Genomic DNA, 133,341 nt, shown 5'->3' with positions numbered 1-133,341 from the left:
TTGACACTAGATTTTATTTTGTTCCATGAGACCCTAGAAATTTCCGGTGCTTTTGGAGGTTATGGTGACAACATGAGCCAAACTTGTCATTGGACAGACTGCTGCATAATTCAGGATCTCAGGCAGGAACATAGAAACGACAATTAAGAGTTCCTATCTCTGTAAATTTAAGCACAGATACCTGAAGAGCTGATCCTCCAGGAGTGAGCTTTTGTCCCTTGCTGACCAAGGACTGCCATCTGAAGACTTTTTGGAAGTCTTTTTGTATTAAAAATATTAGGTAACTGGATTCATAGCTTAACAGTTCAAACAGACTTTCCCTTTTCAAGCCTGATGTACCTCCACTTACAACCAATAAGTTTGAAACTTCATGACGACATTTTGACTATCATAGTCATTCTTTCTGAGCACAGCTTCCTTTTAACATGCCATGGGATTTATAGAATTTACATCACTGCCACAGGACCTGTAGCACATTTGTCTTCACTAATATTTCAGAGATCAGTGGGGTTACTACTAAGTCCAAGTACTGAATGACATTGAAAAAGAAGCTACTACTTTCCAAATAATGTCTTTGGTAATCTACGTTTTAGCTATCAATAGTTATTTCTGCTATGTTTTGCACTTTTTATAGTTTCTGTTTGTACCCATTCTGTTTTGCAGTTTTCTTTGTTTTCTGCCAAGCGGTGTATGTCCGAATTTATTTACATTTTACTATTTATGGAATCTTGGTAAGGTAAGTCATTTTTTCCATTTTTTTTCCAATGGCATATCACAGGTCTTCCCCGTGTTCTTGGAACAGAAAGCTTGAAGTTGGAGAATTTAGTTAGAACTGAACGATTTCTTGCATTTCTCTTAATGGCACTTTCCAGCTTCTATCCAGAGGCAGCTGTAAAAATGCATTACAAGTTCAAGCAAGAATGTCCAGCATAATTTGTTTTGTCTGATTTTGGACAAGCTCAATGCAATAATACAGTTTCCCTTTTGATGTAGATTATGTACAATGATGAAATATATATTGCATCTGATCATCCCTAAACGCTTAAACAATTGTCAAACTACTGATAAATCACTGCATAACAGAATATTTAAGGTAGCTGCTGGGAGCCCTCATTTTCCTGCAGAAATAATAAATAGGTTCTAGACTCATCCACTCAGTAAGCCTCAGGTTTTTTATTGCTAAGTAGTTTCCTGCAGTGAGAAACCAGCTCACCCATTGTCCAAATATATTAATCTACACCGTTATTACTTCTCTATTAAAAAAAAAATAATAACACGAGCTGTCTCAGTCGCTTCACGCAGAAATACTAGCATGTATAGTCTTACTTCTGAATGAATCGATTGTATTGATATAGATGAAAATCTCTTGTTTTAGATTTATGACTTTTAGCCCCATCAAAAACAGCAGAAGCCCTGATGTCAAGGACAATAGATGAAAAATTAGATTCCATGGAACATGAGTAGCTAAATCAATTTGCATCTACACCGTGTCAACAGCAGATCTCTGGCCACCACTTGGTCCTAAGCAGGATCACTTCTTCTACTTGTAGAACATGCTTTAGAGTGCCCCTTGATTAAATCAGCCTCAAGTAGACTTAGAGACTGCAATTCTATTCCCTTCAAAGCAACTAACGATGCTAATTCAGCAGCTAGACAACTTAGACCAAAGCATTACTTACAACAGTAATTTTACAGGGAGGGCATATCTTGCAAGACAGATGCTTCTTGTGCAGTTTACTCTCCTTCTCCTAGGTATTGTTCCTAACTTTATAGGATATTCACGTCTTCCCCTATAAGGGCAAAAACCCAACCAGCCAAACAAAAAAGCCCCAGTAACAAAAAAACCGACCCAACCATGAAGCCTCGTAAACTTTTGGTTGAATTATTTAAACCTATTTTGCTCCCTAGATTCTAATTTTTTCAGTAAAAGATCTGTAACTTAAATGAGTCTGGTTTACTGAAATTAAACACCTACTCTTCTGCTTTTAAGTGTGTGTGCTGAAGAACCCCTACTCCAGCCCACTAAAATTACATTCATCTTTGCTCTTCAAGAAGCCCCATTTTAGGACAGATTAATGCATTCACAGGAAAGGGGTATACAGCCTCTTCACTGCACATACCAACTTCATTATTTTAAACAGTCAGTGTGTTCTCCCGAACTTCTCTGCAGAAAGAGGTGCATTCCTGCGGCAGGATTGCAAGCCTCGAACCTCCCCTTTTGAAGCTGCTTTTTGAAAACAGAGGGATACTCCAGCCTCTTCCACTTCATTGCAGTCTTCCCCAAGGCATACGGATGCTTCCCTGCCCAGCCCACACCATCTCTGTGCTGCCCCTTGCACATACAGTGATATTTGTGTGTGTATATAAATAAATATAAATATATATATATATATAAAACAAAACACAAAACAAAAAAACCCACACAGCATGTTAACAGCCCCTTCTGCAATCTGATACTCTGATCCCTCTCCCTCAATGCCTCCAGCTTACATGTCTTCAGCTCTCCCTTTCCTGCTGCTGCTGCTGACGACGAGGACTAGGACGACGACGAGGACTAGGACGACGACGAGGACTAGGACGACGACGAGGACGACGACGACTCCTTCCTTTGTCTCTCTCTCTGCTATAGGAACAATAAGGAAGTGGAGTCACCTGCTTGTCTTTGAAGCATCAGGATATTCTGGCAGTAACATTACTCCTTGCTTTCTCCACCTGTGCACAGATGACTGCTTTCTTCCCTTGGCCACGACAATCTAGCAGCCAACACCTTTGATACAAAAGATCTCAGCTGCACTTAGATCAAAACTGCTATAGCAATTCAGGATTTACCAAGCTTGGCAGTTCTTCTAAAGAGATTAGCACTATCACTCCTCCTTAATCTGCACCGTGACTGAAGCATTTCTTATCCTTAAAAGCATATGTAGGCATAAAGCAAGATACAGAACCTTAAAGATTTAGATGTTTTCTTAAGAACTGTGATCATACAGGTTGAACTACATTATTAATATTTAGAGAAAATCATGCATTTATGATGCTTTTTACTATCACCTAAGTCCCCAGATGATACTGAGGAATACTGCTATTTCTAGATATGAAGCAGAATTCATAATACTCTGCTTTTAAATTAAGATGAACAAGAATCTTGACAATTTTGATCCTTTTTCTAGTTGTATCTCTTTTTGTGTAGTGCCAAAAATGTGAAATAACTTTCAATCACATAAGCTTGTCTCAGGCGAGGGAGTTTTTCAATGTGCTCATACATCATTTCCTGATACATAAAATGAACTGAAAGTTCAGTGTCAACAATCAATTCCTCCCTGCCCTGATTCACATGTTTTAGCTACCCTCAGATTTAAACCTTGAATGAACATTTAGAAAGATGAGATAACAAAAAGAGAAACTTTGTCGGCTTTTGCATTTTACCAGAGCAACAGAAGCCAGGACACATTTTATAGTTATATCCAAAAAACACAGAGCTTTTTCTATTCTTTTTATTTCAAACTTAATACAACTACAATATCCCTATGATACCTCTTCTGTTTCAGAAAGATCCCTATTCAAATGGATTCTGTAGGGCATAAAACACCTTTTGCAAACTGCTGTTTGTCTCCCTGACATGAGGCCTATCACCCACCATAAAAAATAGTCAGCTCTTAATGTCCACTTTACAGCCTTGTCAAGGCTTGCAGCATAGATCCTTTGAAGAATCTCCTATAAGAGGTGACTAATTTTTTCTCCTGGTCCATATGTTACCATTTAAAACGTACTGTTGTGAACTTTAAATGAGAGCATAACAAATTAAACTGCAGGAGTCCCTAGGCATTTATAATGTTAACAGCTGCAGCACTATAACAAACATCTTTTCAATTTAAAAAAGCTCTAGCTCATTAAGTGTGAAGAAAAGTTTATTTCAGATCTTCAAATGCAACAGGCTACTGAAAAACAGTCAACTTTGGAGCTCTCTCTTGTTCTCCAGCATAAGCATTAATAAAACATGATTAATTGAACATTATATCTAAGAAAGAACAAGCAATCCTTTTCATACCTAGTAATTGTTTAAATGAGCCCAATTATAGGCCACCCTAAATGCAGCACATATTATATTGCTAAGTGAAACACGTGTCGGCTGCATTGCTTACTTTGAGCAATTCTTAGAACTAGGATCAGGGAGACGATAATTTTCAAAGAAGCTTTTAAGCAGAAAGGTACCTTCGATGGAATTTCAGGTCAGACAAACCGCTACAGAAAAAAGGAATAGTTCCTTGTTCAGACAGGATAAAAAGGGATGATGTGCTATGAATCTCTGTCTGGCTGTATGCCAGAGGTTTACGCAGCCAAGCTCAGTGGTTTGTATTTGTGAGACAGAGGTTTCTGCACTCAGTCCTTTCTTCTGACACAAGAAGGAAGGAATATTATTTTAATTAACAAGATGTAATTGAAGGAGAAATTTCCATAGGTCTGAGGGAGGAAGGGATTTGCACCAAGGATAGGACATGCACAGAGCTATTCAGATTCCAGACATTTCATTTTATCTTTAAGAGTAACAGCTAGTGCTTTGTTTTAATCCATGCTGATGTTTATCACGTATGCTTCGTGGGTATACATCAGGGAACAGATACATTTTGAAGAAAAACATCTCAAATAGGGAAAAATGAAGAAAGCTCTGTTCACCAAAGATAACCGCGGCCATTTATCAGAGCCCTCCTGAGGGATGGGAGCCTGCCAAAGCTGGGCCTGAACATGGGTTGTGGAGAACAATTGCCCTCTAGCATAGAGGGACAGAGCCAGCTTCAAAAGATCTCATTCTCATCCTCCTCAGCTTCAACCTTTCTATTATTAGAGAAGTTTTACATGTGTCTGACTCCTTGGGAATTAGTTTTATGAAACAGGAAGCCCCTGAACAGCAACCCCCAACCTCACCAGACTGGGGCCTCTTGCAAGGATCTGTCAGGACTACCCCGAGATTTTATATTTAAGCATGAAGCTTAGGAGACGCATCTGGCCTAGGAAATAGTTTCCAGCTCTAGTACGTTTAACTGCTTCTCCTCTGAAGTTAGTCACGTCATATCTAGAGCCAACTTCCATCCACCGGCAAGTGGATTATGATTTAGACAACATTGCTGCTAGTCACTGTTTGTCCTGTCCCAAACCTCAGAAAGCATATCCTTTTGAGGTACATGCACAACCATAAAGAGCAAAACCCATGAAGCTGTTGTGTCCAGGTCAAGAATCGTGCTAATTTATGCCTCGGAGAAATCAAAGTTCACTGTTTAATCTAATGTAAATAGCTTGACAATTTACATATACAAAAAGAAAGAAGCAGGCTGGAGAGAGCAAAAGCCCATTTTTCATTTGTCTCCACAATATGCTCCCCCTCCTATTGGATTTCTATAGCATAAAAAGCATATCTTATAAATGTTATTCCCTTCAGAATCTCTTTCTGAAAAAAATCTCTATTTTCATGCTAATATTTAATTGCAGTAGCCTACTGCTGGATGCCTGCGTTCCTCCAGGTAAGCAATACAGGCCTGAACTTCTGTTTCTCTTTTAAAAGCCTAATTCTGCAGCATGAGGCTTATAGATTATGCTAGCATTCTCACATCTGTCTTTTCTGTTTCAGAAAATCAGAACACAAGGACAGTTAAAAAATCCTTTTACTTGTAACTGAATAAGAATCAATGTACATTAAAACTTCATCTTCACCTTGAAGAACGATTTACCTCAAAGAAGAGAATAAAATGGTACAATAACTGCAGTACTGAGTGCAGAAACTGCCAGTTTCATTCAAACTGTCTCTACAGGAGGGATTCAGTACAGATGGATTTCAAAACGATTAAAATGAAATGAATATTAAGGAGCAATTCAGTTTCTGTGTGTAATCTCAAGCTACTACACTCTTCACATTCCTATTTGAATGCAATTTGCTGCTATTATTCTAGCATAATTCAATTATCTAAAAAACTAAGATTGCAGTCTCTTGATCAGTGAATGATGATAACGAGCTGTTTAACCTGGAACATAAAGACTATTTCTGAAGCCATTGTCTTCTAAGGAGACAACTCCCTCAATAAGCAAGTACCATGAGAAATGTTTCTTAGCAAATGTTTTTACATCATGACAGTTCTTTCCCAATTCTTGAGCTATTTCAGCTGAACAAAACCTTAGCTGCTGCCTACATGCATTTATAAAATAAGAACATCACCATCTTGCCCTCTCTCCCTTGGGTTTGCTTCTCTGTTTTGATGTATACAAAGCTCTCAAAGTTTCATCATTTTATAAAAGATGGACTAGGATGGATTAGCACAAGGTAAAAGTTCTTAGGACAATTAGGCATTTTTTGAGATCTTTTGAAGGTCTCTAGTCTACTTTCGGAGAGAAAATGCTTTCCAAAAGCACCTTTAAGTTCCAGGAAGAATTATCACCCTCGGATTTGTTACTGTGCAATTCACATACGGAAAGGAAACTTGAGCTACTTGAGAAAACAGGAGAGGTCCACATGGTCTCAAGGAAAGTGTTCTAGTGCTCAAAAATTCCAGTCCTAATTGAAAAAAAAGTTATTATAAGATCTAGTAAATGACAACTCAAAAGACTTATATATCTCTGTAAATCTGTAGATGCTTTGAAATTGGTGTCTTTAAGAAAAAAACATGCTACTGTCAGTTTCATCCAAGCTCAGGAACACCTCCTAGACAGCTGTCAGCAGAGAGAAATAAAAGGCAGGGCTTACCCAGGACAGTTCCTGAATAGAGAGCATTGCATCATCTATCACAGGCATCATCTATCACAGGCTTAGCAACAGCCTTTAGCAGGTAACATGGAATCAGGTTTTCCCCCAGAGAAAGCTCATGTCCTGCTGAGGGAAAAAGACTGTTATTTTACACAATACATCCAGTCTATGTGCATTCCTTCCAGGTTCATAGGGAGGTGTTTATACTATTTTTTGGGCATATCATGTGCCACGGAAACACCTGGAGAGAGCCTGATTTGCATTCCCAGATCCTTAAGCTTCAAGTAGATGATATAAGCTCCCATGGGGTCTATAACTTTCCCAGCTGGGCACTTCCAAACCCAAGGGTTGAGAACTGGCCAATGCACAGAAGAATAAATATTCATTCTGATGTAAGAGACTGTCTCAGATCCTAAAGGCTTAGTGAACAGCATAAGATAAATTTTTAGCTTGCTGTTGATTTCTGAAGGATGATTGGAGTCAATAAACTCTGTTCAGCTCTTCTTATGTAAGGCGAAAAAAAATTCCATGTCTAAACTTTTACAAAGACGGCTTGCTGTTGTCTCCCTGAAGAAACTTGACTGAACTAACATTTCACAAGTCTTAAAGCTGGATCACTTTCAAGTTCCTGAGGTCTGTAGGCTGAATATTCAAGCAACCAGGCCCTCCACCCTTGTTTTGAGTCTCACTGTTCAAACGCTGCAAATATCTCAGGTAAACAGCTTCATTTTGAATAGAACATCACCCATTCTTACGGTAGTTTTGCTACCATCAGATTCATTTAACACCTGTGACATCTTGAAAAACTGTTTACTTCAGCCCTTTAATTATGCATGATAAAAAGGAAGCATTTCTCCTTCCAGTATTAAAGCACTTTTGGTCACAGAGCCTAAGACAAATGAGTGACTAAGACCCATTTCTGCAGCCAGCTGATAGACAGCCTGGATCAAGATGTTCCAGGCAGTATTAGAGCTTGCTCATTCTAACAAAAGCTCAGGACCTTATGAGTCAGATAAAATGAAATACAGTCATCTCGGTGTCTGCTGGGGTCCTCTGTCAAGGCTGAAATAAGTAGCAGACAAGGGAGATTCTTTCTGCAGCTGATGAATACTTTCTCATTAGCTAGGGTGGAGGGTGGAGGCTGCACGTGTGTTTAGAAAGAAACAAAAAAAGTGTGACAGCCATAATAGCAGCATCTGCTTCCACTTTACAGTAGATGCATGGTTAGGCCTATCTTCTGGTAAGCCTGAACGAATGTGTTTAGCTTAAAACAGCTATTTTCTGCCTTAGCACACTTCTGGCAAGTATTTATAGGTTAGTTTGCAGGAGGTGATGTTCCAGCTAGAGAAACAATCACTGTTCCAAGTACAAAATGAGGAGGAAACAGTACCTAGTAACCATTTGGAAGAAATGAATCATATTCATGCCTACAGATATGGACACTTATGTGGAAGTATCAAATAGAATGTTTTTATTTTAATTTATACTGACATATTATTTCAATAGGCATCTTTATTATACAAAGTACACATAATAGAACAATGCAGAGTGGTCAGTATTTATTTTAATTGCAGCTATCTTCATATTCCTTAAGAAGTCCAGCTCTTGAACACTACTCACCACTGCTCACTCACTACACCCCTTTCATTCTCCATCCTGGGGTCAGGGGACAGGTGCTGTAGCTTACTAAGTATTTCTTCTAAGAAAGGGAATACCATCAGTCAGGAGCTCACAAATCATAAGGATGCTTGCTACCGGGACAGCATTGACTTGAGCTTCATACAGAAAAGGCTGGAAATTTGTTAATGCTGAAGCTTTCCAAGGCCTAAAGTGTTTCTGTGCAAAAGGCCAATGACGATGCCAGCTATGCTTTTTTGTAGTTGTTGGAGACCACCACTTGGAAGAGCCCAAGGTAAAGATGCAAGATGAAAATATTATGCTATTGTAGCAGTTGTGCTAAGGGGGAGGGGGAGGCAGAGTAGCCTACTTTCTCCACTGTTTTCTTTATAGAAGGAAGCAGAATCAGATTTGCTTACTTTTTGCAGGAATTATTCTCTTTCAGTAACTTAAACAGCTTCTAGGGTCTGTATTTATGCTTGTGTGATTTTAAAATAGCAGAAAGGGAAGAGTCCCTGAGGATCCTTTAAAGACACCCCATTAAAATGGTTGTAACTTCTATATTAGTAATTCAACAGATGACAGTTTCCTCCTGTCCTTGACGGCCAATGTTACTCTTGGAGCTGACAAAATGAACACCAACACATACACACACGTACCCTTTGAACGCAGTTGTGGCAGTCGCTTCATTCCACCCATTCACAAGGAGCGCTGATTCTCCATATCCAACAAATGCTTCTGCCTATCAAACATAAAGTTAGAAGAGCAACAGATATACTTGTTTATTAGCTGTTTCCAAATATGGGCTTGAGCAGACTCCATCCACTATGTTTATGATCATGGTGTAAGTACAGGCTGAATTTCCCACATATGGCTAAGGAATCTGTACCAAAATGCCAGCTGGCTCACTAGCCAAGAAACAGGAAACATCCGCAATCAAGAAGATGGGCTAAAAGAAAGCCCAGTAGCCAAAACATGGGACTACATGACCTGCCGTTTTTCCTCATTTCTTTACTACAGCCTGAGGCTCTAGAGGTCTGTGATAGACCACTGCTGACTCTAAAGATCAAAAAGAATCAGATCAACCAGAGCTGAGGAGGCTTCGTTCCTTGTGCCATCGTATCTTCTGCGTGACACCAGTGGTGTCAAAAAGCCTGAGCTGCAGTTGGAGTGCTCTCCACCACTGGGAGTTTTGGAAGGGGTGTGTGCTCTCTGATGTCTAGTAAGGAATCAGCTCATGCTACTGCCTCATGAGGAGCATTTGTAATGTGTCTTTCCCTATTTTTGGTTGCATCTTTACACAGAGCATATAGAAAGGTGAGACTGACAAGACTGAAACCCCAGTCATCTGTCAGACTTGCTTGAAACAGATCAGTCAGCAATTATTTGGGGGCAAGGGAGAGGGAGGACAATAGGCACCCTTGCTCGCACAGCATGGCGACACATGGCCCATTTCCTCAGGAAAGTGTTCATGACTTTTCTTTGAAGATCAGCTTCTCCAGAACCTCCACAAAACCAAATTCTTTTTCTGTCTTCCATCTACTGAATGGGCAGCATTAATTTAAATGACTTAAAGCATTAATGACTTAAAGCATTAACTCAGCTCCTTTCGCTTCAAAATTCACCACAGAAGGCAAGTAGGTCTACACCCATCCCTTGGATGGAGAATCATCTCCAGTATACAACATTGTCCTGAAATCTTCAGCTTATGAAATAACTGAAGCTTCTAAACCATTGATAGGAATATTTTTCTCTTTTTTCAGATTTCCACTGTACTTTAGTGTGTGTGTGTACTCTGCGTATGTATGCACGTGTATTCTGCTTCTGAAAAAAATTCCTTTCAGATTTATTTTTTGTAAACGGAGGATTAATTTTCAAAATATGGCAAATAAAAACAAAACATTATTTTTCTCAAACGTTTCACTCTATTTCTAAATGAAAAAAATGTTTTCTCCCTCCCTCCAGCTATCACTGTTTGAAAATAAGATACACTACTTGACCTTTATCAGCAAACAGCTCACACTTAATGCTGTTCTATGCTTAAGAAAATCATAATTCTGAAAATCAAAACTATATCTTCAAAACATAGCCACAGGGAGAACTCTCAGAAAATAAATATATTTGAGGTATCATCAAAGGCACTTAATCTATTAATACTCACTCATTTCAATAATGATTAACTTCAATGTTTGCAATGATCATGGGAAGCACACACAGAATCCAGGAAATAAAAAAAAATCTGCAGTAATAAACATGACAAATAATGGAATAACGTTTCTTTCTACCCTTTTTCTTTTACTAAGTGAAACATTCATAACGGTTGAAAAGGATAGATAAAATGTGGGATGATTAAGACTTGGTGTACATCTAAAATAAGTTTTAATAAAAGAGTAACTCTTATATACTATATAATTATAGATTGTGTGTATAGCTATATTTATATAAGTATGCAGTCGTGCACATGTAATAAATTGTATTGTATAACCTAGCTGTAGATCATTCTAAGCTACACCTTATAAGCTTATATATATAATACAAATATAAACAACTACAAAAAGCCATTTATAACTATGAATAATGTTTTCCATAGGTGAGTGTCTAAAACCATTGATAACATACTACTCATACCTGCCATATACGTTTACAACTTAAATTGTGTATTAACCTGTCTTGATTTTTAGTATGCTGTTTACAGAATGTGATCAATACAATGATCACATTCTGTTTATATCTAGGTAAGAAGCCTATAGATACTCATCTAAAACAACTGCAATGTCGAGCACAGGATAGTCACCCTCACTCAACAAAATAGCTCTTTGGTTTTGGGGCAAATAAGTACTAGATTGATTTCAAAATCAGTGAAGTTAAGAAATGGGCACATACAATGGAAGAAAGTCAGCAGACAATAGATCAATTTTTTATCAGGAATAGGTACCTATGGGACAAAAATAATCATTCTGAAAAGCTATCTTTCATTCACTTAAAAAAAGCAAACAACTGTTATATAGCAAACCAATTTGCAAAATCCAGGAATTGGTCATGATTTTTACTTACGGGAAAAAAGCTAAATATAATAAATAAATAATGTACTGCTAAAGCCTTTGCCTCAGTTTTATTCATTACTCGTATGGGACTATGGACATCGCTTAGAGAGAGGCGTCAGAAGCAGGGTGTAGCTTAAGTAATACTGTTGTGATTCCCATGCTACGGTTTTTTTTAAATAAACAACACTTTCTTTCATATTAGATAACAGAGCATAAAATATGGCAAGGGGTACTTTGCAAGAAAGAAAAACATAGAAGGGATTAAAGGCAATAAATCACTAACGTTCTATTGTTAAGTTTTGGACAATATTTTAACATCCTTAGTGTCAATATTTTTGTTGTTGTTAGTCACTTCTCAGTAAGTCGATACAAACAGGTTTTTTGTATCAGAAAATGTATTTTTGTTCCGAAGTTTATGAACTGGAATATTTTGATATTTTTTCAATGAAAACTTTTCGTTTTTCAAATGAAGTGATCTTTACCCATACATTTCCTTAATCTTACTTTAAAAAATATTTTAAAGACTCCACATTGAATTAAATACTTTCAAAAAAATTTTAAGCAGATTTGATCAACATAATATTAAAAAAAGATTTACCAATGAGCGAAACAACAGATAAAAATACCGAAGTTTCAATATTACCAGTGAATGAAAGGAGAGTTGATTTTTCTTTTCTTTTTTTCTAATGATCTAACCAACATTTCTCAACTACAAGTTTATGAAGCTAGGCACATAAAATTAGGTATTAAAACATAGAAGGGCTGCAATGGAAGCAGAAGGAGCAAGGGAAGGACACAAGACAACCATATAAGAAAGGATAAGCTGAGTATAACACTTTCATGTTCAGAAACTTTTTCCTAAAAATACCATATATTTCACAGACTCTCTTCCATTTTAGTTGCTTTTAAAAAGATTATTGACCTGTGCCAGGTATTTACCAGAGTTTCTACAAAAGCCTGAAAAACCATCAGCAACACCAAAAATAAACACGCTAATGAGACAATACATTGGCATTCATCCCCTAATACTATTTACTGCTTCTAAAACATTTCCTCTCTATGGGGCTGCTTCCAGACATTTTGCTCACTGGCTGGTTCTCCTTTTCAGTCATTTGACCTCATTATGAGGACATTTTGGTGAAGCGCTTAAGTACACTTACTGGTTGCTGTACAACCAGCTGCCCTCTATTTGGTGCAATGATAAGCTTGATCATGCTAGTGTTATTTATTCTGGAGTGTGGTGTGGGTTGTGGCTTAGAGTAGACTAGTGCTGTGGTGTTCACAGTGGCTAGTACCTAGGCTTTAGAAGAGTTATGTGTTTTTATGGCTGAATGCAAGATACAGCTCAAGATCCTAGGCTGGGGCAGGTAAAAAGGGAGATGCTGAAAGTCAGAGGTGGTAAGAGTAGCTTTTCTTTTTCCTTTTGTCTGGATTGCACAAAGGTAGTCTAAAAGAAGATTGTGCTTAAACTGTGTAGTTGTTTAATGCAAAGGTAACTTGATATAAAAGATATTTTTCAGAGGATATGAGGAGTGAGAGACTGAAGTCCAGAGACAGGAAATATCCATTTAATTAAAGGCTTAGAAGCAAAGAGGAAAGAACTGGAGAGTGGAGGAAGAAAAATGAATGAGCAGGTGTGAGGGGAAGGAACAGAGGTCCCAGTTGCTGGAACTGCTTGTCTCCATAAAATCTAAGAAACAAAGGAGAAATTTGGAGCTACTTTTATCTTTCTGTATAGTCTAATGATAGAGTGGTTTTTTTTTTTTAGGGGAAAAAAAGGAGCAGCATCCATTGCCTCACCAAAGACAGGAATTCTAATCTGCAGATTTTATTCAGTCAAATCTCCAGTAACCATATCCCTTCACTGGGGACTGAAGGACTGAACAATTGCTTTGGTTATTTTTTTCAAGTACACTATGGAAAACTGAAGAGTACCACATACATTTTATAACAATATGTCTATTCTTCTACCAGTTTATATACAGAAATAAAAAAATACTTCTTTCTGGCATGATGTTGCCTGCATTGAAGCTTTTGGACTATCTGGGAAATAGAATTTATTAATATGTTAGTTTTTTATTTACATTTCTCAGGAATTTTAATGAACCAGCTGTGAACTACTCCTGTAAATACTTGAAATAAAATACCACTTAAAGATATGGAAACAGAATCTATCCAAAAATCTGTTTTCAGTTACAGGAGTTTACAAAATAACAAGTGTGTTCCCTCCTGGAGAGTTATCTTCTTTCTCTTTTTTAGTGATGAAGATGTGAGGAAGGACTGAGATTTGTCACAGGAGTGTTGCTTTTTGAGAAGAATTAGCCCTATGGGCCAATGGAGGCAAATCAGCTGCCTCCCATTCTAATGTTCAGCTGAGAGTCAAGCTCAGGAGGGACTCAAGAAAAGTAGTGGGCTCTTGGAAATAAAGAGGTGTTTGGGTTCTGGTAATTGGAAGTACACAGAGGATAGCTGTGATTCAGCAGAAAACCCCGTGTTAACAGGAACTGGGTATCTGGTGATCTACACTACCTTTAAGAGAAAATAGAGAAAGCTGAGGTAAAGAGATGAAAGCCCCAAGGCAGGTTTTGATCTGCTGAAGTCAGATATTTGAGGTTACTTTGGATGTTAGTGTTCAGAGCTGTGCAAAAACAAGCTGCAGGCAGGGAACACCTTGTGTGGGGTAGCGTTCCAAAGCATTTTCATACAGCTTGGAGCCTTATTAAATTTGTGTTTTCTAAAGCATGTTTATAACAATAACAAGAATGGCTGGATAGAAAGAAGGCTGGGTAGAAAGCAGAGCACAAAGGACATAAATACTAGAAAAGCACCTTCTGCGTTAAGATTCAACATATTGTTTCAGCTTCATATTAATAACACTGCTGCAAGATGTTTCCTGCCTAACATCGTACACTGAATAAAGCTGAAATTTAAATACCACTTAAGGTAGGCAAGGGAAGGACATGTGTTAGACCTGTTTTAGGGCCTAACATTTCTCACTCAGTCTAGCCCTATGTTTGCACATAGCTGGCTTGATTCAGTAATGTAGTGAGACAAACACAAATGTAATATTATTTTTCAGTGTTTTGACAAGGGCCCTGGGTAGTAAAATTATACGCTAACAATTCTGCTAAAGTTAAGTAATCCCACAAGAAAGCTCTTTAGCAAACGGCGTGGTCTCCTGTGGTAGATGTGCAGAACCGTTAGGACATTCGTGGGAAGCGCTGAAAATATACAACTAGTGTTTGGCCAAGAGGGGCTGGAATGATCTGTCTCTCCATCAAGGTTGCTGCTTCTCTGGGATGGCTGAATATCCCTATTTGAATAGATGCATCCTTGAATAAAAATGCAATTAAACCATAAGAAAATAGAACCAGATGAAAATTCAGATCAGAGCCATTCCTTGGATAGTTGGAGATATGGTGGGCAGCAGTTTTTCTGGGCAGGGGGGAGCTCCCATACCTGGGAGTGGGGTTCCTGTAGGGCTGTGGGCAGCTAACACCAGCAAAGGGACCTTGCACCTTCCTAAGCCACACTTGCAATGTGACAGAGGAGCAGAATGGCTGGGTCGCAGATGGTCAAAAAAGGTGAGAAGCTAGCCTGCTTTACGGAAGCCTGACACGGCTCCCCTGCGGCTGTTGCAGACTGAGCAGGGCTGCCTTGAGAGCTGTGCCTCAGCTGCAGGCAGGGAGGAGTTCCTCAGGCAAGAGAGACCAAAAGTTGAAGGCAGAAAACCAGTATCTTTACTCTTGTCTTCCGTTTTAAGAGTGTGTATGACGTGCAAGGGGGTTGTGTGTCCTTGACCCAGGTGGGGCCCTCCTGGGGGCTGCCCACTGGAGACCTAAGGAGCCGGCAGCCTCATGCTGAGTCTTGTGTAGAAATGAGTCTCTTCTACCAAGACTGACCCTGCTGAAGGGTGACTGTCTCGCTTCCATGTCTACCTGCCCCAACAACAGTAGCCGAAGAAGGGGGAATGTTAATGAAGCTGGCTCTTTGACCCCAGTGCTCAGCTCTGGCCCCAGCTAGGGTGACCCACACAAAACATGTTTATCGGCTGTGGAAGGGAGCAGATGGGAGCAGCCAGAGAAAGAGCCTGCAGTGAGGGGAAGATGTGATAATGGAGGGCATGATAGCCTTATCCATCTGATTCATCCTCTGTCCTTTTTCTCTCAAAGGAAAACATGTGATTCCACAGTGGCAAGCAGGGATACCGCAGCGTGGCTAGGATGGAGAGCTGGTGATGTGCTTGGAAGATTGTTGCTGCTCAGGGCACCTGATTTAAGCCTTATTTTGTTTTGCACATAAACGCGTGATAACTCTACCATTTATTCTAAAGTGCTCAGGCTGAGGATCAGTCTTGGAAACTGAACTACGACTAAGAAATTAAGATAGAACTATCCTTGCATACCTCTGCTGTTGGGAAATACCTGTAAATGCCTTGCAAAGTGTTCATCCTCACCCCTCTGTGGGGCCAAAAGAAGTAACAGAAGTGGTGGGGATGTCTATCCCCAAATGTCAATGTGGAGCACTGCTATCTCAAGAGGCATTACTATGCATATGTCCCCAAGTGAATCTAGTTCTAAAGGGCCTTAGTGTCTCATCCTTATGGTACTAATGAGAACTGTTATGTATCACAAACTTTGTCTTGCTCTAGGTAAAAGATATCAAAGTAAGCTGAGAGAAAAGTAAGATAGACCCTGGTGCTGAAGGATTTGTACCTTAGGCCAGTGAATAATTCATTCAGAAAGGAGAAGCAGATGCTTGTGTTTCCAGATTAAATTCCTTTCTCTAGCTTTTTATTTGTTGCTTATTTTTTGCTAAAGTAGAAAATAGCAATGCAAATTTCCTCTTATTACAGAAATTAGTGCTTCTATAATTATTTAAGACTGACTATAAGAGTTTCTGGAACCTGCTGCACAGTCTGCATTAGTCACAGAATTCAACCCATACCAGTTTCGCATCCATGAACAAAAACTATTTACTTTAGCCTTCTCCTGGGGGAGACACTGAACGGGAGGTTTCTTAAATATCTTGGCCAACATGTAGACAATTTGTGATGACACTTAAATTGTACAGAACTGCAATGAAAGTGTGCTCCAGTTCAGACAGGCTACTTGTACTCTTTTTGCTCTCTTCAGTTATGTATGGATGTTTAAATCATATTAGAAATGAGTGGGAATTTTATTGGGTAGGATGTCCATGTACAATAAGAGTAGTCATTTATAATCTCCTCTTAAAGATTTTTGTCCAGCATATTACAGTAGTCTCTTTCACGTTGCAGTCTAAACCATGAAGTGCCTAAACCATGCTTGAGTCAAAGCTGTTAGTGAAAAAACATTCATCAGGTTGGGATTTTTTTCCTTAAGTTAGGTACATTACAATACTTTCTCAGTATGCATCCTTCATATTTTATTTATGAGTAACTATCCTATTGCAAGTCTTCTTGAGTTGCATCAGCTATTTAAATGGTAAACAGTAGTGCTCAGCTTTCAATATAAAAGAAAATCCTCAAACACCTACGAGGGGATTATTCTGTTTCTTTTTCACGGTTATAGTTTAGTCAGGGGATGAACTAGCAAAGCTTCCAGGTTTCTTCCATCTTATTTCCAGCCTTACAAGCAGCTTTCAAATGATGCACTTATTGCTCCGCCTAGCGACCGTAACAAATATCTCCACGAGCATCAAGGATTTCTCAGTCCAGGAGACAATTACAGTTCATGGGGCTCCACTACTGGGAAGGTCAGGAGAGGATGGTTAGATATTTAGCTGCTCTGAGCTGTGAGAAGCCACAAAGCAAGATGATTTACTTTTTCCAGACATCGCTTCTGTATGGCATAGGAAGTGTCTGTACAATGGATAGCAGTGAGTGAGAAATTCAACTTCACGCAGTGATGCTGGAACTAGTGTGTGATAGGAGCAATCTCTGAGGTTTTAAGAGACAAGGAAGTACTTCCTATGCAGTAGGACTGGATCTGGCCTGATTTGCTGTCTGAGCTGCTTCTAGAGATTCTTCCTCGGCCTCCAGAATAGCTCCAGTTTTGTTAGAAAGGTTGCCTTTTTCTAAGAGTTGCAGCTGCTTCCCTGACTGCTGCTGAACTGATATTTTCATAGTTTCTTCATGTCACTTATAAGACCCCTCTCCTGATTAATAATAGTTAATTCAAAGCCTGTCACTGTGCATATCTCATTAGCATCATCGCCTACTGAAGTGTGGTTAAACTAGCAGAGTCCTAAAGGTCTGTATGCCCTCAAGGTTGACTTTTGACTCCTTCTATGGCCCTGATTTCCTCAAGCAAAGGGTGATGGCTAATTAAAGCCTGACGAGCTCCTACATGAACTGCAATGCCAGCATTTCCAGGATGTTGTTAGACCTTTTTCTCTTCAGGTAAATATTTGAGGACCTGTGTCTAGCCCAGAATGAATTTGAATATCTTCATATGATATTTTTTGTTGTTCAAAAACAGTATGTAAAATTCAGTTTCACTGTGGTGATTCCAAAGGTTTGTGTGCACCTAAGATGATAAGATTTACCTTCAAGAAATACATTTTAAAAATATGTGCTCTTGCACATGAAGATGGCAGTATGGAGTAGCTGAAAAGTAGCTTTCAGCTGAAGTAGCTGAAAAATTAACTCAAGAGACACTACTTTGTTCCCTTACAATTGCTTCATACCAAGAAATCTGAATTGAGATTGGTTGTTCTGGTTCAGTACTAATACTGTTGCTTAAGCCATCTGACCTAGTGTCCTTCCCTTTAGAAAGCCTTCTCTATTCATTCTGATTCTTTGTGAGCATATGTAACGTGTCAAAAAGAAATAACCACACTTTCTAGAACATTCTAGAGCATTTCAAGTCTTTGCTTTTGAACAAAGTACAGGTGTTGCAGTCTATTTTGAAACTTGAGGTCTCCAAACAGCTCATCTTAGTTTCTTGTCAAAGAGGAAGTCAAAGCTCTGTCTTTTCAAGGCTCTTTATAAAATAAAGTCTGTGTCCAGAGAATTACTGCACACTTCTGGATGGCTCTGTGGCTTTCCATCTGAGTTACCCAACCCTCCATCTGTGCATAGATGCAAATATAATCACTGCCCATTTCCTGTTCATAAGGAACCAAATACTACATTTCAAGCGCAAAGATCACGTTCCAGCAAGGCTAGGTGTTCTCTATCTCAAAGTGGCAGTGGATAAATGCAGTTTTAAAAATCTTTCCTTCTTATAACATCAAAAAAGGCTTGTACTGCAAACAGGCTCATCTTCATCTTGTCAAGTGACTCGTGTTTCAGAAAAGAGAATAAAAAAGTATCTGTTGCTGCAGTGCTGAGGTGCCAGTTCTGTTCTATTTCCTGACATACAAGGAAATCGCTACTGACGGATTTCAGAATAAAAATGGAAATAAAGTGTCATTTTAAACAGTAGTTTAAATTCTTCGTGTAGGAGAAACCCCCACAACATTCTGCTCAAATTTGCGCTTTATTGCAATATGCTGCTTTTGTTCCAGGCTAATTAATGCAAGTTGGTTTTCTAATTACAGTAAATAATGAATGTCATTAAGTGTTTAAAAGATCATATATAACTAGTGTGAAAGTCTCAGGAAAATACTGCCTAAGATTAATGTTTCCAGGGTGACAGCTATCTTGATGTGTAGATGTTTTGAGCTATTCAACATCAGATCCTTCTGAAGTTTTCAGTTCTCTTCCCAGAGTTATTTTGGCAATGTCCTGCTTAAGGCCAAGTAAGTGAAAAAGTATATTAGTAAGATCTTAAAAAGTATATTAGTAAGATCTTAAAATGTAAAAGTAGATGAAGTTGTAGAAATCTATTTTAGTAGTAACGGCCAAATTGTGGATGGGCAGAGTGCAACTGATTGGCTGGCAAAGACCCCCCACAACACACAGCAAAATAAAGGACAAAATAAAATTGAATTATGATAACTAGGGCTTCCCATAAAAAGTTTCCTCTCCAAAGCACTGAATGACCTGGCAAAGGCCAGAATTAGCCACAGCCCATACTACAGAGCAGCGTAAAATCAGGCCTCCAAACTGAAGTCATGCTAAGTTAAAGGAAACTGTCCCTGTCTCCCGCATGTGTGTTGCTTCTGCCCTTTCTCATTCCTCAAGCTGCAGAGGAGGAATGACTTCCCTCTCCTTTCTGCCTCTTTCAGATGAGTGTCCACTGGCGAGCATAACTTGCATTCACTACATTTTTGATCCTTTTTCCATCGATACATTCACAGCAGAAACAGAGTCAGAGGAATTTCTTCTCCACATGCATCTTCAGGTGTCAACCTGTGGTGAAGCAAGCTACAGAAGTTAAACAAAATTATCTGGTGGCTGTCTAGAAGGGACTCGCAGAGAAAGGCACAGTCGGTATTTTTAATGCATTCTAAAGTACAGGTATGACCTTCTACAAAAATCTAATATGAGAAAGCAAGATGAAATGTTGCATTGAGCCAGGTAAAAAAACACAAGATAGATGTTTGACAGAATTCAATTTGGACAGAAATACTTTTTTCTGTAAAGCACTTTTGCCTGACAAGAACATTATATGCTGTAAGACCAATTTGCTGTGTAGTTGTCAGATATCATATGACAAGTAAACTGAGACAGGCCAATAATAAGCAATAGGTTCTTTAAAACTCACCAACGCGTTATAATAAAAATTATGTCCTCTGACTCAAATTCAGTTTTATCTGCCCTAACCAGAATTCAACAGGTGATGAAGAATTCTTCACCAATGCTCTGGAGAGAGAGGTTCTCAGAGAAGGCTTTTATTTATTTTACAATCTCTCCTCTATGCTCCCGGAAGCTGAATATTGTGTAATCATATGGGCAAAAATTAACCATGTCTGAAGGTGTTTGCTTGCAGCCCATATAAAAGACCAATAGCCACACAGGAAGTGAGGGAAACAGTAAAATTTCTGGGGAAATTGTGGAGTAAACAGATCAGGTGTGACCCACAAACACAAAATCTAGGAACCTGAACCAGAACTTGAACTGGAATTTAATTCAGCCTAGAGCATCTGTAACAGGGATGTATACTGGTTTATAACTTCAGCCCTTTTCAGATGAATCACAAAATGCATTTTTAGCCAGAAACACGGGCAACAAGGTCTAGCCAACTCAGCACCACTCTCTTCTAACCAGTTGTCTCCTTTTTCTAGATGATTGACTACCTTCCTGGATGCTTCCTTCCAGACTGGATATGAGTTTGTCATAGCACCTCCCAAATTAAAAAGTTTGCAGAACATTTTCTAATATGAATTTTAGGGTACTCTGAGAGACTTTGCATTCATACCTTATTACATAAGCATAACTTTCACGGGTATGAAAATTATCTTATTCTAACAGGTGCTTCTGGGACTGGAAATTAATGTAATGATGATTGCAGAGAGAAATGAATATACTGTATTTAAGCAGGAAGATGTTTCTGCAACAAGGGAAATACTTGATCACTGACAAAGCAAGTCTGGCTGTAAAATGGCTTATGGCACATCTGCAGTGAACTTGCACCTTTCTTAGGGACTGTGTAAGGTGAACGACACAGCAGAAATTTCAGGTGGAGCCTCTTGGTTCAGCCATGTTCATTTAGCATTCAATCTCAGACAAGAAAGGCATAGTAAAATACTGTGCATTTTGACTCATTGGCTTTGCTTAATGTTTCTAACCTGCGGACAGCAGAAGAGAAGGTTACAGGCCACATAATGAGCCTAGAAATGCCCCCAGAATGTACTTCGGGTGCTCTGCCTGGACTCTAAGACCTGAGAGCAGGGTCTTCCAGTCTGATCTTCTGAGAAGAAGCTGGCCTGATCCATTGCCCTTGAAAAGACTGGGGATCAGTTAATAGCGTTTTTTCCAGGTAACATTATAGCAAGATTGAAATTAAAGATCTTTTTAGTCAGAAATTAATTTTAATATCTAACTGCTTAATTTTGAAAGTTTTTACTCCTATGGGGCTATTATGAAAGTTTCAAGTTTATACTATGTTTTCATTTTAAAACAGACTTTCTTTGCCCATTTGCTTCAGCATCAACTTTATCAAGCACTTTCAGAACTTGACAATAGATTTGCTCTCTTTAAGTGTTTTTGTGCAACATGCGTGTGCTTTTTCGCTATGAAGGAAAAGCAGGCTTTGAGTTGAAGAGAAGACATTACAGACTGTGGTCCTGAAGTAAAACTGAACTATATGATGATGTAAAACAAAAGCATGTAAGAAAACTGAGTAACATAAGAATAACCTTTTCCTTTGTTTTCTACGGTTGCATGTAAAACTAGCTTTCTTCTGTTAAGATGCCATTTTCTTTCTCCTTAGGGAGAGCTAATGAAGGTGCGTGTGAGAAGATCACAAGTATTCGGGTGGAAATGGGAGACAGTTTTGTAATACAGTGTTTTCTGTTAGCCTTTTGAACATGTAGATTTAAATTCTGGTCTCTAACACTGCTGCAAGGGGAATTCTCACCAGACACTCCCCCCCCATTGCACTAAAGTGCAAGCAGTTGGCAAAAACTGCTCCAAAGAGGTAGATATTCTTCCCACTCCATTTGTTGCTATGCCAGCATTGATTTCTGACTTCCAGATGGTCCATCTTTTCAGTATAAAAAATAGGAACTAGCTTCTGAGACTAAATTCTTCCATCTCTTTACAGAATAGGTGAGCACACATCATGGGCACATGGTCTTGTTACTAGTCCTGTGACAGAATTAGGAAGTAGCACAGCAGCTAGAAATAAGGAACCTCTGGCAAATGTCTGTGAACCAGGAATTAATCCTAATGAGGAGATGAAAAACGAGAACGGGCTGCAGGAAATACAGAACCTGGACTACAGCAAGCTGGCTGGAACTGGGGGAGGTAAGGATCTCAGCTCACCTTATGAAGATCATACCTTTTCCATATCAAGGTTTGATGCCCAGCACAGGGCAGTCTGCAAAACCTTGTGACCACTTGCCTTAAGGGACTGCTGGGCGTTTACAACCTCTTTGACAAGAACTGTCATTTCTAAGCTAGACTTGGTTGAAGTCTGTCAGTGTCATCTTCAGGCTAGACACCTAGGAGAGACAATCGCAAGCAGCGCTTTGGATTCAGGAGTGCCAGGGCGAGAGCTAGAGCCTGGTTTGTTGCAAGTTCCTCTAATGTCATCAGCCATCTCCAAATGGGAAAATAGCCCCATCCTCACAGTCTAGGTTTTTGGTATGGGGACAGTAAAAAGGATTTTAAAGGTCAGAGTTTCTTTATCTGTTTAAACAGTTCTTCAATATGGCTTTGGAGATGTGTGGGGTGGGGAAAGACATGGAAGACAGGACCAGTGGTGGTCCTGTCTACTCACTGGACTGTGCAGGACCAGTGAGTAGTGCAGTGGTCACTGGACAGAGACGAGAGTGCAGAAACTGATGGCTGTGAAATCCTCTCTTCAGTGTTTGGATGGCATGGATGTTTCCAGGCTCTGCTAATCCTTTTCTTCTGTGGCCTCAGCTCCTCTGGAAAGCTACACTCCCTTTTTGTGATTAATAAAACAGTATGACAGTGATGCAAATGATCCTGCACATCCATGGCTTCAGCTAGGGACCCAAGGTGCTGTGAACTCTGAAGTGGGAAACCTGTGCAGTTGTCTTTGCACTGATGCCTTTTGTCTCACTGGGTTTGGGGGACGTAGAGGAGGAGGGAAGGCTCTTCCATCTGGCTTCAAATCCCTCTGCTCTTAAGAATATCTGTAATTCCCTGGTAAAGTGTGTATCATCCCCTAGTACAGCTGTAAGAGGCAGATATGACAGGTAATGTGGAACTGTGTTCTTTAGAGAGACACCTGTGCCTGTGTTCAACAGATCACTCCTACCTTCCTGGTTGGAAGCTTACCGATGACAGTGTGTGTTACCTTGCCATTCAGGACATGGACAGTCATAGGAAAAAGTGAAAGGAACAAGAAGGAAGACAAAACTTGGCAAAGCCCATTTGCAGATGTGGTCAAATTGATAATTAATTTTGCACAGAGGAGAGAGAAACAGCGCTTAGCAGAAAACCTACACAAAGTTACTGTCTTCTCTAAGAAAGTTTTATCCAAAGTAGGAAGCAACCTTACAAAATTTCCCTCACAGGAAACTAGCTTTTACAGTTTAGCATGTCAAATTGTTTCATACACTGAAAATCTGGAAGTTTCAGAAAGTTGTCAAAAAGATTTGACTTTCATAGACAGAAATGGTATTGACTTCAGTTTGTCTTTGGAAAAATGTAGTTTGGAAGGGGAGAAACTTGCTTGAAAGGGCAAAGATTCAAAATTCTACTCATCTTCACTGAAGCTGGGCAGGAATTTATGTCTTTTTTTTCAACCTTGAAACACAAACACAACTTTAAGAAACAAAACGAAGACAGGAAATATCAGTGGGAGCTCTTCTGGAGGCCATCAAAATAGGGCAAAATCGGCTGTGCTCAAGTTTCTCCGAGGTATTTATCAGATTATGCACTAGGCCATTTCTCCAGGGAGATATTACAGCATCCACAGTGTGTGCAGGTCAAGGTTGTCTAGGGAAATTTATTTATGAAATTCAAATGTCTGATTTGCCTGAAAATTTAGCTGCATTATAACGCTCCCTGTCTTTACTTTTATCACATTAATTCTCTCTTTAGATTTCTCTATACCTGATTTACACTCAGTCTGCCAGCCTAATTCAAAACAAGGCGCTTGCCATGTCTACACTGAAGGTAACCCAAATCATACTACTCAGGATAGGAAAACCTTAAAAAAGACTTCTCCATTTTCATTTTTAAAAATACATTTTATATATGCAGGCAAAACTTAAATATGGTTCTTTAAGTCTTACAAGACTTAAAGAGAATGCAAAACCACCATATTTAGCTGATATATCATACTTTATGACTTTTCACAAGCTCTACACAGATTTAAGTTTGCAATGCTACTATGTGCTACTATCAAGTCGCAGATTCTCATTTATACTTAGCCGTTTTACACGGAATACCCTATGATTTAATAGTGATACAGTATTTAATGCTTTCAGATAGGGTGTAAGAATGAAGAAGACTTAAAAGAATCCTTGCTCCAGTACTCATCCAGATCCCAGCAGCTTAGGGGCTCTGAGATAGTTTTGTTTTTATAGCTATGTTTCAATAATCCTAATAGATTTTAAAAGTTATTAGATACAAAGCATAAAAGAAAAATCCATCAGAATTTACGTTATTGCACATTTCCTGCCCATGTGTTGCAAAACTTACATATTATGGGGAAAAAAAATTCCCTTTTGTTTTTTCAGACATGCTATCTCATAACTTGATCAAATACTCTCTACTTTTTATATTGTAAGAATCAATAAATAATCTTCCCTTCTGCATGACATCTATCAGATACTTCTAATTCCAGGTTTTTACCAGACTGAAGACTTGTATGCTGTTTTATCTCTTCTTGTATGGAAAGACCCATACCTCTAAAAATCCTTTTGCCCTTTCCAGTACTCCTATATCGTTTTTCAGGTATATCAAGACCAGAACTGTCCACAGTGATCAGTAGGTGAAAGCATACTATTTTCTTTTGCCTTTGGGAAGACATTTTCTGTATTTGATCAACGCTGACCTCTGAGGTGACCTTTTAATCCTATAATAATTCCAAGTCCACTCCCTCTTGCTCTCCTCCCCCCCAACCACCAAGAGCATTAGCTAATTTAGTACACTTTATTGGATATCTCTAATGAGGATGGTTGTCTGAGAAAAAGCTACTTCTATATTGGTGGAGTTATATGCTTGAGGATGACTGCTGGAACCCTTCATACGTCAAAAGGCATTTCCCCTGGGAGAAGTGAACTCCGGTACAGTCCAGTTGGGTTTCTTCCGAGGTCAGTCCCATCAGAATATGCCTTTCCAGAACATTTCTAGGGGGCTATTCCTGCCTCCCTCCTATTCCGACATATATCTGGAATTGCAGCTAGTCCAAGATGATATCTTGAAGTTCTCTGCAGTTAGACTTTTTCATAATTTCTTCTGTATTTAGTTGGTGGTCAAAAGATCAGTTTGTTTGCTTCTGCAGTGATTCCAGATGTACATATGTGTTTGTGAAGCAGTAACAATTCTGGGTGACATATCACTGTTTATCTTGATGCTAAAATTTATGTTCTTACCAGGGTACTGTATATATCAGAACCTCATTACCTCTCAGCCAGGGATCTCCACAGCTAGCAGTATTTCATCTCGGCATAAGGTTGGATGTCTGACTTACTGGTGAACAGATATCTGCAGGCTGTACAAAGCAGTACAGCTGTTAGTACTTTGGGATATGCAACTTAAATCTGCATGAACCTACTACAGAGTTGAAAGTGTATTTTAAAGTTTCTGTCCCTTTTCCCGCTACCATTTATTTTTTGTGTTTTCATCTCACGTAAGTCAAAGGTAAGTGATGCGTTCTAGTTCTCTCTTCCATTCAGGTAAGCTTTTTACTGGGTTCCAGAAGCAGCTGCTGAATGTGTCTAACTTTGGAAATTGGTGGGCTTTCCCCACTTTTATGCCCTTTCTGCTGAGTTGCCCAGCTTTGCACTTGTGTAAATATGTAAATACAGTTTATTGCCCATCTTCCTTTGTCTGAAATATAATGTCACATTAAACAATATTCAGCACTTCTGTCTTAAAATACTGAGGCATAAAAGCAATTTGTGAAAGCATCTGCTACTTATGGGAAGAAAAAAAATCTTTATTAAAAACTAGCTAATCTTCATCTTGACAGGTAACTTCTGCAACTCAGGCAAGAGAAGAAAACATCCTACACTACACCAGTAGTGAGAAATGTTAGTTTTATTTGGTTGCTTGGCAGAATAGGCAATTGGTGATGACAGATTTTGGAACAATAATGAAAATGAAATGTAATTTTAAGGCATAGTTGGTGTTTTAAGTTTTAAGGAAACCCCCAGCACTGTCCCCAAACACTCACTGCAATAAGATATGCTGTTGTTGGTCTGTGATAATTAAACTTATTTAGAAAGAACTAAGAAGTATTAAGTACTCCAAAGACTATATAAATAAAGAATCTTTGAAAATCAAAGTGAAAATACTGTATCTGAAACTATTGTCTTCCAAAGATAAGGCTCCCTCAGCTAACAGATGTGCGAGGAACCTTACAGTACCAAAACCTTTGTTTAACTGTGACATTTCTTTTCAAAACTCCCAAATTACTTCAGCTTTTTTGCTGGAGTATATAGTCTTTCTCATCCTCCAGAGCATGGTGAATTGGATCATTTTCACTTTTTTAAGGCCAATTAAATGAGAAATGCGCAGAACCAGAGATTTGAAGTAGTGGCTGCTGTAAAAATCTGTACTAATGGCTATGGGCTATGGCCTGTTGGCCAATCATGTCGGTCTGTTAAAGCCTTGCAGTTGGCAAAAAGCACACTAATGATCTCAGGGAGCAGCAGGGGCTGCTCTTGGTAGTTGGATGGCACCTGCCTCCATGGGCTCATCCTCTGGTGACAGTAATGGAGATGAAGGAAAATATGATTGGGTTCCCCTTAGGTCCAGGTATGCTTGCTTTGCTGTGCCAGCAGGAGCATCTCCAGTGTAATAGCCTGGTCAGACAGGCTGCTGGGGGGATCAGCCCTGGTCATCTCTTCCTTAGGGACCTCAGCCAGCCCTAATGCACAGTGGGCCATAAGGGCTTGTTCTTCCACAGCCATGAATTGAGTTGTGTAGTCACACAACTTCTTTCCACAGCCATGAATTGAGTTGTGTAGTCAACAGCCAGCTGCCTCCCTTGCTGGAGCGCTAGCAAGGTGCAGCCACAGCTGCTTGACTGCCTTCCCCCCAAAATGTTCCAGAACAAGGAATAACGCAGTCAGACTGCTGGAGTATGGGGTCACTGCAATACGTACAAGTAGTGACACAATACAATGTTATTCCTGAGAGATGTTTACTGATGAGCAGCTAAGATGTGCTGCACATGGCCCACGGTAGGCAGGGAATATTAGCTGCATCACACTAATGAACCCCTGTACTATTGCTGTATCTCTAGGACAGGGTTAGGGTAGCTGGGCGCAGGGCATGCTCTGGGTACAGGGCTAGGGGTGCCTTCGGGGTCCTGACACGTGGTGAAGAAGGAGGCAAATTAAAGGCAAAAAAAAAAAAAAAAAACCCTCACCTTCCATAAACAGTCCTGCAAAGCATCTGTGCAACCATTAAAAGATATATTTGCAGATTCTCCAGTTTTGTGGTTGTGACATTGTTGACCAGAGAGACATTAGTGCGGGCAGGTCCACAGAAATGACCAGCAGTTCATGTTCAGTGCTGAAGGATTTCAGAGCCCTGTGTGTCCTCTTAGTGCTGATCTGTGAGGATGCTAACTGCTTAGTGTGCTAAGCCAAAAGTTGTTTTGACTGACATTTTTGTTTTGGGGAAGGGAAAACGAAGGAAGGCAGAAGCAAGGAAGGATGAGCAAGGAACTCCTGGCCAAACTCCAACAGAAGAAGGAAGTGTACAGAATGTGGAAAAGGGGACAGGCCACTTGGGAGGAATACAGGGACATTGTCAGAGCGTGCAGGGATGCGACAAGGAAGGCTAAGGCCCAGTTGGAATTAAATCTGGCAAGGGATGTCAAGGACAACAAGAAGGCCTTCTTCAAATACATCAATAGCAAAAGGAAGACTAGGGAAAACGTGGGCCCGCTGCTGAATGGGGCAGGTGCCCTGGTGACAAAAGATACAGAGAAGGCAGAGTTATTGAATGCTGCCTTTGTTTCAGTCTTCACTGCTAAGGCCAGTCCTGAGGAATTCCAGACCTTGGAGACAAGAGAGGAAGGCTGGAGAAAGGAAGACTCTCCCTTGGTTGAGGAGGATCAGGTTAGAGATCTTTTGTCTAAACTTGACATCCATAAATCCATGGGCCCCGATGGGATGCACCCATGAGTGCTGAGGGAGCTGGCGGATGTTATCGCTAGGCCACTCTCCATCATCTTTGAAAGGTCCTGGAGATCAGGAGAGGTGCCTGAGGACTGGAAGAAAGCCAATGTCCCTCCAGTCTTCAAAAAGGGCAAGAAGGAGGAGCCAGGAAACTACAGGCCTGTCAGCCTCACCTCCATCCCTGGAAAGGTGATGGAACAGCTCCTCCTGGAGGTCCTCACTAAGCATGTGGAGGACAAGAAGGTGATCAGGAGTAGTCAGCATGGATTCACCAAAGGGAAATCATGCTTGACCAATCTGATACCCTTCTATGATGGAATGACTGGCTGGGTAGATGAGGGCAGAGCAGTGGATGTTATCTTTTTGGACTTCAGCAAGGCTTTTGACACTGTCTCCCATCACATCCTCCTAGGTAAGCTCAGGAAGTGTGGGCTAGACGAGTGGACGGTGAGGTGGCTTGAGAACTGGCTGGATGGCCGAGCGCAGAGGGTTGTGGTGAATGGCGCAGAGTCAAGTTGGAGGCCTGTGGCTAGCGGTGTCCCCCAGGGGTCAGTCCTGGGTCCAGTCTTGTTCAATATATTCATCAATGACCTGGAGGAAGGGACAGAGTGCACCCTCAGCAAGATTGCTGATGATACTAAACTGGGGGGAGAGGCTAACACACCAGAAGACTGTGCTGCCATTCAGAGGGACCTGGACAGGCTGGAGAGGTGGGCGGAGAGGAACCTCCTGAAGTTCAACAAAGGCAAGTGCAGGGTCCTGCACCTAGGCAGGAATAATCCCATGCACCAGTACAGGCTGGGGACTGACCTGTTGGAAAGTAGCTCTGCCGAGAAGGACCTGGGAGTGCTGGTGGACAACAAGTTGACCATGAGCCAGCAGTGTGCCCTTGTGGCCAAGAAGGCCAATGGGATCCTGGGCTGCATGAGGCAGAGTGTTGCCAGCAGGACGAGGGAGGTGATCCTGCCCCTCTACTCAGCCCTGGTGAGGCCTCACCTGGAGTACTGTGTCCAGTTCTGGGCTCCCCACTACAAGAGAGACATGGCACTCCTGGAGAGAGTCCAGCGGAGGGCTACCAAGATGATTAGAGGGCTGGAGCATCTCTCCTATGAAGAAAGATTGCAAGAGCTGGGCCTGTTTAGCCTGGAGAAGAGAAGATTGAGAGGTGATGTCATCAACGTGTACAAGAATCTGAAGGGGGAGTGTCAAGAGGATGAGGCCAGCCTCTTCTCCGTGGTGCCCAGCAACAGGACAAGAGGCAATGGGCAGAAACTGAACCACAGGAAGTTCCATCTGAACCTGAGGAAAAACTTCTTCACTGTGAGGGTGACAGAGCATTGGAACAGGTTGCCCAGAGAGGTGGTGGAGTCTCCTTCGCTGGAGATATTCAAAACCCGTCTGGATGTGATCCTGGGCAATATGCTCTAGGTGACCCTGCTTGAACAGGGAGGTTGGACTAGATGATCTCCAGAGGTCCCTTCCAAACTAAACGATTCTGTGATTCTGTGATTCTGTGAAGTGGGATTTTGTTTTTGTTCTGAAATGTAGATAAAATCTTCTTGAAATACTGCAGTGAAAACATTGCTCTCGTGCCAGACCCCTGGGTGAAGTCATCCCTCTTCTCTCATTCAGAAAAGCACAGAAGAAGGGGACTTATTTGACAGTGGATTTTTCATTGTGTGTGCTTTTTTGCAAAGGATCTTTCCTTGGGAAGAGTAAATTACACACCGTAAAAAGCAACAGGACCACCCTCTTGTCAAATCTCACAACATAAGTAGGGTTGATTTGTTTAAAACTCTTTTCCCTCCGCAACTTTTAAAGAAAGTGCCCCAAACAGTTCAGGTAAACAGGAATTCCTTTGATTTATATTCAGTTTTATCTTCTTGGCCTATGTCTGGAGGGGCTAAGCAGTCTTCCAGCAACTCTTTCAAGTAGTAGTTCTTGAGGAAGCTTATTATTCCTGCAAGAATCACCCTGTGGGAGAGCAGTCAAGCAACAGGGCTGGTGATCAGGAATTCTGTGCAAATAAACTGATGTTGCTCCAAGATAGTAATGTCCATATTTATAGCTATACTGATATATGGATATATAGATTAGATATGTAAATATAGATATAAAAGTAACCACAAAAGAGTAACGTGGATGTAGGAAACCCCATTTACACTTGTGAAACTGAGGCAGCAACAGACCAAGTGTGACTGTCATGTCTGTGTATGGCAGAACCAGAACTTCAGAGCAGAGAAGTCTTGGAGCTCATAAATCCAGAACTCATTGGAGGACTGGTAAGTGTCTTTTCTCTTGTAGTTGGAAACATGGGCAGACTGACTGACCCAGCAGCATCAGTTTTCCCCTTTGCTCCTTCCCTCCAAGCTCTTCTGTGAGGGTTGCCTGCTTTGCTGCACTATCCTATTTGGCTGGGACCTTTGCGTTTTCCCACTTACTCCCTTTGGCAGCAACAGGAGCATTTAACCTTCCCTCACCTTCCAGTGGCCATCACAGACCTCCTGATGGTTTATTAAGATTCCAATACATCTTCTAAAACCAAAGTCACAAGAGTTACAGACACAGAGAAGAGAGACTGTTGTATGTTATGAACTTGCTGCAACGACATCCAAGTCAAGTGACCAGTGACCCAAGGGGAAGGGGAAAAACGTGTTGCACTACTGTTATTTTTCATAGGATATGTAGGCTGCGCAATGTTAAAATAGCTTGCAAGTATGTAAGAACTGTCAAAAGGAAAGTAAAAAAAAAAGTAATCAAAAAAGCAATGGAAAAATTAATGCTAATGAGGTTTTATACTTTTCCCTAATGGTGCTTGCTTTTCTAGTTTGAACTGGTTACAGGTCTGTGGTGAGGCTGTATGTGAACTATGTCACTGATTAATATAAGCAAACTGAAAGTATAGAAGTAGTCTTGAGAAGTGATGAAGGTCCTCTAAGTGGTAGGATGGAAACTGAGTTGTGTCACTGAGCGGAAGAAATCAGAACAGTAGCTGTCCCCTCTGTGAAAATGTCTAGCTATGTTTCTGGTCTGGCCTTTTATGCTGAAACTTCATTTTTCTCAATGGCTGTATGTTCGGTGGAGATAAAAATCAAAGAGAGTAAACCAGAAGGCCCAAGGTACCAGTCCATGGGTGTGCAGTGGGAAGAGTCCTTCTGGCTCTCCTTGATGATGGAAAACTCAGGAACAGGTAGAAAAAAAGTAGGTGCCAGAGGGAGCGTATGGCTGTAGGGCTGGCAGGGAGAAGGATGGCTGTTGTGAGTGTGAGCAGTGACCAAATGGCGAAATTAGAGAGTAAGGAAGGTGCCTGGGTGGGACTGTGGCTCCAGCCTACACCTGTTATTCACAGTGGGACTGTTTGAACTGTAGCAGTTAGGCCTGGGGCCAGCGAAATTTCCTTTTGTTGCTGGCCCAGGCAGGAGCCACATCCTTTGGCTGAGTGGCCTGAGAGGAGTGAGAGCCTGTTAGCCAGATTGTGCAAGTCTTCCTTTTCTCTTCTATCCTGAGCTAAGGGAGAGGGCTGCAGGGAGACTAGGTTGGAGTTGTGCCCCCTAAAGCTACAAATGAAACTGGATGACCAAAGGGACTTTGAAGAAGATGAGGACTTGTTCCTGTGGTTGGGTTTCAGAAAACTGCACAGGGAACCATGAGGCTGTGTGTGTGGTGAGACTGCAGCCATGGGACTGGGCTGACTTGGGGACCTGGGCACAGCCTGGCAGCAAGAACTACTTGTGCAGGAGGAAAGGCTTGAGAGAAGGTGGGGAGAAGTTGCTGTGGTCACAGCATCTGTCCAGAGGGGGCTGCATTATGTTGGGGGCAGTCCCTGAAAATCTGAGTCCCAGCACGGAGCCCCAAGAAATGCTCCAGAGAGCTTCAGGGATCGAGGAGGGGCTGGTATCTGGCAGGGCCAGCATGAGTAAGTATTGCAAGGGCACTGTCTTCCCTTTCCCTCTGGTGCCGGCACGGAGGGGGTGTGCTTCAGGTGTGCACCCAGGGCAGTGGTGAGGGCTGTAATGGTGCCTTTTGAAAGAGAAATCACTGGAGCTACCCAAGAGGAACAGATAAGTTGCCCAATTACCCACAAGAGTGAGGTCTCCAGGAGAGGTTGTTAGAGGTGTTAGATACTGTTCCCCAGCAGGAATTGGAGCTAACTTCTGTGTAAGCTTCTGTCTGCTGGCTTTTGTCCCCTTTTCTGGGACCTCCCTCTTCCCTTCAGCCAATCCTTGTGGCGCAAGTAATCAGTGCAAAGTATTCCCCCTTGGGAGATCCAGAGTAGCTGCCTTTTCCTGAGCCTAGAAGTAATGGCAGCTTGAGAATGGAGGGGATTAGGCCCTGGCCAGAGCCTCCTTGTGAGGAAAAAAAAACCACATAGTGGTGTTGATCTAAGTGGGAACAAAATGTGCCTGGCTGGCAGCAACCAGTATTTGGACTTGGCACATGGCTGTGAGGAAGCAACTGTTGAAAGTATCTCAAGAGCAGAAAGAGCTTGAAACAGGTTGGCTGAGGTCTCTCTCCAAGACAAGCATGGGTTTCTGGATGTGTGGAGGAAGAATTGGGGCCCATGAAAGGTTACTGCCTCTTGAGCTACTGCATGCTGGCAGGTTACAGGAGCAAGAGGCAGTGGGTGGGGGACTGGAGAGTCAGGCAGAAAACCCTTGCTTGTGGGGATGGCAGGCTCCAGGCTGAAGATTGTAAAAAGGTGTGAGAAGAAGCTCCCCTGGTGTCCAGAGGGCTGCTCTGTAATGGATCTTTTGCTTTGATAGTAGAAGTTGTGGTGCCTGTTCAGCTGTGTGTTGTGCTTCTCTGGTGCACTGCACAAGACACGCTTGGGCCCTTGTCTGCCTTTGCTTCCTCTCTCCTTGTTATCTGTGGGCCCTGAGTACCTTGGGTTCTTAGTCTTAGGCAGACTAGTATTTCTGTCGTTGCTTCAAAGGGGGTTCGGGTGAAGGAAAGGGTAACGGGTATGCCCTAGATAAAGGGTCTTCAGCTCATCAGAGCCAGCCTTTGCAAACCTTGCTTGAAGTACTGAGGCTGGCTCCACCTGCCCGGTTGACTAGAGGTGGACTCTCAGCACTAACAAGCAAAGCTGAGTGAGGAATGCATGAGGACAGGCACAGACACTGCCTCTGCCTGGGCAGGGTGCATCTTGGTGCTGTGCCAGAGCTGGTATCTTGCTTGTCTTCTCCCAGTTTGTGCCTCTACTTTGGGAGGTAGAGTTATGATGCACTTGGGTTCAACTTGTGGCTGCAAAGGAGGATGTGTTAAATGTGTTTCAAGGCTGGCAGAAATTGCTTACCCTAAATTGGTGAGGTTCCTTTCCAAGACAAGCAGGTGATGCAAATTCTCAAGAGGAAAAGAGCTGCTTGTTAGCAGAGGCTGAGCAACTCAAAGTGGAGGGAGGTTGAGGCAGAACAGATTATCTCATTTGCTAAAGATCTTTCTAAAGAAAGCATGAGTGGAAAAGGATGGGCAAGTTGCATCTTGCAGTAAAAATGTGCAAATATTTCTGATTATGTTTACTCAAAAGAAATTGGCATTTCCCTGCTAAATTCTAATCAGTTTCAAATTTTTTCTTTATGTAGAAAATACAAGAACACTTAGTGAGTATTAAATTACTGTATTCTTTTTTCCTGTGTCATTATGTCCACAATACTAAATTGCACTTTTTTCCAAACTCTTATTTCATCTGGTGGACAACCTCTGAGTCTTTGCATAACCTCATTCTAAGTAACTATGAGAACTCTTTAAGGATTCCTTTTCTTTACATTTTCTATCTGATGAGCATGGGACTCTAAACAGGACATCACTTTCCCAGGTAAAGTTACTGTGGAATCAGCCACCTCCCTTAAGACCCAGAAATGTATTCAAGGGTAGTCCTCCCACTCCCCAAAAAGCAATTGAGCCCTTTGGGACCCTCTTTAGAGTCTAAAACCTATGTCTCTTGTTTAGAAGATTACAAATGCGCTAAGGATTTGGGACCAGTTAACTCACACCTCTGTCTTCAGCTTTTCTTTAAGGAGTGCAAATACCATCAATCTTGTAAAAATACATTTGCTTGGACATTGGGAACATTGTTTAACATTCAGTGTTGTTCTTTGATCACTTCTTCCTTCCTTCCTTCCTCTCCTCAGCTTTTGCTCCTCCTCTCCCTTCAGGAAAAGGATGGAGCTGCTGTTGAGCCCTTGCTTTTTAAGGCTTAGAAATGTAGGGTGCACTCCAGCAGATCGATTCCTCTCTGAGAACAAAGATGGTCCTCAAAACCAAGGCAGGGCTCCAAGATTCTAACTTTCTGAGCCTCAACCTCTGCTGCGAATGCGAAACAAGCATTTCCCACCTCCCAGGAACAGCAGGACACAATACTCTACTGACAACCGTGCACCTATGGGAACCTGTTGTGTTTTTGAATGCAAAGGCTTCAGGCTCTTTCTGGTGCTACAAACCTTTTCTAGCCTAGAAAGGGCTGTCTGGATAATAACCTAAAGGGATCAGTTGTCTTGCCATTGCACAAAGTAGGAGCTCTAACCACCACTGCAACTTGCTCCTGGGCTCTAGTATCTGGCTCTTTGGCTGACTCTTAAATACACAGGAATCCCAACCCAAGTCAGCTTTCCATCCTGGTTGAAGACTTCTAATTCCACCAGCATGTGCCTGCAAGGCACCTGTGTGTTCAGGTGCTGGGAGCTAAGGCAGGTTTCACCTGCATGTGCTCAGGTCCTGAGCCCTTTATACTTGCTTTGGTAGAAAGACTTGCGCCTGCTTTTACAGCCAGCGTGGACTGTACCTCAGCTCTACAGAGAAATGCTGGATAAGGACATCTGTCAGGGCCTCCACAGGGAGAGCTAGGGCAGGCAAGCCAAACTCCACGAGTTTCATATAGATGCAAATATGAGTTTGATTTTCAAAGTCTGAAGTCAATAATTTCTGCCTTTCACTGTGAAACATATGGGAAAAGGAAGACTTTAAAACTATCATAGCCAGGCAAGTAAATAACTTGTGTTTTGTTCTGCAGATTTGCAGAGAATTTGTTGAAGAGCTACTGTGGCAGAATCAAATTTTTAAGAATAATGTCAATTCTGTCCTTACATGTCAATTTGTATCTTTAGGAACTTAAAACTCAGCTTATATATATAAAACAATTGTTCTCAGGTGTCAGTCAGATTTTTATCCCTTTAAACTGAAATTTTGCACTAGACCTTTAACCCTTATAACGCTGAACTACCAAATTGTTTAGGCAAGTTGACATTTATAAAACACAAAAAAGTTTTATTTAAAATTCTGTCACATTTGGTCCCTGCCTCAGGTTCATTTTCCATCATTTGTACTTTCTGAGCTTGTGAGGAATTATCCCATTTCACTTCTTGTTTATCTGCATTGTATATTTAAAGGGCAAACATTGATGCTGAGTTCTTTGTGGCTGAAAATTTTATAAAATGTTAGAGACTGGTTATCCTATTTTCCTTTTATTTACTAAGGATAAACACAGTTTAACCACAATGTGAAGCTGGAAAGGTGTTCATAGCCTTCCAATTAGGCCAGGAGAAGTAGTAACATGCAGTTAGCTCTCCACCTAGTGTGAAAAATGGCAATTGCTGTTACTAGGTTAGTGAAGGCTCTGGCTCAGTGGTGGCACCTGTGACGGGCAACATGTTTATGGGACTCTCTCCAAGTGGAGCACAGACCTCCTTCAGCTGCCTGGAGTTATACTATTCATCACAGGTTTATTTTTGAAGCTAAAGAAGCTTCAAAAGCTTTTGAAGCATTTAGGTCTGATTTTGCAGAATTACTGGAAAGGATTCTTTTCCAGCTTCTCAAAAGTCACTTCTGGTTCAAATAGGCAGTGATGTTCTACCAAGCAGTAGCGGATGTGTGTCCAATCAAAGCTTTACAGAGCTATGTTTAACCTGAGGTAGCAGAATGTAAGGCAATGAATACTCTAAATTAGGATTCGTACAAAAGAATGTTTTTTCCTACAAAAACCAGCACGCACGCATCATAGAGAACATACTCCAAGTATAGCTCATAGGGGAGCTACAGGCTGGGGGACAGTGGGACTGCACTATGAAAGAAATATAGTGAGAAAAGCTAAGAAAGAAGAAAACCAGCAGGCCTAGGGCTTAATATTGAGCTATTTTTCCAAGTAGGCAGAAAGCTTTTACGTTCTTTCTTCCTTTTTGAGGAGAGGGAGAGAGGGAGATTTCTGAGTCAGAACCACTTCACTACAGGCACACTTACATGAAAAACTGCAAAGTGATCTGTCTCATAGAGGTTATCCAATTGCATGATCCAAATGCTCCATTCTGCCTTAACACCTAGAATGAAAATTGGCTTAGTTTTCTTGAGTAAGTATAACTAGTTTACTCCTCCACTTTAGTTAGCTTAGCATCAGTGCATGAATTCTTGTCTAAAGAAGAATTAAGTCAAAACTAGGATGTAAACTCAAATGACATGTCCACACAGAGAAGAGAGGTAACAGCCAGGTGCCTGTAAATGCCATCTACTTGAATTCTACTGTAATTCATTGTAATAAAAGGCTTAAAAATAGACATGGTCCACATTTTTTTTCCTGTCAAAAAAGTGATTCTATTGCAAATGTTCATTTCTGTAAAGAAATATTTGAAAATGAAAATCAAGTGCTATTGATTGTCAGTTTAAGTTTGACATCCTGAAACCATGCTAACACTTCCCTCTACTTGTCCATTATGGAAGCTTATTCTGAAACTTCAAGGTGAAAATGGAGCATATACAGAAGTCAACAAGTGAGTAAATTCAATTAGATATTGCAAATGATGTGTGGGATGCTGAAATGATTTTTTTGAATTGTCTTCATATTTAATGCAGTAGTACCTCTATTTGTAATTTGTCTAAATGCTACTGTAGGATACTCACTATTCCACCAACTATATCCAGCTTAAAGTAGGTACCATGAAAACAACCTTTCTGAATAGGCAGTTACAAATACTATGGGGCTTTCTTTTCTGGAAAACAAAGGTAAGAACTAGTTTGGCTTTTTGCTAAAATCTTCCTGCAGGCAGCACAGATGGCTATTGACATCTGTGATGTCATGGACACTACTGGACATGTGCACTGCTAGGCAGTAGCAGTGCACAGAACCTAAAACTCATATTTAATCAGCCTAATGCTCCCAGTTTTAATTTTTTTTTCCTGGAAAAAGCTGCTAAGCTTCACTTGTAACCTAGTCCTGCTTGTCATGCTGAGCAGTGGTTTTGTGGAGTCCGTCTCCTCCCCCAGATTGTGACTCAACTTAGGCTAGGGCTTGTTCCTGTCTTAACCATTTCAAAATTAAAGCAAGTCTCATGGGTTGTGCTTACAGCATGCGATGCAGAAGTGCTCAGGAGCTCCAAGAGAGCCTAGAACAAGCTTGAGTAGATGTGCTGCAGCTATGCTGGTTTGGGACACTGAGCTCAGCTCCATTAGCCCAGACAATTGTGCTAAAGTCATAATTGCTACTAGATGGGAGATCTCTACTGTGCAGGTGTACTCTGGCACTTTTGATTCAATGCTTTTTTGTTCTTCATAACTCGATTTAAAACCCAGCAGAGAGAATCACTTACTTGAACAACATTACACAGTACTATATACATACATACTATATATATACAGTACTACTTGACCTTAAAAAGTATCAATACCCAGTACTGGTATATTAGGGATACTGCCTGAGTCACCAATGAAGTTCTAGGGCAAAAAAAGACAATATGCAATATATGCAATAGAGTACAAATATAAATGCTACTCTATGGATAAGGCATGAAGCCATAAACTGCTCTAAAGAAATGAGAGGGGGACACCCGATCCTTTCCAGCACAGCAATTAGCAAGGTCACTATGCAAACCTAATGTCCTAATAATTAAGATTTTTTTAAAAAATGCACAACACAACTCAGGAAAACATCTGTTTTAAGTGCAATACATTTCAAACTCCATTAAAAAATTAATTACATAAAAGAAATCCATTTACTTTTTAAAGTTTTATTCATTTTTACAGACACTGAAGGACATCAGGTGAAAAAATACATTTTATGGACAAAAAATATTTTCTCTTCCACTAGTCTTAATAAATAAAACAGTTAATCATAATTATATCTGAACAATGGCAAACAGAGGACAGTTCAGACGCAGCTAAGTTGGAGAAAGCAATGCAACTTAAAACTAGCTCTTATTTCAGCAGATGGCACTAGAACCCAAGGTGATCAACAGTATTTTCCTCTTTCAACCATAGCTAGTATACAACTTAAATGAATCCACTACATTAGAGGGCAATAGGCGAAGAAAGGTCACACAGAAGATGATGAGTAATCTAAGTGTACATCCAGAGTGCCATACACCGAACCTAGCAAACTGAGAACCTTCTCTTGAAGGACGTCAACCTGCTCTGAAGGGCAATAGTCATCCAAACTTGATCTGTAACAAGGATGTGAAGAAAGGATGAGGCAGATAGACACCATCATCATATTTTATGTTCTTATAATTTTTTTTTTTGCTAGAGACCTGAAGTAATTTGCAAACTCCTGCAATTTCTGCCTCTCAGTGCCTTTTCAAGGCAGGCTGCTGTGTTTGCCCTCACTACCAAAAAAGTAACAATTTGCCTGAAGTTGAACAGAAAGTCTGCAGCAAATCAGAAACACGACCTATTTGTTCCTCCAATTCTGCTCTCTTCCTTACTCTGATGTAAAATGTTGTCAGTTAAAACTCAAGTGAATCCTTTAACTAAAGCATTGGTGGAAAGTTAGACTGAGAAATTCAATCGCTACTAGTAAAATAGGTAGAGAAAACTTGGACAAACATATCTGTGATCCCTAGGATATCAACTTTCTAGAGTACCTGTTAATGAACTACAAATAGATATTGTTTAAAAAAAAAAAAAAAAAAGATTTCTTACCTAAGATCTTCCATTTGTTAAGACCTACATAAATGATTCAGTATTTCCTCTGCAACTATGGCTGACATCCCTGTAGCAGGCGCAAGGAATGTGTCTGTTTTTTATTTTCGGTATTAGACACGCTACTTTCAGCCAAAAACAATCTAATGTCAGATTCTGCTATTGCTGCCTGCACTTTAAGGGCACACTCAGTATTTTTAAAGTGATAAATTACAATAATTTGTCAACAGATACACTGTAGTCTTGGAAGTAGCCTCTCCCCAGCCTTGAACTCCATCCTGTTCTCCCAAATAATTCCCTTACAGTGCTAAGAACATAAATCTTTCCCTTGTAAAGCTTTATTAGAGCTTTCTAGAATACAAAACCTGTTTAGTCTATCATATAAAAATCCTTACCCCTTTCATCAGAAGTTTCAGTGAAAACAGAAATCCTGTCTGCAATGCAATGAATCCTAGAGCAAGGAGTATGGATGGAGTGATTTCAGGCCATGCAGGCTTGCCCAGGTCAGCTTTGCTCTGACTAGCTCAAGTAATAAAAACAGTGAAAATGTGTCAGTATGAACTTCAGCAACAGCTACCAGCTGAAACACATGCAAGGTCTCATCATAGGCTTTATGCAGCCTGGGCTGAGGCTCGTTAACTCATCATGATTTCACTGCTGTTAAAGTCTGTGCTACTCTAAAGCCAGTAAAGTCGGCTATCGTTGCTGAAAACAGAACCTTGTTTAGCTGTGTAGCTACTGCCACTACATTATGATCAATGTTGTCGTATGTCAGTTTTCACTACTCTTTAAGATAAGTCAACCAATCCTATATTCATTGAATCATTTAGCTTTATATGCACAGTCTGAGTGTTTAAAAAAAAAATATCCACATACTCTTACCGAGCAATTGTTACAAGCGTGGGTTTAGGCATATTTTTTAGCAGAACTTTAATGGATTCTATGAGGCCTTCTATCTCATCTTCGTTGCTAATGTGGTGGGGAAGCTCCATATAATCACAGGTCAGACCAGCCTGATGGACCTACATGTAAATTAAACACAGAGATTGTAATTTCATTTGACTAGTTATTGACACAACTTACCCCTAAGTTACCTTCCCTAGTCCAGTAAGCATTCTACACATCTTCAAACAGTAAAGCTTTTTTAAAGAATTTTGTAGGTTGTGTAGATTGTTTCAGCATCACCATTAAAATGTACCTCTTCTATCAATTTAGAGTATGCTGCAGTCCTCTGAAGATGGTATGTCTGATATTTTAGAAATGGATACCTTTAAGTTAAATTCTATAAACCGTATCAACAGACCTAGGCAAAATGAGGCCTTACTTTATAGGAAGCAGCTTGAGATCTGACAGTCTTGAAAGATCATATTATTAATGTTGCCTAAGTACAGACAAGCAAAGTAGAATTTTAGAAGCTTGAAAAAAAGGTTGGTCTAAGTAATATGATGTAAAAAATAAACTAAAACCACCAACCCCCCAACAAAGTCCTGAATCAAGAAGCAAGGGTACAAAGCAGCATGGTCTTCTCCCTCCTTGTTAACGCTACGCTTTTGAAAGCTGTCCTCCTTTTCCTAGTGACCTACCATTTCATAGTCTGGGCTCTCCATCCTGGTTTTCAAACTGTGAACAAGTTGAATGAGTGGCTTCATTCTGCAGTTAAAACCAAAACTGGTTAGGTAAACAGCTGGAAACACTCATATTTAACCCTAAGTTCCCAAGAGCAAAAGCAGAAGTAACTCAAAACATCAACCAGCAGCATGGCCTAAGACTTGAAACAAAACTTGCCCCTCAACACCATCTCGCACATGAGAAAAAGGGAAACCATCAGTGCTACCGTGCTGCTTCATTAGGTCTTCTTTGGAGAACCCCTACACTGATACCTGTCTCTGTCAAGCCCTCCCTCCAGTTCTTTCAGGCAGCCCTGAAGATAGATACACTCAAGCTGTTTTAATTAGACAGGAAATACTTGTGGTCATCGCTACACAGGTCTGGTAGTAACTGCTGCATTTGATGGGGAAAATGAGTGATTTTCCTGTCACAGGAAAACTTGGCCTTTTGCTCAGTATATTTTTAGCTGAGAACATTTAGTTTAAAAGTATATCAGATGTAGCTGAGATGCGTTGTGGACACCATCACTTAGGTGCAGCCTTTATATTTTAGCCAACTGCTACTATCATAGGTTTGCAGGAGCCATTCCTCATGAGGTCAGGCAAGAACAGTGGAGAGTAGCACAGAAGCATTTATCTCACCTTGTCCTTTTCCATATCCTCCTCCATAGTTTGTTGTTAAAATTTGAGAGTTCTGCCCTACATGGAATCACAGAATGGTTTAAGTTGGAAGGGACCTCTGGAGATCATCTAGTCCAGCCTCCCTGCTCAAGCAGGGACCTCTAGAGCATATTGCCCAGGATCACATCCAGACGGGTTCTGAATATCTCCAGGGAAGGAGACTCCACTACCTCTCTGGGCAACCTGTTCCAATGCTCTGTCACCCTCACAGGGAAGAAGAGTTTTTCCTCATGTTCAGACAAAGCTTCCTGTGCTTTAGTTTCTGCCCGTTGCCTCTTGTCCTGTCACTGGGCACCACGGAGAAGAGTCTGACCCCATCCTCCTGGCACCCTCCCTTCAGATACTTGCACACCTTGATCAGATCCCCCCTCAGTCTTCTCTTCTCCAGGCTAAACAGGCCCAGCTCTCTCAGCCTTTCCTCATAAGAGAGATGATCCAGTCGCCTTAATCACCTTCGTAGCCTTCCGCTGCACTTTCTCCAGGAGTGCCATGTCTCTCTTGTGCTGGGAAGCCCAGAATTGGACACAGTACTCCAGGTGAGGCCCCATCAGGGCTGAGTAGAGGGCCAGGATCACCTCCCTCCACCTGCTGGCAACACTCTGCCTCATGCAGCCCAGGATCCCATTGGCCTTCTTGGCCACAAGGGCACACTGCTGGCTCATGGTCAACTTGTTGTCCACCAGCACTCCCAGGTCCTTCTCGGCAGAGCTACTTTCCAACAGGTCAGTCCCCAGCCTGTACTGGTGCATGGGATTATTCCTGCCTAGGTGCAGGACCCTGCACTTGCCTTTGTTGAACTTCAGGAGGTTCCTCTCCGCCCACCTCTCCAGCCTGTCCAGGTCCCTCTGAATGGCAGCACAGTCTTCTGGTGTGTTAGCCTCTCCCCCCAGTTTAGTATCATCAGCAATCTTGCTGAGGGTGCACTCTGTCCCTTCCTCCAGGTCATTGATGAATATATTGAACAAGACTGGACCCAGGACTGACCCCTGGGGGACACCACTAGCCACAGGCCTCCAACTTGACTCTGCGCCATTCACCACAACCCTCTGCGCTCGGCCATCCAGCCAGTTCTCAAGCCACCTCACCGTGGTCTGGGATTCCTGAGGGCTGGCCTTAGCAGTAAAGACTGAAGCAAAGAAGGCAGGCAGTATCTCTGCCTTCTCTGTATCCCTCGTCACCAGGGCACCCGCCCCATTCAGTGGTGAGCCCACATTTTCCCTAGTCTTCCTTTTACTATTGATGTATTTGAAGAAGCCCTTCTTGCTGTCCTCGACATCCCTTGCCAGATTAAACTCCAAATGGGCCTTAGCCTTCCTTGTCGCATCCCTGCATACTCTGACAATGTCCCTATATTCCTCCCAATGATCCCATAGATCATTAAATTTTGAGCTACCAAATCTGCCTTTGGCCACAGACAGCAGAACTTGCATGAAGCCGTGCAATGCTCACCTTGGAAAGTTTACTGTGACAACGATGATAGCAGACTTGCTCTACTATCCTTGTTTGCTTTGTTTGACTCATTTTCCTTTAGAATTATAGGGAAAATGGTAGCCTTGCAAAGATCCTATCCAGGATCCCTCCTTTTCTGTTAGCACAGTATTGGGCTAATCAGTTCCTAAACTATTTTTTGCACTGTAGAACTAAGGAAAATAAACTAGATTCAGAAATTCTTAGGTGTAAAACTAAGGCATGTCTCACATGCACTAAATGATATAGAGAGTATTTCTGGCCTTAAGGAAAAAAGTTATGGCAAAACAGCACATTAATACACATATCCACAAGTTATATTTTTTCTACTGAAAACTGAAATATATAGATGTTAAGTATTGCATATTTTTCAGGAAACAGATTTGAAAAATCACATTTTCAGCCTACTAGCCCAGAGTATACAACAGTTTTTGCCTCAGTGTTCTTCTGATGGCCGATTTTTTTTTCCAGAGCTACGACCCTGTTTGCACTGCTTACTCTGACAAGACAATGCAACAGGATAAGTTTGGACATCTCTTGCAGCATTGCTTCTGTGCTAGGGCAGGGATGAGAGTCTTGCATACTGGCCCCCAGAAAGGCTCCCAAAAAAGGAGAGATACCTTACTGGCACTGATAACTTGTTTCTGTTTTGCAGCAGAAAGCCCAATCTTGGATAGAAAAGGAAAGAAAGTATTAATGTTAACGTTTTCAATACGATAATCAAAAACTACCGATATTGGTAGGGAGAAGGTAAAGGTGTTTTTTAGAACAGGAAGGTTTTAAGTCATTTAGAGACTTCCTACCCAGGATATGAAGCCCATTTCTGTAGCGTCTCTTCATCGTCACTGTCACACAAGTCTGCAAACGCTGCTTCCAGATCTTCTAACTGATGAACACGGTTTTCAACACAATCCAACAAGCCCTCCTTTAAATGCATATATGTTAAGAAGTAAAAAAAAAAAAATGTTAAGACTGTGTTGGGTTTTTTTTTTAGCTCAATCAGTTTAGTTTATAGGTCAAATTCTGAAATGATTGATCTGGTGGAGATGAGGAAAGAGACATAACATCTGGTGGAGATGAGGAAAGAGACATAACTGTTCATTGTTACGGAGTATCTTTTCAAGAGCATCAGCATGAACGCCTGCAGAAGTTATTACCTTCAGAAAAAATCTTCTCTTTCTCTTCTTTCCTACCACAAAGTTACCACATCTACATTCCAATAGGATACACTGGGGAAAGCTAAGAAACTGTATTTGACTAATTGTTAGATTTATTTGTAAAGTCCTGCAATGCTGCAATATTTGTTGAATTCGATATGAATATACAGGGACTCAGATGAATATGAGCTTTACACTGTTATAAAAAAAGAAAATTTCAGGGTTTTTTTTAGATTAAAAATTAATAGATATTACTGTTCAAATGTGCTTATAAAGAATCTCAAAATCGGCTATTTTGTGTTTCAAGGCCCTGATCCTGAAAAGGTTTAGACACATTTTTAAGAAGTTCAGCAAACATAATGGAGCAATCTGTTGGAATAAGTGAGGCTCTTTACACGCACACAGTTGTGCATGCAAATATTTGCAGAAGTAGGTCCCAGAAAACACATCAAATGAAAATCAATGCTTGGCATAATTGCTACAAAAGATACCCAGGGCAGTGGTGCGTGAAGGAAAATTATTCAAAAGTACATTGGAATAGATGGGTAACAATTAGGAACAGAGCGACTCCCTCTCATGAGTCTGCTGAGCTTATCATATGCCAGATGCTGCTTTTTTGGCCAGCAATGTCAGCTTAGAGCTAATCTTTCTGAGCAGCTGAGGGTATCAACCTATCATGGGCTGCTTTTCAAAGCAGCACCAGTAACTAACATTAAAGATGTATGCCTAATCACTCTCTATGCTACTTTAACAACAAATAAACAAACAAAAAAAACTATCTTGCTGTGCAGCATGGTAGAAATGTACATCTAATGGTACCCTAGAACTATTTATGGTTATCAGTCCAGAATCCCTTTAAGATAGTAGACATCCAGGAGATTTCATGCATCTTTGGAAAAACATGGAAGTCCACTAGCCTTCTACCTTCAGCTCCTGTATGTTGAGTGTTTCTGTACAAAATGATTCATGAATTTGTTCTTGCCTTGTTCAGTTCTATACCTACTCATCACTCACTCTCTGCTAACTATTTCACCTGCCCGGATATCACATTGGGAAACTAATCACAAGCCTTTACACCTTCCACATTTAACTAACTTTTAAATATGTACCTTGGCATGAGAAACAAGAAAATCAATCTGACATCAGCTTCCACATAGCTCCACTTCTTTATACACACAAATTAGTTTTTATTAATTTGCATTATTGGCATGCATTGAATTTGCCTGTAATTGTCTTCAGACAGAATTACCAGAGCAAAGATAAAATCTTGTTTGGAAATTGTTTGGTGTAATGACTATTACTATTACTGTGTCCAAGGTTTGGCCTTAAGGTTGAACGACTGTGTTTTGGCAGCAGTATCAAGCTTATATTTCCACGGCTCAGAAGCACACAGCACACACAAAGAAAAGTCCATTACAGTGGTACAATACTGGCCCATCCACATCCAAAAAGATAGGCAGAATACGAATTAGGCACTTAGCCTAATTCGGCTAATTAGGCACTCTGTCTCAAAGAAGAGCAACCAGGAAGGGAGGGTGTGCTGAAAGAATACCCTATTGAACCATAAAAAGGAAGAGATTACAGAAGACTTACTATGTTTTCATCTCTGTCTTGTCAATTGCTACTTGTTTACACAAATTAAATTTCACACTGATGTTAAATATCTATGCAGGTCATACATCTAACCAAAATGTTTATTAGGAATGAATTCCTACCCAGCTGCTGATTAACATTCAGCATGCTGCATGGCTTAATTGAAGACCACTTCATTAAGCACCTTTCAGAGGTTCCTTCCTTGACGTAACTCATTTTTATTCAGGAAATAAAAAGAATTATTCCCTCTGGTATCCCACAAGGAAATACTGTACCTCTGTTGCATTTCTGTGAGGCTTCTTAAAACGGTATAACTCTTGCAAGAGCTCATATTCTGTCTTTGAGAAAGGAAAAAAAAAAATTAGTTTCTTCAAGTGAAACAAGCAATTTTCAATGCCCTCCATCTTCCAGAAAAGAACTGGTCTACCAAGATAGTTGATCTACTCCCATATAACAGACAATTCTTTAAATGCAGGTGACGAAGAGAACGTGAGGCTTGAGGAAGCGATACTTCATGGCCTCAGCCAAACACTTTCCAACTGCTAAATGTTAAACCTGATTTCAGTAACATAGCATTAGCAGTGAGGTACTTAAGGGCTTTGCTGTTGAGATTAATCGGACACTTGAAATTAGACATGCATTTTCGTGAACTGAGGTTCCAATGAGTTGCTGAATAAAAAAGAGTGGCAGACTTGGGCAACCGTAAAGAACAGGAGAGCATGATTTTAAAAGATAACAGAGTAGGTAAAACTAACCTGGCTGGCCAATAAAGTCCACCTGGAATCTATTATGGGAGCTTGTCAGCCTCTACTCCTTGATAGTACTCAAGGATTGATCAAGGATAAGCAGATCTCATTCTTTACTAAATAGCATTAAAAAGGCGAATGCTTGTGAATTTTTCAGTAGAGGGAGAAAGACAGGGTAGACTAAGAGACTAATGAATTTTACAGCAATATAAGGCATCTTTAAGGCAATGTTTTGGATTTTTGGGCTTTTTTGACGGGAATACTATTGTATTGTATACTCTTCTGAACTGGTAAACCATATTTACTTTTACCTTTTCCTCCCATTCTTATGTTCTAAGTGTTAACTTGGGCAGCACTTTCTGGTGGAATTATCCTATGTTACAATAGAGGATTCATAGTTTAGAAATGTTAACTGCAACTGAGATTGTTATATCAAAAAAGGCACACTGGAGCTCTGTACAAGCCTACTTCTGAAAGTGTTTCCTAGGACTGAGAGCCTATCATAACAAAAAACCCTCCATTATTTTATTCAAAATGTATTTTAAACCCTAACTGGGGTACTGGATTTTATTCTCCTAAGGCAAGACCCCTAAGGTGCTTCCCCCTTGTCTTATGTTTCTCTTTGTAATACAAAACAACTGGCTTTGAAGATGTCTGATGTTATTGTGATCATAAACACTGAACATCATCAGCCAACGCAAATCAGAAACACTATATTCACTTCAATGTAGCAAACAAGAAAGCAGTACTCTAGCTGAAGCGTCAGATGTTCTCCAGCAGAGGTTGAGGCTAAAACAATGTTCCTAAGAGTCACAAGTAAGTAAATAAATAAATAAATAAGATAAAATCTGCCATCCCTCCTTAAATGACCCCTGCTGTCAGCACGTGGGATATTACCATTGAAAACTTACTTTGAAAAAAAAGACAGCTTAGCTTTTGTATCCCAAGCAACAGGTAGAACGATGCCAAGGAACTCTGACCTTGAACACACACACCAACACATATTACAAATTTGAGGTCTAGGCCTATTAGCTTGCTGCACTTCTTTGATGCATATACTCCCTTAAGAGAGTCTCTCTTCCAAATATTAGCAATGATTCTTAACCATGATCAGCTGATTTCTTCGATTTATCTTAAATGAGAGTTTTTCCCACATACATCTTTGTCCTTCTAGCATTTATTCTGTTACAAATGGTAAGAGGATTCTCCATATTCATGCTTACCTTTGTGTACATTTCTTTAAATGGATTTTTAACTGAAAAAAAATCTAAGTCAATATCTAAAATGTATGCATCCCCTTTCTGTACTACTTGGCAAATATCTTTAACAACCTCCCTTGTTGGGCATTCACTGTTTCTGAGAGAGCTTGAAGCTGAGCACTCTGACAAGGTTTCCGTCCTGTTTTGTGCACTTGCATTTTGCATTTCCTCGCTCTTCACGCTTGAAGAGCCGTGAGCAAGGTCACCAGGAACCACTAATGAAGAGGTAGAAGCAGTGCTTGCTGTGTCATCTGTATTTAGCTTCACTCTCTTAGGAGATGCTGCTTTGTCATTTTCTTCCTGGCTCTTCAATGCTTCAGTAGGATTAATGACGATGACATGTAAACTTAAAGGCTTCTGGTTTTCTAGCTGATCAGCAGGGACATAAAGACCGTCACTTAGAAAGTAATGATCTGTACCTGTAACCCTACAATTGAGAATAACTCGAAGTTAACATACATTTTTGTAAAGAGCTTAGAAATAAGCATGTACAATTATGGGATCCTAAGAGAAAAAAAAAAGAACAGATTTCTGATGGATAATCAAAGGAATATAACTGTGTACAAAAGATTATTTATTTTAATCTGTAGGTGTTTAAATTTAAACTGTTTTTTTTCTACCCCTTTTTAATTGCTAAATTTTGTAAAATTAATTTTACGCTTCTGATGATAGCTATACAAGGCTTCCAATGGATAAGAGAAGATTTTACATTAGAATATAATCCAATGACAAATTACTCTTTTATGAGCACGTAAAGACAACATAAAGAACAAGATATTGTCAACATTATGACATACAAGGCTGTAAAGCTATGGACATTTTACATCTTGGATTACCCTCTTTTTTCAGGAAAATGACTTCAGTTGTGTTTGAGAAGCACCCTGAAGGCTGTGGATATGCAATCAGTAAAAGTAAAATGTTACATATAGGTAGCACTTTCCTTTACCACTGACACAGAATTCCCTGTCTTACATGTTGGGAGAGCAGATAACCCAAGGATGAATAGTTTACATGTTAATGGAATCCACTGAAATTTAAAAAGACTAAAAATCTCATTTATGTGAAAATTTAGAGAATATTTCAAGCTATGTTTCTGTACATTAAGCCTTAAGTCTCATAAATTCAGAGAGGAACAAAAATGTAGTTTAAGATGAAGCATGAACTTCTGCTCACCTGTGTTAAGGCCTCATCTGATTATAGGGTATCACCATCAAACACAAGGACAGGCAGTTTCATGAGCAGCAGAAATTTGGAGCCTCAGTGTCTTGTGGCTGGATTATCCTAAGCCTGCTAACGGAGAGCCTGCATCACAGCTTCATCTTGTTGATGGGCATTCACAGAGCCTCTCCTCAGAGATTCTCTGGTGTTCAACATAAATAAGTTCACGCCACAGTCTTTCCCTTGGTGGGACGCTAACTTAGATATCTATCACCTGTCCAGCCACCTGCTATCAACTTTAGGGAGTTCATATTTCTGACTCCTTCATGATTTTTGTAAACCTAGAACCTCAAGCCATCTTTAAAAGGCAGCTGGAAACATTGATTTCAAAGCTGCTAAGGCAACCACAGGATCTGCGGGAGAGCTATTCAATCATCAAGCAGTATGTTTCTGGAGGTGCGTTATATCTCATGGTTAAATGTTACTCAAAGTACAAGTTTCTGCATTATCATTTGAGTGTAATTTAGACCATATATTCAGAATTGTAGGGCTTTTATGCTTTATTCCAGAAAGTAAAGCAAAGCATTTCTTCACTGTATTCTGTTTAACTTGCTTCAGAAGATTTAGTCTGATATGCTGGCAAAAGACATGACTTGTAAGGATCCATTCAAGGTGTACAAAACCACAATGCAGTGAATATAGTGAATGCAAAGTTGCCATTCACTAAACTCCACAGAATTAGAACGGGGGGCACTCACCGAAATTAGAATCATAAAAATATTAAGATTAGAAGGGACATTGGCTGTATCTCGTCCAACCTTCTGATCAAAGTAGGACTGACTTCAAAGCTAGATTAGACTGCCCACAGCCTTGTCCCATTGAACTTTAACTATCTCCAACGATGGAGATTTCACTGCCTGTCTTGGCACCTGTTCCAGCGCTTAACTGGTAGATTAAATTGAAAAAACAAAACCCACACCAGGAAACCACAATCACAGCTGCGAGCAAACAAATGTCTTACTAGCAAGGCCAAGGGCTAAATGGATACAAGTTGAACTGCTTTCTCCCATCCACAGAAAATAAAAGTTTTATGTGCATTAAATGCCCAGTTCTGTCACAACAGAGATGGTAAACTTTGTCCTGATTGGCACATTCAAACTCAGTTTAGAAAAGAAAAAAAGCTGTCCTTTGCTTTCTCTCTAACTTTGTTTTGTTATAACTCCACTGAACAGGAGCCTTAAAACTGGCTGCTCTGCTGAATCCCTTCTTTCAGTCAGTCAAACTCCATTTAATCATGTAAGCTCACCCTGAAGGGCAACATACTGAAAGAACTGCCCGAAAACAGGAATTTGGCTATAGCATCAGAGAGCAAAGAAAAGTAAGTGTTTTTTTCCCCATTTAGCCTAAACATGATGAGACTTCTCTCATCCCATCCAGAACAGTACAAAAAAAAGTTTGCATTAAAGAATATAGTTTTCTTAAGAATAATAATGTGAAAGAGTTTAAGTGTAAAAAGTTATGAATTTTTTAGTAAATAGCAGTGTTTTCTTTCAATTTCCAGCCAGTTTTATCCAGGCAACTTCATTCATTTAATTCTATCTTATTTTCAGACTGTAAAATGAGTTAGGTTAGAATTTCACAATCTACGTTTGAGTGGTAAAGGAAGAATGAAATCTTGTCCATGATTCCATTTTAAATGATAGAGAAAATAAGGGATGCATTATTGAGGACGTTGGTAAACAAGGTTTCCCTCATTTTCAAATGTTTAATACCGGTTATCCTATGATCATACACATATAATCCTTGATATGTGCTATATGTACAAAGTGGGTGAAAAACTGGCTGGACCAACACGATCAATAGTAACTGTAAACGGCTTGAAGTCCAGCTGGCAGCTGGATGTGAGAGGTGTTCCCTAGAGATTGGTATTGTTTGACATTTTCATTAATGCCTCGATAATACGCTCTTGGCAAGTTTGCATGCAGCACTGGGAGTAGCTAGAAGGCAGATCTGGCCTCCTGAAAGACCTAGACAGGCTAAAGGACTGGCCTACAGGAACCTCAAGTTTGACTAAAACAAATACAAGCTCCTGCACCTGGGACAGAATAACCCTATGCAGCAGTACAGGCTGGGCACAGACTAGCAACGTCGTAGAGAAACGGACCTGCAAGTCCCTGCAGAAAGTAAGTTGAATATGAGTGAGCATTACACCCTCGCAGCAATGAAGGCTGGCCACAAATTTTTGTGGTATTTGCAAAAATACAATCAGAAGGTCAAGCGAAGAGATTACTTTCCTTTACTTGGTGCCAGTGACACCCCATTTGGATCACTCTGCCCGGGTTTGGGTCCCCCGGGACACGACAGATGTCAACAAACTGGGAAGGGTCCAAAGGAGGGCTGCTAAGATGATTAGAGGGCTGAGCGCACGATGAACAGACGGAAGCTGAGGGAATTGGGTTTTTGTCTTCGTAAGGGAAGGCTGCGGAGGATCTAATTGTTGTCTTCTGTTACCTAAATCCTCTGCTGAAAATAGCTTTCTAAGATTTTGACTTTAATGAATAGAAATAATTTAAGACTTGCCTAGATTGAATGAGAATATCTAGGACTTTAAGGCACAATACTATCCAACAACAGTATCCAAGTTATCCAAGAATACAAAATTAATCCCATGAAAAGCTACATAGCTAGCTTTCATATTACTAGCGTATGGTAGTAGGCAGTTTACCTGATTGTAGTTGTTGATATGTCTTTCCCAATTAAAAAATCGTGTTTTCCTTCTGAGATCTGCTGAGCCCAAGGTGGGTGAAGCCATATTACTTGAGAAATATGGCCAGCGTAAACTGCAGGCATAATCCAGTTCTCAATACTTAATTCACTGGAATGAATGAAGAAAGACTGGAGGTTACACTGTTAGCTCCCCTGTAAGTAAAACACGGTCAAGAGCACTACAAGTATCTTCCATATCTTGAAAGTACACACACAAATCATCTGAAGTAAGAACACTGTGCACAGGTCACATGATCAAAAAAGTAGGAGGGAAAGCTTAATTCATAAGAAGAACCCAAAACGTCTGTAGCAGAACGAAAAAAAAAGGATTATAGGTCAGGGTCAGCTTCACTCTTAGTAGGCTTCTTTGACTATAAACGACATGGATTTGTTGCCCTTTCTCTCTTGATGTATCAGACAGAGGAAAAGTGCAAAGATCATGATCAACACTATTTTAGACAGCTCTGAATTGACCTCAGAGTATTTTGCTGTCAAGTACTCTAAACAGGTTTTAAATATCATCTCAGTGCTGAAAAGCAATCAATCAGCACCTACAGAATAAAAATCGATCCTTACTATCAATATGCTATCTCTTTAAGCGCACAAAACGGCTCCCAAAGTTTCTTATTTATCCAACAAAAAAAGTAAGATATTGACTATTGATAGAATGACACAGCTACTTACGTACTAATTACATCATCCTTTGATTGCTGTGAATCACCATTCCATACTGAAGTAGTCAAGAGTCATTTTAAAATGGGAAGAGAAAGACAATAAAGGTCACTCTGTGCCTTGTTACCTTCTTCAGAAGTTGGGGTAAAATATTGGTCCTCATGATATTAATGAGAAAATCTTGTTCAACTTCACACATTCAGCATGTCACCACAGATGATGCTATTGCAACCTCAAAGCAGATTTTTCAGACTGAGGACAGAAAGGCTGTTCTAAACCTACAGCTCTTCAGATCAAAAGGATCAGCACTTAGGAGTACTGTCCTGTTATCCAGAGAAATAACCTGGCCTAATAACACGACATACTACTAAACAACTAAAAGTAAATTCGCAAGTCTCAGGTTTTCTTGATATGCAACATAAATATTTGACCACACTCATAAAGCACACACATAACTTCCTCCCCACAAAAAAACCAAAGTGTTCAGCAAAAGTGAAAGGATGGAAGACACAACTTGGGGCTGCTTTACACCTGCTGTATGAAAAGTTAAACGAATACGGACTGTAAATCAAAGGTAGCAAGAAGTGGACTTCAGGTATTCTGATGCAGTACACAGGACTTTACCTAAAAAGAGCTTCTTTGTCAAATACGGTGTCTGCTGGCATATTTACGGGAATAAGGAGGTCTGGATGGGAGTCAAGATGAACAAAGCTGATGTTACTGGCAGGAAGGTGCTTTGAACCAATGGCGCGATAGATGAAAGGCAGAACCTAAAACAATACGAACAAAAATATTTCAGTTATAACCAGCAAGCTGAAAAACGCAATGACGTTAATAGCAAAAATACCAGCCCCTCTCCTCTTTGCTTCTTTTGAATTTGGATTATTTCTTGGGAGAAGGAGAAGGAGACTGAAAACAAAGGGATACCACTCCAACAGCAAGACAGCCGAAGAACCGTGAATCACTATGAACCCAAGAGTTTCATACATGGCCAGTTGCTGCAGAATCATAGCTTTACTCTTTCTTTTCTTCCTTATAGGAAGTCTTGTTTGTAGTAGCTCTTCTGATTAATAATTTAATACACTGCCTAGTTTTTTTCTTTTCAACTGATCCCCAGAAATGCCGTCTCTCTTCCGCTGAAGATTACCCCCTACACTTCCTTTTCCATGCTATAAAGCTTAGCCACAACCTATGCATGGGGCTGCGGAGATACAAACTTCTGAAGCCCCACTAACAAAATGTTAACTGATACAGGGTGAAAACTGACCCGGCTACCATTTAAGCTTTAGCTGATCTTTAAACCTATTCCTCTGGAGAAAAAGTTTAATTCCCAATCCCTGCAGGACTTAGCGGCTGCAATGAAAAGACTACCTTCCCCAGCTGCCCACTTAAAAGTGAGAAAAGCAGATGGGTAGATGTGTCAATTTACGGCATAACAAAGCACTGATGTGCAATACTGTCAAGTGGGATGAGACAACTGAAGGCTAATTCACGATCCTTCTTACACTGAGCTGCAGTAGACGGAGCTTCTCCCACAGTTACAGGCCGGTAACTGCCTTAGCTGCCAGAACAAATCTAGCAAGAATTGTGAACCAGATCGCTACTATACAGGGAGCATGAAAACTATAAAAAGACTGGGCAATATAAGCTACACGGGATCTCTGTATTTAAATGCAAACTGAGCTACTTTTTAAGCATAAAACTGATTAAGATCACAAATCCTGAATAGTGAGTGTACATAACCATAAAATCTGACACTTAGTTGAAATTTGGATTGTATTTCACCAGACCGGCTATAAATTCTCAGTTTTCCCACTACTTATGCAATGATATATATCCTACTGTAATAATAGATAAAAATAAGGTTGAAAATAACAGTGATTCTCTGATCTATGATTTCCAGTTCTTCACAAAAGGCAAATGGCCTACCTGTACAACCTACAATGTTGACAGGTGAAATTAGTTTAATCTCATGGAAGTGTTAGCGCAAATTCTGAAAACAGAGCAGGATGAGGGAGGAGACAAAAGCCTAGAGTCCCTTACATTGCAAGTTCTGCTGCTTTGGGTTGAGAACAAAATTCCCTTCCCGCTAGCTGTTATTATTAATCAAAGCATGGTGCCTCTAGTGTCATCTACCCCCAGAGAAACTTCAACGTCAGTAATTCATCTGGACTATACATAGTTTCTGGGAAGTTCTTACGCTTTGAGGTAAAAGCCTATACACGTTTTATATAAGACAGATCAATGTATATACATACATATATTGAAAGTACAGCATATATATTTGGTAGGAAGAGTCTTTGTTAACCTAATTCAAAAGAGAAGTACTGAAAGCAAAATAAAGAAGAATTATTAACAGACATTATCTCAGTACTTCTATTACAGTGACACTCTTAGTCCGTGGTTACTGCAGAAAACCAGCCACCACAGCATCAACCATTTCAGCGAGTCTTGGCAAAAATAATCCTCATTAAATTATCTACTTTCAAGTTCAGAATAACGTTTCCCTTAATAAACTGTATCACGCTAGTGCTTTTGCAAAACAGCAATAGAGTTAATGCTTTTCATTTTTTTCTCCACCAGTTCTTTATGCCCCAGAAATGCTTGCTGAAATTAGTGGGCTTTTGTGCCTTTGGGTAAAGAATTTGCTTACTTTGGATTACAGCCTCAACTTGTGCTATAATAAAGAAACTCTCTGAGAAACCAGAAACAGCACTTCAAAAGCAATCCTTTGCAAAGGATTGCCTTTTTAAACTAGCTATCATTAAAAACAAGCAAACAAATAATATAAAGCACCAAATTTGACATCTCTCAGCTACTGACAGTCAATGTGCTGGTTAGAGTGTGCCTCATACGTTGCGTAGGCCTGAGTTTCTAAGCAGTACGCTAGGACCTAGCTAATTCCAGAAGCAGTAAAACGTGGGTGTTATTTTCTTTTAAACACAGAAACCATGGGGGAAAAAAAAAAAAAAAGAGAAAGAGAGTGAAATAACTACTTAAAACCCCACCAGCCTGCCCTAATGGCACCAGCTACATGCATCACTGGATCACGACGGGGCTCCACATCATCTGGACACTGAACTTCACTCGTGTGCCACTAGCCAGACCGGCCCGAGGAGGCTGGTTTTCGCGCCCCCAGGGCAGCGGGCACGGCTGGAAGAAGAAACCGAGAAAGACAGAAAAGGGTTTGTTTTTTTTTTTAACCCCCCCAAATACCCACGGCCCAGAGAAAGGCCGCGACCCGCCTCTCCCCTGCCGCTACTACCCGAGGGGCGGCCGGGCCGGGCCGGGCCGGGACCCCGGCGGGGGGGATGGTGGTGGGGCCCCGGGAGGCGGCTGCACCCGCTGAAGTGACGGGCCTGGGGCTGGGCCGGGCGCGCCGCGCACTCACTCACATCCTGGTGGTCCTCCACCACCCACACCGGCAGCACCGGGTAGGCCCTCCGGCCGGCCCCGGCGGGGCGCTCCCCGGGCGGGCGGCCCCCACCGCTCATGTCACGGCGGCCCGGCTCCCTCCGGGTGGCGGCGGCGGCTTCCGCCCGCGGCGCCCCGCCCCGCGCCTTCCTCTTCCGGAGCCGGCGCGGGCGGCGGCGGCGGCGGCGGCGGGGCAGCAGGTGGGCTGCGCGGGTGCGTGCCCCTCCCGGGCCGGGGCGAAGCAGCGCATCGACCGCCGCCGTGGCGACGTGGCCCCGCGGGCCGTTGTGATGGCGCAGCCCCGCTGGCCGAGGGGCGGCCGGGGCGCCGCGCGGGGCTCGGCGGCGGCTGGCGGTCGTTGCCGCTGCGGTGATCGCCGGCCGTGCGTAAACCTGCCCTTCCCGCGCGGGCGAAACTGGCGCCGTTTGAGGGCAGGCGGCGGGCGGTGCCGGCCCGGGCCGCCCTGAGGGCAGGGCCCCGTCGCGCCGGCCCTGCGCCGGGGCGGGTGTCCGCGCGTGTCCGTGTCCGTGTGGCGCAACGGGTTTCTCTTTGTGGGTGGAAGGAAGGGCATGACTCGTCATCGGTTTTTTCCCACTGAAGTTCAAAGCGAACCTGAACGCGGTGAAAAATTGCAGCAGCGGGAGCTTTAAAATAACCTGAAATAATTTTTTTTTTTTTTTTTTTGCCTTCCCTGCTGCCTTTGGCTCTGCGTTTCGGTGCGTTCTGAAGTGCTTGAACTGTGATCGCAGAAACCAGAGGAAACCTCTGAAGGTGCAGATAAGCTCGGAGAGAGCTGGTAAAGGAGACCTTTTGTTTGAATGCACTGGCACGTGTTAAGAAGAAACGTGCCTTACGTTAAGGCACCAGTACAGTACAGTACAGTGGGTTTCCCTTTACTTCATTCAAGGGGATAAAAGATTGGCTCAGCCTGTTTAAATAAAATTTGTATGTAAATGTCAGCAAAGCACAAAACAGTGTACTGGCAGAAGCCTGCGCTAGGTGAGTTATAACTGCTGACCTGAGGAAAAATGGTCCAGCGTTTAATGGACTAGAATTAAGGATGACAGAAAGTAGCGCTGCTGCCAGACAAACTCGTGAAGGTGTGGAGTAGATTTTTTTTTCCCTGTCATTTCTTTTTGAGACCCTTTAAAAGACCTGAGGGTACTGAACAGACCGGGGTTGCCTGGAAGGAATCAGTCAGTGGCTTTACATGTCTGCTACCTCCTAGAAACGTGTTGATCCGCCCTTATCCTGCTGGCCTTTGTTGTCCACTTGCTCAAACGAGGGAGGAAATGCCCCACCACCACTTCCAGTGGCTTCAACCAAGCCCTGAGCATGGGACGGGAGACTTGGGGTCCTCCTGGTACCTCTTCCTCAATGTGCATCCTTTCCCCCTGTTTCATTTCTTTTCCGTTTTTTCCCTTCGGTTCACTAGCAGAAGTCTGGCATCAGTCAGCAAGCTTCATCCTTTGCAGCGCTGGGACCAGAATGCAGCCAAAAGTAGTACTCTGAGCAGCCCACGTTTGCCGGGTTACAGGGTAGCAGGTGGGAGACTATTCCCTATGTGTACTTCTGCATCGGTAAAGCCACTGTAAAAAGGAGGCTTTGTTTTCTGTGTCTGGTGATCTTTCCGCATACGTGTTTATGTGTCTCTCTCTTATAGAGAACAGGATTTGACATTTGCAGCTGCAGGATCAACTGTTTTTTTCCCCCTCTCTCCCTCCCTTCCACCCAACATATCATTGTTGATGTTTTATTTTAAATATTTTTTCCTTTTTCCCAGTTTTTGAATTTTGAACATTTTAATGAAAAACTAATTTTAACTTCAATATGCCACAGCAGTTTTCATTTTTAAACTTTAATACCGTAGTACATTACATACAACACATGCTTTTGAGCAAGACTTCAGCCCGCTTAGAGCAGTGCCTATTGCCAGCAAGGTAACACGGCCAATTAGGTACTTCAGGAATTTTGAAAATGTTTGTTTATTGAAATTGGAACAAACCACAGTCCACGTACGTTTTTGTGGGTCACAGTAAATTTTTATGTACCTAACTTTAAAATATCTGTTGAATTCAGTCCTGTACGAAATTGGGACTTAACTGTGAATATAAATTCCCATTATCTTGTTTAAGATTTATGTGATTTTTTTTCACTGGACCAGGCAACTCACGATGGCATGTTAGTAAAGTTGTTCTACCTGAAGTTTAGAATAGTGTTCTAGGAAGAACTCCTTGATGTAAGACCTTGGATGACTCCTACCTTTGTTAAAATGAGCGATCTCTTTGGTGTGGGTGTCTGAAGACTTTATATTAAAGCATCCATGACCATGAGGGTATGGTCCCACCTGGATTCTGGATTAGAGGCAGGAGAGTGCATTAGTGGATTAGAGACTTAGGGGAATCTTGGGGGAATAATGACCTGTACTACAGCACTGAGGAGCACAAAGCTCACAATGAAAGCCAGTGGTCGTCATCTGCTGCTCCTATTAAAAGAAACTGCAGAAATCATAATTTAAGCACTTTGTGCATTTCCTGGAACTACTTCCAAAGAACCTCATAGAAAAACTTTGTGACACTGTACATTTATTTATTTTCTTCTTTAAAGGTGAGCCATGTCTTTCCATTCCGGACGAGGGTGTCCCCGCGGCCAGGGGGGACCAGGAGCACGAACTTCAACACAGACCTACCGACCTCAGAACCTACGGCAGCTTCACCCACAGCAGCCCTCTGTGCAATACCAGTATGACCAGCAAACGGCCCCTCCGACAACCTATTCAAACCCTCCAGCCACTGGTTACATGCCTCCCAGGCCAGACTTTGTGCCGTATCCTCCTCCAGTGCCCCCTTCCACACAGAGTCCCATCAGCCAGTGTCCCATGAGGCCACCTTTTCCAAACCATCAGATGAGGCAGGGTTTCCCAGTGCCTCCGTGCTTCCCTCCCGCTCCTCCACCAGTGCCAAATCCTAGCAATACTCCTGTGCCAGGAACTCCGACGGGGCAAAACACATTTCCTTACATGATGCCGCCCCCGACAGTACCGCATCCTCCCCCACCCCCAGTCATACCGCAGCAAGTCAACTACCAGCCTGTTTACTCCGCAGGGTATTCACAGCAGTCATTCCCCCCTCCGAACTTCAATAGCTATCAGCACAATTCCAGCTCTTTCCAGAGCAGCGCTACCAACAGCAGTGGCGGCAACAGCCATTTTCGGCACACGGGTCAGTACCAGGCAGAGAAGTCGCAAAGCGATCGACGGTCTCCAGAGAGGAGCAAGCATTACGACGAGCACCGGCATCGTGAGCATGGGCACCTCCACAGTGACAGGCATCGGTCGAATAACCATGGGGACCGGCGGGATCGAGGCCGGAGTCCAGACAGGAGGAGGCAAGAAAGCAGTCGGCACCGGACAGATTATGACAGAGGAAGAATATCACCTCACCATAGAAGTTATGAGCGTAGCAGGTAACTTGGCCTATCTTCTGCCTGCAGAGCGAGACGTGGTCTCCCTTCTACAGATTGGTTGAATCAGGTGTCCATCCCTCGGCCATGTTGTTTTCTCCTAGCTTAGGATGTAGTCAACGCTCAGGGCTTTTCCGGTCTTCCAGCTACGTTGTTTCTGCCCCATCTTTGCAGGCAGGTAAACTTGCTCCCCTTGTCCACTGAAGAAGCTGGAAGCGAGCCCGGAGTGGCTTGTTGAGTAGCACTCTGCTGTCAGTGGGGTTTACCACAGAAACTTAAGCAGTTGTGTTCTGAAAGCAGAGTAGGCACAAGTTTATGCAAAAGACTACGTTCAAAATCTCAGCCTTATAAATGGATAAGTCCTAGTATTTCAAAGTTCGAGATTTGGGTACCAGACTTGGAATACGGCTTGTTACTTGGGCACGGCCCTGCTTTGAGTAAGCCCCGCGTTTTGTAGATAGCCAGCATTCATTGGGGGGTTTACAGTCCGATAGATGCACAAGTCTGATTCCTGAAAACTGGCAATGAGTTTTCTAGTGAAAAGAATGTTGCAGAGTGTCCTTCATTCCGCTGCATCCATGTCTTCATGGGAGACCTGCGCAAGCGTGCGTGGGCTTCATGACACCTCCGTCCCAGTGGATGTGTAGACCTGCCTGTGTGATTCTGTTGAGGATGAAGACCTCAGCAAGGAGCCTGTGATCTGCAGAGGACTGAGGTGAAAATCAGCATGCAGTAGTCCAAATGAACAGAGAACTTGTAGGCTGTGTTGTCATCCTCTTATGACTCAGAGGGATGAATGTGAGCAGCTTATTTTGGGGTGTCTCATGAAGCTTCTGCCCCTCTGCCTCATAGATAAAAGCAGCTCATGAATCAAGAGTTGACCTGAGCAGTTTGCTGCATAGTGTTTTAGAGCAAACCATTGCCAGTTTTGTCTTCCTCATCTCTTTGATTTGCTCTCTCAATGCCTTTCTTTGTGACTAATGATTTAGGTCAGGATTTTCAAAATGAGATACCTGAAAGTTAAGAATCTAAATTTTTGCCAGTGCACCTAGATCACATGGTCTATTTGTAGAAGATCTGAGGTTTGCCACGTCACATGTGAAACATGGATTTACACTTAGTGTCTCTGGAAATGAAGCCACTTTGACTATCTATTCCAAATTTCTTGAAGGTCAGCAGTAAGAGTTTCTAGGCTTCTTTAAGTGTAGCAGTTGGCACACGTGTCATGTTGAACAATACTGGCAAATGATCTCATCCTGCTTCTGTGCTCCTTTCAGGTGTGAATTGTAAGAAATGCCACATTTCTTATTTAACCTATGTTTTAAATTCCTTAAGGGAGCGGGAGAGGGAGAGGCATAGGCACCGTGATAGCAGAAGATCACCATCACCAGACAGATCCTACAAAAAGGATTACAAGAGAACAGGAAGGTAAGGTGGTACATTTGGTCTTTCACATGCTTAAGAGGCTCGGTGCATGCACACGTGTGTACTTGTGCATGTATAATAAGTGCATATCTGACTGGTCTGAAACTCAGAAAGAACTTGAGTCTTAGGAATATAACCATCTCCATATATGTTCAAAGTCACTGTTATCAAGGCCTTGTAGAGTTAGAAACAGGATTTTTTTTTTTTTTTGGTCTGGTAAGAGGGCTTCCCTGCGTTATTCTGAAGACTCCCTCTTACATCTGCTTCTAGTCTATATATAAAAGAACCAAGATTATTTAAAGTCATGCTATATTTAGAATACCTTTTAGGAACTTTTCTTGTATTGTTGTTCCTTTACTTCCAAATCCTTGGTAATTGATTTCAGTGCAATATGATTTATTGGCTTTGTAGGCAGAGGAATAAAAAAAGCAGTTTTCCTATATTCAGCTTCCCCAAAGCATTACCCTAGCAATACATAAGAAATATCATAGATTGCGTTGTACGGAGGAGTACAAGAGTTAGATTAACACAAGCAAGGTAGCTTGTGTATAATCCTTTGGATACAACCCCGGCTCTTATGTTGTACAAATAGTTTATGGATTGTGTGTTAAAACTCTGTAACATTGTAAATTTTAGTTGATGCACTTCAAACCTAGGAACAAAATTGGGGAAGGGGGAGGAGAAGGAACTCATCTAGCATGCAAATAAGAATTTTAATCTAAAATGCCATTTTTTAAATTCTAATTCTGAAATATGGCTTAAAATAGAGAATTTCAATTTTCAGTATTAATTCCGTTTCTTATGATAGGTCTGACTGCGAAGTTGTTTTTACGATCACAAGTTAAAAGCAGGAAGAGGCGATTGGATTACACTATAATTTATGTGGTAGAAATGATGTACTGATTTGAAGGAAATTATTTATTTCTCATTATAAAGCTATCACTATTAGAATACCAAAGAGAATTGTGTTTGTTTGCTTTCTCTTCCTGAAGCCGCTCTCCAAGCAGAGAGAGAAAGAGACCCCGATGGGAGGAGGACAGAGAGAGGTGGTCTGAGAGCCAGAGTACCAGCAAAGAGAAGAATTATACCACTATCAAAGACAAAGAGTCAGAGGAGAACGCATCTGAAAAAAATGAAGAGGAAGATGATGAATTACTTAAGCCAGTCTGGGTTCGCTGTACCCATTCTGAAAGCTATTATTCAAATGACCCTATGGATCAAGTGGTATGTTTGAGAGAGAACTCTAAAATGCTGTGCATCATCCTTTATTGTTTATTCAATTACTTGATTACTATGAACACTTCAGTGGGGTCGTATTTTGTGTCATTCAGTGTTTAATCCTTCTGTCCTCCCAACCATCTCAGTCTTTTAGTGCGGTAAGGGTGTTTTTTGGCAGTGTTCTTCTTTATTTTCATCCGTTTCTTGTGTCTGTTTTCATTTACATTAGTGGCACATCGAAGAAGGATTTTTTTTGTCTCCAAGAGAAAAAATTTTTTCCATTATACCTGTATTTGGGCAAAACTACCTCCGTTACCCTATCTTCAGTCATCCCTGGAGAAGTTGTGTACAGAAGCAGGAAGTCAGGATTGTTTCCACTTCACAATAATAGTTGCTGGGGAACAATGTTGTTTTGTTTTTTCTTTTGTTTTGGTGAAATCAGTGTTTCAAAGCAGGCAGCAAAATGAGCTGAAGTTCTTGTATTTCTAGCATGCAATAAGATTGTTTTGAATTACTACCTATTTACACAAAAGATCTACTGTTTCTTCTTAATTTGGGTTGTTAAAAATCAACCTTGATCCATCCAAAATATGCTTAGCCGTAGTTCTCCTTGGCTAGGCCACAGATTTGATGATAAAGTACCAGCAAATGAACTTATTTCTCTGTGCGTTTACCTGCTGGAGGAATGTAACCATATGCTAGAGCCTTATCAAGTGTTTTCATGTCTTACTGAACTACAGCACTTGAGTTTTGTCTGCTTTTTCCTTGCCTTTCTCTGTAAAATGATGACACTTACCATGTTCAGAGGAACTACTATTTCAGCATTGTCTTCGTTTTTTGTTCCCTTTTTAATTTACAGGGAGACTCTACTGTGGTAGGAACAAGCAAGCTCAGAGATCTGTATGAAAAGTTTGAGGAGGAGTTAGGAAGGCGGCAGGCAAAGGCCAAAGCAGCCAGGCCACCATGGGAGCCACCAAAGACCAAACTGGATGAAGACTTAGGTAGGCAGAAATGATGGCAGAGCTCTGAAATGTAATGATCTGTAGTTGATCTGTTTCTCTGCACTTGTATGTGTTTAATGATGTCAGTAGGCTAACACATGTTTTTAAATCCTTTCTTATTGAATCCTTCCATGTTGAAAATCCATAGGAGTTTTACTGTTGCTTTTGACTGAAGTAGACTTAGGCTCTTTACCCAGCAAGGGTAAGGGAGAGTGAAGAAGATGCAGCACAGTCTTACGCTAAAGTCTCTTCCATGGCATGAAATCTCCCCGTGTCCAACCCTGGCATGATCAAATAGGCCAAAGTATGGGACACAGGACACTTTGAGGAGCTCCTGGTCTTACGTTTTTTAAAAGGAAGCAAGAGTAGTAATGATAAACTCATGTGGCAGCTTGTTACGGTGTTGGGCTCGTTTTCCGTCTGGATTGTGTTTTGATTGTGCAACTCTGCTGCTTATGATCGAATGGAAAAGTTTTTCTATTTTCAAAACACAGTTTATGTGAGTTATCATTGTTCTCACGTGGATCTTTTTGCAGTGAAATGAATTTGCTGGCTATATCAGTTATTGAGGAAATACTGGTTGAATTAGCAGGCGTACCTTTTGATAGCAATTCATCCACTCAGAAGTCAGTGGAAGCTGTTTTTTCTGTTTTTTGAGACCTGTTAGCTATTCTTATTATTATGTTTTAAGCATTTCAGTGTTTCACAGTGTGTTTTCCGGTCAGTTGTGTCAGTTCAGGAAACTCTTACGCAGAACAATTACGATATTCTGTTGTTGTTTTTTTGGCTGGTGCTTCGTATTTGGCGGTTGAGATGCTTTGGACTCTCACATCTGAGCTTAGTAACACTTTTACAATCCAATATCGTAAAGATGAGATTGAAGTACAGGTATATAATGACATAGTCAGTTATGTGCTTACAGTACGAAATAATATCATAAAGGTGAAAGAAAAAATAACCGTAGCTTAAATAAAATGGGAATTCAGTATTCTAAAGAAAATACACACATTTTTGGAATAGTGAATATACATGTTTTAATTAACTCAGGAATCACTGACAAAGTAGGCAGGAGGTATAGTTTCATATGGGTGAAGGAAGGACAAAACCATTGCACCCAGCCTGCCTGTATAAAGCTTTGCTTCCTCGGATCTCTGCAGAAAGAGTTCCCTCACTGCTCGAGCCTAAAATATGAGAGGGCCAAGAGTAAGTTAGCTGTGTTCCTTTTTCCCTCTCTCTTTCTGGAAGACTGGGGGCTCTGTCTCTGCGCTGTCCCGCAGACTGGCTTGCTGTCTGTTCAGGCTTCTGCAACCATACTTGTGTTGCATCTAGTAATTTGTCTTATTTTCTGCTTCAGGAAATGCTGTCTTGCCTTCCATTAGCAGTGGTTAGATGTTTAATTTTTTTAGCAGTGAGATACCAACAAACTCTGAGAGCATTTGCAGGTTATGAAAGGCTGTTTTCAATACATGAAATCTAGAAATTGTGCATTTGCCTTTCAGAACTTCAGATTACTCTCACAGGTCCAACACTCATTTTGCATGTAAAATTAGATGTGCAGAATTAATGTTTATAAGAGAACTTTTAAAACTCAGGTGTTTATGTTTTAGGGTGAGTGCGCATGTATGCGCAGACAAAACTTGCTGATAACTGAATATATATACCATGTAAAACTGAACATATATACCATGTAAACCATATGTCCCAAGGATTTCATTATAGTAATAGTTTCTACTGAATTAGGGACCATTTAAAAATACATCCTAGTCGAAGAGGGAGGCATGTATTGCTAGCAATATTTTGTCTCTCTCACTCTCTCTGTCTTTTTTGTTTACGCTAAGAAGAATTTTGGACTTAACAAATGCACATAATTTACAATGTAGTTTCACGGTGTTTCAAAGCTATGGCAGCATATTAATTTGTCTTCTGTAAAGCCGAAACTTAGAATTGGAAGGAATGTTGCATCCCTCCTTCCAAGGATAATAAACCTTACTTGCATCGTGCAGCAGTGTGTGTCTTGGCTATGAAGGCAATTATTTATATTTAAGTTGGAGCTGAGGAAACCTGTGGAAGTCAGTGACGTTACATATGTAAGAAAAGGGGTGCACAGGAGGTCAAAGACGTGTAAGATCAGGCTCTGGGTTTTGGGTGGTTAAATCCAGACACTTAATAACGCTACTTTGGCAAAAAGATGAAGGAGACTGTAACAGGCCTGAGACCTTTTTCTGTCCTGCTTTTTTCTTTTTCTCTCTCTAGCATTTTCCCCCCTTCTGATACATGACAAGGTTTCAGTTAAAGAATACAAAATAAAAAGTTAAAAAAAAGGAAGAAAACTCACAGAACAGAGCTTTCTAAAAACTTCAGACTGGATTTGCTCAACGAATAATTTCAAGGTTTACCTCTTGTGTGTGATTTCTAAGCTGTGATAATGGATTTAGTAGAAATACTTGATTTTGAAACAGACCTAGCAGTAGTCTTCTCTAACAATACATGTTTTGTAATAATTCTGTCTGTGCATGCTATTTCAAACCTCTTGTATAGACAATGTACTAGTACAGACAGGAGGCATTATCAGGTTAGATGAAACTGGATGCAAGCACTATGCTGACAGCAATCAGAATTGACTTCTAAAGAACAGGAGGTGCTATTTAGCTCATCTTTGTGTATTTGTATGTATGTTTTTTCTCTTACCTCTCCTCCTCCCCCCCCCCCCCCCCCTTTTTTTAACTTTAGGATAATACTTGTGTTGGTTATAGCTCTATAACCTTGTTCCATGAAGTATTTTAATGTCAGGTGGCTGTAATTGGTCTTTTAGAACTGATCATTGGTGCTCCTGGACAGCCAGACAACAGTCTCTGAGGCATTCAAACAGATGCAGTTGATGTAGGCGTTTAATATCCATAGCATTTGCTGTCATTTTTAATTAAAAATTGAAATGTCCCTCTTTCTTCGGTGTGAACGTCATGCACGTCTTCAATAACTTTCAGTATGCCACGGTTTGCTGCGTGGCAAAATTCATTGCTACTGGGGAAAATAAAATGTGGAAGTGTTCTTCAGCTATCTTTATTTTCTCTGTGTGCATCAGAGAGCTCCAGTGACTCAGACTGTGACTCTGATGATGACAGCAGCTGTTCTAGCAGTTCGGATTCTGAAGTTTTTGACGTCATCGCAGAAATTAAGCGTAAAAAAGCACACCCTGATCGTCTTCATGAAGAACTATGGTACAACGATCCGGGACAGGTATGGTAAGAGGAAAAAGTGCTGTATTTCTGAAAGTCATATTATTTCCTGGAGACCTAAAATTCAGCATTATTGTCAAATATGCTGTATTACATCTATTTCAATATGCGCTTTCCCCCTTTTCTGCTTTCTTCCTCATCTTATTCAAAGCACATCACTTTTGATTTCAAGCGTGTGATTGGAATCACGTTTGACGGTGTTAGTCACCTGAACTGCTAGCTGTGTACTAAAGCTGTCCTTTCCTACCTGAGATAAAGGTACACAGATGAATCCTGGGATGGGGAAAAGGCAGCATATATATCTCCTTTACAGATTATTTACTTAAAGGCTCTCACTTCATAATGATAAATAATGTTTTAAATATGCTCTTAATGTTCCTAATTTTTTTTGTAATGGTTCTTTTGTAGTTGCATGGAGATTATAGTTCTCATTAAATGTAATTGGTGAGCTCATTAAATGTTGTTTTGAATGTATGCGTTGCACAGAAGACTAATTTTTGCTTACAAATTTGCCATCTTCATCTTTCTTTCTTAAATATTTTATAGTTCATTCTAACTCTTTGTGAAGTGGCACCTCAGTAAATTTATTTTTCTGGCATTTTGGGAGATGCATGAGTTTAGAATGCAGCAAATCATAATGGCAAGAGATATTACAGTACTTACGGCCACTGTGGTAATTCAGAGGTTTGCTGAATCTTCTATTCCCAACTCATACTTATACTTCTAGTTAAAATAATAATAATAATTTGAATCAGCATAGCTAGTTGCTTTTATTTCCATAGGAAAAAATAGTAAATTGGTTAGGTATTTATTGTATATTGCTCTTGGGCACGTTTCAGAGTAATGTCCTAGCCCAGAATATCGGCTAGATAAAAATAAGTGGAATAACTGGGGGATAAATAGTTTCGGGAACGTGTAGTTTATGAGTTTTCTACTGAAAACCATTCTTTCTTGCAAACTTTCCTGCTGTTTACTCCTCCTTATTTTTCCAAAAGGGGCTGAAATCGTATCGCAGTAAGCTTGTCGATGCTGCACTGCTTCTGAGTAGAATATGTTTAAAAGTGTTTGCTGTCCTCCTGTTTTCTTTAGCATTTATTCGGGTGTTCCAAAATACTTTCTAAACCGTCACTAAATAAAACAGGAAGGAACGAGTGTCATGCTTACTGGCGCATACAAGTGCACCATCTAACATGTAACCAGGCTTTTAGGACGGATCTTTCTGACCCTTTACTCTGAGCGCTGTGTCACTTTGGGTAATCTGCAAGGTACTTGCAGTTGGAAGAAAAAAAATTTTAAACCGATACCACCACAGAAAGTATCTTTTTGCTTACAAGCGTTACTTGTTTGTTTTTGTTGCCCTGTTGGTCAGAGAGTTAGAAACCATTGCCTTAGTTTACATAAAATGGTGATCTTTTAGCATCGTTTTGTTACCACTTCATGTTTGCACCTCTCATCTGTATCTTTTTCAATGAGTTCTGCCATTAGAAACAAGATAGATATATATCTGATTTGCATCCCAAGTCCTCGGCTTTATAGATGCTGCATATCTTTGTAAGTCTCTGTCTATGCATTTAACGTAATAGAAGCAGCGTTAGAGCCGAACAATTCTAAGAATTAAGGACAATATTTTCTAAAGTAAGTGATGATTATTTTGATACCCCGAGCAGGCCCTTATTTTTTAGGGAGTGCTGAACAAATTGGACTGCCTTATTTAACTCTCTCCTCTGTAACTATAGGAGCCTGTGAAGAAGAATATTTTTACCTTTAAGAATGAACTAACTTCATTCAGGCTGTGCTTTACTCAAAGATCTCAATGTGTGAAAAATTATGTGAGCAAAAAACATCGTGTCACTGTGCTGTTAATATTGCATGATTAAGTTCCCAGAAGAGCAGAGGGGTTCTGCTTCTTCTGTTCCTTTGCATTTGCGCACTGTGCCAGTCTGAAGAAACTAAACCGAGATGAATATTCAGAAAATTAACCTCAAAACTAAAAAATTGGGTCCCTCTCTCCTCTGTCTGAAGGCCACAGTAATGTCGGTTTGGTAGTTCTTACCTCCTTCACGTTCTCTCTGCTGTCTCATGATACTGTTTAGCCCCGCTGTGGAACGCTGCTGAGATTTGCTGGCTGCTTATAATGGTATGAAAAGTTCTGCAAGTTTTTGTGCTACATTGCAGTGTGCTTTTCTTCTTTTTTTTTTTTCTTTTAAGTTTATAAAGTATATTTCAGTTTTTGGATTCAAACTTTCAAGAACTCTGTTAAAGCCTGGGGTTGAGAACCTGATTTTTTTCCTCCATTGTTGGCTCTGGTGGTTGCTAGATTTCTGCAGTGGGCATGATGTTAACAGCAGAAAGCTTTAGGGACTGCAGTGAATGATAGCCTGCATTGAACTCAGTCATACAGATGAAAAGGGAGAGGCTAGCTTTTTATGCTCAGTGCAGTGACACTTTTTAATATAACTACTTGATGCACCCATATAGAGTACTGAAGTGGATATTTTCCCCTTTCTCTTCCTGCGGGGCCCCCCCCCACCTCCCCTTTTTAGTGATCTGTCCACAGGGCATATTTGAAGTGTTCCCATTACTTCTCTAAAGTATCAAGTATAATCTTCAAATGCTCTGCTTTACATACTTCGGGTGATACCCTGATCACATTGCAGACAACTTAGGAACAGGATTTCTGTCAATGAACTGCGCGGAACTGCTAGAGCATGGAGATTTCACCATGTACATATTTGCACATGTATGTTTAAGCCCTTAATTTTGTTGTAGGCAGATAGCATACTGTTTATAGATATAAGAAATGAAAAAGATATAGACGATGGTAGAGTGCTACCTCTGCTGAAGCTGTTTTCCCATCTTGTGCTTCTGAAACAGTGATGAAATTCTAATCCTGTTGTGCAGTTTTCTTTCGTTAGTCTATACTGTTTTCAGCTTTATTGGCTTGAGAACATCCACTTAATCTAAGCATGACAGGCTTTTAGAAGCATCAGCACTCCTGGCATTTAAACCAACATACTTTTTTCCAGACGTGATCACTTACCATTTTTCAATACAAACAGAATCCTGTTTTGTTTTTGACAGATGAATGATGGACCGCTGTGTAAGTGCAGTGCTAAAGCCCGACGAACAGGAATAAGACATGGCATTTATCCTGGTGAAGAGGTAACTAGTTCTAAGAATTATGTTTATGAATACAAACTTGCTGTAGTAGACTCATACTAGGGTTGCTGTTTTTTTCCTCGCTTACAGGTTTAGTAAATCTAGTGTGCAATGTTAGATCAGTTAGTTATAAAACCTCATATTTAATATGCAGTACTTGTAATAAAATCCTCTTGGAAACTAGAGAAAACTTTTGCTTTAATTTTACTTCTAGATTTTTTAAGTTTTTGAAGCACAGTTACATTAATGAAAAAGAACATGTGGTCAAAGTTCTGTCATCTTCAAATGGGTGAGGATGTTATGAGGGCCCTCTTTGTGAAGGGAATATTTTAAAAGAAAAAAGAAGTGAACAAATTAGTAATTTTGCTGCCGGCAGCAGTAGTAAGCTTGTCAAGAGGTGTTATTGCCTCAGCGCTAGAGCATATCCGCACCACAAACTGCCAAATGATTTATTAAGTTCTTTACAAGTATGTGATTAGAAAAAATGACTCCGTCAGCCTCCTCCAACACTTTCTTATAATGATAGCGCCTTTCCTTTGAAAAATGGTGTTGAAATAGTGCTTGGTTATTCTTCTTAGAAATATTCATTTGTACAGAGTATACGGTGTGATCAGTATTGTTTCTGGAAACAGAAACAATACTTAGACCACCTCAATTTTTTTTTTTTATTTTAAGAATAAAAAACTTTTGTGTTGTGAAAGCATTCAAGAATGTTCATATGTAGGTTTTACAATTTAACATTGTAACTTTTCTTGAAGATTGTAATTTTTCGGTATGCCTTTTTACATGTATATGAACTGGAGTGTGTTCTTTTATTCTCTGCAGTTAAGGATTTGTGAGGTTTTTGTGTTATAAAAGATAAATTGTTCCATTTCAGAAAAATTGCTCTGGTCTGAAGTTTACAATAAATCTCACCAGTCCCAGATCAGTTCTTCCCCCACATTATTTTTAGTACTTTTCTCCCAGAGAAGGAGGGAGAGATTTTTAGCAGGAGAAAACTGAGCTATATCAAGCTTGCTGCATGAAGGCAGCTGCTTCCTGAAGCTAGTCCAGCTGGGAATTTGAGGCCTCTGAAAATCTCCTAAGATACTCCAGTTTTTACAAGAGTCCTGGAGATCAACCTGCATGGCTTTAAACTAGCTGATTCCTGACTGTCTTGTCACCGCAATGAAAAACTTAATTTGGGGCTGAAGAGCCAGAGTAATTGCCCTGCTTTTTGGGTGGGTTTTGCGGACTATGCAGAGCTGTGTAATGCTGTAGCTTGCTTACCATTGCGGCCAAGACTACCTCTGTAACGCTGCCTTGGGCAGCGCCCCCTTGCCGCAGTGATTTTTGCTTGCGGACGGATATATGCCTAGCCTCCGAAGTACGACAGACCGGGCATGGACCACACGAGAAACTGCTCATCTGACTGCTGCGGATGTTTAGGTCTTTAGCGCTAGAGTCCCAGGAGTCTGATGTCACATTGGACCATGCAGAGAGCTGGCTGCGTTGGGACCCTTGGTCCAGCACAGATGTCATGTCCTGGCAGGCAGAGCAGGGCTGCCGGCGTTGTGCTCGGGGGGTTCCTCTTCTCTTCAGGCCTCAGATTTTGCCCCCGTCAAATGAGCTGATGCTTGTCCGTCTTGATAGCATAATTTGAGATCTTTTGATGCAAGGTCTAGGTTTAATTTTCGTAAGTTTTTTAAATCAATTCCCTGCAATAAACTTCTATAAAAGAGGAGGAAAGTAGTGTGGTATGTAAATGACTAACTGCTGTGTATGAGAGAGATGGACACTCGGATGGAAAATAAAGAAATTATAGCTATGTTTTTCACCTTTTTTGCTTCTGAATAGCTTTACAAATACTTCTGAAAGTGAAAGCATAGAAAAGGCCCCCTTCCTTCTTCCCAGAATACTTAATTATGACTACTTGTTTTATTTAATTTTTCCAAGTGCATATTTCATGGCTATTAGAAATGCTGTATTCTGTCTTTTTATCTAAATTTGCCTTGACTTTCCACATAATTCTACTTGTCTTTTTCTTTAAGCCCATTAAACCATGTCGACCCATGACCAACAATGCTGGAAGACTATACCACTATCGAATTACAGTGTCACCTCCCACGAACTTCCTAGTAAGTACGTCATAAGTAATTCTAACTAGGGCTCTAATTTTATTTTCAGTGATGGAAGTAGTACTGCTTCTCGTTTACTCTACGGTGATTTTATTTGCTTTTTTAGACAGACAGACCTACTGTTATTGAATACGATGACCACGAATATATCTTTGAAGGGTTCTCCATGTTTGCACATGCCCCACTAACAAATGTAAGTATGTTTGTTACTTTATACCTGGGATTTGTCTGGAAGAAAAGCTGCTTCTGTCCTAAAATAGCACTTCTGTACAGCAACAATACGTGTATGTTACAAGCATTGTTCCAATATGGGGAGCAGAGGAAAGACGTGTGCTAATGAGTCTCAGTTTTTTGTCTTGACTAACTGGAGTAAGTGTTGCCTTCAAACTGTGACTGAGGCTGTGATGCGCAACAAAGTAGTGCTCTTACATGTTTCACAGTTTGAAAGTGAAGTAATCCATGGAATAACTTGTTAAAACTGTTAATTGGATTTAAATTGGATGAGCAAGTTTGTTAATTTGGAAAAGTTTTTTAAAAAAAATGAAAAAAGCATACTTATTTATTTATTTATTTGTTCAGTGGCAAATGGGAACTGGACTTCTTCACTGTTCCAGCTCTTAGGAGATTTTTCTTTTCCAAAAATTTATCTAGATATATCCCTTGCTTTGTAACATCTGCTCAGGAACTGGCCATGTTATAATTTTTATTAAAAACTGTAGGTATTTAAAATGAATTACTTGATTACTTCAAAAGCAAATTTAACAAAAAATGGGTGTGTTTGGTACCTGATCATCCTGCTTTTCCAATTTAGAGTATGTCAGTAATATCTAAATGGAAAATATGAAACTATTCCCAGCATCTGTGCGTCTGTGCATTTTTTGGTATCTTGGTATTTCAGGAACTCTTTATTTCAAATACTTTAGGGAACCATCTGTTTCCTTGTTTTTATACCTGCTGTTAAGAACACCACCAATGCCACGAGTGGCTCTAAAGGGCTCTAGGATTGGGACCTAAGACTTCTGGAACTGAGAGACACTGAGAAGAAAATATTCTTTTTCCTCCTAGTTTACTTACATAATGTGTATGATAACACTTGAATCTTGGTGAGCAAGGGAAGGGACTGCACTGTGGCATCTTGCTGATGGAAAGTCAGGGAGAGGGTAGAGGAGTTCAGCCGGTAGGGTTGCAATGCGAACCACTCCTGCCCTGCAGCGTTAACTCAGCCTTGGGTTTCAAGCAAGTTTGGCCCAAGGTATTACGTTTTCACTTTGCAAAAAGCGAAAAGTTGTGGTTTTTTTCCCCATTGAGAGGATATAGGGACTACCCTGTCTTTATCATTTTACGGCTGCTGTAAGATAGGAAGGCAGAGAGTTGTGGAAATCATTTCTATTCAAACGACAGAGATCTCTTCTGGTCCGACGTGAGTAGCCGCTGGACACATACAGCTGACTCTTTCTGTAATGTGCATGTGTTGAGGCTACAAAACTATCAGAATGTCCTTGTAAATTCTCATTGCTGGTATAGGGGAAGATTTTCAGCAGCAAATGATTATTTGACAGACTATTATTTGATTATTATGACAGACTTCTGAACACAAGGGAATAAATACCATATCATCATTTTCTGTTATCAACAGCATTCTAGGCATAAAGCCCTTTGAAAAGAGACTGTCTTGCTGTCCTGAGGTTTTTGGCAACATGAAAACTGCTATTTGAGAGGCATTATGGAACATATTTGAGTAAAGGGAGGTGACTAAGGGGAGCAAAAATAGAGATCGGAACACTAACATATTTGAGTGAACCAAGTTTATATAATTTGAAATCTTAGCTTGTGCATTGTTGGAGGTCTCTATCACTTTTTTTTTTTTTCCAGTAATAGTTGAGCTGGACGGATACTAGGTGAAATGGTTTGTATAGTCACAAGAGAAATGATCATTTTCATAATGTAATTACGAAAGCAATTTTACAGTACTGACCAAGTGTTCCTTTATTGTATATTTGGTTCTATATGTGAAACTAATTCATGGAGATTAGGATGAGGTCACCTCTCTGAAGCATTCTTTTTCTACTTATTGCAAAGAAAAATACTCCAGAGTATCAAATTCCTGAATCGGAATATCCTGTCTTGGTTGAACTTACACATTAGAAAATAAATAAGCATTCCCTGTATTTTTTTTAAGCACTACTGATTTAAATGTGGCAGTTTTTCCTTTCTTCAAATTCTGTAAGAGACATCTCACTGTCAAGATTTTGTATTTGTTTTGACAACATTTAATATTAGAAAGGTGTTTATCAAATCCCAGGAAATGCAATTTTTCCTTGTATGTGTGTGTGTGGTGCATATGATTTTTTTTTTTTTTTCTTTTTCAGTTTAGCTCCTTAACCTCTAGTTTATCTTTATGCAAGGGTGTAAGTGGCAGGTTGGAGAAAATGACCGCAGTAGTTGCTGGTGGAATCATGCCATCAGCAGCTGTATGTAGGCAAAAGAGCCAGATCTTTATTTAACAGTGGGCTGCAAGAAGATGTGAGCAGAATATTGTGCCTCTGCTGAGTCCATTGATTTCAGTGCATCTCCAGTACTATTCAAGTCTTTTTGTGTACGTATCAATGCAAAATAAAAGCCTTGAGTTGCTTCAGTTTCATAGGTCACTAAAGTGTTTTGAGGTAGTCTCTTACATTTGCAAGGGCAAGTGAGTAGTAGAACTTGCTAACGGTTACAGGAGTTGTAGACATGTAGGGAGGGATTTAGTCATGTCTGTAGTCTTTTAGAAATTGAGCTTTGTTGCGTAAAAACAAGAAAAATACTTCAGAAGTCCATGGACGTTGCAAGCATGAATAACAAAAATGAATTAAATGTTTGTCTTACCAGTTAATAGAGTGAATTTTTAAGAACATTTGTTGGATAAAATTTGTGTAAACCTGTAAAACTATCCTGAAAGTTCCTGTGTTCTATTTCCATCACTTAAAGCCCTATTTTAGGATAGTATAGCTAACAGAATTGGTAGCATGCTAAAAACACTTTGCCTTCAGGTCACGGGATCAGTCTGGCCTATTATTGTATCATCAAGAATATATTCACTTACAACTATATATTTTCAAAGTGAGAGAAGATACGGGTTTACTGAGCTTTGCTTTTACTTCTAATCAAAACTTCATCTCCAGTAGATGGCATTGTTTAATCATCCGTTACCACCCCTCCTGTCAGCCCTGTGTTATTGCAGAGGTGGAAATTAGACTTCCCTTGCACACGCTTGCAGTCCTGTCTTTTGCATGATCTCAATGCACAGCTGTTTTAGTAAGCGCCCTCTTGATCAGACAGTAATACCTTTGCACACAAAATTATATTAACTATACAGTCGATGCTGCATAGCTTTTCATGCTGAATCTCTGTTTTCCTTCCAGATTCCTTTATGTAAAGTAATCAGATTTAACATTGACTACACAATTCATTTCATTGAGGAGATGATGCCTGAGGTAAGAAGGATAATTGGTCAAAAGTCAGAGTGGGTTGTGAGTTCTTGGAGTGCTTAATGGATTAAACTGTGCAGAATCCTATCTCGTGATGTCTGTAAGAGACACGCTGCATCCTAAATGAATGGCTGAAAGGGAATTTGCACTCACAGGTACTAGCATAAATCCAGCTACCTAGGATATCATATATTACAATCAAATACTAAGAACTGCTTATACCTGTAGCTTCTTTTCAGTTTAAGCGGTATACCATGTATGTCAGGTATTCTATCTGTGAGCTAAGTTAGGCATTATCCTTCTTTTACAGATTAAAAAAAAGGTGTGTGGAGGTGCTGATTTGCAAGGGCCACATAAGTCAATGGCAGAGCTGAAACTTTAAAGTTGAGTGTGAAGCTCTAAAAATCGCTTACCAGTAGTTAATATAAGCTGATACCAAAACAAATTTCCTGTGGATGCAAACAAAGCAAATTCAGTTCATAATCTGTTTTTTATTACAAACTGGTCTCTGGTGAAGCCAGTTTGTGAAGTAAATTGCTGGAGTGGAACAGCATGTTTGGGTACAGAAATACCCCTGCATATTAACTACAAAGATAGGATCAGTGTTTAATTTAGTCGCACACATTTACATTTTTTTCTAATTCTCTCTCTTTTTTTGTTGCTCAGCAGCAAATTTATCTAAATATATGCAAGAGCCCTAAAATTCCCCAACAAGATTGACGTGATCAGTGCAATTCACTTCTTACTATTGATTATGCTGTGTTGTCTCCAAATCTTGCTCTAAAATAATAATTGGCCAGTAAGCAAAATAGGAAACTTGGCATTTTTTTGGAGTCCTGGTATTTTAGCTGTGTCTATAGCACTACTTGCAAGCCTTATTTACTTGTGCATTCTTGTGAAAGAGATTCTATTGTTGGGTTTGGAACTTATGAACAGCTTTATATGCATACAATTTATATCAAGCTGTTGTGGTTTTCTTTCTTCAGGAAGGCTTCTTAAAGGAACAGTTCCTTCTTTATGACTGAAAGCTATGTGCTTTAGAGTAGCTGCTTTCCTACTTCATGAAAAGCTTTTTTTTTTTTTCTTTTTCCTTTATTTTTTTCCCATGCTGACTCCTAAGTTCATTTGTGATGTACCAATTAGTTGCTGAGAAGGTGACTGTGATATCACAGATGCTAATTTGTAAGTTCTTAGTATGAACATATAGGAAACAGAGAATTATGAGAAAGATCCTTCTTAGAAGTATATCACCTCCTTAGCTTACTCAGTTCAAAGGGTTTTGGTGCTGGTAAATTGTCACATAGCCTCAGTAATTTTGGCCTGCGGTGTGGATTTGGACGTTTAATAAAGATTCCTCAGTATATATTGACAGTGCTCTCTGAAGAGGCCACTGTGTTGCACTGGATGACTACAGTTACATCAATAATATTTTCAAAGTCTAATGTCTAGAGGTTTGCAAATGTGAAGAGACTGTTTTTCTCACTATATTTAACTAACTTTGAGTAGCATTATTTCTATTGCAGTGTTATATAATTACAATCCTGTCTTAATTTTTTTTCCTCAGAATTTTTGTGTGAGAGGTCTTGAGCTGTTCTCTTCTTATCTATTCAAAGATATTTTGGAGCTCTATGACTGGAATCTTAAAGGTAACTATTTTATTTAGAAAAGGAACCCATACACAGCAACAGGTAATCACAGCTTTGGTGAATGGACCTCTTTTGTAATATTCTTTGGTTAGAAAATAGGGCTGAAAATAACAAAGTCAAATGCTGTTTTAGGTGAGAGGAACACACCTGAATTTCTTTCTGAAGAAGGTGGAATTATCAAAGTTCATTAGTGTGGGTTACAGCAGTAAAAATGCACAAATTTGGCATTGTGTTCTCACACAAACTAAATTTCTTCCTTAATCCAAAATCGCTTTTTCAGTTGAACAGTAAATATTACTGTGAGTTTAATACTGCCCAGTATTACGTGCAAGATATTTTGTAGGCCAGAGCGTCCTCTTTGTTTTCACATGCATATGGACAAATTGCTCATATAGTCACACACACAGAATCACACAGAGTGGTTGAGGTTGGAAGGGACCTCTGGAGATCATCTAGTCCAGCCTCCCTGCTCAAGCAGGGACCTCTAGAGCATATTGCCCAGGATCACATCCAGACGGGTTCTGAATATCTCCAGGGAAGGAGACTCCACTACCTCTCTGGGCAACCTGTTCCAATGCTCTGTCACCCTCACAGGGAAGAAGAGTTTTTCCTCATGTTCAGACAAAGCTTCCTGTGCTTTAGTTTCTGCCCGTTGCCTCTTGTCCTGTCACTGGGCACCACTGAGAAGAGTCTGACCCCATCCTCCTGGCACCCTCCCTTCAGATACTTGCACACCTTGATCAGATCCCCCCTCAGTCTTCTCTTCTCCAGGCTAAACAGGCCCAGCTCTCTCAGCCTTTCCTCATAAGAGAGATGATCCAGTCCCTTAATCATCTTCGTAGCCCTCCGCTGGACTCTTTCCAGTAGTGCCATGTCTCTCTTGTGCTGGGGAGCCCAGCAGTGAACACAGCGCTCCAAATGAGGCCTCACCAGGGCTGAGTAGAGGGCCAGGATCACCTCCCTTGACCTGCTGGCAACACTCTGCCTCATGCACCCCAGGATCCCATTGGCCTTCTTGATCACCAGGGCACATTGCTGGCTCCTGCTTAACTTGTTGTCCACCAGGACTCCCAGGTCCTCCGCAGAGCTGCTTTCCAGCAGGTCAGCTCCCAGCCTGTCCTGGTGCACGGAGTTATTCCTGCCTAGGAGCAGGCCCCTGCACTTACCTTTGTTGAACTTCAGGAGATTCTTCTCTTCCTATCTCTCCAGCCTGTTGAGGTCCCTCTGAATGGCGGCACAGCTCTCTGGTGTACCAGCCACTCCTCGCAGTTCAGTATCATCAGCAAACTGTTGAGGGTGCACTCTGTCCCTTCATCTAGATCATTGATGAGTAAGTTGAACAAGACTGGACCCAGTCTTGACTCCGAGGGACACTGCTAGCTATAGGCTCCAACTAGACTCTGCGCCACTGACCACAACCCTCTGAGCTCGGCCATCCACCCAGTTCTTAGTCCGCCTCACTCTCCACTCATCCAGCCTGCACTTCCTGAGCTTACCTAGGAGGATGTGATGGGAGACAGTGTCAAAAGCCTTGCTGAAGTCCAGGGAGACATGTCAAAAGCCTTGCTGAAGTCCAGGGAGACAACATCCACTGCTCTGCCCTCACCTACCCAGCCAGTCATTCCATCAGAGAAGGCTATCAGATTGGCCAAGCAAGATTTCCCTTGGGTGAATCCGTGATGACTGCTCCTGATCACCTTCTTATGCTTGGAGATGGCATCCAGGAGGAGCTGTTCCATCACCTTTCCAGGGATGGAGGTGAGGCTGACAGGCCTGTAGTTCCCAGGCTCCTCCTTCTTGCCCCCCCGTTTGAAGACTGGAGGGACATTTACTTTCTTCCAGTCCTCAGGCAGATCTCCTGTTCTCCATGACCTTTCAAAGATGATGGAGAGTGGCCTAGCAATAACATCCGCCAGCTCCCTCAGCACTCATGGGTGCATCCCATCGGGGCCCGTGGACTTGTGCGTGTCAGGTTTGCCTAAACGATCTCTAACTCATTCCTCCTCGACCAAGGGAAAGTTTCTCTTTCTCCAGACTTCCCCTCTTGCCTCCAGGGTCTGGGATTCCTGAGGGCTGGCCTTAGCAGTAAAGACTGAAGCAAAGAAGGCAGGCAGTATCTCTGCCTTCTCTGTATCCTTTGTTACTAGGATCTCTGCCCCACTCAGTAGTATTTCTCTACAGTCAGCTTACAAAGCAGTGTCATATAGACAGCCATACAGGGGTAAGTTATGATTATAGCTCAGTATTTACAACTTGGTGAGCTGAAAATGTGTCCTCTTGGGAAGACTGTAACAAAGGATAATTTCAAAGATGGGCCTTTCACTTGGTCTAAGAGAAAACCAAGAAAATTTTGAAGGTAAGTGTGTTCTAGTGTCTTGACTTTGTCTATGGAGATGTACTTTGTACTTGCTAAACAGTGAGCACACAAGTGTCATCCGTTTTGCGTAGCATTCTTTGGTTTGATACTAAATGTATTCTAGTATTAATTTTGTTTCCTATCACTGGTTTTGTTTGCACTTTCTTTTTTATGCCAGGTACATAGTGTTTTGATTTTTATTTTCATACAAAGCTTTGAGTAATGAAATAAGAAGGGAAAAACACAAAAGTAGCACCTGGGACATTTCATTGTTATCTCTGTTCATTATCATAACAAAAAATTATTAATTGAGAGAGACTAATCAAAATACCTGTTTGTGCTTATGTCTATATATGGGTTCTAATCAGACTTTTAAGTGCGTTGATTACATAAACAGATATTTTTCTTTTCTGTATCACTGTTTTGAAAATAGAACTGTGCTTTTGGTTTTTTGTTTGTTTGTTTTTTAAAGCTATTGCAGTTTCCTTTGAAATTGTCTATGTGGAAGCTTTCATTAGCAGCTGTTATTCTGTTCCTTTCTGCTTCACATTTTGCCACTTTCCTGTCTGAAACTTAGGCCCTATAAAATTTATCACTCTATATTGATTTTGTCTTGGGCAGGGTTTCTGTCTTTTTTCCTCCTTTTGCCAATACATTGCTGTTCCTAAATTTTGTATAATTTTTTGTATTTAAGGTCCTTCGCTTGAAAACGATTCTACTTGTTGCCCCAGGTTTCACTTCATGCCGCGATTTGTGAGATTTCTTCCAGGTAATGACTGCATTAGGTGGCTTTATGGAAATGACAACTTAATAAAAGAAAAAGCTTATTAGAAGTGAAATGATTCAGTCACTGTAGCGATATGGTAATTCCATCTGAATTCCTAAAACACTCTCTGATATTTTGACTGTTTTGCTTAGAACTGTGAGAAGTAGGATGTGGATAAGCAGGCCAGGTCTTGCATCCAGCTTTTCTCTGTCACGTGGCTATTGCAGGCAATGGTGGGTCATTCTTGCCCTGTCCTGCAATGGAGCCGGTGGGGTTTGAGGAGTGTCATTTTCTGCTGTCACATAGGAAGCAGTCAGAGTTTCATGTCCCCTCTGCTCTTTAAGATATGCGTCATGTGATTATATTAAGATTTTTGATATGCAGTTTTGAGGGTCAGCAAGATTGGCACCTCTGAGCCTATGTTCTGATTGTTTGTTTATTTATCTTAAGCTTAGACATTGCAGCGCGCAGTAAAGATAGAAAAGCACCATTTCAGTGTGATTCAACTGTAGCTTACAAGCCAAGGACAAGCTGCTGTGTGAAGAGTTATGCTCGTTTTGAGTGATCAGCTTATGCAGGCATTTAACACATCCTAAGATAATAGGACAGGCTTTCAGTTGATATAAATGTCATGCCTCCACTGAAAACGTGTCCTGCTGAGGTCCTGCCAGTGATTGTTCCAAAGGGTTGGATGGGCAGGAGGATGTGTTCAGCTGTTGGACTGAGGGTGCAGCTGAGACACGGCGCAATTTTCATCAAGAGCACTGTGGCCTAGAGATGCTCTCTGCTCTGGGCTTTGAAACTTAGTTGGAATATTAATTATAGCCGTAGCTAAATGAGGTTTGCCTACCTACTGTGGAGAGTACCAATGGCTAGATGACTATATTTCTGATTGTTGTTCCTTCCTGATTCACAACACTGTTCGATCAGAAGCAGAGCTCTGAGGCTTGTTAGCAAACATTGATTCAGCTCTGCTGAAGCAATTTACAAAATAAGCCATCAAGCCACATGTGGCTGATTAACTTGACCTCATCACAAAATGAAAACAAGTTTGACCTGCCTGGATTGTGTAGCTTGAGGGTGTTTTCCTGTTAGTTTGGGGATTTTATGTTCTGATTTTTTTAGTTTTAGTTTAGAAGTCAACTCTTTCTGCGTTGTTGGACTGTTTATTGATGGGGGAGGTAAATCTCTGTCCGTGCACTCCTATGTGCTTCCTTTTTGAGGTTCCCAGTCCTCCAGCTCTTAGCAAAAATGGCTTTTTCCTGTTATTTCTGCATGTTCTCTTTTAGCATCTTTATGATAAATACTTTTTAAATCAAGTTTGCAGTTTAAATAATTTATTTGCTGAGATGTACTTGAGGATTATTAATTTCCAGAGAATGAAAAATTATTTCCTTCAGGTATGTTTACAGAAGATTATTTATCTGTATTTCTTTAAAGAAGATATATTAGTGCAACAGGTGCCCACACATCCATCAACTGCCTCCTTGAAGATGGAAATGAATTGCTGATTTCCCATCCCCTCTGCTCTTCTTTCTTATTTTTTCTCAGATAGTCTAAAGAAATGCAGTTTTGTGATGTCAGTATTTCTGTGTGGGTTACTTACAGACACTGTGGTAGGTCTGAGCTTTGAGCTAATCATATCAGGTTTACTGAGTGCCAAAAATACAGAGCACACAGAATAGTTGCCTTGTTTTCTTTTTTCTTTTTTTTTTTTTCTTGGCTTTTTATGATGATAAATATATTAGAGAGTACGAGACTAGAGAAGACACTTTGGCTTCACAATGCGGTGTGTTTTGACCCAGGAAAGCTTAGGCCTCTGAACTGCTGCCTAGCACAACTATCTATAGCAACCTGTCTTCTCCCTGGTAGTCTTCAGTAAGTAACTTTACACATGCCTTTTTATTGGTTGCTGGACACAGGCTCTCTCTTGCTGAACAAGGCAAACTATTAGTTGGCAAAAGTGCCAACAAAAATCTTCTAGTCTCTTTAATTTTAGGATAAACTTTACAAATTGAAGAACTGTTTGCTATTCAGGTGACCTGTGTGGCTCTTTCTCTGCCTCTACAGGTCTTTTAGAAGTATTTTGTCTCTCAGTTGCTGTTGTTTGGAGTATATTTTCCCCATTTTAGATTTCTCCCTTGGAGTTTAAATGAGGCTAATTGTTGGAAGAGGTTCGTATACCAATTTATATAATTCGTCTTCATCTTTTCTATACTGTAGTGATGTAATCCCAATTGGAGTAAAAGTGCGTATCCTTTCATGTATGTTGTAGAGGAGAATCAGCACTGCTGTGATACAGCACTTCCAAGAGACGTTTTATGTGTGCCTAATACCACGTTCCCTGTGGTGTATCATCTTCCCCAATATCATTTGTAGGCTTCTGTTAATTCTGTGTTCTTTTTTATGTGTATAGTCATAGGGAGAGTGGCAGGACCAGATTACTTCTCCTCCCTAGGGAAGGGAAATCAATGTTTGTGCTTCTGTGGGCATGAATCTCAAAGATGCCTCCAATGTCTACGGATTCAGTCCCTGTTATTTAAGGAGGACGTCTGAGAGATTTGTGTCAAAATTAAAGCACCGTAGTAACATGTCTGTGTGATATGAGCCGACATAGTGAATTTGAATAGTCAGTGTCTTCTGAGTGGTGGTCTGTCAGGACCATCACTCATTCACCTTTGCTGTTTTCGTCTTCACATCTGTTGCTGGCTGCCTGGAGCCGGTAGGATGTTTTTTATACTGTCTTCCTTCACAACAAGCAGCCTTTGCTGTGCATGTTTCCTGGGGTCTCAGAAATATTTAGCAGTCTTCACGTGTGCTTCGTTCATTTAGTGACAAAAGAGAGCATGAGACTCTTTAGTCTTCATTACTGCAGGTACAACACATAAGCAGTACAGATGAGTTTAAAATGCAAAGATAACTTACTGCATTCATGCAGAAGTGTGCCGTAAAATTTTTGAGTGTTCCTTAAAAAAGCTGCATAAATGCCTAAAAGGCTTTTTAACTGTTCTTGTAGAAGGAGTGATAAAATTGTGAAAAGGAAGACATAACTGGACATTGTAACTTACTGTTCTGTCTGCTTGTTTTAAAGTTATTCAGGCAAGTTGGAAACTTCAGCTTTGCAGTATGATGAAACTGTTATTTTTGCTACCGTTGCCATTATTGCTTCCAGTTTAGCAAAGAAGTGTTTATGCATGTGCACTATCGATCAATAAAACATTTGTTTTTTTATTTGTCAAGTTGCTTAAGCGTTTTTCCATTTTATTTCACTCATCTGAATATTTTATTTCTTCTGCATATTTTCTCTTTTGCTAATACTTTCGGAGCAAATATCTGAGTTGTGATTTTTGTTTTTTTTTCATTTTGTTTTTAAGATGGAGGAAAAGAAGTACTGTCGATGCATCAGATTCTTCTCTACTTGTTACGATGCAATAAAGCTCTGGTGCCTGAAGAGGAGATTGCCAACATGCTTCAGTGGGAAGAACTGGAATGGCAGAAATATGCGGAGGAATGCAAAGGGATGATCGTTACCAGCCCTGGCATGGTAGAGCAAAGAATTCTGATTTATGAACAATCCAATGACACATGCATGTCTTGTTTCAGAGAGTCTGCTATAGGCTGGATTGTAAGTGGAAGAGATGACCAATGATGGTTGCAGTTTGCAGTAGGAAAAGTGCATTGATTTGTTCCAACTCTGGCAAGAATTGCACCCTCTGCTGCCCTACTGAAGGAGAGGTTTCCAGATGAGTGCTGTTTCAATGTGCACATTATACGGAATAGCTATATTTTAATTATGTGAAACCTTAGTTTGCCCCGTGCTTTCATATTTTTTATGGCAGTCTTTATCTGCATGATCACATTCTGTTTTCTGTGACGCAGGTCCAGAGAATTAGTAATTATTTTCGCTTTTCTTTCATCTTCCTCTTTTGACCCCCAGCTCTATTTAATGTGCTCTATCCAGATTCTGCCCTGAATAAGTAAAAGGTCTTTTCTGCCTGCGTGTTTTTTCACCTGGTTTCTTTGCTGCTCTCACTCGTACCAAAGAATTTCATGTGCATTAATGAATGTATCCATTAATTTTCAGTGCCAAACTTGAAACCTCTATGACCTTTTTGTTTTTGGAACTGTTAGTATTTTAAAGCATATGTTCTCAGAACACAGCTCCTTTCCGCTCCAGTATTTATGCAAATTTAGCCCATTTTTCTGAATTTCACACTCTAGAAATGAGCACAAGAACAAATGGTATCCAGTAAGAACTGCAGGGTTTTGTGTACGTGATTTGGTCAGGATCACAAACATGGCATCTGAGTAGTAGAGACGTATTTTAGACTTTGTATTTTAGACTGCCATGCAGGCTTCTCAATTGTAAGACCGTTCCTTCTCAGACTTTGTTTTCCTTCCTTGCTCATTGCACAGCCTCTCCTGAAAATCTGTAACTTGTAATCATTCCTAAAGGGAAATTTTGTTTGGTCTCTGAAAAACCTGTCTCCAAATTGCAGCCAGGGTAACTGCCTAGGCTGTATTTTTCAAGCCCTTGTTTTTAACTACAGCAGCATTACATTTAGTAAATTACTTTATAAGCTAATCAGAACTTGCCAGGATAATTTATTTTTTTCCTTGATTTCCTTCTAAATGTTTTCCTTCTGAATGAAGCTCTCTTAACCAAGAGGGAAAATAAACCCATCTCTGGGAACACCAATACATGGGAACTCTCAGTATCGAAAATTTTACTTGTGATGGTAAAAACTCAGTGTTAAATCAGAGTTTCATAACAGAAATTGTTAGACTATCTTAACTGACTAACTTAACGTTGCCTGTGGCCTCCATGGACTCGCATACAAGGCATGAGGTAGTGTACCAGTCATCAGCATCCAGATGAGATGCTGATTTCTTCCACTAAAAACTTGCTCTTTTTTGTTATTTTTGTATATCTTAGCGTAAAGTTTTGTATATATGCTCCTTTCTTGCGTGACTGCAAGAACTGTTAACGTCTTTATGCACAAGGCAATGCAGTTTGTGAGTGCTAGTGTTAATTGTGTGATATAGTGCGATTTTACCAAGCTTAGCATTCTACAGTGCAATATTTTTAGAGGTGTGTATGGATGTCAAAATATATAAGCATAAAAGAAATTTGAAACACTTTGAAACATGGTCGTGTTATAAAGCCATCCTTAATGCATGTTTTTTCTCTCAAGAAGGTTGTAATGATTTTTTTTTTCCTTAGTCTATGGATTTTTTTTCAGTTGATTGCAGCATGTTTTGTTGATTATAAAAGTAAGTGAGAAACAGCGTTTGAAAGTATTTTATGTGCATTTTAGCACATGTTATAAGATGAAACAGTTCTATTATAGAGACAATGTAAAACTGTTTTATAAAATGACAGCCCTTCAATTCAATTTTATCTACTTGACACAATGAAGTAAAACACTAAATTTTATTTTGCTGCTTTCCTCCACAATAGAATAATTTCTCTTGAGAACAGATCCAGTTTTTCTATATGTATTGCATTATTTTAAAATGTGAGGTGTACATATGCACAGTGGAGAAAGGGGAAAAATTGATAGGCATATAAATCTCATTTACTTAAACAGCTAACAATAGTTTGACGTTATTTAAAACAGTTTAATATGTTCATGGTGTTCTGTTAGTTCTTTGAAACTTTATTTTGGAAGAGGTTTAAAGGTTCAAAGATTTTAATCTCTTTTTAATATGTCACTCCTAAAATGCTGCTACTTTTTCTGTTAGTACATATAGTGTGTGTATGTATGTATATGTATATATTTTAACTCAAAGTTTGTACTACTTCTACATGCAGTCCTACCGTGTCCTCTTTTATGAGCAAGGCCTTGACTGATGAGGTTTGGAGTAGAAAACAAAGATAATGGGCTTCTGCTCCATTAGAATTTCCTTGTTTTTAGTGAGATGTTAAAAGCAAGATTCTGTTTGTACTTATTAAATGATCTATCACAGCTCTTTCAAAAGAGATGGATAAAAATTGGAAAGAATAGCATTTAATTTGTTTGTATCCTCTCTGCTGGTACATACTTTATACCTCATGTTTGTGTGTGATGCTATCCAGGCTCAATTTTCATTCATTTACTCACTTAACCTTCAGAAGCACCACAGAGCTGAAGCTAGTCTTCGCTGTGCTAAAAACTAAAGCATGGCATAGTTGAACCTCTCTCATAACCTTCAGCGAGTGGACAATTATGATAAATCTTTAACAAGGAAGCCTTTTGTCCTGGTTCTTGTTAGGCGTTTGTTAAAAACTGCATAACAGAATGACAAAACACAACGACAGTGTCCAGTTTTAAGTGATGCTGAGCACACGCATTTCACACAGACCTTGCTAGGTGTATTGAAGACTCCTTTCCCTTTCCCGCTTTTGAGGTTCAGATTACTTCTATTTAGGCATCTAAAATGTGGAACATCTGAATAGGAAAGTGTGGGCGGCACTTCTTTAATATATTCATTTTAATCAATATATTGAGGGTAATGATTATTTCATATTCTGTTAATCAGATTTTGCCTTCTTTGCTCTCAGAGGGATTGTTGTTGCATAGCAAGGCAGGCTGTGTGTGTGTGTTTTGGATTTTTTTTCTTTTTAAATTAGGTGGAAAAATGTCTTTATTTCTAATGTTAAGGGTTGGGAGAAACAGCAAACAACTGTAAAGTTAACAAATTTTCAAGTTGGGTTTGTGCAAAGCCCACAACAACAGATGAGCTTCAGTTTCATGACTTTAAGCTCTCTGGTTTGGAGAACAACCTTCTGCCTGCATCAGAACCTCTCCATGTTTTTTTTTTATTAGATCTTGCTGTTCCATTCCTTTTTTATTGAAAGTACTGGGCAGAAAACCTATTTTTTCGCTAGCTTGCATAGAAAACTGAATCTTTGATTATTCTTTAAGTTGGGTAGATGAAACTTTATCTTTTGTCTGCCTGTCAAAAGAGAAGTTGATAAGCCTTTTTCTCCTTGCAAAATACGACTCTATCTGAAAATTCAAAGTTTTAGATAAGTTTTTTCAACAGTAGGTTAGTAATTTGGCCACCTGAGGAGGTTTACCTTTCTTTCCAGAATTGACTTCGTTTATCCGTGCAGAAAATTATTTTTGTAAACAGTTCTACAAAGGTGATTTGAAGGATTAAAGCTTTGTTCTTGCCGTGGTTCGTATCGTCTTGTTAGAAGAATGGTGAGAGCCATTTCCTAGGGTTTTGTAAAAAAAATTCTGAAAGTCATCTTTGATAAATTCTCAATGCTACATTGACAGTTTTGAGGTGCAGGTAACCAAAAGTAATGCCCTTTTTCTGGAACGTTAGACAAGCAGAAAATATTGGCTTCATCCAGCTGATTGCTTGGTGGGGAGTAAGCGGGTACATAACAAAGCAGCTTGCAAGGTAATCGAGAAAATATTTACTTGGAGACAAACTGTGCACCTTCAATTGAGTTTTTAAGTATGTTTGGTAAGCAAACGAGAACTCTGCAAGCAGCAGGTCTTCTGCAGTGATGCGTAATTACTCATTTTCTGCGTTCTTAGAGGTGGAGTGAAAGTTACCTCCTTCTGTACTGTCCTTTTAACTATAAAAAGAACTTCTATTTTGAAGTCTAAAAAGGACAAAAGTCTTCCTCATTATACAAGACTGTATTCCTCGTTATACGCATCAGACTAGGAGCCTTTTCTAAGAGTGACACGACAGGTTTTTATGCCATTTAGTGTGTGTGATTGAATGGATCTAATAAGGGCTTCACTTACGATGGAAATCAGGAGCAGAAGTAAAATTAGAGAGTTAACCTGATCCTAGTGAACTACTCAAACGTGGGAGTTTGGATGCCGAAATGCTAATCCTGATTTTATTTGCAGTGTGATATTTGATCAAGGACGGCTGCTTTAAGTTCTCAGAAAAAAACAAAATGCAAATTTCCTGACTTGTAAAATGAAAATAAAAAGACTGATTTTTTTTCTGCTGGAAAAGCTAAGTCAATTAACTTTGATTGGGTCGTTGCCATTGCTAAATATTGGTTATGGTATAGATGTTTAGTTTTATGTTTATTTTAATAAGCTTGGAGTTTTGCTGCTTCTTGGTTCCCAAGAACAGTGTGGGCTCGAGACAATACGTTTTCCATGGAACCGTTGTTGATTAGGTGAATTTTGTTTTCCTCCTAGAAACCCAGCTCAGTTCGTATTGATCAACTGGACCGCGAACAGTTCAATCCTGATGTAATTACTTTCCCCATTATTGTCCACTTTGGGATACGACCTGCTCAACTCAGTTATGCTGGAGATCCTCAGTAAGATGCTTTTCCTTCAATCTTTTGTTCAGAAACTCATTACTATCGTCATTTTTGGCTTAAATAGGGCTTGCTTATATGCTTATTGAGTCTGATGAAAAGCTTAATGCTTATGACATTGGACGCTAGCTTTTGTAAATTAGAGAATATGAAGTATAATTTGTTTTACTGGCTAAATTCAGGATTTTCCTTTGTAAACTTCAATTTTCTGAAGAAAATATGCACACACAAGCAATATTAAATTTCTCTACCTGAGAACAGCTCTTTTAGGTCAAATTAAAGGTTCCTCTAGCTCCATGTTGTTTCTCTGAGTGGCCGGTGATGGATTTTTAAGAGGAGATTTTTGAGAGACCTCCTGAGGTCTGTAGCATATGAACGTCAGGGCTAGAAGATGTATTATGCCATTTTATTTAACTGTTGTGAATGGACCTTTCTTCCCTGAACCTCTCAAATCACTATTTGAACCTATTTATGCTACTGACAGTCAGAAGATTGGAGATAATCACCTCCCCCTGACTATTGTGCATTATAGCAAAAAGCACTTTCATTTATTTCACGGCTGCTACTTGATCATTTTATTAGGTGCTCTTCAGGTCTTATAATGAATAATATAGCCACTTCCTATTTGCTTACTTCATGCCATTCAGGTTTCTGTGCACTCTGTCATATACTTCTTAGTTGTCTCTTTTTATGCCTTATGGGGGGTTAAGTCCATTTACTATCTCCTAGCTTGGAAACTGTTCCATTGCTGACACTTTCCTCTATAACTTTCCTATCCTTATAGAGTTGAGGAGGATGGGCAGGAACATAGGGAAAGGAATGGTAAAGGAACCAGAATGTGGCAGAAGAGAAGATACTGCTTCACCACGGATTTGTATAGTGGCATAATAGTGATTCTGCTTTTGTTGTTGTTGTTTTGTTTTGTTTTTTGTTCATGAATTCTTTTCCTAATAATTTGTGATATTTTCAGGGGACTCTCCCAATGATTCAGAGATCTCTTTTCTGAATGATAACAGAAATACAGAGCCCCTCTCTGTGCTTGTGTAATTAAGGTTGTTTTCTTCCTCTTGAATTTTTCTCCAGTGTAATTTAATGATATTGACTTTCATCTGCCCTTTTCTGGTCCAGTCACTCGCGTGGTACTCTGATGTTCTACAACTCTTTGCAGTGACTTTTCAGTTTACTATCCTGAATAATTTTATATCATCAGCAAATTTTTACCTCGCCTTTCATTTCTGTGCTTGTCAAGATTGTATGCAGGAGCTCTCTCTTTCATTTAGAGAAGCTACGTCTTCTTGGCCTGAAAGGCTTCAAACTCGGTGAAACTGATTTCACTAAACTCTGCACGGTTTCAGCACTTCTGAATTACCTTTGATAGGTTAAGAGGGGGGAAGAAGCTTGTATGTGAATTTAAATTTAGGTGTTAGTGGCAGGTAAGTTACAGGGTTGGGCATTGAAAGGTGAGTGCTTATCCAAATAACAGTACATTTTCTTTTTGACCTTGGGCATGACTTTAGCTTTCTTTTTTATTATCTTAAAGGGAGAATAATTAGACAAAAGAATATAAGAAAATACATCCCCACCTCTGTTTTGATGCTGAATTTCTTAATATTTGTGAAATTGTAGTATCTTCCATATAAGGCAGTATAAAAATGCAAAGATTATTCTTCTCTCATATTTTATTTTTAACTTTATTTAAAATTTTGATTCCCCTCCCCCCCCCCCAAAGCTGTATAATTTAGCTATGCTTCTCTTATTGAAGTAACAGAGTAGTTTTTGTGGAAGACCTCTGTGGTGCCGTCATAAATCTCAGGCTTAACTCTAATGTATGTGTGAAATATGTAGTGTCCAGAAAAGAGTTTCCTCTAGTGCATATTTTCTTGATGAGGTTCTAACACACTATTTTTTTATTTATTAACACTTGTTTTTGTTGTCCATTTGTTTATCATTCCTCAATCTTGGTTTCACCTGTATTAGTACTAGTAGCAAAATCCATTTTGAACTTCATAGTCTCTGGTTCTCTTTTTTAGGCGGAAACTTCCTCATGGCTTTTGTTTTTCTAATTGGGTGACTTGTTTGTTATCTCATTTTTCTTCTTTGGATGGGGATTCATCAGAAATGAATATGCTACCAAAAGCTATTCTACAGCCTGCAGAAACGCAGAGAACAGATATAAGAAAAATCTATGGATTGGCCATTTCAGATGTGTTTATAAAAGCGAAGACACCAAAATCTCTAGAGATGAATAGTACACATTCAAGAATGACATGAAGAAATAGCTATTGAAAAATGCCAATAAGAAAAGACATGTGTGCACATGTGTCTGTGAGAGTGTGGAGTGCTGGAAAGATTATGAAATAGTAAAATAGCTGCTGCTGCCTTTAATGGGTTGTCACTAATATGGCAACTTCACACTAAACCCACTGTTCTAAGATGGTGCTGAGGAGTATCTATTTATAATGTAAATAGTAGAGAAAATAAAATACTTCTTCCCTCTGTCCCCAAATTCCCTACTTCCCATTAGAAGTCTGCTCTTTTGTGGGTTTTCTTGAAAAGCTCTGTAGGGATGATTCTCTTATGATCATAGACTTGTTTCCTGAGAAGCCAAGGTTCATACCATGACTCTCTTGGTCAGTCCGGCCATAATAACTCGGAACCTCTGTGTCAATTGTAGCCAAATGCAATGGTGGGCTGTAGTCTACACATGGTATCAGGGCTTAGAAGTTTTGTGAAAGTGGGTGTTACATTGCAGAGGGACTTCCAGTGAGGGGGAAGTTCAGTCATTTGAGGTCACATGCAATTAGACAGCTGCGAAGTATGAAACAGGTTGACAGTTACAAAAAGAGGAAAAACAGAAACCTTATGTATACCCTAACCACTGGAAAAGCTTTACTTGCAGGCTCCATTCAGCACGAATCCATAGGGAATCAAACTTTGTTCATTGTACACAGAATGACTGCACGTTGCACCTGGCTTACAGAGCTTTTCTCCCTGTGCGTCACTGAAGTGTTTCAGCCAATGTAGGACAAGTGCTTCTTGGAATAGGTTGCTACTTCTGTTCAGTGAGTGATAGGTGAACTTCTTTGAGAAGGGGGAGTTTTTATACTGCTTGAAAAAGCGCTTTTCTCAGATTTTTGCAATATCTGAAATGAGCTGTGGCCAAGCGTGTTCAGCGTGCGGGGGATGACCTCCTGGCAAGGGCAGGTGGGTATCTGGGAGACCGGGGATCTGCGCTAAGCTCTACCATCCCAGCCTAGCACAGCAAGCTTATGCCTCCTCTCTGCTGCCCTGTCCACAACTCTGGGACAGCTACAGTGATGCTGCAACCTCTCTTGGAAAATGCTTTGAGATTTCTCTGGAGCGAAAAGATGCCTGTAGAAGAACTGTGCGTATGTAAATACATTGTTGGCAGCTGAGACGTTCATATGGCCAAGCTGCAAGAGATTTTTGTTATGTTAACTAAAATATTTGTTTTCTCTTTTTGTCTTTCAGATACCAGAAGCTGTGGAAGAGTTATGTGAAGCTGCGTCACCTGCTGGCTAACAGTCCCAAAGTCAAACAGGCTGATAAACAGAAATTATCGCAAAGAGAGGTACGGCGAGTCTTCCTGTAAACAATACTTCAGCGCAGTAATTCAGAATAAAATAAAGTCATAAGACTGCCCTTTTTATGGAAACAATTGAAATCCTTTTACAAAAGATTTTCTTTTCAAGCTGTTACACTGATTTTATTTTTGTCTTTGCCTCTTAGTGAACAGAATTTTTTTTCCTTTTTTTCCTCTCTCACACTACCACAAGTTTTTTGCCCAGTTATAGAAATGATCACTGTAGGACCATAACTCTATAGCCATTGCCAATGATGGTTCCAGGAATTAGCATAGACAAGAACTTTTCATTTCAGACAGCTCCTTTAAGTTGCTCATAATTTTAAACATGTCTCTCCTCAGAAAAAGCTGCCACACCTGTGCAAGCTTTTAGACTGTGATTTATTAGGCAGTCTTAGTGAAATTTTGTAAGATTTTTGAGTGATAGACAGAAGCAACAGAACTCTTAGATGTATGGCAGGTGAGGTTTGGGAGTTTTGCTAGAGAAAGGTTTTTAAAAACAGCTGATATCTAGTTGTTTTTATTTTCTGTAGTCTTTAATGACAAATAAGGTGTTTGTTAAAATTGATCTCCCTCTCTTTTTTTCCCTGAAAGTGATGAGCAATTTCTGTGTGCAGATGCTCAACCAATTGGAATGTAAAATTAGGAAAATAAAGTCACCTAAATATAGACAAATGCAACCTGCTCTGAGATATCCATCTTCTAACATCTTGGACTGAAGCTTTGCATTTGTCTGGTGGCATTTCTACCAGGCACTCTTAATTGGACAACTTATTTAAAGGATACATGGAGGAGGAAGGAACTTCTTTGGTACAGAATAAATTTAATGAAGTAGTGCTGTATTGTTTATTTATTTATTACAAAGCCTAGTGCTTTTCTGAGTTTTTCCCAGTTTGCTAATTTTGTAGCTATAGTGGCGGAAGATGTTCGATATATTTGACAGTGCGCCTGATTTTATTCTTACTGTAAAGCATAGTGTGCTGCTGCATATGAGCAAGGGGCTTAATTAGCAATTTATTTATGCCAACATTAAATAGCCTCAAACTACCCAGCTTTATTCCTTGTAAATGGGAAGAACCAGAATGTTGAAACTTACCTCTGCCACCATTTTAATGAGAAATTGGTTTTGTCCCTAAAGGAGATTTTATCTTTGCTATAGTTTTCCATGCTCAGAGATCAAGTGGAAAGGAAGACTATTCATTAGTGGTTAATGGATGACTTATTTGGAAAATTGTAGTGGATTGGATGTAGGAGGGTGATTGTGTTTTGTTGTGAAATCTAAAATGTTCTTTTGGTATTTATCACTTAACTGTAGTGCTCTGACTTTTGTTTCTAGACTGTATTATCTAGGATGATGGGTCTCTCAAGTAATTGCCTGCCATCAGAGAGATGTTTAGGGCTGAAGTAAAAGCTTTATGTGAGGATAACCTATATGCACTGTGACACTGGAGGTGTCAGTAACTTAGCAGGAGCTGTAGGTTGCACTTGACTGGCACATGGGCTTTTCATAATTATGAAGTACACCTTATGAGTAATACTGGAGTGTTTCTGAGCCAGTCAGCCTGCAGCTAGGGGTAGATCTAGCAAATGCCAGTGCCTGTCTTGGAAAACACCGAATGGCACAGTCTCCAAATGCAAGTTTTGGAAAACACACAAGGGCCAGTGCAGTGCCATAAACATCTCTATTCCCTCTGCCATTGATCATTCATTCCTTCGTGATCGTATGATATTATTATATGTGACGGAGTCATGTCTCAGGGCTTTATTCCTCTAACCTAACACTTACACTTAAGCACTTACAGGGGGTGCATAAATTGGGAAGCTGCTACCCTAAGACTCAATTTGAAGTCAGTGAAGAGATGTATTTTTTGAAGCAGTTTATCCCCCTTCATTGAATATAAAAGGAGCCTGGGCTAACTAGCCTCCTCCTACCTTAGACGCTTCAGCAGAGTGCCTAGAAATAGATTGATGAATCTACATCTTGATAGATCTCTCTCTTGAAACCATCCTGAAAGTCCCTGTACTACAGAAAACAGAGCCTGGTGCTGCCCAGAGGTGCTCACAGGCCTCTGTTTAGGAGCTGGGAGCAGACTGCTTTTAGTACGTACTCTATAGTGAAAAGGAGGGGGAGAGAGAAGACAGGTTGCAGCTTTGAAAAGTTTCTTGTTCTGAAGAAGGAAAAACGCTGAGGGAGTCTTTACTGTTATTGCATGAGGTGTGTGGGGGAGCTTGCTACTCTGGGGGCTTTGCAATATTGGAACCTAAATTCAAGCCAGGAGGTCTGTTCTGTAGGTGACTTATTTTAGCTGTTTTTCTTTCTTTCTTTTTTTTTAAATAGATAATAATTTTTAAGAGTGCTTAGGTTAGAGGAATGTAGTGTCCTTGCCATAATTTATAGAGACAAATAAGCTGTGTGCAGAACACAAAACTTCCTGTGGTCAAGGCAAAACAGACTAGTAAATATTTCAATATTTATATCAAATATAATATAATAATATATACAATATACAGTGTATATATAACATATACATTATTATATATTATTACACATATATAATAATGATTATAATATATAATATAATATAGTAATAGTTTATGTTTATATTAAATATTTACTCTTTATTTTATTTTGGAGTAATATTAGTAGATTTCATGATCTAGGCTGCAGAACTGGTGAATGCTGACTGCTTTCACAGACTGGGGGCACTGACTGGCGAGCAGAAACTATAGCAGAGTAGCTGAGATCACGTTACAAAGGCATTCTTGTACTTTATCTGTTGAATACCTTACAATCCTACTGAATACTTCAAACCAGAAATACTCGCAGAGGCAGACTTGAATGAAGAAGCTATTTTGCACAGAGGGGTAAAGAAGGAGCATTCATAATAAGGACCTTAACTTACATGCGTATGTATCATATTGGAGGTACAAGTAGGATTGGCTTATTTTATGTCATTTGCAACAGAAACTGTAATTAGTTGCCTTTTTTCTCCTCTGTGTCTACCAAAATCGCCTGCTGTCTGCACTGAACTGAACATCCACCACAGTCTTGTGGCTGGCAGTGAAAAGGTTTGGGCTAGTCTTAGAAACTCTTCCCCAAAAGTGACCCTTGAAAGAATGCTGTGAACGCACTCCCGTGCGCTTGGTTGCAGCAGGTTCCTCACGGGAGCTCCATTCTCTCCCTGTCTAGGAAGCGCTGCAGAAGATCCGGCAGAAGAACACGATGAGGCGTGAGGTGACTGTGGAGCTAAGCAGCCAGGGATTCTGGAAAACCGGGATTCGCTCTGACGTCTGCCAGGTGACTAAACTGGAGAGACGGCTGATGCATTTTCTTTTGTCGGTAACTGCCGCTTACCTCTTGCAAGGGTGATGCTCTGATTTTCAGCTGAAGAACCAACCACTGGAAATTAATACCTTTGCCTCAACGTGATCTGTGTGTTTGGGGAACTACTGTAGCCACAGAAGAAAGCTGTTTTATAGGTGTAGTTTTCTAGTACCTTGCACTGGCCTGACAACTAGTTGATTACCACGAAAGGGGGGGCCGGAAATGGGTGGTTTGGGGCTGGAGGTTTGAGATGCAGTAGCCTTGACTTATATCAGCCAAAAGCTGAGTTTAATCGTGAACTTCTAGGATTTCTTCCATGAACTGGGTAGGTTTTAGATTTTTTTATTTTAGATATTTTTCTATTTTGAGATTTTTATACCTTTTTTGGTTTTTTGGTTTTTTTTTTTTTGAAAGGAAGCATAGAGGCTAGTCTTTTTATTTAAAGGAAAAAAGGTTCCTACCTTTTGGTTTAAAAAACATGGTTTCTTAGTAGAAAGAAATCTTTCAAGTACATTAATGTTTCATATGCATGACGTTTCCAAGGTACAAATCTCTGCAGGATCCTATTCCAAAGCAGATGACAGCCACAAACTTTTTGATTACAAACAAAAGGGTTAAGCAAATAGGATAGTAAGTGCAGTTTTTATATAATAATGTATTTATTAGCAAAGATCGAATACCCTAGCAAAAGCAGCAGTATAATGAGGTTATATTTTAGGTGTTGTTTAGGAGATGTTAGTTAAGAATTAAATGCTCAAAATTTAATAAACCTAGGAATATGAAGTATAAACATAGGAGGTCACTTGGAAAAGGTATAGTTAGAAATCCTGTTGTTGTCTTGGAACCTTGGTAAGGCCAAAGGAGAAATTCTAGCAGGAGAAACAAAAACTGTTTTCCTTCTCTCTAAAACATTTCTTTTGATTCTGCTATTGCTTTTGAGGTTGAAGAAAGAGAATAATGGAACAATGTCTTCTCATGTAGCTGAGGAAACTTGCAGTCCTTTTCTCATTTTTGTGGTAAACCGTAGCTATTTTTACAGGTTAAGTCAACAGTGTAAATTTCTTATTTAGGAGCTTTGCAACAGTTCCATGTGTTATTCATAATACCTTCTATGATACGTATTTTGACGTCTCATTGGATGCTCCTGTTTGCTGTTGAAGAACAACAAATAGACAAAGAGCAATGAGCTATTTCATGTTTTTGTGCGCATCCACAGCCGTAACATCTAAACTAGTCTGTTCTGGTATGAACGTCATTTGATTTGGTAGGCAAACTGTGTGTCTGTAAAATGAAAGTTTAGTATTGCTGTTGCACGTTTTTTTTCCCCGGCTTAAAGAATACTAACACTAAACATATGTAAATCAACTCTGTGGGCAAAGCTAAAGGGCAGTGATTTAAAATTACTGGTTTGCTTTAACTTATAGAAGCATTTTAGTTTAGAAGATTGAAACTCTTAAGCCACTGAAGCACTCTAATGTTGCTCCATGTTCCATGCAGCAGTAGTAGTACTCGTCCTCATGGTTTCCAAAATGAACCACTCAAAGTGGAAGGAAGAAGGGTGAGTGAAGTGTTCTGAAAATTGAAAATGTCTCTCTTCTATCAGACTCATTTAAAATTCTCCAGTAGATGAAGTGCGTCCTTTTACGCCACTAAATTGGGCGGCAGCTAGCTACGCAGCCTTGCAGGGTTGTATTGCTTCCCGTGTGCCCTTAGCAGCTGTGCTAGCACTCGGAGTTAGGAGAGAAATGACGTGTTTCAAAATATTTCAGCTTACCTGGCTCTTTTGGTAGCTTCAGGTCAGGGAGCGACTGCCTTGGCGGTCATGCTGGCAGCTCTGAAGAAGCAGCCGTCTCCTGCGAGCCTGGGGATGGCGGCACTGCTGGAGAGCCGGGGGCAGGCTGGGAGACTCCACCACCTTGTGGCATCAGCTGTAGCAAGAAAAGAATATACAACACAGTTAAAATTATATTTAAAAAAATGAAAGGACATATATTTATAACCAGATTCAGGTATACCAAGGTTATTGGATAACTCCTATGGCCTGTTGCTGTATGGTTTCAGGATAAACTGTTTTTGATCACTAACCATACTTCATTGTAATACAATTTTTAAAGCATGTTATTTTACAGTTTCTTATAAAGAGATGAATAAAGCATCAGAAACATTAAATAGCTGTAATCCAACATGACATACATTAATTGAATCAATCAAGTATTTAGTGCCATGAAAGCATCACTCTGCCAGTATAACTGCAGGAGTCAAATTAAAGACCTTCTGTGTGCCTCCCAGGGAGATATCAATTCCTCATTCACTATACCACAGCTGGTAAAATCGAAAACTTTGTATTCCACACCCTCAAACTTAGGGCTGTGTGTGTTGGTTGCCAAGTATAAATAATATTACAAATTGCCTGAGGGACTGTTTTTATTGTCTAGGGGCCTCTGCAGTGGACCATACAGACAGGAAAGTAGAGTTGTCCAATGAAGGGTTTTTTTTAAGTCCTTCATCGGAGGAAGAGACTAGAAGCACTTCTGTAGAGCTTATAAGGGGATATGAGGAGTGTTCCCCCTGCTTGTAAATTACGCTAAGAAACGCTGAATGTATGACATGGGAACAAAATAAAATTCACCTACCTTTATTCAGTTTGCGGGCAGTAGTTTGGCATTCTTTTGTCATGCAGAGGTCCAGGGAGCCACTGCCTTGCAGTTAGCTGAACAGTGCAAAGGTAATGGTGGAAGAAAACTAGTTATGTGTTCAGTTGTAAAGAGCTTCAGGAAGTCTTCTGGATTTTTTTGTTGTTTTGTTTTGTTTCGTTTTGCTTTTCCTTAATGGAAAGCTTTGCTATTGATTATCCTTAACTTCACAATATCTTAATATTCACTAGTTCATTCTTCTGCTATTCTTTCTCTGCTGTGCGTGACCTGCAGAAAGCCATAAGATCACTGAATCCTATAAATTATATCTTCTGCTTTGCATACTTGTTTTTCTTACAGGTATCCTTGCTATCTGTTCCTCTTCTGCAATCACACACATTCCACTTTTTCTGAAATATGGATAGCTCTCAGATTTCAACTCTTATTCAACACCTTGTTCTTTTGAATGTATGCATATAATGCCACAAATATGAATGATTAAGAGAATTAAAATTTGGTATCAGTGTCATAAAAATGGTTACATGGATAAAATTCTTTAAGTATTGATATTTCTACTGTAGCTCTCTTACTTTTCACTCTTATGCAAGATTTTTGAGGCTGATATCATCAGACTTGTGTAAACTATATTACTTGCTCGTATGTTGATTATTTCAATCCAGATCCATCCAAAATCCTGGATGAGTACCTGTGTAGAGTTCTGGTTTTAAAAAGTTGAAAGAAGGAGACATTTTGTTGTCGCAACATACAGTTAGTTTAATTTTTGTTGAAGTTTTTCCTGACAGAAAAATATTATCTGTTTCCTGGATGATCAAACAACAACCTTTCCAACCTTTTTTTTTTTTTTTTAGCACATTGTCTCAGGAATTGCTAGACTACAGCTTTCCCCATTAGCTGTTAATCTTTCCTCAGAAGGAAATGAAGCAAGATGGTATTAACTGTGTTTGAAAATGAAGGAGTTGCTATTGTTTGGTAAATGCTGATAAAAGTGGTATAAAGTGGTCCTTCGCTAATGCTATTAGAAGGAAATGCTGGTTGTTTTTGTGGGGGGGAGGTTGGGGTTTTTTTGTTTATTTTTGAGTTTTTTTTTTTTCTACTAACCAAAAACTGCAGTAGAGTCCTCAAGGAGCTAGTGTCATTTTCAGTCACAGCTTGCTGAATCTTGACCTTACTGCTGACCAGACATCTCTTTACCACATTCAAGATAGCACAATAGCAGACGGTTTTCTTTGTTTTGTTTTGTGATTATACAGATGGACAAAATCTAATTTACTTCAGTGTTTGGCTGCTGAGGAGTAGAAAGCTATGGTTTCTTTATTTTTCTCATTTAAACCAAAACGGAGTAGAATTGACAGTGTTATGAGAAATAGAATATGTTTGTGTTTACAGCTTAATCTGCCGAGTCCTCTGTATGCTGAAATTTAACACTTTTCCTTATTGCAGTTCTGTATTGTTTTTTTTAGCATGCAATGATGCTTCCTGTCCTCACCCACCATATTCGCTACCATCAGTGTCTCATGCATTTGGACAAATTGATAGGCTACACTTTTCGCGATAGGTGCTTGCTGCAGGTAAGATGTGCAAAAAAAATAATGACTTGCTCTTTTATCTTCCTGAAATTATTGGGTTTGTGCAAATCCTGCTTGCTTTACAATTTCATAGAAATGAGTTGCTATGCTGCAACGTGAAAATACCTAATTATTTGCGCTGCAGATCTTTCAAAAGCTTCAGTTGTCCCAAGAGACTTTTAAATAAATTAGATATCTGATTGTGCATGTAGGCACACTTACGTTTTCTCAGTGGTAGGTCTGAATTTGCCTGTAACATGTAGAAAGACAAAAATACACTTACTGAAAAGATTGGCAGGTATGTTATACATTATTTCCTAGTTGATTCTTTTATTAGATATTTGTGAAGAATACAGTGTTTTTCTACGTATGAGTCCATGTCTTGCTTCTTCCTTTTGTAGGTGGTTCTTCCAAAAAAGGATAACTTCAGGATTGCCTTTTTACTTTGTGTTTATACCTAGTGCAAAGGAATTTGCAAACTTCCATGTGACTCTAGCTTTCTACAAGAACATGATGAAATTTTCACGTTTACAAGCAAGGGCTGAGAACTTGAGGGAGGAGTTTCTTGTTTTTTTTAAATGCATCTGTGTTGCGTGACCAGTCATTTATGGAAGTGCATTTTTTGGAATTGGTTGGCTCCAGAAGGCTACCGCTAGGCATGGGTGGCCCCTTCCCCTTACATTTCTTCCCAAGTTACTGATGGGCAATCGACTTCTGTTGCGGGTCTCCCCCAAAAGAGCCAGTCTTTCTCCCCTAACTGTGGATGGGGCTTGGATAGATGAATTTTCCCTAAGAAAAATGCAGTTTCTGTAGGGGGATGAGGCTTCATTCCCAAAATATTTTGTGTTAAGTAAGTGGAGACTTACTGATAAATGATCTTTTCTCGTAGTTTCTCTTTTTTCTCTTAAGTTGGTTTCTACGGCCTGCAATACTGAAAACTACAGTAAACATTGAGCATTTTTTAGGTTTTGATTGTTTGCAGGCTGCCTTGTTTTTAGTATGAAAGATAAAAGTACAATCACAGAAGTCTTTGAAGTGGTGAGACCAAACACATAAACCAAAACAGAAATTGCAATCCAAAGGGGGAGAAAGCATAAAATCAAGTTTGGCAGAATTAGTCAGATTAATGATTAGTTATAACAAATGTACTTTTTAATTCTTGATCCCTGTGCATGTTTGTTTAAGCCCAAATACCTTATTCTGGAAACTTGCTGTATGTAAATAAAATTTATGTAGCACCGGTGACATAACTTTGCCTAGGCAATATCAGATATATAATTTTACATTGAATTTTATACGTTTCATCATGTTTACTTTTTTTAGAAGGACTGTGCCAATTTAACCATTCTGACAAGATGTAGTGTCTCATCTATTTCAGATAGAGCAGAAATTGAGAAAGTGCAATTATAGCAAACTTACTAGTGAAGAACTAAAAAGGATTTGAAGAAAGTTTGTATTGTTGATTGAATGCCATTTTATTCTTTCAGCAACTAAAACAAACTTTTCTACAACTCTTACTTTTGGCATTCCACAGCCATTGTTTGAATGACGAGCACGGAGAGCTATTGGCATTTCTTTGCTTACAGCCTTCAGTGTCTGTCCTGCACGTTTTCAGAAGTAATGTTCCAAACCTCAGATACTGAGATTACCAGTGTATCTCTTATTTAAATATAAAGTGTGTGTACACATACATTTATACATGTATACTGTTTTTAAGTGTGTATGTGTGATGCAAGAGAAAATGCATGAGTTTGCAGGATGAAGTCATAAAAGTGAGCTGATGTCTCCCATCTGCCATTTTTATAGTGCCAGCAGTCGAGAAGTAAGCTTTTGATAATGTCAGATTGTACAAATGTAAAACAAAAGACCAATCCTGCCATTGCTGTTCGCTTTCATTTGAAGAGTGGCCCTGTACAGTCATGTGAGGAAGAGCTCTGCTGTGAATAACTATGTCAGAGATAACATGTTTGTTTCTTGTTGGGTTTTTTTTTTTTGAAGTAGGAAATGTTTACTGATATGTAAATAACCTCAATCTAGTAGGTGAACAGTTGAGGCACTCTTTATTTGTCCATATTTTTAATATGAAGGTTCAAGCTGCAGTATTAAAAAGAATATATTTTTAAATAAGCAAACGTGGTTATACTTAAATTAAATCAGCAAAGATTGTAAGCAAAAACCTCTAGGGTGAATTGACAGTTCCTGCTTTTTTTTCTTCAAAACTAATTTATTTCTTTTTAAAAAAAAGGTTGAAAGTTAATTAGCTAAAGTGATGATTGGACATAAACGTTGCCTCTTTCTGACATCCAAAATAGTACATCCTACATTTAAATTGCTGGAACCAAGTTACTAATTGACGACCTCACTTTGTAGCTTTTCTTCAAAGTAAAAAAATAACGTTTATTAGCTACCAATCTAAGCTGCATTTTCTGCATTTGCAAAAATACATCTAAGACTCTTTTTGTCTTTGTATGTGCTATGTTATAGCTTGCCATGACTCATCCAAGCCATCACTTAAACTTTGGAATGAATCCAGACCATGCCAGAAATTCCTTATCCAACTGTGGAATTCGACAACCAAAATATGGAGATAGAAAAGTTCACCATATGCACATGAGAAAAAAAGGTATGCAGTTACACCGCTACCATTTTTCTCACCTCATGCTTAATCAGTAAGAAAAACATCTGTTCGTTGTTGTTTCATTGGTCTTTATTCTTCTGAGATACAGCTGTAATGGAGAATTTCAGACGTTATACACAGACAAGAGTGAGATCTTTCTAAATAGCTGGCTTTTGCAAATTAGTCAATAAATGAGCAGCTGAAAAGAAGCCAGGATAATAAATAAGAGTTTTTGTTTTTTGGCAATTTTTTTCTTTTTTTTTAGAATTTGCTGTTCAATATAGTTGAGTATATGGGAGGATATTTTGTAAAAATGCTGAAGTCTTATTAACATGAAAATAGGTGGTCTGTCTGCTGCAGAATACTCTTTTACCCCTTAAAAGTGTATTCAGCTGTAGTGATGTAAATTCTTTATTACTTGTGTAATGTTTGGCATGTCTTTTTCATGCAAAAGTGATATTTTTGTCTGGCTCTCTGAATGCAAAAATACAAAAGCAGCTTGTAATGGGAAGGCTGTCAGTTAGGCAGGGAGCGTCTGCAAAGATTATATCTGCTGTAAGTAAACCCTGTAAACAACAGAATGATCTTGTGTATAGCAATTACAAAGTAACATGTTAAGTAATTATTTTCTAAGCCTATTCCGGTTGAATGAGTGGTTGTTTATTTAACTGTTCATTGTTTATATTTGTAGGGATAAATACCTTGATAAATATTATGTCCCGTTTGGGTCAGGATGATCCAGCTCCTTCCAGGTAATGAAAATAATAGACTCGAGGTTTGTGCAGCATGTTGTATGGTTTATTTGCAAGTAGGGAAACTTTTGCAGAGGGAGAGGTGTAATAAAATCAGCCAACTTACTGTCAGCAACAACTTTGGCAAACAGTTGAAATGGAAGGTCATTTTGAATTGCCTTTTATTTTCTGAAAGTCTAATGAACCTCCCTTTGCAGTAACATGGTAAATGCTTGGTTGTGCCTGCAGAAAACACCTGAGGAAGCTTTTAACAGATAATTCTGTCATTCCTGCTTGGGTACCTTCAGGAAAGCTAAAAGACTATCTTTTACTTTCTGCAGAATGAAAAATAAGATTCATTATTATTGTTACCACTATTACAAATTGGATTTTCTATCACCTTCCCTCACAGCAGTACCTTTGTAGCATGGCACCTTGTTAACGTGAGTGTGATACGGGACGTGGGCTTGAAAGATGTACTGGTCCAGTTTAAAGACATATGCCTAAACAGCTGGGGACAAAAGGCTGAACCATTGATGTTTAAATGTAATAATCCTTGACTGACCACTAAGAATTGTGTGCAAATCAGTAACTTTTAAGCACAGATAAGCACCACGTTTAGGCAAAAATGAGTAAAAAAGCTTACAGGACTAATGCAAGAACCAGTTGTATGCGAAATCGCCTGAAGGCATGAAACAGAGGGTAGAGTGTATATTAGTTAGCTAGTGCTGTAACTGGACCTTTTGAAAGAGTCATCACATAGGAACTGGGGAGTGGCAGAGGTTGAATTCTGAATAAGTGATTGTCATAGCATTCCCCAAACGCTGTTTCAGCTAGATGAAGCCCTCTTCTTTGAGGGTCATCTTGAAGGGTTATCTTAGCTCTCTTAAGACAATATGAGATAAGGCTATATTGTATTTAATTCTCACGAAATAATACACAAATATAAAATCCTGCTTCTGAGAGATCTGCTTTTTCCACTATGCCCGTACAAAGAGGAGTTACGGTATTGCTCACACTTTATTGTTTTACACAGCACAGGTCCTTGAACGCTTTCAGCCCATAAACAAAGGCCTGCTATTTCCAAAGTCAGAAAAACTAGATGATTACTGGAGGGAGTGCAAATTACAATAAAAACTGTCAACCACTTGAGAAGGATCTACTGCATAAAAAATTTCTTGCAGCTATGGCCTTGATTCTGTTGCTATCACATATATGAAGCCAAAATGGTACTACTTACATGCTTCAAGGTGTACAGGAGAAATTTTTATATGTTCTATGACATAATTCAACTCCCGTTCTTTTTTGGCTGCTGTATCCTGTTATTCATTTGTTAAATAAGCAAGGAGAGAGTTTGGAGGAAAAGAAACTTTTTGCAAAACAAAGGAAAATCAGGAACATTCATAGAAAAAAAACAATAGAGGGTATAAAAAGGAAAACACAGAGAATATAAGATTCTACTAATAGCATCTTTGAATGCATCTTATTCTCCAGTAATTTTTCTTTTGAGCACAAAGGATATTGCAGAAAACAGAGTAGAGCGCACTTCTGCATGGTATTTAAAGGTGCTATGAAAAATAAAAGAACTTGCTCCTTGTAGCTCTGACATACCAACAAATCTACTGCAGAGTCATAATACCCTGCAGGTGCTGATGTTGCTATGTACACCTCCCCGATGGCACGCACAAGAAAGATGGTCATATACTTCAAATCACCTGGTGTCCTCTGAGGCACAAAGAAACCCCGTCTCAGTATTCCGTTGCACAGTGCCACTCAACAATACTGTTTTTTTCTCTCCATTTGTTAAGCTCTGACAATAGCTCAGAGTAGAATATACAAAAATTTCAAAGACTGCAGTGCCAGTCCTGAGTTTCATGATTCGCATAGTCATTACTGTACTTTGGAAAGGATGTGGCCCAGAGAGAGTAGAGGAGACTGCAAGAACAGCTATTCCTGTCTGATCACCAAGCAAGTCAGACTTGTTCTATTTTAACTTCCTTCTGCAAATAACCGGTATGTATTATTTAACTGAAAGTAAATCTCAAAATATCTTTTTCAGGATCAATCACAATGAGCGTTTGGAATTTCTGGGAGATGCTGTGGTGGAGTTTTTAACAAGGTAAACGTAGAATTCTTCAACAATTGTAATTAAAGAGGAAAAGCTAGTGACGTTTAAGTGTTGCTGGCTATCATCCAGCTTATTAAGGTTTACAATGTATGCTTTGTGACTTTTTGCTTGTGGTCCTGGCCCTGATACTTAGAGCTGCACATCTGCACACACCTCTTCTGAAATTTCCTCCAGTGCTGATGATACAACGAATTAAACTGCAAGATGAAAAGCTAGAGTTTCTGTCTCAGAGTGCAATTTACAGTTGATAGAGATTTTTAGAGATAACTATTTCAGCTACAAACAAGTTGAACTTGTACCTATTTTTAAAAGAAAATATATTTTCAGTAGTGTGTCATTGTATTTCTGTGGGTTCTTTGCTCTTTTTTTCTCTAGTTGCAAGTGAAAACCATTTATTGGGAATATTTTATGTGTTACAATTTTTAGATTGCCAGCTATTAGGGCTATAGCTTGCATAATGTCTGTATGTCTGTATGTAAATGAAATGGTTGAGCACACATTATTTAGAAATAATAACAAAATTTCATGTTTCTTTAAAAATTGCTCCAATTTTGGTCTGTTTTGAGTATTCTGACATTAGTGCACAATACTAGGATACTATAAAAGTTAACTATGTTGGCCTCTCTGAGCTGAATGGTAGTGGCAGCCAACTTGGTGAAGTGTCATCTGTCACAAAAGCAATTTCAGAATTCTGTACAAAAGATTATAATCCATTTTTTAGTTGCCTTCTCTTACCATTTTTAATAGGGGAACAGTCTATTTTCTTAAAGAGAAGCTTTACAATAAGTTTGTGATATGGATAACAATTACCCTTGTAAGTATACATTCTCAACTAGCCATTAGCTACTCAGAATTAAAGGTTATGCGTCTATAAAGGCCTCCATTGCTCTTAAAAGCCATGGCCTTTTCCATCATAGAACAGCACAGGCTGAGAAGATGGAAGACTCTCTGATTAAAAAGTGTCTTGCATTTTTCACCATCAGTGTTCATCAGCCATCTCTTGACTTTTCTCAGCTAGCTTTTGTCTTAATTCAGAAAATGCTTCAGCTACTAATTAAGTCCATTGCTGTTCAATAAAGCATTTAAGGACCTGTTTAAAATCTTTAAAAAGTTTTTACCCAAACACTCTTCACTTCAGGACTCCACTTTTGTGAATTATGATTCTTGAAGAGATTGCCTCCAAGATTTACAGCAATTCTTATGCTTAAAATGTCTTGCATCCCTCTGCAGTTTTCCCCCTTCTATAGCTGGTTTATAGTTGGTATTGTTCTTAAACGCACAAGCTACTTTCATTGGCATTTGAGAGTAATTATTTGCTAAAGTACTGTAAGAAACTCCTTAAAAATATCCTGACTGGTGGCTCCAGACTGAATCAGTAGTCTCATTTCAAGGCACTATGTAACTGTGATATGGAGTTCCTCAAGCCTAGCGGTTTCCATGTGCTTTATTCCTTGGCTTCCCCTTGGAGTCAAGGTCCAGCCCCTGCTGAACCCATTGCTACTGATAGAAACCTTCAGATGAGGGAACTGCATGCAATTGTAGGGATTTAGAAATTAATGTGCTGTCCAGCAAAGAGACAGAACTCTTCCTTTCCTGCTCCCCATGCTATCCAGTAAATATTATTGAGCATTGTTTTAATGTCTGATTGATTCTTTACTTTATTTCAGACTGAGTTGTCTTCTTGGGAGGGGGAGTTGTATCATCAGCTGAGATCTGATGGGAAGTCAGCCTTCCACTGAGGCACAGGTGATTTGTCCTTAACCAAATGCATCCATACTGAGAAGATCTGATTTAATTTTGTTTTGCCAGTGTCCACTTGTACTACCTGTTTCCCACTCTGGAGGAAGGGGGATTAGCTACATATCGCACTGCCATCGTACAGAACCAACATCTGGCCATGTTGGCTAAGGTAGAGTCCTCTGGTTTATGTGTAAGCTTGTTTGAAACTTGTAGATAAGATACTGTTAATGAGTGAGTTGCTGCTTGAGCATTCCGTCTGCTTTGAACATCAGTGGCTTTACCATATTTTGTCAGCTGGATTTGGAATAGAGGAACTCGAATTTTCAAGTTGAAAGTAGATTTTAAAGATGAGATAGGACTTAGTATTTTCTCCAAAGCAGTTTTTTAAGAGTAGTCATTTTTGCCAGCAAAACGGTAGGTTTTTAGGATATCTGTGTTGAAGGCATCTCTATATTTAGCTTTAAATTGCAGTGATAACGAAGTTGATAGTGGAAAGACAATGGAGGAAAAAAAAAAAAAATTGGATGATTATAGAATGACTTCCTGATAGGTTATGTAGCAAGAAAATGGCAGCCAGGGGTAGAGAGAAAGTGAAAAAACTCATTTTGTCTGCTCTCTGACCTAAAAAGTCATTTTCAGATTTGCTGTGATCTGTCAAAGAGCAGCATGTTTTGGTGCTCTTTGGTGGCTTTTGGTGAAAAAACAGGCTTATGGCATTGGAAAATTTTGAGATCTCTCTGAATTTTAATTTTTAATTCTGTGGAAAACACGGACTGTTTACCTTTGTATGTGAAACTGAGGGGGAGTATGATGCAGAAATTTGAGTAAATTTATTCTCATAGATGATCTGATATTTTATTCAAATTTAGTTTTGTTAGCATTTATTTAAAAAAAAAAAAAAAAAAGACTTACTATTATAATGTGCCAGGCCATACACACACATACACTCTGATGGTTTTCAAGTGCTATTTCAATCTTCTCTGACCATATTCACACAGTAATTAAAAAAAAAACAACAAAACATATCTGGTGTTGAGATTTTGGCAAAAACCATATAATTTCTAACATATCATCTTTTTGCTTAGCTCTCAAGAGAGGTATGCAGTAGGCAGTGAAAACAATCATTTTCATCCAAAGCTTTCTTTAATGGTATGGATGGACATGAATTTATTGAAAAACATTTCGATCAGGGCTGTTTATAAATAGGTATTAAAATGCCTGACATTTCAATTTGCTTTATCATTTTAAAACCTGCATCAGGCAAGTTCATATGCTCTTAAAGCTCTGTTAGCAGCTTTTCTCATTGTAAATAGGCAATTTTTGATATTGCAGAATGTTTTCAATGTATTTATTTATATTAAATAAAGCTGTAAATATTAGAGAGATCTGTACATTCCTGATTTCCCAAAGTATCCTTTTTCTTTATTATATAGCCTAAGTGACCTTCCTGGTTTCACCCATTATCCTGTGGAGTATCACATTGCATTCAGTTTGCTTCCTCAATGCAGTTCTCAGCTCCTCAGCTTCTCTCGTGCCTGTGGAACGCTCTTTTAACTGAGGATCAAATGATGCTCTTTTGTAGCTTCTAAGAGCTTTATAGCAGAAATTTTAAAAATAATCTGAAACGTGGCTCAATCAAATATGAGATGTAAAATGCAGGCAAAATACATTGGATACAAGCTCCTGAAATGGAGTTAAGCCATTGAGGGGAAAAAACCCAGCTAACATGAAGAAATGAGAATAATCTGTAAGAAATTTCAGATAATATTGACTCCTTGAACTGTAGGAAGTGCAATGCAACATAGTAAGTTGTAATTCCCTGTGTTCTGAACAGTGAATAGGCTCTCAGTCATTAAAAAATTGAAGGCCGCTTTTTTTTTTTCTTTTCAAATTGAAATGCATATAAGCCATACATCTCAAAGTCTTTAGTTTCTTCCCTTTTGCTTCTTCAATATACTTTAGGAGGATGAAGTTGAAAGTTAATGAGAAATTGGTCAGTAAAAATTTATACCCCTTTGGGAAGAACCTATTCTCATACAAATTTTGCAAGATGCACAAATCTCTCTTCTTTAAAAAAAATCCCATTAATGGGTTTGTGTCAGAAAGATGAATACATAGAGAACTTGGTATCTCTTGTATGCATTTCTATAGCAGAATTATCATATATTATATAATGTATCTGACTCACTACCTGCGATGCTAACTGGCAAGTAGAATTAATGGCTTGGGAAACAGATGAATGTTAATGACGTAAGTTTTAAAGAAAGAAAAAAAAAGCTAGATGGCACTGTGGCTTAAAACATCAGTCTCTGCTCTCGGTGCCCAGAGGCTGTTGTTACTGCCACCTGTTGACACTCTTAAAGGAAAGAGCTGGATGTTCTTTGGATTCAACCTACCAGAGTTCCCATTTCTCACTATTTTAATTTTACTCTATCTTCTTCTCGTAGTTGCAATCTTTCTCCTCAGTGTTAACTTTGAGTGTCCCTTCAGCATCTCCACAGGCAAATTGCACAAGGGCAAACCATCAGCAAAAAATACTGCATGCTGCACCATCCAACCAGTATCAGCCTATTTTTCCCTGTCACAGCCTCACCATTCCTCTTGAACTCATTACTAGATCTCACTAGTAACATGTTTTGATTTGGCTTCCATTAAAACCTTAGTCTGATAGTTTTTAGCTTTCCCATGGTATCACATTCTTGTTGCTTTCCTCTAGTAAACAAATACAAAGTGTTCTAATTTTAGCTTTAAAGCCTACGTCTGAGCTGAAATTGTACAGAGCACAGCTTTCAGGCTCCCTCAAGCCCTGTTGCTGCATAGTCATAATATAGCTGAACTCTAGTGGCTGCGGCTTGAGCTCTTGCATTTCTGTAACCCTGGTTTTGAATCTTTTCACATCTTCTGCAGAAGCTGGAACTGGATCGATTTATGCTTTATGCTCATGGTCCGGACCTTTGTAGGGAGTCAGATCTCCGCCACGCCATGGCCAACTGCTTTGAAGCCCTAATAGGTAAAGCATGTGTATTTATGCGTGCAGACAGTTGTGTGTTATTGTGCCCACACTGAGCATTGGAATTGATGGAGCAGGCGTAGGCCTGTGCTGAGTAGTGTTAATAAGGGTAGGGATAGTAAAGCTTCTTAAATTTCCCTTGTCTCTTTCCATCTACTGTCCATATGCTGTGGAGTATTACAGTGAAATCTCACCATTCATCTCCTGACTCGCATGCCTCTCCGATGTACCTGTTTCATGGTGTTGTAGCATGGCACTTCCATGTGTCACCTTCGGACTGCACCACTTGTGTCACTGTGGTCTGCCACAGGCAGTCCTCTGAGGAAGAGCGGTTCATTCACCATGGCCTGGCAGCAAAAGTGGAGACTCATTGCTTCCAATAAATAGTACTTACACAGACCTGCAAAACATGAAGTCCCACATTAGCCCTGAGTTTTCAGCTATGCAGGTCAAGCTTTTTGTATTTTCCTTCCAAAGAGAAAACATCCCAATATGCCATGGCTGGTATAATAAAGCTACAAAAACCCTCTCGCTGAGGGTAGAGGGGAGCTGTGCCAAGTTAGCTGAAGGACGCTGTAATGCTGATCAGTGACTGGCTGTGCTGGTCGATGAATTCATTTGTAGAGAAAGAGAAATCAGGAATGCTTGACTACAGTTATCAAAATCAGCAAACAGGAAATGGGGAAATGTGGTGCTATAGCCACACAGGTTCTATTTCATATAGAATATTTTTATAAATCTTTATTTGATTGAATACACGAAACAAGCTTAATGTCAGTGATTCAGCATCATGCACATCCCAATGTACTATATGTGATATTGACTCTAGGAATATCTTAGCCCTGTTCAGGTCTTTAGATACTACACAGGCTCCTAAAGCATTTTATCCTCCTTTGAAAATACATCACAGTTTGCTTAGATGGCAACGTTTCTGTGCATTCTGCCTTGGGCCAAATTGCTTTTCATCTTATCAAGAAATAAGACTTGTCTTTTTAACTCTCTTTCGTTTTCCATGAGTGCTTTGATCTTTAATTAAAAAATAAAAAAGAAACAGAAAAAGAACACTAGATCTGTATCTGTGACTTTGTTCATATACTTCAGCCTGACAAGGATGTGATGAGGAGGACTTTCTGGCAGACGCTGAGATTTGCTAAGAGAGCAGGCTTGCTATTTAACCTCCAGTGTGAAGTTGCTTTGGAAGTTAGTTGAGCAGTAGGGTTTTGTTAGGGCCACAGCTAAAAGCTGGAAGTTTGTGAAGGGACAATAGAAGTATATTTGGGGTCTGGAGCTCCTACCTTGGAGGACAAATCTGGTGCTTTTTCCCCGTAATGAAAATAATAACGAAAAGGCTGCCTAGTACCTGCTTAAAATTCTGTGCTCTCATAACGTGCCTCTGGCAAGATACTCTTACAAACCCCCAAGCCATTCTCCAAAGAGTCCAAAGAGAGTAGTTGACCTACTGAAAAATCAGAAGGAAAGTTTAAAAAAAAAGAGAGAGTAAAGAAAAGCACAGTGAGGCAGAGCATGTTCTCCCTATATTTGGGAATATCGACTCCCCTGCTCTATGTTCTTCACGTAGCTATGCATTCCCTTAGCTTTTATACAGCTGTGCTTACAAGGACTAGTATTAGGATTTTGGAAGCCCTTTTGTAAAGAGAATCAAAGGACAAAGTGTTGACGTCCTGTTTTAAAAGTGCCTGTGCAGGTACAGTGTGTACGGTACACACAAAAAATATAACCTGCTAGCACAAGTTTTATTAAATTTTTTACTAAAGGCCATATGGAAGGCTAGCAATGGCTGTATACACCATTTGAAAAAAAATATATATATATCTATAGAACAAATAATCTCCAGAAATGTAGAGAAATGAAGGTTCCAATTTAGATAATATGCTATTGTAATATTAGGGGAATACTGAGGTTTGGAATAGTCCTGACAGATTTGTATGCAAGATGTAATGTTGAAGAAACAGAAAAAATGAAATTTATTCACTGGCTGTTGGAGTTTATTTCGTGACTGTCACTGTCAACATATTGTACAGTTATCTGATTACTGGAAACCACTTTTAGAAATAGATTGCTTTAAGACTAAATTCCTTAAACTTTACTCTTAGGGCATATCACCTTCTATTACTGATTTAACTGTGTCTTTTTTTTTTGGTATGAATTTTACAGCCATTGATTTATGTTGGTGTTTAATATGCCTTAAATTTCTCAGAAAATTGGACTTGCTATTTTGATTCTTATCACAGAAGGCATACGTTTAAAAAAATAAATATATTGGAGATGAGGAAGGCAGAGATCTTTGACTTCTCTGTGCTTAGTAATTTCCTAAGTAGTAATGTATTTCTGCCATTTGATGTATTGGTCCCTTCATACAGGAGCTGTTTATTTAGAGGGGAGCCTAGAAGAAGCGAAACAATTATTTGGACGTTTACTCTTTAATGACAAGGTATTTATATAACTTGCAACTTGACTTCCATTTTAAAAATAACTGAAAACATGTCCATTGTTTTACCTAGGAATCATAAATGAACAGGAATACACCTGTTGCACTGAGTCCCTAGAAATTTATTGTAGCATGGCACATTCAGGACAGCAAACAGCACTGATTCAAGAGGAAAAAATATGATATTTCCTCAGGTTTGCTGTTTTTGGTTGCTCAGGTGGGGAAGGGCCTATGGTATGGGAAACCTGCAGACTTCCATTCAAAGTGCCTCTCAAAAAGCAGAGATGGGTGCTATGGATCCAAACAACATGCTGGCAGAAATGGCGCACTATTCCTGTTTCATCAGTTAAATAAATACCCCCACCCCCAAAGCTATGCTAAATGCATTTTCTAAAACTAAAATACGTATCTTTGAAAGGGGAATGCATCCAACATTTACCCAATGGCAGAATTAAAATCCGATCCATTTTTTGCAGATTATATCTTAGATCACTGCTGACTGGAATTTACTCCAGACAATAGTTAAGGACAGTGAAGGGGGAGGTCTGTTGATATTGATTAATTTTATAAGTTTTACAAATTATTTTGTGAAGTTGGGAGCTATTATACATACCTCCCTTTGTTTGATTGGCCACACTCACTTTTTATTGTTACTCTCATCTTTCCTCGTGTTTTGGCATGTCACTTCTGCCTTAAACGGAACAAAAGCCCTTTGGGTCAAGGAACAAGTTTCACCTGCTCAAAAAGTAACCAGTATGTAATGCTGAAGCAATGCCTCTGGCAGTGGTGAAGGATTGGTTGATATAGTCTTTTCCTTCTTTATAGTCTGTGAATCTGTGGAAAGACAAAGTTTATTAGAAATAAAAGTATTTTGTAGAATATTCTAACTTAGTGTTTACTTGCTGCTCAGTGCCTGTAATGAGGAGAGACTATATAAAATAAAAGAATACAAGTTTTTTTGATTTTTAGTCTTGGCTTTTGATCAAATCAAACTTGCTACTGAGGAGGAGTAGGGAATAAAGTTAGACCTGGGGCTTAAACAAATCTTTTTTTTTTTTTTTTTTCCTTCAACCAGCTTTTATTTGGTTCAAGGATTTTTCTACCTCCTTGACACAAGCTAATTGGGAGAACTACAGGCAGTTTGAACAGCAAATACACAATTTTAAAAATTAGTTTGCCAGCACTATTGAATTTGCAATAAGCAGAGTCAGCATCTGAAATAGTTCAGTATTTCAAGTAATGACATTTTATTTAGTACTGTGGAATTTGTTAAATGACTCCCTTGAGCATTAAAGGCATCTCTCAATGTTTACAGGACCTGCGGGATGTATGGCTTAATTATCCACTACACCCACTCCAAGTAAGTTGTCCCTTTCTGTAATAAATTTCATAGCTGTGTTTTATTTCCAGGGATGCTTTTCTGTAGGTTTCTGCTGTAGTGACATTTCAGAAAATTTACTAACAAGTAGCCAGAGGAGTGTGTATATTTGCCTTTATGATTTTTTTTTGATAAATAATGAGTTTCTACATCTCTGAGGATTAATTGTTCACCTTTCCTTGTCTTGTGTTTGATATATGATTGTGTTTCTCGTACAATAAATCTAGTGAGAGGTAACATTTTGGCTTCTTCATCTACTGTAAGTTGGGACAAAAGGGGCACAAAAATGGTCTTCGGTACCTATTGTGTTGACCTGAAAATAAGACCTATGTTTTAATCTTAGGAAGGCACGTTAGTAAAATGACTTAAGAGTGTAATGCTAGATATTTGCCTGATTCCAGTAGCTTTAATAGCAAGTAAACACTGAAAATATGGACAAGTTAAAGGTAACTTATCCTCCATCTGCTTGCAAAACCCATAAGTGGTCCGCAGTAGGTTAACTTACAATTCAGGGAGCTGGGAGAGCTGGTTTTGAGTCCTTGCTTCCTGACTGAATTCTGATGGAGACCCTGAGCAAGTCATGGAGCCTCTTTGCACTGTAGTTCCCCATTTTACAGAAAGGCTGATAGTATCCTCCAAGGTGTGCTGCGGGTGTGCTGAAAGGATAGCTGTATTCAAGTTGTGATTCAGTCTGTTAGTAAGGCTTTCAGGATCACATGAACATCTGAGAGAGACATGACCCTCTTATTACCTCTTTTGTCCAGCCAAACCGCTGATGTTTTGACAGTCAGTTTGACTCCATTAAAACTTTTTGGGAGCACACCTTTCCAGCAGAAGGTCACTTAGAGACCCTACATCTGAAGTGTTTCAAATATTTGGTACAGACTTTGCAGTGGACATGTAGGCAAAACCTTGAGCAAAAACCTTGAGCAACAGATCAGTGAACCTGAAGTGCTTGTATAACCAACTCTGAATCACTGTAAGAGAAGAGTAAATGGAAAAGAGTCTTAGTGGAAAGACCAGCTTTCCAGATTCAACACTAGCTATCCCAAGTGGTGCCACAAAGCACCCAAGAAAATTCTTCTGGATTTCTTTCTTTTTATTATTTTATTTTCTTTTAGTGTCTTTCTGTCTGCTTTCACAAAGGAGGCTTGGATTCTGCGTAGGTTGGAGACAGGCAGTATATGCAGTTTATCATTTCTTGTTCTTGCTTTAACTCTGTGGGATGACAGTGCATTTTCTTCCATGGCCCAGAGCCCATCCTAACTCCCTGCTTGCCAGTAGGGGAAGCACAGGCTTCCCAGGTCAGCCACTGGGAAGAGCTAGCCTGAAAACTGACATTTTTAAAATTATTTAGTATGACTAACAATATGGCAAATGAAATGCCAATTAAAAAGAATAGTTCTGGGTGAGATGTATAGAACTGAAGGCCTGTAACCCTGTCAATTTGTAGCAGGCAAATCAGATGAAACTGTAATAAAATAATTAGTGGACACCTGGATAAATGTGATCTGTTTTGAAAGAATCAACATGACTTTTGCAAAGGCAAATACTGCCTTTGAGACGGATAGGAGATAAAGAAGTGGTGATGCAGGTGCTATTTTCTGCTGGGTTTCTTAAAAAGGATTTTGACTAGCCTTTCATCAAAGACTTGAGGAAATAAACTAAATAAACAAATAAAAAAGAACCTCAACAAGTGTTAGCTCTTGCATAGATTTAAAGGAATGGTTGAAACACAAGAAACAGAGGCCTGGACTGAAGACCATTTCTTAGATCATCAGTGGATTTCGCAAGGGATCTGTGCTGAAACATGTGCTGTTCACATCAGCAACCTATAACTTAGGAAAGATGAGCAGTGAGGTAGCAGTATGTTGACAGTACCAAATCATTCAGGCTCATAGGGATGACAGCAGACTGAAGAATTGTGGTCTGACTACAAGACTGCAACAGTAACTGAATAGGCAGTAAAAAAAAAAAAAGCAGATGGAATTCCATGTAGGTAACTATAAAAGAAGAAGTGTGGATGAAGCAGAAAACAGCCCTGGCTCCACAAGCAACTGAAATCTGAACGGAACGTTAGCACTCAGGAACGAGATTTTTGGATTAGGGTAGGTAGAAATGTCAGCTGAAGGCTGAAGTGTTTAAAGAAAAAGGCAAATTAAACGTTACCAATTACTAGAAAAAAGCGTAGAGAGCAAAACAGAAAAGATGCTAATGCCACTCTAAAAAACTAGCTTATGCACACCTTGAATATTATGTGCTGTTCTGCCCCACATTTTGAAAAGGATATAGTAGAACTGAAAAGGTGATAAGAAAGACAGCAACCATAGTCAAAGATAAGGAACGACTTCTCCTTGAAGAAAGCCAAGTAGGTGAGTGATCCGGGAAAGAGGTGGTGGGAAGGGACGACCTGGAATAGAGGTCTCCAAAATGAGTGGATGAGCAGTGAAACAGTTCTTCACTCTCTCCTCCAGTATAGGGAGTAGGAGGCATTGAGGTGCAACTAGAAAGTCCTAAGTTGAAAACAAGTGAGAACGTTGTTTCTTTAGGAGAGAAACAGGAGATCTGTGGAACATATTGCTGAAGGTTGTTGGAGGTATTGAAAGCTTTCGTGGGACATCAGGAACAAGACTGTGGAAGAGGGCTTGCCTTCCACAACCCATTGTGGGTTACCAAGTACACTTAAACAGCATCAAACTCAGGAAGTCCTGAGCTGACAGTAGTTGGAAGATGACCAGGAAAGTCCTTAATATGTTTTTGCTGTTCTTTCTTTTCCTTTAAACATCTGCATGTGGATACTTCCTCCACTGAGGCATTGCTATATGCGAGAGAGGCACTAAGTGGCTGAAGGAAATGCCTGAGTCATTTCCCAGCTCCAGAAAGCCATTTAACAAAGTCAAGGGCATACCAGACAAGTAGCTGAAAAGAACAGATACTATACAGAAACAAGATGCAGGGCTGGAAGGAATTTTTAGTCTGACTTAAAGTGACCATTTTATTTGGGCACAAGTGGAAAGTGCCCTTTCAAAAGTGCCCTTTTGAATTTCGTATGCTGCATATTTATTTCTTTTTGATACTGAAGGAAGAGGGAGAAATAGATTTTGTGGGGTTTTTGTTTCCATCTTGATATGTCGTTGATCTGCCAGCCCTACTGAATCTGTTGCTCGATTTCAAGCAATCTGATAACATTAAAGATCTCAAAGACACATAGAATTTTGTATGTTTTATGAAAATAAATATCCTATGTTGCCCATATGCAGAGACAGAACCACATAAGCAACACATTATAAATGCCTTAACTGTTTTAAAAAAAAAAAAAAAAAAACTTTCATCAGGGCTCACATTTTCTTTGACCGGTGGTAATTATCCAAGACAAAAAGCAACAGGAAAGTGGGTTTTCTCAGTTCAGCTGTTCACAGAACAACTTGTTCGCTGTATTCTTTGCCTTTGCTTTATAAAAGGTTTGCTTTTTTCTTAAAAATGTTGGAAATTGATGATATCTATTTGTCATTATTTGCACTTAATCTTATTTACAGCTGCAAGAGTCCAATACTGACAGACAACTCATTGAGACCTCTCCAGTTCTTCAGAAGCTCACAGAGTTTGAGGAGGCAATTGGAGTAATTTTTACTCATGTTCGGCTACTAGCACGTGCGTTCACTCTGAGGACAGTGGGTTTTAACCATTTGACTCTGTGAGTATGCAGCAAGAATTGCCCTGGTGTAGCTCTGTTGGTCCCTCTGTTAGTATCCCAAATTACTTCATTAAAACCAATTTTAAAAAAACCCACCTCGGGCTGTTACGTTAGTTCTCCAGAAAAGAACGGAACAGCTCTTTTTGCAAGCCCACCTGGCTCAGTATCCTGTCTTTTACAGTAGTCAATAGTGAATGCTTTGAGAAGGAATTTAAGGGATGTTCTAAAGTCATCCTGGTGTATCTTCTGAGCTTCTTGCTTCAGTGACCTTGGGGCTTCATCCTTGACACTGTAGCGAAGCATATTTGAAGGCACATTTGAGGAGAGGAAAGAAGTAAAGTCACATTCTTCAGGCCAAGTAAAGCCTTTGCATTCTGTGGTTTGTGCAACACCTAACACAATAGGCTTTTGGTCTCCGACAAGATCTGTTAGGCCCCATTTTAAAGCAACAGTAGCGTCATAGCAACGGATACCTAGTCCAGGATCTCATACAAGTTTAGACCCTGATCCTTTTACTTCTTTGTGAGTGGACAAACTTTTTTCTCCATTGAAGTCATTGCATTCATTAGTTTGCTTGCTTGTAAGAAACTGCAGATAGAAACCACATCCCATTTCAAACTTGATGTCAACTTATTCCTCCTCTCCTTCCATGAGTCCCACATCTGTGACCTAATAATTGTGTTTATCTGCAGCTTCTCTGATTTGCTTTCTCTTGAAAATCAGTATTGCAAAGGTAATGAACTGTGTTTTCGTCTCATCTGGTTAACACAAGAAAATTATCTTAAATGTGTTTAAAAATGAGCGAGGCTCACTTTCAGATCACTCTATTTTAATTTGTGTGTGCATGCTGGTTTTGTATTTTCCCTTCCTGAGTGCTTATTGACTTTGCTGTATTGATGTCTCATTTTTCAGAGGCCACAATCAGAGGATGGAATTCCTGGGTGACTCCATAATGCAGTTGGTAGCCACAGAGTATTTATTCATACATTTCCCTGATCATCACGAAGGGCACTTAACGGTGAGACTGCCATCAGTCATGCTCTCCAGGAGAACAAGTGTGAGATGGAAACTGAAATTATGGAAGCAGCTAGTGAATTATTCTGGATTTGATTAATAAAAGGAGCCTCAGCAACCACTGCTCTTAATAAGGCTTTGCTAATTTTAAGACATGAGTTCTGCAATGAATAGGAAATGGTGATTTACAAGCCCAGTGCAATAATTTTTGTTCTGTCTGTGAAATAGATCAATAGTTTTAATGATGTCAGTGGTGAACTTGAGAGATGAGACTAGTCCTTACTTAAGACAGATGTTTTAAACCATTTGTTTAAACCATGAGTTTTTTATTCATGACTATTAGGCTGTGGAACCAGAAAGGGTTTTATTTCCTGATAAGATTGCTATTTTACAATCTATTTTACTCTAGTTTGCCCATTGTCCTCAATCCAGAGCTCCTGTAGAAGATTTTGAATTTATTCTTAGTACTGTTATGGTCATCTGTTGTTGGTTACCATAGCCTTTCAGCCTTTCTTCTCCAGTCTCTGCAACCCAGTTTGGGGATCTTTCAACAATTTAGTATTTTAAGCGTAGAGTGGTAGTATGTACAATTTTTTTCAGAGGACTTGATTCCTTTAGTAGTACAGTTAGACAGTTTAGGGTTTATTTGTGAAGAAGACATTTTCTTAGGTTTACTGAATTTTCTTAGTTTTCAAATCTTGATTAGAATGAAAAAAGGATAAAAGTATCAGGAATGTAAGTCAAGCCCTTTAGTTAAAATTAGGAGGGATTTTTGTAGATTTCTTAGCTACTGGCAGTGGTTTTCTCAAATCAATAAAATGGTGGTGATGCAAAGTCTCTAACAAGCAATATTTTTTCAAGAACATGCTTCTTAGGTGCTTGAGGCTAAATCTGTTTACAAAGAAAAGAATTATATGCTCTCAATAAAAGTAATTTTTATTTCTTCACTATCTCTTAAATTCCATTTACATTTTCATGGATTCTTCTGCAGCATTCAGGAGACAGACTAAATAAACCCTGAATTTTTAATGTAAAAATGAAAAGGAGGAGGATCCTCATATCAATTTTTTCTCATGGAGAAACAAAAACATGAAGCAGAAATCCAAGGTTGCCATTTTTTCCTTTATAGATGACTATTAAAAGTGTAGACGTCAGTGTTGTTAAAGTAAGATAAATCTTTCAAGAATCATATGTCAGGAAGGGTATAAAAGGTTGCTATTAATGGGTTTAAATACTCAGAACAATGATCAGAACATCTCTGTGTTGCTTAATTTATTGATAAATGACTTGACAAGTAGAATGAGTTGCATATTGTCCAAGTTTGCAGGGGAAACTGCCGAGTTTGGACACAGAGTGGAATGGACATTGAGAATACATAAAAATTCAAAGAAGTAGGCAATGCCTGGAATAAAATGTAAATTCTGGGGGTGCCCATGCAATGAAAAACAAAATTGTCTTTGAATGTTTTTAACTTTGAGGACAAATGAGATGAGGCTTGTGAGGGGGTAGGAGACTGATGATGTGGGACCTGAAGAGAAACAACAAACACTGATCTCTCTCTCACCTTTTATCTAGGGACATACTTGTATTTGAAGTAGTAACGGAGCATCAGCTGAATCATGTATGTAGTGCTGAGGACAATTTCGGTCAAGGATGGGAAAATTCCACTTGACTAATATTGCAATGGCTTTCCGGTGTCACGAGATTTCTTGTGAAGAGATGTCTGGAAATTTAATTATATTTAAGAAAAAGGAAGAGGAGAACAATTTTGTTAACACGTTTTGAGAGAGCCAAATCATATGGCAAAAAAGAAAATGAAACTTGGTTCTCAAAAAATACAACTTCCCCAGTGTTGGCTCATGCTACAGTCGTGGGTAGTAGAATGCTGGGGGAACCCAGAAGAGTGTAAGTAACTTCCTTTGTAGCCGGAGTTAAGCTCTGGTTGAACATACTTAATGGCACAGGCTGTATCTTGCCGGGGTGGAGACTAGCTCCCAAAAAGATGTTGGAAAGGGACAGATACCCTGTCCTCCTCATATCATCAAAGAGAATTGGGTTTGTTGCTGGATGCCATTTGTAGAGGAGGCAAGTTATAATACGGAAGAGGTTGTGAACTACAGTGCTAGATGGTTATCTGGTTCTTTCCATCCTCAGTTTACTCTATGTGTGTATGTTACTCCTTATTAGTTTTACCATAATAATAATCATGGATGAGGGTCCCATCATAATAGATCCTCTGCAAGCACAACAAAAAAGATCCTCCTCCTTCTACTGCGGAAAACAGCTTTTTGTCAAATGTTACTGCACTTTTGTCTCATAGGTTGCATATCGTGGTTAGATTTTGGTTGGGGAATGTATTTATTGCTTATCTTAAGGACATAGGAAGGATTTTGGAAAGGAACAAGTAGGAAGATGATTTTGAGCAGAGGTTAGGAAGGCAGGTAATAATCCTCTTCTTTCTGCAGTCTGCCTAGTTTATGAAGATCAAGATGTAAGTACCTGCTTCATACATCATTGCCAAACAAATTATGAACATACTGTTCTTTATTCATCTGTTGTCAGAGATGAAGTATCAAGTACAGGGAATAAATCTTGATTTTCATAAGCTTAGTTGACATGCTGGAGCCAGGTAGCATATAACATGTGTCTAATAAGCTGAGCAAATGTGACATGGAAGACGGAGGGAAAAATATGCAGTGCAACTTCTCAGTTGTAGGTTATATATAAGCAGTGGAAAGAGAGACATTCTTTTCCCCACCCCATCCTGCCTCCCAGAGTAGCCCCAAATTTTTAAATTACACCATTTCATTTAAAGCAAAGAGAGAACAGGAAAAAAAAATCACCCTAACCAGGAGTTTAGAAAATTGAATGAAAACCTGAAATTCCAAAGTACTCTTTAAAGTTATATGACGTAGGTCTTTGGTCTCTATATTTAAGCAATCTGCCTGCAACCAGCCTTAGGCACCTCAGGGGACTCTGCTGGAGGACCAGGTATCCAGGACTTTCATATGCATTGAAATTGCTAGAGCCAGTTCTTCCTCAAGGACACATCAGCTCAGCCATACTGCCTTCATCAGAGCAGTGTAGCAGTTCTGAAACACTAGATTGTCTCGCTTGAGTGTGTATTTGTTTTAATTATTGCCTATTTGTTTCTTATTTGATGGACTCTGCGAACTACTCTGTAGACTCCAGAATACTGTGTGTGCTTATATGGAAAAATGTGTAACTTTATATAATTCACTAGAAAATTGCAGATGAGCTGAAAAAGTATTGGAGTGGTGAAGAGATGGTGTTTGATGGCAAAGGAAATTCACAAACAAGCATTTTAAATGCAAGACTTAACTATAGAGGGAATGTATCTGTAGAAGAAATAAAATTTGGAAAAAGATTTGAAACAGAAGAAAAAGTCAGCAGGAGAATTGAGTGTGTGTGTGCATGTGTGTAAATTATACAGAATATGAGGTTTGCTGTGAGAGAAGAGAGAGGCAGCAAGGATAAATAACTTTTTCCCCCCAACTCTCCTTAGCTTTTAGAGTTCAGCATTGCTAGTTTTTACCATTGAGTGGAATTTATTTCTGTTGCAGCTGTTGAGAAGTTCTCTGGTGAACAACAGGACGCAGGCCAAAGTGGCAGAAGAGCTGGGTATGCAAGAATTTGCCATCACTAATGACAAAACAAAGAGACCTGTAGCTCTTCGGACTAAGACTTTGGCCGATCTCTTGGAATGTGAGTTAGTGTGGTTATAACTACTTCGTACTTACCAACTTTCTTTTCTTCAGGGCTTGTTTAAGAAAGCCACTAGAAATCCCCCAAGTTGTTATTAAAGGTGCATGTTCAAATTTTCAAATGAATTATGCCTATACCATATGAATTATGCATTATACCTATGCAGGCCAGATTTTTGAACACTAGCCTACATTTTTGCAGGCTCACTAAGCAAGCATGAAGAAGGCATTATTGCAGGTATGAAGTTGCAGGCTTAGAAATGGAGGGGTTGTGAAGACCAGATAAAAAGCTATATCGCGAAAGATAAAACTTGTCATCTCAGTCAAGCTATTTAATGACAGTTATAATATATCAGTAGTGTATTCTTGTCACCGTTAGAAAATAAAATATTTCCTTCAGAGGATGAATATTTTTGTGGTTCATTTAGCTGCATTCTAGGAGACTGTTTCAAAATGGCAGTTCCACAGGAGGGAAAGCCGCACGAAAATTAAATTATTTTTAGTCCATTTGTGAAAGTGTATGCTCCTTTCTTTCCAAAGAAAGTGAAACAGTAATAAATATTGTGCAAAGAAAGTTCATCCCTATCCTGTACATTCTGATACATTTTGTGAGCCATTCAGACCCCCTTGGCTTTTGCCAAATCCTCTTAGTAGATGGAAATCACACACAAACAGGAGTGATTTATATCTAAAGCATTTTTATGGTACCCGCTAGTGATTTATTTCTAAGTAGCCATTGTCTACTGATTAAAAAGTGGGATTAGGAGCTGAGTGTTGTTTCTACATCTTCAAATGGCTGACTGAATTTGGGTAAGTCATTTGATCTCTTGGTCAACTTTGTTTTTTCCTGTACGTGCAGGATAATAGTACCCTCATCAGATCACTGCTGTGAAACTTAATTGAATATGGCTTTAGAGTACTCAAGGATACTCGTTTCTAAAAGTGAAAGCTATTAACGTTGTTCTTGGATGAATGACAATACCTTTTTTTTTTCTCCCCCCCCCCAGCCTTTATTGCTGCCCTGTACATTGATAAAGATTTGGAATATGTGCACACTTTCATGAATGTATGCTTTTTTCCACGTTTAAAGGTAAGGCCAGTAAGGTTGCTACTTTCCTGCTACTACCGTGCTTTTAGTATGTCATTGTGTTTTGGAGTCTTACCACAAACTCTCAACCATAAAAGCATCTTTGTGGACATCTTACAGGAGTTTATTTTAAATCAAGATTGGAATGACCCTAAATCTCAGCTTCAACAGTGCTGCTTGACTCTCAGGACAGAAGGAAAAGAGCCAGACATTCCTCTTTACAAGTAAGAAACAGCACCTTGTGGATACAAGCTAATTATCAATCTTTCTTTTACAAAAAGGAAGATGTGATCAAACGCCCAACATTTTTTCCCATGCTTTGGCCTTATTTTAGCCCTCCAGTCCAAGCCGTTTAGTCTCTTCTGGTCTGAGGATCATAACTGTTGATTGAATGTTTCTGAGCTTTCGATGTTTTAAGCCATTGCAGGGAAGAATCAGTAAAAATTTTGCTTTTTAGAATTACAATGTGAAAAACAAATGTGTTCAGTGTTCATTGGCATCATTCTATCTTTTTTTTCTTCCTTTAACGTAAAATAGTGGGAATATTTTAAATGAAGCGAATAGAACAAGGACAGTGGCTGTTCAGATACAAAGTCAAGGTACCTCCATACTGTTTCCAGGAATATTATGAATTTTCTTTACGCCTCTGTGCAACCAAAAATATTGTGGTATACCTCCTGATTGTAGGCTCCAATTCTAATCAGCAAAGAGCCAGGCACATCTGAGGAGCAATGCAGGGTTTGGACATTTTCAACATGCAAGTCAGCCCACATCTGTCCTCCTCTATAGGAATAAAAGAGCTCAGGGCCAGAAATTTATTGGCTTGAGCACCTTAGTTAAATACCTGAGGCTGGTTGGGACAAATCTTCCACCTCTCTTTCAGTTTCATCAGTGGTAAAATAGAGTAACAGCTACTTCAAAGAGACAGTAAAAACTTTTAAATCTGTATACTGCATCTACATCCACTTGATGAACGTAGGGAAGGGTACAATGTTAGCCCCCAAGACAAGAGAAAGGCTATGAAAGTTCAGGGCTTGTGTTGGGATTACTGTATCAAAAATGTATGAGGAATGAAAATCTTAAGCACATTTGTCACATTTACTGAAGTAAAGTTTTCAATAAAACGTAGCAGTGAGTTATAGTGAGAAATATGATCGCTTTAACATGGTAACTGATGCTCTGCAAATCTGAGGGCTCACTCCCTTTATCTTGAGTGAGGAAGATGAACACAAAAGAAAAAATTCCTGTTTCTTGTAAAACCCACGGAGTATCAAGTACCAAATGTTTGTTTTGCTTTACTGTGATAAATTGATTTTTGTAGTATAATTTAGAGTTAGTCATATGCAGTTATCTTCCTATTATCTTGTTAAATTTCTTCCCTTGAGGTTATCTGTTTCAGTGCACTCAGTGCTTATGTCTGGTGTTACACGCTACACACGTGTGGAATACTGTAGTTAAATACTTCAAAAATTTGATGTGAAATTCCTCCTCTTTCCTAAGTGAAAAAAGGTAGTGGACAGAACTCAAGCTGACAAGTGAGGAGAGATTAGAGACAGAGGGAAGAAACAGTAGAAGCAGCAAATTCATTGCATGCCTAGGGAATTATCTTTTTGCCCTTGAGATGATTATCGATGCATATCCTAGACTTTCATTCAAATGGAAAGGTTCTTTCGTAAGTGACAGAAACCGTAACTTTTCAAAGTTGAAGGAAAATTCTTTTGTACTGTGATAATTTGCTATGTAGAGAACCTCCACGTCTAATACCAAATCCTTTTAAAACTTGCTAAATGTTCAGCTCTCGGAGGCTAAAATTTTTGGTGCCCATCAACTTGTTGTAATTATTTGCAGTTACACAGCTATGTGTTTTTTAAATGATGTTATTACAATTGCATTCACAGTGTTTCAGCACTTTGTGCATAGTAAGCATTTTTGCCTGTAGATTGAAGTTTAAATTTTCATATGGTACTCCTGAATGAGCCTGGAAGAATAAATAAATCCAATATAAACAAAGATCTATTTTATGTGATTTACTCTTTTTAATTGTGTGCCATACTGGCAATCTCTGGGTTAAGCCTTCCTTCAGTCCTTCCTCCATTTTTTTTTTTGGTGCTAGTTCCACTAAGTATATTGACCAGACGGAAAGCTTGTTGATGTATGTGCCACTAACAAGTTCATTTTTTTTAATACTTCCCTCTTGAATAAATCAAGTCTGTCTCATTTCAGGACTCTGCAGACTGTTGGACCTTCTCATGCCAGGACATACACAGTAGCTGTTTATTTCAAAGGCGAAAGAATAGGATGTGGTAAAGGACCAAGGTACTGTGAAAAATTGATGGCATGATATTAAAGTTTATTCAACTCAGGAAGTGTCCAGAATTATCAACCATGAAGGTAGGCAAGTGTCCAACTAGCTTCAGAAAAGGAAAGCTTTAGAGCCTTTCTCAAGTTATTCGGAGTTTCTGCCTCAATCTTATTTTAATACCTGAAGGGTTCAATACCTGAATACATTTAGGCCTTAAGTTTTTTTAGGTGAACCTACCAGCACGCTGGCCAGCAATCTTGACCTGTCGTGACTCACAGGATGGAAACTACAGAGCAGTTTCCTGAAAATACTGACTTCAGTTTTAGTTTTGCTACTAAATTATGGTCCAAAATAAGCTGGCAAGGTAAGGATGAAAGGCTCTCAGACCTGATATTTTAATTTTTAGGCATGGAAAGAAAAAAGGTGGACATTTTGGGATGGTTTACGAAGTTACAAAGACTTCACTTAGGAACCCAAAGTACCTAATTTTATTTTGTGGTACCAAGTTTGTGGTATAAAAATATCATTGGTTTTATAGCAGTCAAACCTCTGTGATTTTGTTCCTTTTTTTCTCTCAAGTCAAAGCAAATGCTTCAGTAAAGAAGAATGAGCTAGAATATTCTGTTAATGTTATTGCTCTAATTTTAAAAATATTATACTGGAGCTGTCGTGCTATTGTTTGCCTATTTGTGGAAAGGTTGATATATCATACACCATGGGAGTTACTAGCTAAAGATTAGCTGAAGAGTTTTATTACAGAAGAGTAGCCAGTGCTTCATTTTTTTGGAAATTGTGGTTTATTCTGTACAACTTAGATTAAATGTAACACATTTTTGTTTGGCTTTGACAGTATTCAGCAAGCGGAAATGGGAGCTGCAATGGATGCACTTGAAAAATGTAAGAACTTTGCTTGGACAACAAAGAAAATTATTTATATTTTAGTCCCTTAGACTTTGATGGGGTGAAGTGCGTGTTTTGTAGGGGAGAAGAACAGAATAGAGCATATATACTGAATGCTGTCAGCTTCTGAGCAACAGGTTTGCCTATTAGTGCTTTCTAGGCAACTTTGTAAAAAGTGGAGTTAGTATGATCCCAACAGGTATTTTTTTTTAGAGGGAATTTTAGATCTGTTACAGAGACAGCAACTTAAAGGGAACCCTGTGCAATAAAGTCTCACTGAGATTTTTCCATGCATTGAACATGTAACGGGATAAGCCTGCTTCATCTCAGATAGTCAGGTTGTCTCATGCTCTGGTTTGGGGGTGAAGGAATACTACTTTTCATTCGCCAGTTTAGAAGATAAAATTTGATCCTGGATTATGCAGTAGGCTAGGCTAAAGACTAACATGCAGATGCTCGGCCCATGTAACTCAATACTAATCTGTTAACAGCAGTTTGTATTAGCTGAGCATCAGGTCATCTTCAGATACTTTCAGAAATATGCACAGAAAATGCAGCATGGGAGCAGTCCGTCATTGCAAGGGCATCTCAAAAATGAATCTAGTTAAAATGCCAGCTGTGCAGGTACTGTTAATAAATAGCTAACATGTTCTGTGCAACAGAAGCTCTCTGTGCAGGAGGACTAGAGGAAGTCAGCTTTTACACTTCACTGACAGGACAGATCTGCAGTTCCTCAGATGTCAAAAAAGTTTTTAATCCATAACCTCTGCATTCAGAAATTCCAAGCCTTAAAACTTTCAGAAGACAACGCAGTGCACAAGTGCACCCTGTAGTTCAAAATTGTTCAGATCCATCTGATAGACGGATACTTCACCCGACCAGTAAATTTGATAAGTGGAAGACATAACTTCCCTTTTTCATTGAATAACTACAACAATTTCCTGAACTTTTCCTTCTGAGTGTGTTTTCTTGTGACAATATCATCTTTCATAAAGAGCCATGAATACCGTAGAATAGTTTAGGTTGGGAGGGAAACGACCCCTTAAAGTAGAGCGAACTTTGAAGCTAGATTGTGTTGCTTTGGCCTTGTCCAGTCGAGTTTGACAATCTTTAGGGATGGAGACTCTACAACCCCTTTGGGCAGCTTTTCCTGTGTGTGTATGTTTATATGGAGTGAGTTTTTTGTTTCCTTTTTTGTCTTTTTTTTTTTTTAACATATGCATGAATAGTTAATTTCAAACAAAAGTCATTTTCTTGTACCTGTTTATACATCTGATAGCTCTGATGATTTTATTACATAAATTTCTTTCTCCACATCATAAATGGATTATTAACAAGCAGGTTGCTACCAAACAGAATTCTTAAAGAATTATGTTTCAGGCACAGTGCTGAAAATACTATTTTCATTTTATGGTACACATGAGCAACAAAATCTCCCGGAACTCCATTAAACACAAAGCACTGGAGTTTTAAAAACAACAGTAATTTAAAAACAATTTGCTTTTGTTTAAATTGTTTTCTGTTTTAAATAAATAAATCCTCCTATGCCCAAGTTCTGAATAACTGATGGATAAACCTTTTATTCATGTAGTATATAATAAAATGCACAAATTTCACCAGCCAATAAAACACAGACGTGGAAAGTCACTTTGCTGTAACAGAAACTCCTACAAATAAGGTGGCTTCTGCACCGTCTTCTCCAGCTGAACAAATCCATATTGCCTGGGACCAGAAAAGGGGAGGAAAATTCTCTTGGGGAAAAACCCACCCAGATCCCCAGTCTTTCTTGGTGCCAAGGGGCCCCACATTTAGGAGTCTCAGCTGAATTTGCTCTTGGTAACTAACTACAGAAAGGAGCAGTCTTTTGCTAAGACAAATCCCAGGCTTCTTTATGGCTTTAAAGGTCAGCATAGTAAACTTCTGCATTCATCTCAGACCCAGATAGGTAGCCAATGCTGATCCCAGCGCTCTGCTGCTGTGTGATCCCAGCAGGATTTACCACCAGCTGCAGGCTGCCACATATTCTGACACTTCTTTAGTTTCTTACTGGCTGGAGGGAGCACATCCGAGCAGTTGTCCACAGCACCCGGGTCATGCAGAAAATATCGTACCCTGTCAGCGGTGCACTGAACTAGAGAGCAATTCTGATCACTTACATAAGCTGCTTTTATAGCCTCAGTTCTAATTTATGAACCTAGATACCAGCAGATGGCCAAATGTCTGAAATCAGAATGGTCAGTCTCCCCTAGCTATTTCTGCATCACTTCAGCTTTGTCTAGGTTATTTTTCAGTGAGATTTCACTCGTGCACGCTCCTAGATTGTGCTAAATAAGTCTTTATACTAGTTCGTAGCTAAGCTGTAACTTCTCAAGAATCCATTCTTCTGCGGTATTCTTTTACCATTAGGAACCCTGCCATAATGTGGGATTTTGCATCGTCTTAAAACAATGATGATAATGGGATCCTCTGCACAGTGCTTGGAACTAGTGACTCCTACCTTTTGGACTGAGAACAAGGGGAAAAGGCCCTTGTGCGGGAAAAACCCACATTCATTTTTCAGTATTGACTACCTACTGCTAAGGGAATAGAACGTAAAATCTAGGTAATACCTGGCCATGTTGCTATACTAGAATTTTATATTTCTGTTTTTGAGTGCATTATATTTGGCAGTGCTTTGTAGCAGGAGAAGCAGATGTGGAAATCATCTAGAAACCAAGGCCTTATGACACAGAGCCCTGGTTCACTGTTAGAGTGGACTGTTATAAATGAGTAAAAACGATAATGTTATTCCTCCCTCCCCCCCAACTCCTAACCTTATCAAAGTTAAAAAGTAAAATAAAAGCTGAGGCTTTCTCTGTGTTACCAGTTTGTTTATTAATGTAAAATATTTCTCCTTGTGTCAGATAACTTTCCCCAGATGGCCCATCAGAAACGGTTCATTGAACGGAAATACAGACAAGAGTTGAAAGAAATGAGGTGGGAAAGAGAGCATCAAGAGAGAGAGCCAGATGAAACTGAAGAAGCAAGGAAATAAAAGGAGGGCACGGAAGCAGTGGCATATTTACTTACTTAATAACTCTGACTGTGGCCTTTGGAGACCTAACCTAGTTTCTTGCGGATGATGAATGAAGTGTGCCTGTTGGGTATCAAATACAAAATCATAATCTCTCCTTTAAAAAGTGTGTGTATATAGAGAACATTTCTTTAGTTTGGTTTTAACTACAAACTTTGTTTTTTTCTCCACTGAGATTTGTTTTTAAGTCTTTATAATTTTAATGAAAAGCTGTGGGATTATTTTCGTTGTTTTTAATGTCTTATATGAAATAATAAAATAATAATTTCAAAAATCTGTAGGAAGAAAAACTGTTTAACGAATGTTTCCTACGTCCAAATGTTATTGTGTCAGCGATCAGCAAAGTTATTGCATGAACTCAGCTACAGAGGAAGAAAGTGTTGTGACATTAATTCAGCAGAGCACTTAAGCGTGTACCTCACCCAAATCTTGCAGCTAAAGGTACTTCTTGACTCTGCTAAACCAGAGTCATAAATTTCTGGTCAGTAGATTGGTAAAGTAACTTTAGCACAGGAAATACTTTTGTTATAAGCAGTGGAACTAGGTTTCCACTGAAGAGTGACACTACTGTGTGTGGAAGGTTGGATTTTTGGTCTTTAAGTCAGTACTGTAAAATTCTGGAAGGGGAAAAAAAAAAACATGGTAATTATAAAGCAAAGGAATGCTAACTTTGTGTACAGAATGTACTGAATTTACAAATTTTGTGTCATTTTCAACTTGTTTTTTATCATACTGATGCCTACTTTAATAGGTTCCTTTGTCCAGAAGATAATCAGTGTGGTCCTGAGGGTCAAATGTTGTATTTGAGACTCCATACAGATACTGTTCGAAATAAGTCCTTTGAAAACCAGTTGTATCCATAGGAGGGCAGGATTTGTTCGCTATTTACAGTTCAAAAATGGAGTAGAGTTAAAGTCCACAACATCCATTTCTGCTGTGTATGATTTTGCGTATGGACAACCAATATACACCACCCAGTTACCTTTATTTTTGAAGTCTGTGGCTTGCATTAGGCAGAAAAACACTTCTTAGAAAACATCTGATTCTTATTTTGAGGTACCAGGCAGTGGAACATCCACTGTGTCTGTTGGTGGTTTGTCCCCCTGATTACTGGGTTCATTGTAAACATTTGTGCATTATTCCTATTTTTAATTTTCCTGTTTCAAGCCATTTATTTCTGTAATTCTATTTTCTACTAGCTTAAAGAGTCTCTTACTGTCATTGTGTTCTGCCTGTGAAGGTGCTGATTTGCTGTAGTCAAGTCACCTTTCCCTCTTCCTTTTTCTCATTAGCAAAACAGATGCAACTCTTAAAACATTTTATTTTCTTCCTCCTTTGGATCTTTTTTGGTGGGTCACTTCTTTTTTTCTAGTATGAATAACACAGATGTATTTGATGAGGCATCACCTAGTTTCATGAACACAGATACATGGATCTTGCCCAGAAAACTCCTGCAGGCTCCTAAGAGAAAACTTTCGGCACAAGGACTTTTGACAGTGATTTCTAGTATTAGTTCCTAATACTAGCTCATCAGTTTCCTGAAGTAACTTGCTGGAGGTGTGTGACGGAGATCCCTGAAAGCACTTTCTTGCAAATGCCAAAGTGGTGTAGCTGAAAAATTCAGACTACAAAAATGTTTTTCTGAATTTTCACCTAGGAGCTAATGAGTACATGCATTTTCATAAGCACATTTTTTGTTCTCACACAACATGAGCCGTGCTTACACGTGTTTTTGAAAGCTTGACCCCACAGCACTACCTCACTTCTTCCAGCTTGTACAATTGCCTTTTCTTAATGGATTGGTGCTTTAAATCTATTTCAGACGATGAGACAAAAAAAACATTCTGCAAGCTGAAGAGTGATAATAAACCATTAAAACATAGAGGAGGGGGATGAAAAAACAACACCATAAAGGCAAGGAGCTGTTCTTTGACTTCTGAGAAGTGATTGCAGCTCCTTACAGCTTCAGTCTGTAAATAAAAAGCTGAAATGTTTTTTAACAGCAGCAGGCTTACAAAAAAAATAACAACTATGAACCTCTTTTCCCCAAATCTTTTGTGTTTCCAATCCTTTTGTACAATTACCCATCTGCTTCTAGCAATAGGCTGAACTGGTGCAGTGGTAGAGGGGTACAGGCTATTGAGTACACCATTACTTATTTTCCCATCTTAAGTGTGATCAGATCCATGCACTTAAAATCAGCAATGACTTCGTTTACAGGTATATGATTGCTCTGCAAATTTCTCCTATCATTTATGATATGACCGGAATACCCTAGTGGAATTTTTGGGTCATAGTTTGAAATTGCTTTTATTTTCTATGCATAGCATCCAACTTTTCACATGTATGAATTATTGTTATTCATAAACATTTGCATAAAAATAGATTGGATTTATCAGATACGCTGTTTGGGGAAGGAATCCAAGACTTTTCTCTCAGATAGTTCTTGTTAGATGCAGAAATTGGTTTTTTTTTTTTAAAAAAAAAGCTAACATTTAAAATGATTTCTGTATTCTATTATTACAGTTAACAGATCTTTGGTCTTCCACTATAAAATGTAAAAGATGATCACTTTTCATGTCTGTGGTGTATTTTCCATTTACCAGGTGCAAAATGCCAAAATATAGGCTAGGGAGAGTTCCTGAAGAAATCTTGTTTTCCTTGTCCTGGAAGGCAGAAAACTAAAATGGAAAAGAAATGAATCAAAAGATCACTTTGTGTGCAAAACACAGTGGATCGGAATACTTTCAGTCGTTTAGATGGATGTCTGCAGTAGCTAACGTGAACACAATATCGAGAACGGGCAAGGGCGATAGTCGCCGGTGCATACCAAGGGCACAAGCGGTCCAAGAACGAGAACGCGACGTGCCCCTCAACAGCGAGATTTAGGGGTGCCTGAGAGGAGCCGTTGTTTCCGATGCTTAGCCATGACTGTCGACACCTCTCGCTATGCAGCCCGAACGACAGGAAAGGAACTGGAGAGCGCATGATCCCTGAGCACATCGAGAGAAATCGATGCGTCCTGACAGGGGCTGAGAGCTCTGGCAGTTGTGGCCTAGCCAAATGTCTGGAAAATGAGACTCTTCGAGGCCTGGCCAAACTGAGCATGGTCCATGGGGAGAGTGTCCGGGGCCTCCCAAGAGCCACACTGCTCCATGAGCGAAACCTAGGGAGGCCAGGCCACATCCAGAGGAATCGATGCCTCTCGATAGGGATCGATATCGATACCCATCAACAGGGGAATAAGGATAGAGATTGAGATTTTTGTGGCCCAGCAGGTCCTCCTCCTTGAACAGAGTTGCAATATATAATGCACTTTATTTAATTAGAGTTTTCACTGAAGATAGATATAAAAAAATCATAATTCTTATTAGCAGGGTCTAAGTTCACTTGGTGAGATTTCAGTTTCTGCAAGATTATTAAATGATGATTTGAAGAGAAGCTTTGACTCTAAATTGCTTGTGTATATTGTTGTTACTAAAATTTTCCAAAAGAGACTTCAGTTATGGCTGTTACTCCCTAAAATAATTCAGAAAGATCAAAAGACAAATCCTGATCATCTTTCTTCTACTTCAAAGACTATATTTGATTATACAGGGTATATATTTACATGAATTAGGTGGTTCACTTGTAAGATGTTTCTGTTTGGTGGAAATTTATATAAGGGCTATAAGGAGCCCTAGAAGGTCCTAGGGAGTTGAACATACACATGGTATACTGTCTGTGGTGGGGACTGTATTATGATAGAAATTTCTTTAACTCGTACATCCCACCTACCCCACCCTGCTAGCATAGCATTGGGATAGACATCCTGGAGTCTGCTGTTTGTGTTGCTTCATTTATAGCTTGACAACTATGCCAAATAACCTGGAAAGTCGCTGGCAGAATAATGACCTCACATTTTCTTATACACCAAAAAGTAAAATTATCATAATTCAGTAGGTGGAGCAAGGAATCAGATCCCTCATCTGTCACTACCATGTCTCAATATCCTTTATTCTTACTGCAGAACTACTCATTAGACTGTCACTCATCTCAAATGCGTTTTGTTTGAAAGCCAGAATAACAACTTGTATTTTGAAGACATACTCTCCCTTTGATGTATAATAACTCCCATTAAAATGAGGTGCAAATCTAGAGGTATACTGGTCACTTTGAATTATAGGCTGGGTGGAGACTTTTAGCTTATTGAGAATGGTCTTTTGTAAATTTTCGTTTCCTTTCCCCTCCCCCCCCCCCTCATATTCTTAGGTATTTTGTGTTCCCAGCTTGAACTGCAGATTATATGTTTCTTAGCAAATTTGTCATGTTTACCTAAGTACTTTGTCTACCTAGGAATGAAATGCAAGGTAAGACCATCCATTACAAACTTTGTTTAGTGTTTCTTTGTATTCCTGTTTTAAAGCAGTTCTGCAGAAAGAAATAAAGGTGGATGACTGCATGGGTCTTATTTTGTTTTCCTTACTTTCTTCATGGCAGCCTGCCTCACTGCTATTGTAGTGAGATGCTCAGCTAGCGCATCTCTCAGAAGC

At 39.6% G+C, this 133,341-nt stretch overlaps 2 protein-coding genes across 15 annotated transcripts; one reads left to right on the top strand and one right to left on the bottom strand.

Annotated features, from left to right (window-relative positions):
* Nucleotides 1-38,227: 38,227 nt before the first annotated feature.
* Nucleotides 38,228-55,803, bottom strand: C2H5orf22 (chromosome 2 C5orf22 homolog). Of its 12 annotated transcripts, XM_068931517.1 has the most exons (12): nt 55,655-55,795; nt 55,268-55,412; nt 52,884-53,029; nt 51,547-51,696; nt 47,628-48,090; nt 45,934-45,996; nt 43,712-43,833; nt 41,403-41,459; nt 40,737-40,803; nt 40,036-40,175; nt 39,549-39,672; nt 38,228-38,675 (listed from the first exon to the last, which is right to left on the bottom strand). In XM_068931517.1, exons 3-12 carry the CDS (start codon nt 52,922-52,924, stop codon nt 38,661-38,663), a joined length of 1,242 nt encoding a protein of 413 aa, XP_068787618.1. In that variant the 5' UTR covers nt 52,925-53,029; nt 55,268-55,412; nt 55,655-55,795; the 3' UTR covers nt 38,228-38,660. The 12 variants fall into 12 exon arrangements, with proteins under 12 accessions (XP_068787618.1, XP_068787614.1, XP_068787623.1 ...); XM_068931513.1 differs by lacking the exon at nt 55,268-55,412 and having other exon boundaries at nt 55,655-55,803; XM_068931522.1 differs by lacking the exon at nt 41,403-41,459.
* A 14-nt stretch (nt 55,804-55,817) lies between these two features.
* On the top strand, nt 55,818-131,380 carry DROSHA (drosha ribonuclease III). 3 transcript variants are annotated; one of them, XM_068931510.1, is made up of 32 exons: nt 55,818-55,873; nt 58,281-59,138; nt 60,471-60,563; nt 61,553-61,784; nt 62,638-62,779; nt 65,862-66,016; nt 69,097-69,177; nt 71,205-71,291; nt 71,398-71,484; nt 74,693-74,764; nt 76,323-76,404; nt 79,455-79,529; nt 82,901-83,070; nt 87,689-87,813; nt 91,306-91,405; nt 94,608-94,715; nt 98,857-98,964; nt 101,446-101,584; nt 102,270-102,330; nt 104,369-104,428; nt 106,247-106,346; nt 109,085-109,187; nt 111,569-111,639; nt 112,952-112,996; nt 116,551-116,708; nt 117,621-117,726; nt 121,307-121,448; nt 122,455-122,537; nt 122,655-122,758; nt 124,758-124,850; nt 125,687-125,733; nt 128,640-131,380. In XM_068931510.1, exons 2-32 carry the CDS (start codon nt 58,288-58,290, stop codon nt 128,768-128,770), a joined length of 4,011 nt encoding a protein of 1,336 aa, XP_068787611.1. In that variant the 5' UTR covers nt 55,818-55,873; nt 58,281-58,287; the 3' UTR covers nt 128,771-131,380. The 3 variants fall into 3 exon arrangements, with proteins under 3 accessions (XP_068787611.1, XP_068787612.1, XP_068787613.1); XM_068931511.1 differs by having other exon boundaries at nt 55,831-55,886; XM_068931512.1 differs by lacking the exon at nt 55,818-55,873 and adding an exon at nt 57,107-57,218.
* The last annotated feature ends 1,961 nt before the right edge of the window (nt 131,381-133,341 follow it).

Source organism: Struthio camelus, chromosome 2 (genome assembly GCF_040807025.1).
Source record: "Struthio camelus isolate bStrCam1 chromosome 2, bStrCam1.hap1, whole genome shotgun sequence".
Lineage (NCBI taxonomy): Eukaryota > Metazoa > Chordata > Aves > Struthioniformes > Struthionidae > Struthio > Struthio camelus.
Note: the sequence above shows the minus strand (reverse complement) of the source record. Positions and strands in the feature narration are given on the sequence as shown.

Excerpts from the sequence above, each read along its gene's own strand:
- C2H5orf22 (XM_068931513.1), bottom strand. The coding sequence starts at position 55,753 with ATGAGCGGTGGGGGCCGCCCGCCCGGGGAGCGCCCCGCCGGGGCCGGC. Across the intron at positions 51,697-52,883 it reads GACAAAGAAGCTCTTTTTAG|TGAATTAAGTATTGAGAACT; the intron begins GTAAAGTCCTGT and ends CATTCATTCCAG. Across the intron at positions 43,834-45,933 it reads CTCACAGAAATGCAACAGAG|GAGGGCTTGTTGGATTGTGT; the intron begins GTACAGTATTTC and ends ATGCATTTAAAG.
- DROSHA (XM_068931510.1), top strand. The coding sequence starts at position 58,288 with ATGTCTTTCCATTCCGGACGAGGGTGTCCCCGCGGCCAGGGGGGACCA. Across the intron at positions 62,780-65,861 it reads CAAACTGGATGAAGACTTAG|AGAGCTCCAGTGACTCAGAC; the intron begins GTAGGCAGAAAT and ends TGTGTGCATCAG. Across the intron at positions 79,530-82,900 it reads ATTTGTGAGATTTCTTCCAG|ATGGAGGAAAAGAAGTACTG; the intron begins GTAATGACTGCA and ends TTTGTTTTTAAG.